This window comes from Clupea harengus, chromosome 9 (assembly GCF_900700415.2).
Source record: "Clupea harengus chromosome 9, Ch_v2.0.2, whole genome shotgun sequence".
NCBI classification, from domain to species: domain Eukaryota; kingdom Metazoa; phylum Chordata; class Actinopteri; order Clupeiformes; family Clupeidae; genus Clupea; species Clupea harengus.
Window position 1 is genome coordinate 7183103 of NC_045160.1, and position 143090 is coordinate 7326192.

The following is a 143090-nucleotide window of genomic DNA, read 5'->3' on the forward strand; positions in this document are numbered from 1 at the left end:
TGTTGACCTGTTGAGCTTATCATACTGGAAATCCTATCATACATACAGTACCACTTGCTCTTCCCCCTGAGATTGAATCAAGACTTCCTGTGCTCAACTCCTCCTTCAATCAGTGAACCTTTAAGAGAGCGTAAACCCTCTCACCCCTGAGGTGGCTGAAGGACGGCACCAGTAGTGGCACCCCCAGACCTCCTGAGAGGTTTAGGCTGAGGAGACCATGACTGTGACCGGAGGCAAGGCTGCGGGGCCCTCCTCAGCAGAGGAGCCCAGTGCCAAGCTGTTCTGCTGCGGCCCTCTGAGGCGCTGGGTCCCTCTGGCACTCAGGGAAGAGCTCTACCACATCCTGTGCATGACCGGACCCCTGGTAAGAGATGGTGCTCCAGCACTTGTGTGATGTGTAGAATATCTATGTGTATGATTCTCTGTGTTGATGTGGGCTATATGACTTAGATTACACAAGCAGTCAAAGTAGGAATTTGTCTGGTTTTCATTACAAGCCATGGAATATCTCAAAACAAAAACGCCATTGGAAAGTCATCTCTAAACTTTACTGCTTTGAATTGATCTGCTAAATTAAAAACTACAAAAGGCACAAATATTAAACATGTAAGTTCTGCTCTTTCTCCAAAGTGTATTTTTCCCTCTAATGTATTGGGCTCTGTATTATAGAGACACTGTGGTCACCAGCTGGACACACAAACTGCTTCATGCAATGGACGCCCAGCGTGTGCCCAGCGTGTGCCTAGTGTGTGCCCAGCGTGTGCCCAGTGTGTGCCCAGCGTGTGCCCAGTGTGTCCCATCCTGCTTGGTTCCTAAAAGATACTGCAGTGTAACCCCCAGTAACCTGCTGAGTCTCCACATCCTCTCCAAACAAGCCCACATAACAACATAAGACTCGCACTGAAGCTGGGCTTTCTGTGATGATTCCATTTCTGTCTTTCAGTGTGTGATAACCCCTTCTTCTCCCCTTAATGCCCTCACAGCTTACATGTCGCATTCTAAATTACCTCCTGCCCTTCGTCGTGACGATCTTCTGTGGTCGCCTGGGGAACAGTGCTCTGGCAGGTTATGCCATGGCCTGCGCTGTAAGCCTGTCCTTGTACTTTTCATTACATGCTCCGTCAGTACAGATGGATTTTTATAACCTACAGCAGAAGCCATTCACACGACTTCTATTGTCCATGTTCTCAGCAGTGACAGCCTGCTTATTGTTCTCCAGGTTATAAATGTGTCAAGTGCAGCAACGGGACTTGGATTGAGCCTGGCCTGTGACACGCTCATCGCTCAGGTAGGCTTTGGCTTGATGTTTAGTAAACATGATTTCCAGATGACTGTAACCTGGGGTTGATCTAAGAGAAATGGCAGTAGCCTTAAAGAAGATCACCTTCTGTAATTATCCCCCTGTCATGGCAAATGAAAGCTATTTCAGATGACATGCTGAAGGTGGTGTTTTCAGACTAGAACATTCTCCTCTATCTTCTATTGTGTGCCACCATGACATGGCGGGATGAAATTAGGGTGTGATGATGCTAAGGCTCTGTGCGGATGAGCACGTGTGTGTGTGTGTGTGTGTGTGTGTGTGTGTGTGTGTGTGTGTCTCTGTCTGTCTGTCTGTCTGTCTGTCTGTCTGTCTGTCTGTCTGTCTGTCTGTCTGTCTGTCTGTCTGTCTGTCTGTGTGCGAGTGCCCTCCTGCTGAGCTGAGTGCCTGTGTGCTTTTTCCTCTGTTCAGACATTTGGGGCGAAGAACCTGCTGCGTGTGGGGGTGATCCTGCAGAGGGGCATCATCATCCTGCTGCTCTTCTGTCTGCCCTGCTGGGCACTGCTGCTCAACACCCAGGCCATCCTGCTGCTGCTGGGACAAGAGCCCGAGGTGGCCAGGTAACACACGCTGGACAAACTCTGGCTTTGGAAGCTTGGAACCACAGACTTATGTTTATACTTTCATCACAACACTCACTCCAGTGAAATCAAATATGAAGACATATACACTTTTCATTGAAGGCATTTATGAAAATATTATTAATAAACGTGAAAATGTAATTATGAAAACACATTAAAAATACTCTATCGCTATATTACACCACGGAGATGTTTTTGATGTTGTTTTCAGAGTACTTAAATTAATTGAGGCTTTACTCTGCTAAGAACCTGTGATACATAACCTTTTTTCTCTTGCAGAATTGCAGAACTGTATGTGTTTGCATATCTGCCTGCCATACCGGTAAGTCAACCAGAACAATGTATCAAACCACATTTTACGCCAACATCACAATGCCATTTACTTTTTCATTACAATGTCTTAATCTCCAACTCGTAGGCTTTGTTTGTGCATCAGTTACTGATGTCCTATCTACAAAACCAGGTATGCTATCTGTTTTTTATGTCATGTATCATCCCAAAGACTTTCATTCATTCATTGTATTATAAATGCACAGCATGATTGTTTTATTGTCATGTGTTTTGTCTCTATGCAGGGGGTTTTCCTTCCACAGGTGTTGTCAGCCATGTTGGCCAACATTGCCAATGTGTTAACCAACTACACTCTGGTGTCCTGGTTGGACCTTGGAATCGTGTAAGTTATCCTGTAGCTCAAACAGTAGCTTAAAGGTACTGTGTAGGTTTTAGCGGCATCTAATAGTTATTTTATGTTTTTTATATTATGTTTTCATTACCTGTAACTATGAATTGTTGTGTTTTGGTTAGCTTAGAATGAGCCTGTATCTACATAAGGATCGGCTCGAGATAGGGCTTTTGGCATTGTTATGGCATTTGACGGCCACCGTAAGTACTCACACGCTTATAAAGGGAAAGTTATTCCGCTGATTGCACCACTAAATGCCACTAAAAACTACACACTGTACCTTTAATGAAAGGTTGGAAATTTATATTATAAAAATGAAGTACAATAACATTTAAGAAATGAAAAGAAAGAACAGAAATGACTAAATTAAATAGTAAAATAATAATAATTATGACCCAATCCTTGCTCTAGAGGGTCTGCAGCAGCCAACTCCCTATGCATAATCTACAACGTGCTGTTCCTGTTCCTCTACATCTACTGGAAAAGGCTGCATGCGATCACATGGGGAGGTAAGAGAGCTGTCTGACAGTGTCTGTCTTTTAAAAAGCCAACTGCTTCGCCTTACAAACATTTCCACATGAATAGGAAGTACACCGGGATATCTCCATAATGCTGTGGGGTACCTCAAAGCTGAGAACTCCAATCATCCTCTGTGTGTGTGTAATTGCCAAGTGGACAAATACAGAAGCACAACCATAAGCCACCAACCAGGTTGCCTTTCCGTCATTCCCCTGGGGTGCACATCTTAGTATGCATCACTCTACTGAGTAGTCAGATCAAACAAGGACAGAAAGGTAGTGTACCAGATTACCATGCAGCCATGTGACCTTGGAGGGATTCAGCTGCGTCTCCAACGGTAGTCAGTGTGAGCCTTGTCTTGTCTCGTCTCGTCTCCCAGGCTGGAGCATTGACTCCCTGCAGGAGTGGGGTTCCTTCATGAGGCTGGCCCTCCCCAGCGCCTGCTTGTGCTGCTTCGAGTGGTGGATCTACGAGATTGGAGGATTCTTAGCAGGTCTTGCTTTTCAAAATACAAAGGCTCACACATCATTGCTGTAATTGAAGCCCATATAGACAGCTCAGCATACTAACTTCCTCTTTGTTATTCATTGCCAGGTATGCTGAGTGAGGAGGACCTTGCAGCCCAACATGTGGTCATAATGCTGTCTTACATCAACTACATGGTAGAACCTGATCATTAAGTAAACAGTACATTAGCCATTCACAAACCTCTCACGATTGGATTTTTCCTGACTAGTCAGACATTGATGGATGCTGTGCGAAAGCATAACCAAAAGGAAAATTAGTTAGGTGGACTCCCATGAAGATTAACCCTGGGTGTACTATGAAGCTCTTTTGTAATAGAGGTTGACAGCTTTATACAATGCCAGCCTGGAGCAATTCAGCATTTAGAGGTGATTTTGATAGCGACGTGAAATGACACATCATTTAGGAATCACAGTGATGATGAACTTAAGTTAAAGATTCTTTAAAAAAAAAACGCTCCAAGCATTCTTAGTATTACAATATATTTAAATAATTTATGGAATTGCGCAGTACTTACCTTATTCATGTGGTTGTCAAGATTCCTTTAGGGGCCCAAGGTGTTGCCTGCGTCCGTGTGGGAAATGCACTGGGTGCCGGAGACACTGCAGGGGCCATCTTAACCAGCAAAGTGATTTTGATCCTTGCAGGTAAACAAAATTGCACATTCAGACCCCTTCCTGTGTTTTTGGCCTTGATGGTTACGTGATGCTTCCAATGATCTTGACTGCCTCTCCCTGCTTGACTCCACAGCTGTGTTGGCAGTTTTTCAAGGTCTTGTCCTGGGCGGCACAAAAAATGTAATTGCATACATTTTTACTTCTGATGAGTAAGTTGACTGGATTAATGAATCAGAATCAGAATCAGACTTCTTTTTATCGGCCAAGTATATTTACACATACAGGAAATTAACTTGGTGTATGACTGAAATGAACTTGGTGTATGATTTTGGCGTATCATAGCTGACAATGAGTCCTTCATTTCCAGGAACATTGCAGCGCTGGTTGCAAGACTTTTAGATGTCTACTGTGTTCTTCAGTTCTTTAACGGAATCATGGTAAATAGGACACATTTATTTTTAGAGTGTGTGAACATGTGTGTTTGTTTGTGTGTGTATGTACGTGTATGTATGTGTGTGTGTGTGTGTGTGTATGTACGTGTATGTATGTGTGTGTGTGTGTGTGTGTGTGTGTGTGTGTGTGTGTGTGTATGTGTGTGTGTGTGTGTGTGTGTCTGTCTGTCTGTCTGTCTGTCTGTGTCTGTTTGTGTCTGTGTCTGTGTCTGTGTCTGTGTCTGTGTGTGTGTGTGTGTGTGTGTGTGTGTGTGTGTGTGTGTGTGTGTGTGTGTGTGTGTGTGTGTGTGTGTGTGTGTGTGTGTGTGTGTGTGTGTGTGTGTGTGCAATAACAGTAAGTAAGATTTTCCTTATTTTTCAGTGTGTCAGCATGGGTATTCTTCTCGGATTAGGACAGCAGAGAATAGCAGCTATAGCTTTTTCAGTTGGATACTACTGCTTTGGGCTTCCACTACTCATAGCCTTGGTGTTTGCAGCTCAGCTGGATATTATTGGTAAGATAAAAGATTATATTCTGAAAGGTTTCCAAACCAATCCACAGGAGGTGATGAAAAGTACATTTGATCAGCATCCACATATCCTGTGGCCCTATAGTCTTTGTCCCTACATTGTTTTGAGAGCTACTACAACTTTGGTACTTCAAAGAGGATACGATTTGTATTAAAAGGATGTTTGATTTGATTTCTCCAGCCATTTAACATGTTTGTGCCACTGTTTCATTTACAAAGGCTTTTGGCTTGGTCTCCTCATCTCAACCGTGTTCCTGGCAGTCTTCTTCATCGTAGTCATCTTCAAGCTGGACTGGAAGAAAATGACCAAAGAGGTGAGAAGGTCATTCAGTGTGCTTGATTTTCTTTCACAGTCAAATCTGGTGAGCTTCATCAGTCAAGAACATGTGCTTTGATTGACAGGCCGTCACTCGAGCAGGCAAAGAGGTCTGTGGGGATTTGATGACATCACTATCAGAGCCTGAACCGGATCTTCTGATGTCAGGAGGCAAAGGCATGGTAAGCATCTCCAAAGGCCTTGGAGTTTCTGAAGCATCACACCTCCATTCATCAGTTATACGTACTGTTGATGCATACTGCTGAAACGTAGTCATTTCAGTATCTAGTCAGGTGACATCTATTTCAGTATCCAATCACGCTTCAGCTCAGAAGTGTAGAGTGACCATGCGAGATCAGGCCATGCAGCCCACCTCTTCTTCAGGATGGTGATGATGATGATGATGATGATCAAGGGCAAGCTGGTCTAGGTGGTGAATGGTGATGATGATGATGGTGATGATGATGATGATGATGATCAAGGGCAAGCTGGTCTAGGTGGTGAATGATGATGATGATGATGATGATGATGATGATGATGATGATCAAGGGCAAGCTGGTCTAGGTGGTGAATGGTGATGATGATGATGATGATGATGATGATGATGATGATCAAGGGCAAGCTGGTCTGGGTGGTGAATGGTGATGATGATGATGATGATGATGATGATGATGATGATGATGATCAAGGGCAAGCTGGTCTAGGTGGTGAATGGTGTGAAGAACAAAGCAAACAACGTGGAGTCCCGTGAAAATAGTGCAGATTTATTTACAGTGAACACAATTAGTGAAACCCTGGCAAATAACAAATAAAAAAAAGAAAAAAGAAATGATCCAAATAGTTAATCCAACTGTAACCAGCAAAACCAATGCCCTCCTCACTCTCTGCTTTCTCGCTTTAAATAAAGGCAAGTCATTATTTAAATTGGTAGAATGGAGAGCTACCCATCCCATATTGTGTCAAATACATTTAGTTATTAATATACATTAAAGTATATGGTCAGCATACATTTTTTCTTATTAATTACATATAAGCATTATTATATCACCTTGATAGAGCAATCATAACGTTCCAGCATAATGTCCCATTTCCAAACCGAGCATAATTATCCCCACACTAGTCACTCACTGACCCCCGCCATCCCACTTCAGGGAGTAAACGAGCCCCTTCTATGGGGAACACTATTCTTGGGGGGCCGAACTGTTCTACTTTTATAGAGCTGAATCTACAGGTACCTCACCAGCCCCTGAGACGTGTGAGTAACTGAAGGTTCTGTGAGTTTCGATAGTGGTGGTGAATGATGAATGAAATGAAGACTGGTTGATGTGTGCAGGGGGAAAGTAAGTCAGTGTCATTTCAGTGAAAAGGGAAGGGGCTGCCTTTTCACCAACCACATGGATGATGTTTATAATTCTTATATATTATTTTACTGATTTCTGATTTTTGGTGTTCATCCCCAGGTTCAGGCAGAGAACGGCCATGGGTCTTTGGTCCATCAGGGGCAGGAAGGGCTGAGAGCTCAGAGCAGTGAGAGGCAGCAGCCTGCAGCTCTGCTCTCCTCCTCTCAGCTCCTCCTCAGGAGAGGCCTCACCGCACTGGCCACCCTCCTCATCCTCGCTGTGGGAGTCACAGTCCACCTCCTCCTGCCTCTACCGGAGTCGTCCTGGGCCTCAAGAACCAACGTCACCATAGAGGCTGGAAACTGGACCACTGCCACTCCACTGGAACAAACTACACTAGCTTTTCTAACGAAAAACCTTTAGCCATGGCATGACATAAATATAATATAATATAAATATATAATGTGCTTTCTTATATAGGTCATAAATCCACATGCAGACTGTGTCTGAATAGTTATCATGTTGCTAGTTCCATTTTAGCAACTACAGATATCAACTGCTGGGATGGTGAAGAGTTTTTTTTTTCTGAAGAGGTCAGCTTGTACAGTAACACAAATCTATAAAATGTTTTGTATATTGGTATTTGTATGATGGAATACACGATTGTTTATCGGCACGATCACATAATGGTGTACATATGGTTTAAATGATTAAAGTGAAACACAGGGATATATTCATTGTAGCTCAATACTGAGCTCAGCCCAACATATGATGCTTGGATTACTGATTTTCTCTATATTGACCCTCCTTTACTTTTAGTAGCTACACTTTTTACAATAAAAATGACTTTATAATAAAATTGACCTTTTTTGTGTTTCTGCATTTAACATAAAAGATAGGACCTAAGAATAGAGGGTTCATGAAAAGAGCACTCTTTGGCCATGGATGTACTGGTATTCTCATGATGGAAAAAATGCACAAAACTGTCTCTGGTGTCAGTCTCTGATGTAAGTACATTTCTGATGTATTTATGAGTGTTATTGATAGGCAGAGCCAACAGGGGGGGACCATAAGCCAATGTATGTGTTGTTTGTTGACCAAAGCACATGAGCAATGACTCATGCAGTAAAGATGGTGAGAGTGACACCTAGAGGCAGTCCTCGGCATAGCACCAGCTCCCTGTGTAGGATAATTGTCTCCCCACAGTCGTGACAGCCACACTGTCCACTGCCTCAAACAAGACATGTGCCACCCAGGCACCTCTGCTCTTTATTTCCCTGTACGGTGAGCAGACCTTGAAATAACTTAAGAGTAATTACTTTTTATCAAGGCACTGTTCATTATTTGGAGGTTCGAGGGGAATTAGGAAGAGATTAAGAAGATTATAAATGGCAGTGACTGCATCTATGTGCTCTGCAGGAGGACTAATTACTTTGCCCCAGTTAAACCCTCTTAGAAGCCCAAAGATGATTTTATCTTGAGATAATGATGATGAAAACAGAAAATGTTTAGGGATTTTCCTGGCATGAGTTTCAGTGCAGTTTATACAGGGCTTTGAGATACCTGAGCCTTGCTCAAACCACTCAAACGTTATCATTTTTCTTGGCTATACAATTAAATCCATGTGAGATTTCTGGCGTCTCTGAATGGGGTGTTACTTTAAATAATTTTCATAAATGCTACTGAACGTGTCTTACCCTGTGGGTAGTTTGTTTAAAGTTAGTCTTCACTTGCATGACACATGTGTTAGTTCCATAAATGGTTGACACCTAATTTATTTTGGTCTCAAACTAAAATATTAAAGAGGCATGCCACTCACTAATAATTTAGCATTTTAAGATGTTAGATTAATTTAGGCGGGTTGGCTGAAGTAGCTGTGATGTTATGCAACCCTAACTAGGACATTATGTTAATAATGATACTCAGCTGACAGAATTCACACTCACTCATCATCTGAGAGGATATAAGTGATTATATGGCGATACACATGGAGACTGAGACTACACGAAACACCTGTACCTTTCGTTGAATTAGTATGGAGGTTAGCATACAGTATTTTAGGCATGACACACTGGCATTCGATCAACCAATTTTACATCTCAATTCTAAGAAAAGTCATTTTGCTACAGATTGACTCAGTCTCAACCTGGAATCATTTTAGGCGTGAACCCACTACAAAACTACAACACAAAACTGTAACTATAACCCTTACTTGCACAGGCTATGGCTATCTGGGCAGAGCACTTGACTCTCTCAGTCTGCCCAGTCCCAAGGGCAGTGCCCACTCTCACAGTACCTGCCATGCTGAACCCAAGGGCAGTGCCCACTCTCACACTGCCTGCCATGCTGAACCCAAGGGCAGTGCCCACTCTCACACTGCCTGCCATGCTGAAGCCAAGGGGGAACTCAAAAAGAGCAGCACATTTGTTAAGCAAGACAAACTGTTTTTACATTTTACAGCACAACACATAAATTCTCTCAAATTACCATGTAGGCAACGTTTGCCAGCTCATGGACAATTGACTGGGTCCCACTTCATCTAACAGTCCTACCATGACAAGACAAATGTCAGAATTAGTATTCCAGTGGAAAGCTTTTAGAAAACTCAGACAGTCACATTCGCACAGCATAGACAGTGGGTTAATCTGAGGCTTCGGAGGAGAATGCATTGTCTTCAAATGGCCAGTGTTTGTTTTATGTTGTTGTGAATACATTCATTCAATGGAACTGCGTCAGTATTTGACCGGCCAGAAGTCTCAAAAGTCCACCATTCCATGCTGACTAGGATCATGCTGGGGATGGTCAGATGGATGAAGATGCCCCACTCCTGCAGGCACTCTTCAGAGCTACCTATCAGTGGACCCCCACTCCTGCAGGCTCTTTAGAGCTACCTATCAGTGGACCCCCACTCCTGCAGGCACTCTTTAGAGCTACCTATCAGTGGACCCCACTCCTGCAGGAACTCTTTAGACCTACCTATCAGTGGACCCCACTCCTGCAGGCACTCTTTAGAGCTACCTATCAGTGGACCCCACTCCTGCAGGCACTCTTTAGAGCTACCTATCAGTGGACCCCACTCCTGCAGGAACTCTTTAGACCTACCTATCAGTGGACCCCACTCTTGCAGGCACTCTTTAGAGCTACCTATCAGTGGACCCCACTCCTGCAGGCACTCTTTAGAGCTACCTATCAGTGGAACCAGAATGCATAACAGTCCTTAACACTGGTTCAGTGAATCATTCTCTGTTATAAATTAACGTGGATGTGTGGTCTATGGTATGCATCACAAACAACTCACTGAAGATACAGTTTACTGGAACCATACAAGTCTTCTTATGACATATATACTTATATAGTCATGGAATTTGGGGAAATGACAGTTGCTCCAGATGAATCCCTGTTGGACACAAAAAAGCATGCACACAGACCTACTGATCAACCGAGAACATCCAAATAACTGTCTTGTTGACAGAGTTGTACAGTAAAAACTGTCGTCAGCCAGTTGTGCACTGTTGTTGTGTCCTGCCAAGTTTACAATAGTTGTATAACTAAAATCCTCATGCACCAAGTCAGCCAACATAACTAAACGTAACTCATCAAAACTAAACATGTATAAAGCTCATATGAGCGTGTGGCGGCTATCGCCTGCCTATTTCTACTCTGATGTATATCCTGCCACCCTTGCTATCCTTTTGAATGCTGTAGTCTCTCCACCTGATATACTTGCAGAAACCCTCTGCCTACACCTACCCATCCCCACCACATTGTCATACACTTATTCTACCCCATACTCTGTACTAGCCTTTAGCTGCAATGTAAATAATTGCCACCATCGACATAGTATTCTGTTTCATTGCTCTACTTACCCTTGTAATAGTAACGTTACGAGCACACTGTAGATCCACTAAGCTGTTGTACAATACTTGAATGCTCTCTCCCCACCTTATCCACTATCAATTTATGCTTGCATGCTTATCCTGACACGTGTACAAATTCATCTGCCATGTTTCTGATTCTCTCCCTTCCCCTTCTCCTCTCTCCTCTTCTAACACCCCCCAGTGCGAGTTCAGTGAGGGACTGTGCTTTTCTACACAACGCAAGTTACATAATGATGATCCAGGTGTTTCAGTTTAGCTGGTGATCATGTTATCTGGTGACGTTTTATTGAGTAGACCGTCTGTAGTTGCAATAGATAGAGGGACAGTCGGAACACCTTAGATAATTTAGGCCTACAATCGTGGGAAGCTAACTGTTACACCTGCAGAAGCATAGAAATAATGTTAAAGCTAAGAATAGCTACCAAAAATAACTACTGCCTGTAGCATGTTTTTCCCCCTTTATTTTGGATTCCCTTTTCTTGCTGTTGCGTCCCTCTGCACCCCCACTGGCCTTGCAGTGGCAGTGCAACAGCCTTTGGGTGGTAAATGGGCATCATTTGCTTTATTGTCCACACCTGAGATGCTGGTGCACAATATGATGTTTTGGATTTACTATTTTATCTCCTATCTTTGTTTTATTGAAATAAACCCATATTTTGTTTACTCTGTGGTCTGTCTCTAATTTATGTTGTGGCCTACGAGCCGCGTTTATGTATGCTTAATTATGCTGTTTCTGTGATGAGACTATGCTGATCTCATTCTTTCATTTTGAGTATAGAGTTACTGTTCTTTACCATTCATAGTGTTCATACTGTGAGCTACTGTAATTGTCATGTTTTTCATTTGTTACTCAAATCAAACAATGTTGTGTTGTTGCTATGACGGTTCACAGATGTGAGGTAGACTACTATTGATAAGAGCAGTGTTTTGTGCTGATTTAAAATGGTGCCATTTTCCCAAATACAATGTAAAAGGTTTGGTGCTTTATCTCAATGTGTTAAACAAAATCATATTTCTAAGGCCCTCAGTAAAAACAATCAGACTTTTATGGAAAAACTTTATGGATCTTATGTGTAATTTAATTGTAGTTATTCAAATTGTATTTAAAATATATTTGAAATGTAAATGTTCTTTAAATCTCATTTCAAATGTATTTGACCCCTCTAAGTGATGGCTTAGCCCCCTTTCCCAGTGTCTACTGACGTTCCCCCTCCACACAGGAGATAGAGGCCTGCCCTGAGCAGATTTGAGGTCAGGGTACCCTTGACACATTATGTGCAGCACATTAAATGGAAGAGACCCCATTCCAAGCGCTTCCTCTGAACCCAGTCATGGGCAGTCATGGAAGAGAGATCTTTTTTTTAAGTGAGATTATTCATTCACATTATTCAAAATATATACACTGTGTAGACAAATATAGAAACATATCTGTGGCAATTCTACATTCTACAAAGAAATGTTTAAAGGTGATTAAGAAGAAAACTGTAGCATGACACGGGAAAATTACAAGAACAAAGTAAAGTGTAGACGTTTTCAGTTGAGGCTATATTTGACTTGAATCATTACTACTACTGTTTTTTTGTGCATGTTGCTGATGGAACTGCTGACCTATTAGTCATATATGATCCACTGAATGCACAGCCAGAGAGAACAAATCTGTTTAATAGAACAGACTGTAAATATTTATGTGCTATAATGTGGTCAAATAATTATAGAACCAGTATGAAACTCAGTTATATAATGCATATAATGACACTGGTCATTCCCCAAAGTAAACAGTGGGCATAAGGCTGATTGTCTCCAGTCTGGTTGTCAGTCAGTATTGTATCCAGTGTTTGTCCTCTAGGGAGCACTGTTTTCACTGGTGGAGGGAACAGCACCTTGGAGTGGTGACAAGGCCTCTGTGCTGCAGGCAAATGCCCAGACGCGCTTTAGTAATTAAAGATCTCATGTCCTTTCCCTGAAGGAACAGGCATGGCAATCCTGGTGTCCTGGCTTAACTCCCAGTTCAGCTCTGAACCCTCCAAACCCATGTCATCTCCCCTCATTAATTTGCACTGGCTGTATACCCTTTCCACCACGCACGCCGTTGGATTAGATGGTGTGCGGCTGACATCAGGGCTCATCACCACTGCTGTGCTATCACATTATCCATGTGGGTGGGTTCTCATGTGGGGTTGGAGACTTCCCGCTCTGCCTGAGGTGTTTTTAAAGTACGCAAAGGATAGCATGGAGTACATCACTGGGGCTCATCACTGTGTTTAGCGCTGTTACAGACAGTGCCTGACCACCAGGGCAGAAGCAGTTGTTACGGTCACGTTTTCAACTACATTTTCCAGGTTTGTCAAGAAATATGTATTTAAGGTTTTTTTTCCATTATACTTTGTCTCTAATGACAGTCTCATATGAAAGAAACCTCGGTACAGCAACAATTTCAGGTGGGGGTAGTTCACAGGATAGTGGCTAGTTCACAGGATAGTGGCTAGTTCACAGGATGCACAGAAGCAGCTCACCTGAATCTGAAAGAGTTACATGTTGTTCTTTATGATTTACCAGTTTTTCAGGTGGTCACTAAGAATTGAGAGGATTGTCTGTCCTAGTTTTTGTAATTGTACCGTTTCATGCTACAGTTTTTTCTTAATAACATTTACACTTTTTTGTAGAATGCAGAATTGCCACACATATTTTGTGCATATTTGTCTACTCAGTGTACACATTTTGAATAATGTATCTGACTTGTTCTTGTCTTATTTCAGATTTCATTTATCTCTTCCTTGACTGCCTATGACTGGATTCAGAGGAAATAATTGGACCGGGGTCTCTTTGATTTAGCTTTAATTTATGCTTCTACAAGTTATTTATGATAGACGGATGGTGATTCAAGCACTCATAGGGCTTAAACATTTGCAAAACATAAGTCTATATGTGACTGACTGCATATCTAATAGCAGGGTAGCATGTGGTAGCCACAGAGTTAAGCACTTTGTCGTGAGTGCATCAAAAGGCCTGGAACAGGAATCAGTCACATTTTTATGCAACCCCAGCAAAGAGAATTTCATGCTTCCTTTTTTCTATTTGAACACTTAAATGTATATATAGCCACCAATAATGGAGGCTGTGATATACGCATGCTTGTTTCATTCGGATAATGAGTGGGTTTTTGAAGAGCAGCAGAAGGACAGAAAGGCACTGTAATTATATCTGTTTTTTCCCCCTAAGACCCAAGATCATAGTGATCACGGCAGCAGTGCACGTCCAACCGCTTCTTAACTGCACACTCTTTATGTGTCTAACTTTTTAATTGCCCCAATACAAAAATGAGACTTTGTGGTCAGGCGTCAGGCAATTGTATATGTGTTTGTTTTTTTTTCTCCTTACTGAGTCGGGTAATATACTTATGGCTCAGTGGCATTCAGACTCTAAACCTGCCACCAGCCATTTGGCTCACGGCACGCATGTTTAGGGCGCCTCATGAAAAGTGTCAGCTTTTGATGCTTATTTCATGGGGGTGAGAAGTTCTCACCAGGGCTCCACCTGTGTCAACAGGAGGTGATGTGTGCTGGTGTGGCAGTTGAGAGGCAGTGCAAGCCCACAGCTAGAGTCTATAAATGTCTAGTTGAGAAGTCTGGTCTCTTCCTTGTGTTGCAATGTGGAGTTTCATTAATCCTGGAGCTCCCGTGACCGCACGAGCTGCATGAAGTCATCTTTGTGTGGGATAACAACAGTGTAGCACACTCTGTCTGAGCTTTGTCCTCGAAGAGTTTCACTGTTAAATGCACACTGAAGGAAAGGACTGGGAGAAGATCAGGTCAAAATGGAGTAATGTCCTGTCTTGTGTTGTGTTCTACTGGAACAGTGTATTGTAGATTGAGTGATTTAGCTGTGAAGATAATGGATGGGCTTCGTGATGTTAAGGTTGCACCCCCACCAAGTACTGGCATTATCAAAAACAACAACAATCAAATGATCCCTTTGCTGTAACCTTAGGAATAGCACCTAACACAAGGCATGTTTCTGAATGGTACCAAGGACTACTGCCCATTCATTCTCCTTGGCCTTGTATGGGCGAGTCCATGTTCTGCTGGGGTAAAGAATAGAGAAGGAAACTAAAGATGTGCTGTGGCCTCATTTGCCATGTTTCCCGAAAGAGAGTCGAGACATGCATGCTGGCACACAACGTGATGGTCTTTGTCTTCACATGAAACACTTGAAGATATTTTGGGCAAGACCACATTTCTGCGCCTGGTAAGAATAGTTTTTTTTGCCTGTGTTTACAGGACAAAAACTGCTTTCGAAATCATTGATTTCCTTGGAATGACTTGACCATGCCAAAAGGTCTCAAGGGTAATGGTATATTATACAATCCTGACAGTTATATTGTAACACCAGGATCTCTGTGAAGTCCTTAGCACGCAGTTTTTACTGGACCAAAGAGTCTCTCCCTTGGAAAGCACTTTACTTTTTGCTGTGAGTCCAAATGTGTCTGCGCGGGACAGCATGCGAGTTCACATTGCTGGGATTATGTAACATTTGGACACCATGTCAAGGAGCAACTGGGGTCAACACAATTAACTCAATTTGCTGTTACGAAAACACTATATGGACATATTTATGCAGAAATACTTCATTGCATTAGGTAATATGATTGAACATATCCAAATCCAGTACACCTGCTCTCACTGTAAAGGAGTTTGCAGTGTGTAGTCTTCGTGTTCCAAAAACCAAAAGGATTCCAGACCTAGAAGTTGATTTTGTCACTTCTGCACTCCAAGAGTTCTACAATCATGAACATCTAAAGTTTAGGCAATCCTACATGTACACTATATGGCATCATGACATGTCATGAAACTCAGGTAATGATTCCAGTGGCTAATAGAGAGCATATGAAAATGAAAAAAAAAAAATGAAAATACTGATTTCTTGCATTAAAAAACTAAATTGCATTCATAACATTGAGATACCTTGCTATGGGATCAGTGCAGAACTCTTCCTTGCTATGTGAGTTGCTACAGTAATGTTTCCAGGCAAAGTAGGCTATGACCTGGTCATGTCAGTTAGGCACTGTTGTGTATCCTGCCATCCCCTAACTAAAATTTGCATGCATCATGTCAGCCAACCATAACTAAACATAACATAACAAAACTAAATGCTAATAATATTCCCATACACCTACCCAGTCCATATTACAATGTCCATATTATCTACTGTTAATTGACTACCTAAAAGTATCTTCTTATTTGTTTATCAAACTGATGTCTACTAACAAAATATTTCTCTCTCTTATAGCATAATCCAAAGGCTGATGGATGTGGAAACATTGCTCCTCACCACCACTACTCCCCATCTACGCATATGGACAGCCAAACTCTACCCACTCACTCTGTCTCTTTCTTCCTCTCCTCTTCGCTATGGGACGCTGCTGTAGTCTCTCCACCCGATCTACCTGTAGAAGCCCTCGGCCCACATGCACCCATCACCACCGAACTGCTGTACACTTACTCTACCCTATACCCTATGCTAGCATTTATATGCAATATATATTATTGCCACATACGACATGTTTTTCTGTTCCTACTCCTCCTACCCCTGTAATAGTAACCCTATGAGCACACTGTATACCCACTAAGCTGTTTTTGTATGTATCATGTATATATCATATGATGTTTGTATATATATTATGTACATCAACCAAATGCATGCTGTGTACATCTACCATTTGTTGTTTCCCTTTCCCTTCTGCCACACAACCCTCCCCAATCCCCCCTTCCTATCTCCTCCCGGCCGACCTCAAGCAGATGGGTCACCCCTTATGTGCCGTGGTTCTGCTTAAGGTTTCTTCCTGATTAATAGGGAGTTTTTCCTTGCCCCTGTCACCATTGTGCTTGCTCTAAGGGGGTCCAGGCACTGGGCTCTGTAAAGCCCCTTTAGACAATTTTATTGTTTTTGCACTATATAAATAAAATTGAATTGAATTGAATTGAATGTAGAAAGTGACCAGTTAGATATGCATTGACTACATTTGCAAGACATGAGTGTATATGGGACAAAGTGAATATCCAACAGCAGGGTAGGACGTGGCAGTATACACAGGGCGAATCAGTTTGTTGTGAGTTCATCAAAAGGCCTGGAACTGGAATCAGTCACATTTGTATGCAACCCCAGCGAAAACACTATGTTTGTGACCTAGTCATCCACAGAGGCACTAGCTGTGGAGGGGGGTTGAGGAGAGTGTCTCCCAGAAGAACATCTCTACAGCTGGCCTTTTTTGGAAATGTTCTTTTGCCGTCACACAGTCTAGAACCAACCCTGGTCACGGTCACAGTCATGGCTCCACAATCCTGTATTCCACTACCAGAATTACCAACGCGCGAAACCATCCAAACCATTGTCTCTGGTGACTCGAGAGAGCCTGCTGCCAAGTGTTGGAGTTATAATTTGACATGAGAGGACAGTGGTAATTAAGCAGTTTGTCAATCACTTAAAATAAGACAAAAAGACAAAAAATCCATGGAAGTCAGTGGTTGAATGATTTATTAGAACTGACCTTTAGGTGACTCGATTGAAGCTGACATCTTTTACTTTACTTTCACACACATTTATGATTGAGCACCTGATTTGTTTTGGCTTGGTCTAGTTGTTCAGAGCGGACCATTTATTTATGTAGAATCAAACTTTCTGAAAAAAGTTAATCATAGAAATGATTGCTGTACATGACACGTACATCATGTATGCCCAATTTAAAATGTAAATGTTTTGGAGAACCATTCTATGTAAATGTTTTTTAAAGTGCAGACACTGAATCATGATGGACTGGAATCATGATGGATCATTTTTCATATCATATTTGATAGTTGCTATTCAAAATGGCAACATCTCAATGTCTGTTGAGACATTGTATATACTGTACATAATAAATATCCACAGCACAACATATTCACAGCATGACCTTTGTGCAGTTTTTGCACATCGCATTGCGTAAAACTGGGATAATCATATCACTCTCATACCCATTCTTCATACAATATCATACATGGATTTTATGTGCATTGAAACCTAATGAAAATATCCAGATGTGGCTGTAGTTTGATTAATTATGTTAGTTAATTAAAATGTAATGCCAGAAAACCCATATGAATTACTTTAAGACACAGACAACTCTAAGAACACAGTACTGGTGAACACAGAGTGTAAAACACAATGTTGAGGCTTCATTTGTGCTGGTTCTTATGTCCAATGATAAGCACCAAGTCCTAAAGGCACATACTCAACAATGTAGATATTGTACAGAATCGTTGAGACATTTAGCACCAAGTCCACATAGTCAACATGTAAAAATGATTTAAAAGACGGAAATTACTTGATTTATAAAATGTGACTGACTTGAGAGAGGGAGAGTAATACTGGAGTGTAAGTCTTCCCATGTAGTGCAACCTTGAAGCAAAGCTTTTAGAGGTTTCAGTCTGCCCTACAAAACCTATTATAGTAACATGACTGTGTAGACACCGTTTATATATATATATCTTATTCAAATGCTTTGCTCCAAGTCTAAATGTCACTGAATAAAAAAAAAAAAACACCTGGTTGAAACCCAGTAAAAATCTTTCACCATTTGGCAATACTTCCATAGGCAATTCCAGATATATTAATGATCCTAAAAATACATCTAGAATACATAAATTAAACACAATCCTACAGGACTGACTACGCAAGCTGCTAATGATGACTGAGTGGCACCACAGCAGACCAAACAGCCTCTGGAGCCTCTTCCTTCCCCCATGAGCCAGGGAGTCTCCTAGTGGCGCCTCATTCCTCTCAGGCCCCTGGTGATAAAGAGAAGAGGAGCAGCTCCCCTGTGTGCTTTCCCATGGGTCTTTGCCCTTCACACGGCGGTCACGTTGGCCCAGGCAGGGAAGGAGTCCAGATGAAACATGGCCCGCCCCCAGCTGTTGACGGACAGCGTGATGCAGATGATTCCAATGATGTTCATCACTATGCCCGTCCTGGCCTGCGAGACATGAGGCAACGAAATTTGTGACATGCCAATTTTTTTTTTTTTTAAAGCAAGTGCATTGTAATAAAATGTCACAAGGGGCTTTGTGGGCAGAAGGGCGGGGTTGCGAACAGGCGAACAGGCCACAGGAACAAAACAGGAGCTTATGAAGTCATGAGAAGAAAACACAGAAAACTCCATTCACATTGCACAATTATCTCACAATTAAACAAAGCCTTGTGGCCTCTTCAGGATAAAGAGTGGTTTCGTTGCACAGCACAACTTGGCTAGGTGCCGCCCGCCTTCACTCCAGTATACAGCATCACTCATCCGTTTGATGGCTTTCCGCTTAGCCCTTGTGCGCATCCAGCGAAATAACTCACCATGTCGGAGACCTTGAGGTAGCCATAGGAGAATACAATGGCGTTGGGAGGGGTTGCCACGGGGAGCATGAAGGCAAACGAAGCACTGAGAGTACAGGGCACCATGACATACAGTGGGTTCATTCCGATGGACTGGGACTGTAATTAAGAAACATATGTTAGCTTGACACACAGGAATTCAGCAGAGCCTTTCTCAAAAGAGACTTTCTTTCTCTAGGTTCCTCTTTTTGGGCCCTGAGCTTTTTTGCTTTTCTGGGCCTCTGTGCCATAATCACTGACTCATAACTCAGATCCAAGTGCTGGTTTTCCGCACCGAGGACTTTCATTAAAAGCGCTTGGTTTCAGCACTCAAGACTTCCATTAAGTGGGTAGACTGCCGCGCGGCTGGATGATGTAGCCAAAACTGACTCACGTCTGCAGAAATGGCAGACATGATCCTCACTCATGGGGCATGTAGCCAGACAATAAGAGCAGACACATTATTGGCCCTAATTTCATTGACTGACATCCACTGCACATTAACTTAAGCTAATATGGGTTGGTCGGGTGTGTCGGCGCAAAGACATGGGAGTTCCATGTATAAACTAGGTCCTTCAAAGCAACACCATTTCCATTAAACTTCTAAAAAGCACAGATGACCAGCTTTGGAACATGACGGAGGGTGACTTTAAATGAAAGCTGGTTATCTGTGCTTTTTAGAAGTTTAATGGAAATGGTGTTGCTTTGAAGGACCTAGTTTATACATGGAACTCCCATGTCATGGGATGGCCCAGGGGCACATGAGACATGGGTATAGGGAGAGGGTGGCCCGGGGGCACATGAGACATGGGTACAGGAGAGGGTGGCCCAAGGGCGCCGCTCGCCACCTCACTGAGCAGGACTGCCAGACTACCCTCAGAGGCTGGTAATTACATGAGCCATCTGCCTGTCCCGACCTGGAGAAACACCGCAGACAGGTCCTCCTGGGTCCCCTTCCCGTTGCTGTGAGACTAATAGCAACATTGACCTTTAACGCCACTGGATCCTTACAGCCGCCCCTGGCCTCCACAGTGGGGCGATCCCAAAGAGTATGTTTTTGGATGCTCATGGGTTCCTAGGGGTTTGGGGTGGATTAGATTGTATGCACATAATGTTGTGTGCACCCCTGGTCCATGGCCATACCTATGTGAATTTTAAAGAGTTTCATTCCATCAATATTCAAGTAATGCAAATTGTTTGGTTATTCATGTCTTCACAAACTATCCTGGCTCTACACATGACTCTTTCATTTTGGTGAATGTAGTTGTTCCTGCAGCCTTCCAGGGCGTTGTGTCTTTGGATGGGTGGCTGTTAGGAGACAATAGGAGTTGATTTTGCTTCCTTCTCTGCCTCATCATTGAAACGCTTCTTTACACTGTTCAACAGTTCCCAGAAGACCAAAGCTACTTGCGTTGAGGCATTCAGTGACTTGATCCAAGGCTGTCTTTACCTCTGCAAAACAAGAAGGCCTGCTGAAGAGTCTCCGTCTCCTCTGGTGTAAACCCCACCCTTTTCACTGGGAATGTGTTGCTTGCGCTACTGTAGAACAATTGCTGAGCTCTGTGTGAACGTTAAGGTGAAATGTATGGTCGAATCATTGTGATTGGCTGATAATGAACACCCACAAGTTATTCATTTATGCTTGATTGTGCCCTGCTCTGTGGCAGTGACATTAGCAAATATACTGTAGGTAACCCCGCCTATTTTCACAGTGCGATTCCTGCTGCCCAAAGCCCTTTCACGGTGCTCCTTGCACTTTCAAAGTAGGGCCCTATATGTCAAGGTCTTTAAATTACGGAATACATTGACCATCATGTATGCTAGAAAATTGGTGGTCGACTCGCTCGTTCACAGAGAGACTCTTATGGACACTAAACCACACTACCCGAGCAGTCAGTGGATGTTTGGCACACTACTACTACTATACATCCCTGGCTCTTTCTCTCTATTGTGAGGGTTTCTGTGAGACTTTATACACCCCCTACTGGCTCTGCCTCTAAATAAATCTCATTCTCAATACACTCACTTGTCACATTCCACACTCTGAGCTGCACACTGAATACACAAATGGTGATCAGTGATGCAATAAGTCAGAATGGAATGGGGAGACTTGCATACCCACACACTTTCACACACACCCACACCCACCCACATATACACACAAACACGTGCACAAACACACACACACACACAGACACGCACGCATGCCCTCACACACACACACACAGAGATGCACACAGACATGCACACATACATGCATGCATGCCCTCACACACACTGTGATACTGGTTGCAGAGGCCCAGAGTAAGGGGGCATTGAGTAATTAAGCCTTACTAGCTGAAAAGAATGGTCAATCAATCATGTAAATCCAGGCCAGTTGTCTGCTGGACGGTGTTTCAACACTCTGCTAAGGGCACATACTGGGCTGGCCACCACGCCAATGAGCTGCTATTATCCAACACTGGAGTGACATGAATGATTTTACTGCCTCTGCTTCCTCAATGACAAAGCTGTTAGGTGGCACACTGGCAGTCGCAGTGGAGTCAAAGTCACAAACGGTTGAGTTAAAAGGAACCCATCCTGATTGGATGAATGGTTGGGTGATATTGTGTATGGTGGTGTTTCAGAGGCCCTTACCATGGAAGCCAGGACAGGCATGAAGAGGGTGGCAGTGGCCACATTGCTGGTGCATTCAGTGAATGTGGCGATCAGGAGGCAAAGGATGATGACAATGGCCCAGGGAGGAATACTGTGTAGAGGGGTTAAGTGATCTCCCATCAACTTAGACAAGCCAGATTGCTGGAAGAGTCAAGACAGCAACACTTTTTGGTTTGTTTTCTTTGACTTGACTCACAAACGAGTAAAATGACGAGTATAATAATCACATAACATGACACAGGTCCAAATAGAGATGTGACAGAAACAAGCCGACAGTACATATTGTGCATGCATGTTGTATGGGCTGCTAAAAACACAAAGATCTAGGAACAATTTGTCAGCACCCACCTCGCTACCCTTGGCCAGGGCAAACCCTCCACCTAAGAGGAGCACAATGTTCCAGGGCAGTTTCTTCTGGGCCACCTTCCAGCTGAGCAGGGCGGGAACAGGAGTAGGTGTGACCTGTGTGTCTGTGGAGAAACATAAACATAAATCAGTCTGTGACCTGTGTGTCTGTGGAGAAACATAAACATAAATCAGTCTGTGACCTGTGTGTCTGTGGAGAAACATAAACATAAATCAGTCTGTGACCTGTGTGTCTGTGGAGAAACATAAACATAAAGTAGTCTGTGGAGAAACATAAACATAAATCAGTCTGTGACCTGTGTGTCTGTGGAGAAACATAAACATAAATCAGTCTGTGACCTGTGTGTCTGTGGAGAAACATAAACAAAGCAGTCTGTGACACCGCCAACAAACCTCTCAGAGAAAACATGTGTCAGAGCTCGTCACTGCATCAAGCCAGAGAAGTACAATGATGGAAGTACAGTAGATGGTAATATAAATTATAACACATTAGCTTTTTTTCTGTTAGTGACAGCATGTTTTCAGTGTGCATAGTACAAAGTGAGCACTGAGTGAGATGGGAGTGTCACCTGTATTAAGCCAGAACTTCAGCTGTGGCGGTTTTGAGGGGAGGACGAAAAGCAGGACAGCGATGAAGACTGCCACTGTTGCATCCGTCACGTACCTGAGAATCAAAGTTCCATCAAATTGACTGTCAACCCATAACAAGCTCAATGCAGTTTATATTTAAGAGCCTCTTAGAAAGTCACTATTCTATAGTAACTGATTTTTTTTCCTATTATGTCAAAGATCTCCTCTGTCAAAATGATTTGGGATGGTACAGTAGGTTAGATCTAGAGGAACACACTCTTTTTCTGAGTTAAACACGTGGGTGGCCCATCCGGCCATGAAGCCAGGGGCACGGGTAAACCACAGCACCACCAGAAGGTTGAAGAGGCCCAGCACACTCAGCTCGCCAAAGGACATGGGCCCCAGCTGCCGATGCTCCTCACGGATGACGTTGTAGGCGGCGATCTCCTTCTCGGACTTCTCAGCGCCACAGCCCCACGTCTTCTTGATACTGCGCAGTGGTGGAGTGAGTCAAAAAGACAATGAGGAGAACAACAAAACATCCGTGTTGGATGATAAGCCTTTTTGGGGTGTGGTTTGGTGCCACGGGATGATCGGGGCACTCACTTAAATCCCATGAAGACGAACTGAAGGTAGAGCCAAGCCATGGTCAGCATGAGGATCATGTTCGGGAAGGCGAAGCCAAACCAGGAGGCAAAATTGATGACATCGCCATTCTGAGGAAACAGCCTGCAGAAGTGGTTAAAGCCACAAAAAAAATATGAGGGCAAAAACAACAGAGAAATACTATAATCCCAACAACTACTGACGCAATACCTCTCATGCAGTTTTTGATGACCTACACTTATGTGTGCACAGACTACAGTGACGTTTGTGGGGGGTGTCCACTGTTACTCACTGGTTCATCTGGCCCTTGAGGACCAGATTTGGGCCGGTGCCGGTGAGAGTGGCTGTTCCCCCTATGCTGGCGGCGTAGCACACGCACAGGGTCATGCCTTTACACATCTGCCTTCTCTCCTGGGCCTCCATCCGCCTAGCAGCCTCCACTGATGCATCTAGCCCATTCACTACCACTGCGGCACAAAAAGACACATATTAAATACAAACAGCATTAATGTAATGGTTTGTGTCTTGAAAGTGCTGGAGTGACACATTCCATATAAATCTGGATCTGAACACTTCTCCTAGCTAGTGAAACATGGCTATGTGTGTATGGGGGATATAGTGCTTTCCTGTAATGACTGCTATATTGATTTTCAGATTCTCTGCATAAAGCAACCAAAAATACGTATCTACAAGGGACTAGTGCCTGAACACATTCATATACACCCAGGCAACACAGCATATTTACACCAAGGTGACACCCTAAAATTTTGACCCAAGATTACATAGATCAATTCAATTTTCAAATGTATTTATTTAGATAGAACTATTAATAATTAAATCAGATCAAATCAGCAAGCATTGTCTGGTGTAGAGTCTGTGTAGAGTCTGTGTAGGGTCTGTCACTGCTACTGCTACTCACCCTGACCGTCCTTCTGCTTCCCAGGCTGTTTGTACTCCACCTCGGCTGGATGCTCGGGCTCCTCCGTGGAGAGAATCTCTGGCATCTCCGTCTCATGGTTGTTGAGCTGCTCGAGCACGGCCTGCACGATGGGCACCATCATGGCCGTGGTGGCCGTGTTGCTGATCCACATGGACAGGAAGGCCGTCACTCCCATGAAGCCAAGCATCAAACTACGGTGAAACCATAGACACAGACTGGGTCAGAGGAACACCGAGGCAGGAGCCTGCATGGACAATGGCTGTATTCATGTAGGCACAGGACAAGAGTATGAACCACCCTTTCAGGCTTACTATTAGTTAGCATACACTGAGTCCAACCCATGAAATGTAGCCTGGAACCTTTTACTAGCCATTGGATATGCAGTTCACTCACAGTGCAGGCCGAACCCCAACGATAAGGAGCACTCTGAGAGCGATTCGCTTGTGCAGGTTCCAGTGTTCCACAGCCACGGCCACCATCAGGCCACCCACAAATAGCAGGTTGGTGTCTTTCAGATACTGCATAGACACCTAGGAGGCATTCACAAGTTAATCAAGTCCAAGGAATAAAAGATCACACTTCATGTATAATCAATTGAAATAATCATATACTGTATATAATATAATCAATCTTGTTTGTTGATGACGTACCTCTTTGGAGGTCATGATCCCAAACATGGGGAAGAGGACAGCAGGCAGGAGAGCTGTGACGGCCAGAGGTAAGGCCTCTGTGCACCAGTACACGGCCATCAGCACGATCACGTAGGCACAGCATGCCTCCTGTAGACCAGAAGCAGAACACACCCTCAAAAACACACAGAAGATCATAATATATTTAACAGTTAAAGAAAAGGTTTTGATGAAATGAGGAACATCTTTATTGTCTGTAAACTGTGATAGTATTTTTGACATGATATGCATATTGCATAGTCAGATTTGAAGAGCTATGTTTTACCTGCATTATCATTGCCACTCCATTACCTTGTTCATAATTCAAGATGAACCCACACCCACACTCCAAGCCCAAAGGCATATAGGGGGGTGTCATATATACATATATATATATATATATCATATTTAGAGGGCTCTTTCCATATGGAGCTGTGGCTCCAAGAGGTACTCAGGTTTTTTTCTGTAGCCCAACTCAGAAAAGGGGTGACAGTGGCCCTGTAGGTCAGTGCAAGGTTTTCACAGGCTGGACCTCAGTGGCCCTCACAGTCCAAAAGTGCAGCGGGCCCATCATATTCTAAACCAAAGCAGGCATGTGTTGAAAGTGTCTCTGTGTGCACAAGTTCCCACGGTCCACATACAATCTTCACTGGCCAACAAGTAGAAAATGTGTTTTTGGCCAAGCAAGGGATAACCACAGTGGTCCTAGGCTGGACATTTGCTTCCCACAGAAATCACACCAAGGGCCCTGCCTAAGCATGTTTGCTATGATTATTGTCAATGAAGACAAAGACAACAACACAAGCACTCCTGAAAGATGCTAACAGTATAAATTGAATATAATATCCACTAGTAACTGACATAGCTGAACAAACGCCATATATCCTACCAAAGGACAGGACTAGTTTAATGAACAAAGTCTTAGGTGAAACTGTATCTATTCTGTATTCTGGTTTTTCATCCTACTCTTTTCAAAACTTGAACCGTCTGATAAATATCTGTGTAGGATCTGAAAACATTTGAAACTTATCCTCCCCATGGAGAAAAATATGGTAAACGTTTCATATATACTTTATCGCTATATTATTGAACTATTTGCTCAGTACATTTGTCCAAAGTACATCACAGTGGAGGCACAGAAGACCTGTGTATACTCTCACATTAAATAGCTCTATAGTACAAATGCTTAAGACAAGACAGACATGTTGCCAGAGTAGCTGGGTTTTTGGTGGTTCTATTACATTACCAGATTTGTCAGAGCACACACTGTTAAATGAAACCACTTGATTGATTTGAATTGAGCCCCTAAAGTAATAAAGTGCATATGGTTACACTTAGCCATGCCTAGGGCCAATTCAAGGACAAGGAAAGTCAGAGGGATGAAAAATGGGCTGCAGAGGAGTACATTTGACCTTGCGCTTGACCTTGTTCTTTCGGAGGTCATTTAGTTTGAAGAGTGCGCCTACAAGGGTCTGGATTCAAATGTGACCCCTGCATAAAGTTAATAAAGACATACAACATAATTAATGCTGAATTCTTAAGTAAAGTGGAATGTGACAAGCCTCTGTTCAGCATATCAAGTTTGTCCACATCCATTTCTCATGCATAGGCCATTTTCGTATTTCGAATTGAGGAGATATGGACACACTGTACACTTTCAGAAGATTCTGCATCTCATGTTGATAATGAAAGTAATGATGTATGCATTTAATTTCACTCTGTTCCATTGTGATAGTACTTCCTCACAATTTGAGTCGTCTTAAAATAATGTCCTCTTGCTCCTGCTTAATATCACCTTACAGGTAAATGGTGGATCGAACAAAAGTTCACCAATTTCACCGTTACACTTGTAGGCTAGCTAAATGAATATTTAGCAAATAAAAAATAAAAATGGGTGCATGAATGAAATCTTAGTGATGGTTAGATTAGTTCATCGCGCATTTGAAAATCACAGTTAACCTGTTAAGCTTTTTCAGACAAATAAAAGAAATGCGACAATACACAGACCTGGAATGACTGTGTGCAGTAGCGCACAGTTAATTGCCTACAATTCCCAGCATTCACAGAATGCGCTAACCTCGGGTGAAGTTCCCACGCTACATAAAATCTATACTATACACCAACAAATGGTTAAAACAACTAAACTTAACACACATAACGCATTTAGAAGCCTCAAGGTAACAGACAGTTCTCACGTGTCTCGTTTGTTTATAGACTTACACTGCATGATGCCTATGCAGGCCTAAGTTGCTTTGGATAAAATATCTACCTACCTACCGGACTTTTACCTGTAATTTTTAAATGTTAAAATGAAAGCATAGTTATGAAGAAAATTATTAAGCGAATGCCAACTTTCTAATAAGAACATGTTTTCACAGATTTAACGACTTACCAAAGTATTAAAAGGTCGCTTACTACATTTTACTACATAACCTACATTAGGCTACTGCATTGCAATTGATTTTTCAATCTAAACATACCGTTGTTCCTATAACAAGTCGAAGAGGGAGAAGCAGAAGCGGTGTCAAGCAGAGAATCATTCCATTCTTCACATTCCAAAGGACCTTCAGTGATGGTGCCATCCTGTAGCCTAGATGCAACAGGCGTGAAGAAGTTGGATGCTGCTAGAGCCGTCTTTTTAGAGACAGACAGCGAAAGAGAGAGACAGAGAGGGAGAGAGATGGGGGGAGAGAGACAGGGAGGGAAAGACAGAGAGGGAAGGAAGGAGGGAGGGAGAGAAAGAGGATAAGAGAGGGGTTGCCCAATGCCCACGAACAACCAATCGCCGTAAATCTGCAAGTGCATATGGTTGCCTTTGGATACACCGAAACGAGGGCTTCACAAAGTAGCCTAAACTGATGTGTTTTATAGGTCAAGCTATGAGTAAAGTGGGCTACAGTTTCTTAAAACTTTTGAAACAATAGCGTTGGCCTATGTATTAGGCTAATGTGTACAGCTACCAATGCCCAACTACTGAGTAACCAATTATCCACTTAGGTACTCGCTATAATCACCCTTACAGCCACGATCACATTTTGAGTCAGAATTGTCTACCATTCTCATAGGCATTGTGCGCTTGTCTGTGAAAATTAAGGTAGAGAATGTTTTCATTCGAAGATCGTACATTGCCCTCTTGTGGTTGCAACTTCAATGCATTCAGCAGAGGAATAAATTCTGCTCTCATACGGATGGTGGTGAGAGAAGTGATACAATTATTTCGGTTAAGAAATAATGTCTTTGGCTGCACGATCAGGTCAACTCAGAGGCTACTCAGACTCATATCCAAGTTGCATAGTATGCGCCATTATGACTAGGTCTACTAATTGTGATAACCAAAGGAGCATCACACTTGATATAACTAATTTAGCACAAACTTACAAAACAAGTGTGACAAGAGGAATAGAAAAAAAAAGTCAAACATAAGTAGGCCTACCCAGCCACTGATTTTGGAATAACTAATGACAGAGAGACATAATAAACTTCATATATTCATATTTCTTGACTGACTCAGGCTACATAATCCTAAACAGTGTATATAACAGTAAAACATATATACATGTGCTTAATTAATGTCTGTTACACGTAGGCCCATGGTCACTATCTAAATACAACCATAAATGTATGTATATATAAACGTATGTATACAAATGTAAGAGTTTGTATCATGGTGATTAAAAAAATATATGTAGTTCTATGACTACACTCTATTTAGATTTTCCAACGAAGGCTCTAAAATGCATATTAGAAGTAGGCCTACTCTGCATTTCTTAGAAGCTTCAACTGAGAAGCGGAAATCAGAACACAAAAATGTCACGAGGTGGAGATTAGGGGCATGTTTAAGAGCCCACGGCGCGCGTAGCTCTGTGACTGTGCTCACAAAATGCCCGAGACTACCAGCGTTTGGCATCATTAAATAACACACTGTATGTATAGCGCATTCATAAACACAGCTGTTTTCTGTAAAATAACTATACAGTAACTCATTTTTGTCAACACCTGAAATGAAGATGGAATACACGATGGAGCAGGCATGATTCGCCTCATTATCATAGTCCCTCTCTAATAATCAGAATAAAGGTTGTTGCCACTCATTGCCTTACGCATTCTTTGAAAAATCCGATGTCGCTTATGAAATAGTGTCACACCATTAGGTACAAGTTGTGTCTTTTTTGCAGGTTACTTTGTACTTTCTCGAGTTTACCTCGAGCACGATCGAACACGTCCATTGCTGTCTTTGTCACGTGAGATTTCGACGCAACAACATGGCTCCTATCATCAGAGTGTTGGGACAAAACATCTTCGGGTAGCTACTGCTGTGCTGCAGATGTCTCTTGTAAATAATGCGTTCTTCGCCACCAGAACAAGACTGGAATTACTGTGCATGACAAAGGACAAATTATTGACTGTTCGAGAGGGAAATTATGGGACTTGTTATTATATGATCAACTGTTAAGCAGGAGCTGGAGGTACGTGAATCATGAGCTAACATAAGCTAATTTAGTTTGTGAAGTAAGATAAGATACCTTGCCTTGTTTGAACATTTGCAGATAATGTAATCAGCTTTAACAGGAATTTTGTGTAATAACAAAGCAAATGCGATGGAGCCCGTGACTGTCAATTATTTTGAAAAGTCATCAGGCTAAAGCTAGATGTCTTGGAACTCTGTTTCTTGTCAAATGAAACGAATGCATCCTTGCGTTAAGAAGTTAACGTACGAAGTTATGCAGCTAGCTCCATTGATAAGTTACTGACTGATTTGAAATTGTACAGTATTGCTGATTTGTATACTATGCATGCTTTGAGGGGCTACTTCAGTTTTTTGGTTGGTTAGAGATACGTTGGTACGAAGGCAGCAATTTCCTGTACAGTTGATAGTATCATGTGAGCAGAGGAAATCCATTATAGTCAGAAGTAAAATGCCAACCAAGAAGCAAGCCTGAAAGACTTGTTTCTGTGTACATATACCAATTATATTATCTAATATACAAATCAACCATATCAATCAATCCTGGTTTAACTCAAATTTGATGTTTTAAAAAAAAAAAACGGAAGTGGAAGTGGCTAAACTTGAGCAATGTGTTTTCAGGAATGGTGAACAAGCTGCCAAGCACACCCTAATCCTTACGAAGTGTAAAATGGCATGAGCTTTACTCTCCAAGAGGAAAGCAGTGATGTTTGAAGAATAGGATAAGTGTCTATCCTGTTGAGCCACAAGACGACAACATGGAGTGGCTGGCAGCGGCTGTGGACAGGGATCTGGGATTGGATCAGCGCCAGCTGGGTCCAGGACCACGCCCTCATGAACTGGTAGCCCTTGTTCCAAGTCGCTGGGTGATGGGATTAAGAGAGCGGAAAGTAACCCGGTGTGCACGCTTCGATGCCAGTTGCGAGGCAGAAATCCCCATTCTCCTTCAACGTTCCCAGGTGAAGTTACCGTCAGGCTGGACCCGGGTGTGCATCCAGGGGCTTAGGAAGAGTAAGTTGGGCTATCGTTTGGCAACTGACCCTGGCTACTATGGTGAGGGACTTTCCCAGGACTCCTTCATGAAGGCGATGTGTGGGGTATCACACAGCAATGTCAGGTACTGATGTAAATTGTACATGTAGACTAACGTTGTTGTTTTAATGTAACATACAGGTAGCATGGTGTTAAAATCCATTTAATTTCATCCTGGCTGATGTTTTTGAAGTTTTTAACAGTTGTAGATAAAACAGGAACCCTTTAATGCTGGTGAAACTGTATTAGTTAAATGTTCACGTATCTTTTTATCTTTCTGCAGAAACCTGTGGCGTGAGGCTCACCGCTCCTTTGTACAACCTTATGCTGGCCTTGTGGAACACACACAAGTGCAGGCTGTTGATGCAGTGCGACATGCATTGCAGAAGGTCTTTCGCGTCCCCTTCATGTCAACTGACAGGGTCTCCCCATCTCTGTCCCCTGGCAGGGAGAAGGAGAGGGAGAATCTGTTCTTGTCAAGCTCTGCTGCCCCCAAACAGAACACTGACAGTCTCTGTCCAAATGTGGTCCCTGCAGAAGGCTTGCTGGAGTCAGGAGATGTGCTGTTTGTGATCTTGCCTTACACTCAATATTCCCTTCACGACATTGTATCATACAGCCCAGCCAAGCTTTCCAACAGCCACGCAAAAGTGTTGTTCATTCTGTACCAGGTGCTCATTGCTATGCGGGCTTGTCAGGCCGCTGGACTAGCATGCGGTGAGTTATCTATGATGGACATAGCAGTAGATGAGCAGCTCTATAGTCGCCTAAGGGTTTCATTGGCACACTATGAGGAGCTGGGCGAACACAGAGACGCTGCTGACTACAGTACAGGTAAACAAGTGCCAAGAAGTATCGCAGTGAAAGACAACACAGTCGTCAGCAGCGGTGTCAGTGGACACCTATGCGGGGATTGTTTTGATGAGCTCCAATCTCTGGTCTTAGACTGGGTCCATGGTCGCGTCAGCAACTTTCGGTATCTGATGGAATTGAACAGACTGGCTGGAAGGCGGGAGGGGGATCCAAACTATCACCCAGTCTTGCCATGGGTTGTTGACTTTACTGTGCCATATGGAAAATTCCGTGACTTGCGGAGGTCTAAATTCCGTCTTAACAAAGGTGACAAACAGCTGGATTTTACTTATGAAATGACCAAAGAAGCCCTTGCAGCAGCAGCTAATGGAGGAAGTGGAGGCATTTTCTCTGGAGATCTTGGTGTGTCAGTGGCAGCTGTTGGCACAGGGCAATCCGATCACCTTCATGTGCCCCATCACATCTCTGATGTGTTGTCAGACATCACCTATTATGTGTACAAGGCGAGACAAACCCCCAAATCTGTTCTGTGTAGCAATGTGCGATCCCAGTGGGAACCCAACGAATATCCAGCCAGCATGGAGCGAATCCACAGCTGGACCCCAGACGAGTGCATCCCAGAGTTTTTCACAGACCCAACCATATTCCGCTCCATCCACCCAGACATGCCAGATCTAGAGGTGCCTCCTTGGTGTAATTCATGTGAGGAGTTTGTGGAGGTTCACAGACGCCTCCTGGAGAGCCACGATGTGTCTCAGCAGTTACACCACTGGATTGACCTCACATTTGGCTACAAGCTGTCGGGAAAAGAAGCGGTTAAAGCCAAGAATGTATGCCTGCACCTGGTGGATAACCACACTAATCTCTCCTGCTATGGGGTGGTGCAGCTGTTTGCCCAGCCTCATCCTCCCCGCCTTGCTCCGTATCAGTATTCCCCACCAGAGCCCCCTTATCTTGGGCCTGCAACTGTTCCTTCATGGCAAGTCCCATCTGTTGCATCCGTAGCAGATGTTGTGGATGGATCAGTGCCAGAGACCACTGGCTGTGAGTCCAGTGCCTGGACAATGGTTGACCGCGATGATGACCTTGAACAGGGAATGGAAGCGCTGGACTCTTTAGGTGCACCGTCAGCCACTCCCTCGTCAACAACGTCCTCTGTTCCAGTTCCATTAGTGAACCCTGCTGTTGGAAAGGCAAGTTTAGAGCACTCAGCGATGGCAGTGTCTCCGTCACCAAGCTCCCTCCCAACTGAGAGCTCGGGAGGCATCACAAATGCTTTAGGATCTGGCATTCGAAGTGCCATGAGAGGTGGCACTAACAAGAAGCATGGTGAGAGTAGTCAAAGTGCCCAAAATCCAGAGGATTTTAAAATCACTTTGCCGGAGGGATTCAGCCCTCTGCAGCCCTTAGAGGAGTTGGAGAAGCTGAATAACTTCCTTGTTAAGGGTCTGCATGCACAGGTTTCAGACTTCGTTGGGTCCCACAAACAGAAGGAACAAATGCAGACAGCACCAGTGTCACTCACAGACCTGTTTCAGAGGGATATGCAGGCCTTGGGGGTGCTCATTGCAGAGATTTTCTGTTCATCCAAGCTGCGAGGGATAAAGTCAGGCTCTCCCCTGAGACAGCGTTTCCAGGCTATCGTGAAACTGTGCTCTGCCAGCTTCAGGGATGTCCCATTACCATTGCATCATGCCCTGGAGAATCTGCTGCATATTGATAGGCACTCCTACTCAGACAATTTGCACTCCTCTACGTACCCATTACTGTTCAAATATGATCCTGTTTACGAGGGCCTTCCGCCACCAAACCCCTGGCAGCTGCTCAGCCCTGCTCTCTCTCCGCTGCCTTTTCCAACATATTTCCCCTCCCTGCATAAGTTCATATTCTCCTACCATTCCAAGATGGAAACTCCCAGTAGCGCTCAAGGTCGCGACATTGTGTTCCACTTATGGCAGCAGCTTGAGACATTGCTGCAGGGGAACATCACTGCGGAGGGCTTGGAGATCCTTCTGCCCTTCGTGCTCACATTAATGATGGAAGAGTCCACCGCAGTGTATGCTGCTTGGTACCTCTTCGAGCCAATTGCTAAGGTCCTGGGCCCACGCAATGCTACTAAGTACCTTCTGAAGCCACTGATTAGCGTGTATGAGAATCCTTGTTGTCTGCGCGGCCGTTTCTACCTCTACACTGACTGCTTTGTGCTACAGTTGATTGTACGACTCGGACTGCAGGCCTTCCTGTCCAGCCTCCTGTCCCATGTTCTGCAGGTCATCACAGGCTTTGAGGGCTGCAGCAGAAACTCTGGCTCTACCTGGGGGGGAGGAAAAGCCCTTAGAGGTGGCGCTGGTCTGGGAGAGGATGAGGAGGAGGATTACGAGTGTGACAATGGCACAACATCCGCAGTTAGTGCAACAGGAAAGACCGTAGGTGGCAGTGGCGCCGTCAGTGGAGGGGTAGGTGACCCAGGACTGGTGGACTTCTCCTCAGGTATAAGCCTAAATGACCAGGTCTTCCTTTCTGAGGGTGAGGACTTCCAGAATGGTTTCTATGACAACAACGGAACTGCTGGGACTTCAGGGGAAGTTGGTCTCCCTGGGAAACAACTGAACAGTCAGAATTCTGCAAGTAAAGACACAGACCAGGAATCCCTCAGTGTAGGGAAACTGAGTGACAAGAGCAGTGCCAGTGAAGTTTCCATTGGAGATGGAGACTCAACCAGGGACCGTGCTAGTTTGAAATCTGCTGACAGTAACCAGGACTTCAAGCAGGCTAGTGATGGGGAGGATGGTGGAGAACTAGATGATGATGAGGACACTGTGGATGGCACAGTGCAAAGAGTGCCCAGCCCGGGGCTTACAGTCTCTGGCAGTTTGGAAGAGTCCGGGGGCACGGTGGTGACACTGGAAGGAGAGTTCCTGAATGGCATGGAGCAAGGGGAGGCAGAGAAACATCTGGTGGAAGAGGAGCCTGACTCTTCAGAAGACTCCACAGAAAAAGAGCACAAGATCCTGCTTGGTGAGTTTCTCTTTTGCGTTCTTAATTTGTATTTTTTAGGTGATAAACACACAAAGGTAAATTCCCTTTTCTTCACTTTATAGCTCTTACCCTAAAGAGTCTTAATGTTTTTTTTTTTTTTTTTTTATATCATATGAAAGTCAAGTATTTTGATTCTGTGTGCATAATACTGTGATTTACAGATACTGTATGCAAGACAGTCAGATGGCTTTCTGCAAAGCTTGGACCCACAGTTACCTCCAGATATGTGGCCAGAAACCTCCTGAGGTTGCTCACGACATGCTACGTTGGTAAGGTGTTACATGACTTGCCACTCAAGAGTCTTATTTTGACTCGAAAGGTCTGTTCTCATCTTTTGTTAATCCTTTATACCCGCAGGACCCGAGAAGCACCAGTTTGTCCAACCTGTGTCAGAAGAAAGCAGCCTTGAGAGTGCTGGCAGTGTGTATGAAAAGAAACCAGTGGTTGGGGACCAGACAGCTGGCCCAGTCTTAGACTGCCTCATCTATGTGGCCCACCTGTATGGGGAACCTGTGCTGACATACCAGTACCTGCCCTACATTGGTTACCTGGTAGGATTTTATCACCTGTCAAGTTTCAGATGTTGCCATGTCTGCTCAGGAAATGTGTTTGATTTACTTGAAGGAAGATGCTTTGATTTTTGGATTTTAAGTTTGATGAGAAGAGTTTCTTTTGGTTCAATTTGAAAGAATAGCCTACTTCCTGTCCCCTCCCAGGTGTCCCCACCCCCCTCCTGTCGTCTCAACACCAGGAAAGAGGCGAGTCTGCTGGCGGCGGTGGTGCTCACCCAGAAGATCATCGTGTTTCTCTCAGACACCACTTTGATGGACATGCTGATGAAGGTCAACCAGGAGGTCCTCTTACCACTGCTGGACCTCCTGACTTCTCCTCAGATGGGGTAGAGCTTTATAACACCATCGATGTCCTAACCACAAAGTGCCTTGCATTAGCACCGCTAGCGGTGTGCTCATTAATGTAATGTTGCTGTAATGTCCCTGTGTGCATTAGCTTTCCCAGTGGGGTGCAGACACGCTCTGCTTTGTGTCTGAAGACCATCAGTCTCATGGCATTGATCTGTCTGCGCATCGGCAGAGAGATGGTACAGCAGCACATGGCGACCACGCTCTGCAGATTCTTTGAGGTTTTCTCCCTGCTGCAGATTCTGCAAGCACAGGTGAGGCAGTCTAGTCCAACAACACGGTCACGGCAAGAAGTGCTTTGATGATTAACTGTTGTTAACTAACGACTTAAGTTAATACCATATTTCAGGGGTTCAGCGTCACGTTACACATGTTCTACTCTTGATTGTAGTAAATGATTTGTATGACTTGTGTCTGACACGAAACCTATGCATTACAAGCAGGATGCATTTAAGATATCAACCGTGTTCATTTTCAGGTGGAGACTGCCCCCCGCAGGGAGGTGGGGGAGTGTATATTTTTGGATGCTCACAATCAGCATGGTGAGGAGGTCACCTGTGAGCTCCGGGTCCTGGAGGAGCTACAGGCTGTGTTCAATCCTGAAATGGCCTATTCATCCTATATTCCTTTCTACTGTCTTATTGGTAAGGCTCTCGTCTCAAAAATGGATCATGGGTCATTTGTGATTGTGATCTTTTTTTTTTTTTTTTTGTCTCATTTATGGATATCAACTTAAGTATTTTACTTCTGTTTACATCAACAGGTGATCCAGGGATTTGCAAACTGGTACCCAACCATGAACTGGTTTGGCGTCTTGGGCAGTCGTACCATGATAAGATCAGCCCAGGGAGCCCAGACCCTAACTCATCCGCATGTCCCAGACCTGAGCAGCCCTCCACCTCTGTTGGACTGTCCCCAGGCTTGGGCCGACGAGTTGGTCGCAGCCCCTTCCCTGCCCCTGCCTCCACCTCCACCCCACTAGGGGGAGACATCCTCCCAGAGTCGGGCACCTTCGGCAGCCACCTGGTGGGTAACCGGATCCAGGTCTCCCGGGGCTCTGAGACGGGTGCGAGCCCAAACTTGGCCTGCGTGGACAACTGGGGCCGTGCACATCCTGCTCACATTCCTCCAGTCACCACCTCCGCGTTGAGCGCGTCCTCCACTGTCCCATCCTTCTCCGTCTCGTCCTCCTGGGTGCTGGCCTCCACGGCAGAGGACAGCGCTCTCAAGCAGAACCTGCCCGTGAGCACGCGAGCCCTCCAGGGCAACTGGCTAGCCTACTGGCAGTACGAGATCGGGCTCAACCAGCAGGACCACTTCCACTTCCACCAGATCCGACTGCAGAGCTTCCTGGGCCACTCGAGCACGGCCAAGTGTCTGGCTCCGCTGGCAGGGGAGGACTACTTCCTGTCGGGCAGCAAGGACAAGACGGTGAAGCTGTGGCCATTGTATAACTATGGCGACGGCACCAGGGAGATGGAGCCCCGGCTCACCTACGTGGAACACCGGAAGTCTGTGTTCTACGTGGGCCAGCTGGAGGCTCTGCAGGAGGTGGTGAGCTGCGACGGCACTGTGCACCTGTGGGACCAGTTCACAGGTGAGAGACGGGAAGAGCAGAGTTGGGCTGTTCATGAAATATTCATTGTACTGTGAACCGGAACGGTGCTTACTCGGTGCGCCAAGAAATGATCCTCATGGCTGAATGATTTATAGTTGTTGTCGATACAGATTTCTACCAAAAATGTATGGCTTAATTGTTGGTCTTTATGAATCTGTGTAAAGTAAACCTATTTTCTCTCTCTTTCCCTCTGGTGTTCACACTTCTGTTCCTCCGGTTGTAGGCAAGCAGATCCGCTCCTATGAGGCTCTGGATGGAAAGAACCCCATTACAGCCGTGACGGCCATGCCGGCCCCTCATTGCAGCGTGGTGTTCGGCAGTGCTGACTCGGTCCTCCGTTTCATCGACCCTCGCCAACCAGGCCTCCAGGTGCTGCCTCATCACCAGCTCTCATAAGTGTCTCCCTCTCGTCCTGTAGTCCGTCTCCAAAAGAGATGGGAATCCCCATCTATCCCCCACCCCCATCCTTGCCAAGCTCTTTACAAATGTGAAATGAATCCTCAAGGTTATTCCCTCCATACGGTCGAGCGTCTGAATTATTTATACGCCATGTAATTGCATTGCTTGGCTGGAGTGGCCCCTGTTAATGTGATTCCTGATGTCTCTGTTCCTGTCAGCACGAGTTCCGGCTGGCCTACAACAACATGAGCGCGGGGCTGATCCGCAGCCTGGCCGTGAGCCCCGGGGGACGCACCGTGGCGGCCGGCTTCTCCTCTGGCTTCATCGTGCTGCTGGACGCGCGCACTGGCCTGGTGCTGCGAGGCTGGCCTGCCCATGAGGGAGATATCCTGCAAATGAAGGTGTGTGGGGGTGTATCGGTATGGTTTAACGTTTATCTTTCGGCTGTGGGTGTGCTTTTTTTTTTCTATTTGCGTGTGTTTGTGTCGTGTGTTTTTCCGTTTATCTTTTGGCTGTGGGTGTGCTTGTTTGTATTTGCGTGTGTGTGCCTGAATGTTCTTTGTTCAGCCAGTGTGTGGGGGTGTTTATCAGTGCTTTGCGTGTGTGTGTGTGTGTGTGTGTGTGTGTGTGTGTGTGTATGTGTGTGTGTGTGTGTGTGGTCTTGGACCTCCTTTTATGTTGGTTTATTTGTACAGTAAGCTTATTATTAACTCTCTTTTGTGCACTGGATGTAATGCATTTCAGCCATCCTCATTATACAGGGGATTATGGGAATGAGTCATTGGGCTGTTGAAGAACCTGTTTTATTAATGAACAGCTAGCCTCCTAAGTAATCATGTGTATGTTGCATATTCATTTCTATGCCTAAAGTGGCAAGTGCCAGCTTTGAAATCGCTTTATTTTCTCTTGGTGTCCGTCCATGATTGTAATTTATTGCATACTAATCAATGAAATGGGCCGCTGGCTCCATATGTCTGTGGTCATTATATAAATCACGTAGTGCCATAACAGAAGTCTCCTACAAGTTGATTTCTAATAACCAATGTCTGTAACATTTTGACAGTGTTGCTGCTGTGACACATTCATCAACACTATATGTTGATATCACAATACTAAAAGAGAGGGGGCACAATCTGGTCATTGGCTCTTGCAGATTTGTGGGAGTACCCTTTTTCTTAATCGCTCATTTGTCTAGAAACAACCCTTGGCATAAAGCTTGGGACTGCTGTCCTAAAAAACAACAACTACCATTCACTGTCTCTACACGCTTGGTTATTTGCATTCTTCCACACGTTTGTTGGTTTTGTGTAACTTGTACAGATGAGTAATGGTTACTAGTAAATGTCGTAGAGCTGATTACGTAACTGGTTACGCTTAAACATATGACTTGATTAGAGTAAAATACACTTGATAGAATAAAATAACTACCAAAAAATGCTAGTTACACACTGAGCACCAGAAGGAGATATTTTGAGTCCTTTTGCTAATCGTGATTGTAGTAGGAGAGCGGTTTCTCATGGTTGGAGTGAAAGTTGTACCCTTGTGGGTTTGTTCTGAAGCAGTCAACATAGACCAGGAGCTAAACAAACTTTATTTAACCCAGATCCACAGGTCAAGGATTTTGTCTGGGAGGCCCAGGTTCAGGCAAATATGGACATGGATTAGTCATTAAAGAGGCCTCTGCACAGGTTTTTATGGCCTCGCACTTGACTTAGACTCGTTTGTGCTTTTATAAAAATGTAACTTTAAAGAGCTAATTGAAATTTTTCGAGGTAAAACTGCTCTAGCTCCTTCAAGCTGGGCTTTGACTACTAGACCATTCCCAGACGGTTGAGTGTCTCCCCTTAAACCGCTTGAGTGTTGCTGTAGCAGTATGGTGAACCTCTGACCCAGTCTCAAATCTCTGGAAGACTGAAAAAGGTTTTCCTCAAGAAATTCCCTGTATTTAGCGCCATCCATCATTCCTTCATTTCTGACCAGTTTTCCCGTCTTTTCACTTTGGGGACGGTGTTCTCAGGGTGCGGCTTGCGCCAGACATAGCATGTTCCTTGATTGCCAAAATGTTCAATTTTAGTCTCATCTGACTAGAGTATCTTCTTCCATGTTCGGGGAGTCTCCCAGATGCCTTTTGGCAAAGTCCAAACTTGTTTTTCTTATTTTTTTCTGTAAGCAATGGCTTTTTTCTGGCCACTCTTCCATAAAGGATCAGCTCTGTGGACTGCACTGCTTAAAGCGGATGCACAGATACTCCAATCTCTTCTGTGGAGCTCATTGGTCTCTCTGATTACCGGGACTTCATGGCATCTCTTTTCATTTTATTTCACTATTTTGTGTAGGTCCATAACATAAAATCCCAAAACATCTATTTAAATAACAGGTTGTAATGCAACAAAAAATGAAAAAAGACAGGGGGGGGGAGGGGGATACTTTTACAGGGCACTGTATATGCCTGCATGCATGTTGAATTGTGTTCAGAGAGGGACAAATGTGCCTCAACGTTGTGTTCTATTTGTGTGTGTTGCCAGGCTGCAGAGGGAAACCTGGTCATTAGCTCCTCCTCTGACCACACCCTGACTGTGTGGAAGGACCTGGAGCACAAGCCTCTCCACCAGTACCGCGCTCCCTCAGACCCCATTCACACCTTCGACATGTATGGTGCCCAGATCATCACCGGCAACGTGGCCAACAAGATCGGCATCTACTCCATGATGGACATCTCGGCCAGCCCTGCCAGCCTGACCAAGCTCAGCTCCGAGAATTTCCGCGGGACCCTCACCAGCCTGGCTGTGCTGCCCACAAAGAGGCTGCTTCTGCTGGGCTCAGAGAACGGCGCCATCCGGTTACTGGCTTGAAAGCCAAAGCCCTCAGAAGCAGCAGCAGCAGCAGCCTTGGGCAGTGGTTCATGAGTGTCCCTCTCCCTAAAGCCTGTCTCCTGTGCCAGCTGTAGCTCCACCTCGGTTAGGAATGAGACTTGGTCTCTGGATGAGACCAGAGGAAATCTCAACTTTCATTGTTTTGGCTAAACCATGGAGGGCAACGTTACACTTTGAGCCTTTCAAGCCTCATACAACAAGGACCTCACTTAGTATCCTTAGTATCAAAGCACTGTCGGTGACCAAAATAGCATTTGTAAGAGAAAACCCACAATCAAAGAAAGCTCCACTAGTGAGAACATGTAATGAGTCAAATAGTTTTATGATTTCTATTTTTAAGGTTTATCTTTAGAAATCATGACTGCAGTTACTAAGGTATATGAAAGTCCTATCACTGACTGGGTTGAATCATCTTTATCAGAATAGATCGCAAGAACTGCTCAGGAAAGAGGAGCCGAGCTGAGGTGGTAAATGGTAGTGTCTACACTCTCCAGTCAGTCTGAGAACACCAAAAAACAAAATCAGAGAAATGGAAAACAAACACAAGAAAGACACTGTGAGATTCATGGACTTCATGTCTCCTGGTAATGTTACAGAAGCTCCATATGCACTCAACAGCTATGCAGTATTCACACATAAATATTTTTATTTTTCCATTTACCAGACACTCGTCTTTTATTTCATTTCTATGAATCCTTGTGCAATTTAGTGACCTTTTCAGTGGTGTTCATTGGAAGGGGGGCCCACTGTGTCTTATTCAGTCACGGCGAGAGACTTCGAGCGCTGGTGCCAAGGCCACATGGACAGCAGCAGCTGACTCTACTACACCACGAGGGGTCCAGCTTTATAGCTCTGATGCTACATGCTAAAGCCTGTTCCATGCAGCAGATATGCGTTGAATCACTGGGGTTTAGAACTGCACTCACTGATAAGGCTAGATGGTGTGATGAATCCAGATTTCAATGTTTTTTTAAATATGATGTTTAACCTAATCAGTTCAGAGTTTCTGATTTGCATTGACACAACTTTAGGATCTAACCCCTTGCTTAACTGCTACTAAAACACACATTTTTTTAATATTCTGCCAGCTGTTGACAAATATTTCATCAGCACTAACTGATGCAATCAAATGTACTAATGTAGTAAACTTTGTTTACATGTTTTGTAGGCCCTCTAAATAATAGCATCATGTTGGAAATATGCAGTTCATATCAATCCCCCGACTCCTATAAAACAGTTCTGTTAACAATCGTCTAATATATTTGCAAAGTAGGACAGCGTTTGTGTTGACGTGTGAGACACAACCACCAGTCCCCCAACCACACTCTCAATACCCCCTAAGATGACTGAAGTACTGTTTGTATCCACTAAAGAACTGTTACTGCAAGGCTAGAAAAGATGTTGAAGGTCTGAGTAGAATCATGCCTAACAGTTCATGTAAAAGTCTGCACTGAAACAAACACATGTACTTAAAAACAAACAACTTGTGTGTCTGTTAATTACATAAATTGAAGAGAAAATGCACCCTTTATAATGTCATAGACCTGAGAATATATTTTGAATTTTTAATGTTGCCCTACACCTCTTTGTATATCTTAAAGCATATTTAGTGGTGGTTCACCAATAGAAGTATTTGTAATTCACACATCAGAACCTCTCTGGTCACACATGTCAGCCTTAAAGCCCAGAATTATGGAAGTACATAGGAGTCATTGTTTTCATGTTCATTCAAGCTTTTACATTTTAACCTGTGATTTTTCTATCTACCAATATCAAAAGAAAATAAACTGAAATGACAGTTGAATAATCATTTAATCAGAAGAAAATTATGTTTTTACATGTCAAGCTGTTTTTGAGCACTCAAAAGATCAAAACAAGCAAATTCTTATTTTATTTATTAACAGGTTTAATAAAGTATTACCTCTTCAATTACGCATGAGCATTTTCATTTATCAGGATTCACAGAGCAAAACATGTTTCATTTGGTGAGGAGTATTTTCTAAACAGCTTTGAATTCTTGTCATGAAAGTGCACCATTTCCTCTTGACGAAGATTTTAAACATTTGCAATGAAATATTTCCCAAATATCTAGAAGCGTGATTATGGGTTTTAGTGGTCAGATGCTGCTGGCGGATTAACGTCTTATTTTAAACTAAGAAAAAAGCATCTTATAGTTTTAGACACAATAAAGGGGTTATGCACATGAACATTCAAACCAAAGTTTTAATCTCTTTTGTCTCTTCGATCTCCAAAGTTTGACCACCCTGTGATTAGGCCTAGACTTCATCTCCATGGTCAGGGTTTAGGCGTGGGTGATGATTGCCATGTGGTTACCTCCGATAGAGCCACAGCTGTGGGTTATTAGGTCACCACTTTCAGTGCTGCTGCAATAGATGGTGGCGTGTGTACTGTTTCTCATTAAATAAACTCACAAGACACATCCTGGAACTGAGCTCGCATCATTTCCTGTGAGGCTGTTTTTACTTGGCTGTCTTTATATAAAGGATATATCTGCACAGTTCACATATTCACAGCATTTCTCAGGCTTGATGTTTGTTCCGAGGATCTGTCTCAATATTTACATTTAAAAGTAGTAGTAACTCCTATGAGGCACAGATCAATAATAGTTGAAGTTTGACCGCTTACAGGGCAACTGCCAAACATCAGGCAAGCATTTCCCATTGTCCATTTTTGTCTCCCTCTCAATTTAGGAGTGGATCAACAGAGTCTCCATTCTTAAATTATCACGGTAAGATATCAAATATATTTACAGACACGATTATAACTCATTTCTTTTGTCAGATCCAACATTTGATCTTGAACAGTTTCTCGATTCTAGGTATAAATCACTTTAGAAACACTAAAGAAATGCACTTCATTAAAGAAGGCTAGTATTTTGGAGCTCTAGTGTTAATGAAGGCACTTCAGGTCCGCTACTGTTTGATTTCATTGTAAACTGTTGCATGTCCAGGTGAAGAATGTGCTTATTTTGCTAATTCTACACTTAATGTGTATATTTGCCAAGATGAGAGGGTCACTAACTGTAACTCATTTCTGACCTGATCTCCAGTTGTTTCCAAAGTTGACAGCTCCTGGTGTTACATAGAAAACACAGATTATGTAGACGCTCAGGTAGACTACCAATATATGCAATTTGTTTTAATGTAGGATTTGGAACTATATCTTCATTAATAAGATTTCTTTGGGGATTCTGTTTGCTCTACGGTCCTGGACTGTCTAAATTATTCACACAGCCACGTCTCCATTTATATTCTTATCTGGAAAATGTAAATAACACTCGTGATATGAGAAGTACAAAAAGTACTTTTTGCAGTTGTGTGGAGGCTGAAACACTGTTAATCTGTCGAATGGCATTTGAGCAACAACTAGAAGACCTTTAGCCCCTAAACTTTAGTATTGATCTTGTTACTAGAAAAGGAATAGGGGTGATTGCTATTTACATTTACATTTACATTTAGTCATTTAGCAGACGCTTTTGTCCAAAGCGACGTACAAGGTCGTTACTCGGTATCATTTGTTGTGTAGTTTATGTTTTCAGTTTTAAGATTTGACCTGCTTCAACATGCTATTCTGTTGTTCACACAGAATTTGAAGGGAGTAAATCACTGTAAGGCTGACTCAAAGTGCCAAAAAGAGAGGGACAGGAAAAACAAGGATATATTTCAGACCAATCACACTAATAATTACAGGTAAGTCATTCAAAAGTAATTGTGGTTTTGATATTCTCTTACACAGTGACATAAAAGACTAATGAAATTGTTGGTTGAAAACATTAAATGTGGAGACATTTACAAATAAGTAAACAGCTTAGAATGGATATCGGATAGTCATCATTGGCTATGGAAACTGTTCAAAGTCCAGGAGGCCTTGCTTGTTTGTTCCTCTCTGCCTTTCTAATTGTGGTCAAAATGTTTCTTTGACAGTCCGCTGCTAGGACATGGACTGTAGACTACTTGCACTCCTACTGCTTTGCCACTGCAGACATGGATGGACAGTAAGGCCTTGACATTTTCAACAAAAAAAGAAATATAGTTGAAAGAAATATAATCACTTGCACTTATGTCGTTATGAGCCATAACGTATTATCTTCTCATCTCATCATAGGATGAAGAGGTGACAGACGATGGGAAGATCCCGTTAATGCCCCTCATTCCACTGATGGCCAGTAAGCCGATAGAGGTCCGCACCAGTCAATAGCATGTGAAGCATGATGGAGATCATTTCCAAACACTGTTAATGACTTAAGAATATAATAATCAAGTGCCTTGTATTATTAATTACCTTATATGAATCATGTAGTTATGTAAGCAGGAACATGGCCTTTCTGTGTTTCTGCGTGTGTGTAACTTAGAATATTAGGTGCCACTTAGTCTGCATATGTACAAGAGCATGTTTAGACCAGAGGTGATAAGAAGGGTCGAATTGTGCTTCTTCCGACCTTGTGCAAAACTTCCACCCTTGCCTCGGACGTCAGAAATCCACCACGTGGTTATCCTTGCTGAACGCTAAACTTCTGTCTATATAAACCTTGTGCGATGTGTTTAATATTGCTTCACTTTCAGCCTTGTGCTGGGAGTGAGCCCGATTGCAATTGTTGTTTGTCTGATAAATACACTCCTGAGGTAACTAGGGTGAATTTTCACCTAACAAAGCACATGGTGCCAAGGGAGTTTCAGAGGCAGCAATCATTGTATCTAAACAGCATGATCTGTTTCAGGATTTAGGGACGCTGCCAACTGCAGGGCCATCGCCATCTCCTGAGTCCACAAGTCAGTGTGACTTGTGGACTCAGGAGATGGCGATTGGAGGAGTGCCTGACGGTACAGAGCAAACCACAGCGCCACGAGAGAGTACATCAGAGGAGGAAGCAGATGGCCTGTGTGCCGAGGTCTCGGGTTCAGCGCTCAAGGAGGCCATAGGGAATGGGATCATGAAGCTGGGTCTGGAGCTCATGGAGAAGCTGCCAACAGGGCCTGAACAGCCCAATGTGATCATCTCGCCTCTCAGCCTCTCCCTGGCACTCTCCCAGCTGGCCTTGGGTAAGGTGGTGGAGTGGTGACGGCTTCAATAATTCATATTATTTGTGAGGTTTACAGGATAGTGGGGGTACTGAATGCAAAGCACTGTTCAGTCACTTCCGACACTGACCTAATGGGAAAACTTTCTTTCAAAATCTTTTAAACCTCTTGCTTGTGGCATCACCTTCCATGGAAAAAGTGATGAAATATCACTGCAAGTGTCAGGGCTGGGGTGTAGAATGGCACGTTATCGCACTTAACAAGAATTCCGAGGAAGCGCCTGATAGACTGTGTCTCTTCACCTCTTCAGGAGCTGTAAATGAGACGCAGCAGTTGCTACTGGAGCATCTGCATGCAGAGGCCCTGCCTTGCTACCATACGGCACTACGCAGCCTCCTCTACCATCTCCAGAAGAGCAACATTCAGATTGCCACCCGCATGTACACTCAGCAAGGTAGGGGAAGGTTTTTAAATCTTTGAGGATAAGAACGAGAGGTAAACATACCTGTTATACCCACTAGCAGCCCAGGCTATTCACTGTCCAGTTTTGTCTTCCGGGTCAGAATGTGGACAATGTAAGAACAGCTTTTGCACCACTATGTCACAAAATATATTGCCAAAATACATAAGCTAACCAGCAAGCTAACTTGTGTTTTATCTATGCCAACTGTGCTGTCGTACTGTGCAAATCTGTTGGCTAGCTAGCTTTTTAAAGTTTGGGGAATAACCTGTAATACCTCACTAGGTATATTAAACCCTAAAACACTGACAGAGTGCTTCGGGGGGTTCCACCATCTCATCACTTCAGATAAGGCAACTATGCTTGGGGTCGTTTAAGACCGTTTATTAGTGCATTGTATCTGAAAGTCTTCATAACAAAAAACATCCTTCAGACATACCTTATTCCAAAGGACATGGCTCCGGTTAATTCCCCACAATTCGGGGATTCGGGTGTTAAAGTTAAGTCAAATTATAGTATCCTCCCCATGTTTTAAGACACTGGCAGATTAGCATTAACCAACATGTTTGAAATATTTTCAAGAGCCTAATGCTCTGTAAGAATATTGTAAGAAATTAATGATTTTCAACTGATAAAATTATAATTTTTTTTTTTTACAGGATTTGAGCCCAAAAAGGATTTTGCCCAAATGTCCCAGGAAATGTATGGCTCCGAGCCAGAAGTGTTCGCTGGGATAAAGGAAGTTAATGAGTGGGTAGAGAAAGCTACCAATGGTCAGGTGACTGACTTCTTGACCAGCCTTCCACCTAATCTAGTGCTTATGCTCCTAAACGCTGTGCATTACAAAGGTAAGCAAAATACAGAACATCCGTGACAGACTCTCAGCATGCTGAATAGCCATTCAATTATTGAGGTATTTTTAATCTGTGATGTTTTTGTGTTTCTCACTTTCTGAGCTTTTGAAGGATGACTCCAATCAGATTTGTTGAGTAATCTCCATTTATCTCTCAGGAAAGTGGCAGACACGTTTTGATCCCCGACATACCGCCAGTGATCTTTTCTACATTGACAACAAGCATATTGTGAACGTAGAAATGATGGTTGAACCCAAATACCCCCTGCAACTTCTCATTCTTAATGAGCTTGATGCTCAGGTAACTCTTCCTCTGCTTTCTTTTTCAGACAATTTTTCATTATTTGTGGCAGTTTTTGATGCGTTTCTTTTTTTCTTTCAACCACGTATTCTTTTTTTTGCCGTCTGTTGAAGTCTGTTTGTCTTCTTGTCATCTGCAGGTCGCTCGTCTCCCATTTAGAGACCAAATGAGTCTCCTAATAGTGTTGCCCATGTCAGGACAGGTGAACGTAACTGATATTGCAGCAAAGCTTAATACCTCAGACCTGTACGCTCGTTTTCCAAAGGAGAGGAGCATGCAGGTCCGACTGCCCAAATTTAAGCTGGAGTATGGTCAAGAGCTGGAGGAGGCCCTCACCAGCATAGGTAAGAAACAACTCTGCATGGACCAATGCCATCAAATAATGCTGACTAAACCAGAAGAACTCTCCTAGCAAGATAGTAAGATCATGTGCATTTGTTACCTCCATTTTCCCCCATAGGTTTGGGAGAGCTGTTTGCTGGTCCAAATTTGGCTGGCATCTCTGACAGTCCCCTGCGAGTGTCCAGCGTCCAGCACAAAACCAGCATGGAGATCACAGAGGATGGAGCTGAGGCTGCGGCAGCCACCAGCATCTCCATCTCGCGCTCTAACCCCACCTTCAGTGTCAATCAGCCGTTTTTCTTTGCCCTCATGGATGACACGACATTAACACCTGTCTTCCTCGGAGTTGTCACCAACCCAAATTCTGAGGCTCCCTCCATGGTCCAGGCACCAGGACGGCCAGATAAAATGGGTTTCCCTGTCATAAAGGACAAGCTTTTTGCTGACTCCAATGGTCACCCTCCCAAGTAAGGAGACCTCTGTTGCATCCTGAGTTTAAGGGAGATCACCCTGAATTGAAGACTGCCCCCCTGATCACCAAGGATGGACAAATCCAGTGACTATTAACAAATCCGGAACCAATTCAGCCCCGTACTGCAGAAATGGACATAGTTGAGAATGTATGGATTTTATGTCTGCAAAACATTAATTTTATATTGTATAACAAACATTGACGCTCCTTTTGACTTGAGATTTTAGATTTTTAGATTATAAATTCATTTTAAATTATCCACTACTGTTTTAGATTGAGGAACATTTTAAACAAACTTTAAACATTTTTTTCATGGTTTTAGCCTGTAAGTGGATAACAATTGAAAAACGGAGGTATTAAACATTACATTGCCAGTATCACACCCTTGTATGACTGATCACTAATATTTCAATTTCATTCAGTTTATGCAAAGCATAGGCAGGCTGTGCATATGTGTGTGTATGTGTGCCATGCTTGCACATGGTCAGCTGGTCTGTTTCTTTCCCCTGCAAGTGCAATTACTGATATTAAAGTGCCAAAATGGCAGTACACTCAAATAGCCTATCATTTCCACAGCAATTCACCAACATGAATGGGCAAAAAGCAACGTGACAGTCTATCTTGCTTATCATTTTTTCCAGACAGAAACTCCTAATACAATGTCAAGAAGCAGGGTACTGCCTTTACAACAACATTTTGTGTGCATTCTAGCACAGCATTTGAGACCTCAACCTCAAAGGGGAAAGATTAAAAGAGAACCGCATCTCCAAATTTGCCAGTGGCCTGTGCTGATCATAGATGTTTGAATAACCTATGAAGGTAGAGAAGACAGAACTTGTTATTCAATATTAGTTTTTCGTTAACATACTGGTACCAGTAAGAGGGTGTCACTCACACTCATGCCCATTAGAAACAAGAATGACTGCATGTAAGGCTATGGGCTATTGACTTGAGAGCATAAAAGCAGATGTCAGATAGAGAACAAAATAGAAGACCTTTGCTATTCCACTGTGAAGTAATTTGTTTAACAAGACCGCATGTTTTTTGTGCAGTGACAAAAACATTCTGTGAATATTCTCAGGATGGCAAAAATACACTGAATATCTCATCCCAATCATCACTTCCAAAAAGGGCAGCTCATCTTCCTGAGGAGCGAAAAATAAGACTGAAGAGATTCACTGCAATTAGCACTTCATTGCTCAGTCAGAGGCTTATCTTACGCCATACGTTAAGTAACAACACCTTGGACTTGGACGCGATGTAGCTGAGGAGGTAGGCTAGTTTTTGAAGCTTTTCAATTTCAGAGTGGCATGTTACTCAGCCGAACCTGACTTGAGCTTCACCTACGGCTCTATTGGTTATCTGCATATAAAGAGTGTAGACTGGGTAAAAAAAAAGCACGTCTATCCTGACATTACAAGTAATGTGCCAAATATAACTCCTGCTGACCTACAAGCTACAAGGATGAAGTATGAAGGCTAGGCCTATTCAGCTATAATTAGTGGAACATAGCTTTCAATGCACAGTCCGAAATTTTAGGCTAACTGCTTGCCACAATGGCAGTTTTGTGGTCAAACATAATATATTGACTCGCAAAAAGATTCAACAGATGTAAACAGCGATAAATAATTATGCTGTTAGTTTGTGAAGTCGACACCGGATGCAGATAGGATTGGTCAGATGACGTCAGGGAAGTTGTGTACAATCACACTCGATTCGCGCGTTTGGAGAAAGTTGGCGCGTATGCTTGGCTCTAACAGGACACATTGCAGAGAAACCAGGTGTCAGCGAACAGTAGCAGATCATCCTTACTCCATTTACTTGTACTGAAGATATGGCTGTTGTTCTGTCAGATGGAGCCATAGAGGTACTTTTATTTTTTTGTCACATTCATGTTCTTTTTGACTGGTTTTTACACAGTTGAAAAGCTGCTGAACAAAATTGTGCACTGTGCTAACAAGTTAGCTTTTAAGCAGTGCATGAACGTCAACTAAAATGGAAGTTTAAAATACTTTTGGGCAAGAACGATGTGTCAGTGTTATCCAGTTGAATGCTTGTGCAGTTATGATGCATATAAAAGTAAACCCTATTAGTGTTGCCTGACAGTTGGGCAATGAAGACTAGCTAACGTTAGATATTTAGCTAACAAAGTTAGCCAATGGTATTAGCTAATGGTGTAACGTTAGATGGCATCTAATCTGGGTGAGGGAAGGGCGAACGCCAAAATACAGTTGTTAGAGTATTATCACAAGTCTTTGTACAAATACAGTTTGATAGCAGGACATGTAGATAACTAAATAACAAATACCCGAATTGCAGCGCGCTAGTTGGCTAGCTAGTCATGCAGCACCGTTAAAACCATGTTGATCAGACTTGGAATGCACATCATTGTAACTAACAGCTAAAAATGGGTAACTGTACTTCATGTGCTGACTAGTTGACTAGTACAAATGCGATAGAAACTAGCAGCTGATACAATTCAGATGTCACGTTGTTTTACAAGCATATCCTCATGAGGGCTGTAATGATATTGTCTTACGTGGAGGAGGTTGTACTAGTGTTAGTGTAAGAGTGTGGTCTTCGAGCTCTGCGTTCTAGTATTGACCATAAAAAAAGCCTGGGTAGTTGTGCTAGTAACCCAATGTTAGCTTGAATGAAGACACATCAGCAGGTTATTGTGCAGTTATTGGAGACCAAGTCATGATAACAAAACAGTTGGCGATCCAAGCAATACACACCTCGTAATGTATATTGCTATGGATGGATCTTCACTGTGTCCCTTTCTCTTGGCAGGCTCTAACTAAAGGCCAAGATGTCAACAACCCAATGTTGCAGTTGGTGGTGTGTATGCTATCCTTCATTCTCTCTGTGATCCATCACAGCTTACTACTGTTATGCATTATTATTTAGACTTTGACACAGTTTGTCACTGTCATGTGGTAACATTTTCAGTGCTGCTTAAAGTAAACCACTTGTGTAATGTATTTAGCCTCATTCTGCTTTTGCATCTCTCTCCCATACAAAACACTGCTGTTCTTTTGCTTGGCAGAATATTCGCAAAATTGATGGAGGGAATGGCCCAGTTCGATTCCGGCTCATGATGAGTGACGGACAACACACTATGTCCTGTAAGTAGCCTCGTTCCTGTTTCAGCCCCATAATGCTCCAGTATGAGAGACCTGACTTTTGATGGTATTATATAGCATTTCTACACTAATGTAACTTTGACAACTTGTTAAGGGCTTTGTTTTATATCCATTTAGTTGGCTGCACCTTACAAAACAGACCACCTAGCAGACCATATTAAGAAGAGTAGCTGTTATTTGACCTTCCCTAAAAAAAGAGGGTAAATATAGTTGTAGTGGAGCAGCACTGGGCTTGTAGAGTTTCCCCCCGCATGTTTGTTTTATGCAGTGGGAAGCGCCCCTGGCTGGCCAGCAGGAGGTAGTGGCTGTGAAGTTGAGTGGAGTTTGTGTGCCAAAACATCAAAGGGTACAAAATATCCCAAAAAGAATTGATTTCATCCTCTTCATGTGGTCGGGTTTAGCCAGAAGTTGGGATGACCCGTTGGCTGGTGGATAACTAATGAAAACTCAATCGCCTATTAAGCAGCACTTTGTCTGTGTTTCACTTTGGTGTTTGTCCCAAAAGAAACTTGGCTTAGTTTGCTGGGACGGATGTGTGTAGTGTTTCACAGTGGCCCTAGATAAAACCAGTGTGCATCAGATGGAGATTTCTGTTGTGACTGATTTGTGTTTCTCTGCTGCAGCTTTCATGCTCTCCACCCAGCTCAACCCTCTGGCAGAAGAGAATCAGCTGGCACCCAACTGTGTGTGCATGCTGAAGAGGAGTGTGACAAACGTACTTAAAGATGGACGGTAATAGCTCTGATTGCACTCTTTGTGTTGCAGTGTCATTTTTGTACAGGGCCATGTGTGTTGGATCAGGATAGAGGATACTAACACAGTCCACAGAATTCACTCTGAGTGAGCGACACACCTTGCATACGTGACCACAGATTGCTGTCTTTTTATCATAATTTAGTTTTATGGGAAGCTAGAGGTCTGTCTGTTTATTTCTTAGATTATTTATTTAGGACTTTCATATATTACGTCTCTGTTAAACTTTAAACACCTAATTTCTTAAACAGTGTGCATTGCATTGATTGCATGGTCTCCCTTTGTGTACTCCTTTTCACCTGTCCCCTCGGTGCAGACGTGTTGTGGTGGTCCTAGACATGGAAGTCGTGAAATCGGCAGAGGAGGTTGGCGGTAAAATTGGTGAACCCACACCCTATGTTGAAGGTATGAAGCCAACAGAGTTTTATGCTAGTCATTGTTCTTTTCTCCAGTAAAACTGACGACTATTTTGGCCTTGCCTGTTAGTGAGGCTCATGTGACTCCTCTGTCCTTTCTTCGTCCTCCCAGTACTGAAATAAAGTGTGTGTCCCCCGTATATCCATCCTGTAGGTCAGGCAAAGGCCCCACAGTCCGCAGTGCCCAACCCCTCTGTCCGCCCCTTGCAGCCCCAGAATGGAAGTGATGGTAAATGACAAATAAGCCACGGCATACTATTCATCCATTTTGAAATATGCTGGATGGAAGTAGGTTGGGTTTTTCTGTGCAAAAACAGGTTCTTTGTTGTCTGTTGTATTGGCCCTCTTGAAGTTTTTAATTCATCTGAAATGTAAAAAAGGCCAGAGGCACAACTATTAATCTTGCATAATGTGGGTCAGTGTGTGCAGGCCCCTGTGCTTACCAGCAGGTGGCAGCCTACAGGCCTGTAGAATTGTTCATGTGGAATAATGTTGCCTCCTTTTGCCTGCCTTGGTCCATAACCTTGTGTGCAGCTGTAGCTCACTGTAGGTATGGACTATCTGATCAGCCAGTGAGAATGGGGGGCTATGGCATTGGCTAGAAGTTGGGGGGCGTATTTTGTGGAGTATTTTGAGTTTTGTGTTGAATCACATTAGATGCCATGTATTGACCGTGCACCCAGGGCTCTACGCTAAGGTTTTCCCCAAGGAGTACATGTGCTCCTAAATGAAAACATTTAGGAGCACACAAAGAAATTTAGGAGCACAGCGGGTTTTTTTTATGCGGAAGTAAAGCATGTAATTTGTAACCTATAGTTCCAAACATTGTATTTTCCAACGTTCAACCCCATTCATGTTTAGTGTTTCCGAAGCAAGTTAGCTGGTAAATTGATCAAATTACTGCATTTGTTCATATTTCAACACTTTAGTGGACCTCTTATCAATTGTTATTAGTAGTATTTTATATAGCCAGCTTTACTTAAAGTTTATTGTAAGACATAGCTTGTTAGATTCTAAATGCAGTTTGAGTTAGACTGTAGGTCTGGACTGTAACGTAAGCAACACTTTCACTGTAGCTAGCTAGAGAGCACGTGTATCATAACCAGAAGTCTGTTGGTTTATAGTCTGTCAAATTAGTTCTAGTTATTGGTGTTCGTTAGCATACAAAGTTAGTCTTCTCTTATTAGCCTAGTTAGTACATCTGATTAGAGCTAGCAACAATGAATTGCAGATTAAGGGGTCCCCTATCTCAGTGTTCATTTTGGCAGCTATTTTAGATTTAGTCTTAGTCTTAAGACAAAAATGCATATTAGTTTTAGTCACATTTAGTCATTTTTATCCTTCTTAGTTTCAGTCTAGTTCTAGTCGCATTTAAAAGTCCATATTATAGCCACATTAAACTCCTTTCCTTCCCTTCTCAGGTCCAGGGACCCCCTGTGTTGTGTCTACAACTGCATAATAGTCAAGCTGGCAGTACTTAAATTGTGGATGCAATTAGTCTCTAAGATACAGATCTCTTAGTATATGCCTACAGCTGAATTCCAATTAATTAAATGTAAATAATCATTTTAAGGCAATACTTAATTAACAGAATTATCATTCAAATATAAGAGAATATCAAGTCTAGATTTTCAAATGATGTGATAGCACATTACAACTACTATGCCTACCTGGCCTTAGAGTTAAATCAACCACATATCCTCCATATGAATTGCTGTGCAATCTGATAACCAACAGATTTAGCTAGGCGGAGAGTTTTGACAGTTGAAAGTGGTGCCAATGATAATAACAATTGCCCAAATAGACAAGGATATTTAAACCAATCACATATTCATTTATTTTTTCTTCATTAATGTCATGCGTGGCCTGTCCTATAGTCCATTCTGCAATGAGTTTACTAGCTAGCTATTGATAGCTAGTATAACTTAGCTAGGATATGCTACCACATAGTTAGCTAAAGTTAGCTAGCTAAAAGTTTGCCAAGGCTAACGGGAGGCTTAAATCGAAAATTACTACTAGCTATCCAAGCTGACACAACCTATACACTCGACTGCCCCTATGAAGTTAACTTAACGTTGGCTAACATATTCTAATAACTAGTTATCATTGACAATTACTAACTAAGTTACCAAACTCCTTTCTTGTCTTAAATTGAGCAGTTGCTGGTGTGAGCTACAGTATGGGAGCTAGCAAAGCCATTTCTAGCTCTGCTTCACAATATTGCTGCCTAGTGTTATAAGTTAATGTAATACATAAATGTTAATAAAGTATCAGACATAAACAGGATACAACACACCAGTAACCAATTGATATTATGTGTTAATATACTGAAAATGTCAGTAAATCGAGGTGGTGCTGCTGTCTGTCCCGTCGAAAACCATTCAAACAGGTTGCCAGCAGTGGGTTGTTTGCGAGCTACTCACCTATACCAAGTGATCACATGTCGGCGAGATCGTCGTAACTCTCTATTTATATGGCTCTGGCCCATTGGTTGGGAATAGTCGCTCTCATTTGCATGAAGTTAAGCGCGTCATCTTGCTATGTTCACATCCTGCAGTCGCGACCCTGTCACTTGTTTCCATATGAAATATATGGTATGCTTCACTACTTCGCGCTGTTGTTCGGTGTATTGACAACAGCCCGTCACTCGCGCACTGTGCTCGTAAATTATTTTTCAAGTTCGCACATACCTATTTTTAGGCGCAAATGCGAGTGAAATACTCGCACTGTAGAGCCCTGCCATCACTGAATTATTATATAATAATAATAATAAAATAATAAGAGTTGCTGCTTCCAAATTCCACCTTTTGGCATTTATTTCTGAAGATTCCTTGTCAATGATGCTGGTGTCTGCTTTGGATTGGACAACTTCTCCTTTAGAAAGCAGATACAGCATTTGTAGAAGTCTCAATATATTAGGCCTACAGATTCCCCCTAAATGTATTAACCTAAAATTATTAATTTGTGTTATTAGTGTGGGTTATTGGCTAGTTCTGACTAGTGCTTAGTTTGGCTAATATTGAAGAGATTTACTCTAGTGAAGTCTTTGTAATCACCTTAACCAAACCCAACCCCTAACCATAACCATCACTGGTAGTTAACAACAGAGTTTCAATCGAATAGTTTGTTTATAATCAGAGCATCTGTAGATAGTCTATAGGGGACCATCCAAATATAGTGTCTAAATTTTGCAGCACACACTTGAAAACCTGACGTGTATTAGAGGCAACGTCTTTGCCAGATGTGTTCTGTGTAGTCTTTTATGTTCTATTTCCTTGTTTTTCTTCAGGTATGGCCAAGGGCTCAGCCAAACCAGCATTTGGCAAAAAGCCCCTAGTTGCCCCCAGTACACCAGGAGGCACATCCAAAGTTGCCCCCATCGCCAGCCTGAATCCATATCAGTCCAAGTAGGTCACACATGTTTCTGGTGTGAAGGAAAAGAAACCTGCACACATTTAAACAATGTGAATTGTTGTGTATGAAGCAGCCGTTAGTGAAGATTTATCAAGTTCTATTTTCACCTTGCTTTAATGGGTATTAGAGTGGCAGGCCACAGTGGCCTCACCTGAAATCATGTTTAGACCTTTCACAGCTTTTAAGTAATAAACACAAGCCTTGACATTATCCTCTGGCGATGGATTTGGTGCTTCGGGGGTTATTGTACATATATAGTGATAACGTACAGAAGTATGTTATAGAGTGGTAACATACAGAAATTGAAACCTAGATGATTTCTATGCTCCGCAGGTGGACTATTCGAGCTCGCGTTACTAACAAGAGTGGTATCCGCACATGGAGTAACTCGCGGGGTGAAGGAAAGTTGTTCTCCATGGACCTGGTGGATGAAAGTGTAAGGAACAATTGTTTAGGCTTTTCGTTCAATATGTCATTATGGAACAGAGTGTATTTGCGCTTTGATTTTGGAATTGAAACATCCGCTGTGATTTGTCTAGGGAGAGATCAGAGTGACTGCGTTCACTCAGGAGGTGGACAAATTCTACTCGCTGGTTGAGCAGGGCAAGGTGAGATTTGCCTTTTTGATTTTGGATTCTTTCTGATGTTCCTGTGCAAATAGTTGCAGGTAAACAGCAGTAAGTGAAATTGTGTTTTGGCATTGATTTTTCTGCCTCTCCAAAGACAAAGACAACTTTATTTTGAGTCCGTTCCTTCCACTGTTGGTCCCATTTGAGCTGTTCTCAGACGAAGTCCACACGCTCCACTTGCTCTCCCCAGGTCTACTACATCTCCAAAGGCTCGCTGAAGATGGCCAACAAGCAGTACTCCACCCTGAAGAACGATTATGAGATGACACTGAACGGAGACTCCACGGTCATCCCCTGCGATGACAGCAGCGACGTGCCCACCCTTCAGTACAGCTTCGTGCCCATCGGAGACCTGGAGGCCCATGAGAAGGATGCCATCGTGGGTAAGCAACAGGAGGAGGGGAGTGACATGATGGCTATCATTAATAACTGCCTCTGTGTCATAATTACCAGTGATCCGGCTGGCCCAGCGTCTCAGGCGCTGGAGATGCAGCCGGGGCCCAGGAGGGCACGCTAATTAGAATAGTCGCGATAAAAGTAATATTAATAATACTGATGACAGTAATAGCCTGTGGCAGCAGATTGACTTTGGTCTCCCCCTCCACTCTCCGCCGCCCCCCCCCTTCCTTTCCTTTGCTCTTGTGGCTTTTGGGAGCGGGGGAGAAGATGGCGACTCTGTCACCGGTAAAATTAGGAGGTAATAAGCGTGGTGGTAATTATCATAATGTGGACTGGAGCATGTACTGCGTTGGAGCTGTCTCTCTGTGGGACCCCGGTTCCGTGGCGCCGGCGATTAGAGGAAGTGAGCTTAATCATAGCCAAATGAGTCACAACAATGTGGGATAAGTTGGGATAATGTGTTTTCTTTTTTTTTTGGAAGATGGCAGGGTGAGTGTCGGGGTGCGTCGTATAGAGCCGCGGTGGTGACGCGGCTGGATTGGATTCTGGAGTGTGTGTGGGCTTTAAGTGCCTACATATGCATCTCGTCTCAGAAGTCTTGAGAGCCAAGCGACAGTTGGTCACAGACCTGACGAGTCGTCTTCCGCATGTACGACTGCTGCCTTCAGGGGGGGGTGTCACCAGAGCTTAGGGGGTTGGTTCAGGTATTCTCTGACAGTATAGAATTTACAAGTTAAAGTACAGCACTCCCGGGATCAGGCTTAATTCTTGAATTTTTTTTTACTGTCTTGGAGAAATGGAGGGTCTGTGACGTTAACATTGTACCTCACTGTCACCTCTTTTCCAGACGTGATCGGCGTGGTCAAGACTGTGGAGGACCTGGCGCGCATCACCACCAAAAACAGCCGCGAGGTGTCCAAGAGGAACATCCACCTGATGGACATGTCTGGACGAGTCATCTCCCTCACCATGTGGGGGGCTGAGGTGAGTCCTCCAGCGGCAGCCCAGCATGCATTGCTCTTCTGGCCTCTGAGCCCTGGCTAAAACCGGCTAAGGGCTCATGCTTTTCCACTCCACTAGCCCCACCAGACAAGGTGGCATCGGTCCATGTCATGTGGGCTTCTGACTCATGAGGGTAACGCATGGGGAGGCTGCGGGGATATAGACAGAGACGGGAGAGACATAAAGAGAGGCGGAGAGAGCTCCCGCCGTCCAGCCTGCCGGTGTAATCCGGAAGCCTGAGTAAACAGCGCCACAAGAGGTTGGGGGGGGGGGTTGTAGCTGGAGCGGTAGCAGCCCCTGCGTGTGTGTGCGGAGCTGGGCCACACAGGGACGGCGCGCCGTCACCAGCCCCCCCTTTCATCACGGCGAGCAGCAGGAGCGCCGGCTTTGTGTTTGTTTGGCAGCCTGGGCTTATCTGGTGGGATTTGCAGGAGGTAGTGTGATGCACGCTGCATAAAGAGCGATTTTAAAATAGCAAGTACCTGCGCGTCAACTCCTATCTGATCCACTGACTCCAGTTCTTGGCTCGCTCTCTCTGTGTTTGTTTATTTATTTATTTAAAGAGATGTTGTGTGGCCCAGATGTGATGTGTCAATTTTGCAGCTGTTTTCTCAGCGGATTTCTTTTCTCATATTTCTCTCCCTCTCCCTCTCCCTCATCTCCTCCTCCCCTCCTCCTCCTCCTCTCCCTCTCCCCTGTTCATGCTCTATGTCCCCCTCTTCCTCTTCTCAGGCAGAGACTTTCGATGGCTCCGGGCAGCCCATCATGGCCATCAAAGGGGCCCGTCTCTCAGACTTCGGCGGCCGCTCTCTCAGTACCCTGTTCAGCAGCGTGGTCATGATGAATCCAGACCTGCCGGAGGCTTACAAGCTGCGTGGCTGGTGAGTCATTTATGCATGGTGCCTGCTTGAGGCATAAACTGGGCTGTAATGTTAATAGAATTGACCCAGCCCCACCTTTTCTTTATTGAGCCAGGATTGTGGTCTACTACAATGACTGTCACCCTTGAGTTGGCCTACTGAGCTCAAGACATTGGACCATTACCTAACAGCAAAACAATACATTTAAGGTCACACATGATGATGAATACTACCACAGCTCACACCTTTTATCTAGCTGTGTTCTACTACATATGCACACTACTTCATCACGTATTCGTACTACATTAGCACATGTTCATTAGATTTGGTATCGGTACCCTTTCGACTTATCGACAATCAGAAGATTTTCCAGGATATTATATATCAGCATTTTTGAGACTGACTGCTACTCATAAGGAAGCGCACCTGGATAGACCTGTATTGACCCATGTGTTTGTGAATGAGCAGTCAAGTTGGCTTTTATATCATAAAAACAAATGAACAGCCTAATAATTTCACCATTTCAAATGAAGGCACATTGCATGAATTCTTTATTGCATAAACATAGGGTCATATATCCATAAGCTATTTTGTATACATAGCAGTCAAAGGCAATGAATATAGATCAATCTAGCTCAAAAGGAAACACAAAACTATATAAAAAGGTCACAGTACACAGCTGTGCATGTATAAGTATAAGTGTGCTTAAGGCTCCTTGTAACCTTCGCTCATATTCTTCAAAGTCAACAATCATCACAAAACATGCAGTCGGCAATGGAAGTAACTCCTATCCGTGGGGGACAAACAACTCTGGTCACTATAGTAACCCATTTACTTGATTCAACTGACTGTGAGGCCATTTTTAGCCAAGCCAAAAAAAATCATGGTTTGCCTCTGTGGTCTTTGTTCTTTATTCATTTTAATATCAGTGCCTCAAAAGCATATCAAGAAAAAAACATGCTGATCATGCAATCAATCAAATGAGATATCAATATTTTATGACATTCATAATATCCTTACGACGTTATTCTATTGTGTACCTAAATCATTAGCATTTAGTCTCCTCAGTGTTCTCCTCAGTCCTGCTGATGACAGCCCTGAGCAGTGAGCAGTGGTGTGTCATGGGGCGGTGTGTTTTGCCGGGCTCCGCTGAGAGAGTGGCTCTGTGGAGCTGCAGGGCTAAAAATGACTCCCAGAACCCCCCAGGAGAGGCCCCGTGCTCACGCTTTAATGATGAAGATTTCCTTCATTAGCAAATTAGTATATGTGAGGGTGCTGGGGAGATGCTCTTCAGCTCAGGCTTACATAGAAATGCAAATGAATTTTAATCCCCAGCTAAGATTTTTTGGTAGAAGCCCCACGGGATGAGTGCACTCGACGACAAGGAATAAATGAGGGTGGTGTTGAGCATTTTCTCTCTCTCTCTTTTTTTTTTTTTTTTCATTCCTCCTTTCTGTCTCTGGACGTTTTAAATATACGTCTGGTTACGCGATACGCCCCGAGTATTTAATGTTACACGACACACCAGGGGTATGAACTGGGTTGCCGAACACGTGGCAATGATTTAAAATGTCAGCCACTATCACGGGAAAACAGAGCTTCTCTTATTCCTTGAAGACACAGTTTATATTGGCTGTGCCTGCAAAGGAATTGTAAAGCAGTTATGACTCATTCTTTCATCTTCTCCCTCCTTGTTCTTTCTCTTGCCAATTCCGGTGTTCATTTCCCAGATCATGGCACACGCTGTTTACCATATCCCAAAATAATCCCCGTGTTTTTCTTTTGCGCCGAGCGCTGGTTGTCGGAGTGGCGGTTAGTGCAGCTCAAACAGCTTAAGCCGTGTTTTGGGATTGCACGTGGGCACTGTGTGTCTGCTGGTAAGGAGTCAGCGGTGGATGGGAGCAATGAGATGGAGCAGACAACATCAGAGATGTTCTTAACCCTTTCCCCGTTTTCCGAGGGTCATTGGATTTGGCCTCTCATCTTCTGCATTTACGTTCCTTAAGCCAACAGCCGGTCAGGGCTGTCTGCTTGATGTTATTTTACCCTCCGCACGAGATGCGATCAATAGCTCTTTTGCCTCCTTCGCTCACCTCGCTATGACACCAGGCCCTGTCCCTCGGGGAAATACCATGAAAGCCACAAATAATAGATAGGGCCCCCACACATCATTTCAATTTAGTTTCTGCCACATATTGAACACGGGAATAAACTAATTTTTTTTCTCCCTAAGCATCACCCTCTCCCTTTCTTGTTCCCTGTCATTGTCGCTTTGCCGTTTAGATTTTTCTCTCCAAATAAGTTCATGGTCATTATTTTATGGAGATATGGGCCTATATTCACAATGTATTTTATCTTGCCATTAAGAGTACTCCTAAATCACACTGGTTTCTCCTAAATCCTATTCACAAAGCTGCTGAGACCAGTGTTTGCTAAGGAAAAGCGAGAACTCCTAAGCTAAGACAAAGACGTCGTCGTTACGGCTGATGTCAAGTCTCATGCATGGGCTTTCAGTGACTTAGATGATTGGTTGCTGAGTGACAAGTCTGTGCTGGAGAGTAGACAAACACTACAAAGACTACCACAAAGAACGCAAAATTAATAAATAAATATGATCGGCTACAAATCAAATAACAACAGATTATGCTACCCACAATCTGACATTAAACTCCACAATTATTCCCCTGTGATTGAGACCGTATATTTTGAATGATTCAACATCTGCACACACTGCGACGTGGATTGATAGAAACCTCCATTTTCCGTTTGTTTAGCAGTTGGTCTAGGTGAGTTTAGGAATTGGTCTAGGTGAGTTTAGGAGTTGGTCTTGGTGAGTTTAGGAGTTGGTCTAGGTGAGTTTAGGAGTCCTCTCAATTATTTCTTAGTTCTCCCAGACTGGGTGATAGTTTTTAGCCCCAAAGTTAAGACTGGAACACCCATTATTTTTAAAGGTTTCTCCTAAATGGACAAAGGAGGAGCCACTTTTAGCCTTAGGATGCTTTGTGAAGACGTGCCCTGAGGGTTTGATCTCGATAATGAGGGCACTAGAATGTGCCTGTGCCCAGCAGGTGGCTGGGGCGGGGTAGAAAGTTGTCTACTTATCTACTTCTTATATATCTACGGTTACCCGATCCTTCTCCCTCAGTCTACAACCGCCTTCCCTTAAATGGCGTCTTTTTTATTTGTTAGCTACTCTGACGTGACTAAAGAAGGCTTTAAATCTAAATAATCATCTCGGGTGAAAAAACGGACCCCCGTTTAATGAGGCTTTTCCAGAACTCTCCGGAATCACTTCCCATGCCACCAGTGGAGGTGAAGAGTGCGTTGCTGCAGGAGCTGGTTGCCTTCCTGGGGTCTTTCTCCTCACATGGAGAGCCAGAGATAACGAGCTATTAAATGTGGTGGAGGTTCCTTCTCTTTTTTTTCACTTCCCTCCTCAGTTTGTGTTCCTCGCGCTGCACGGCTAGCTGACCCGCGTCCTCCAGGAGTAGAGCACCCGTTGTGGAGGCTGCAGTGTTCCGTCAATTAGCCGTTCAAAAACTCTAGACTGTGTGCAGCCTGACCTTTCCCAGCAACTTGCCTCCCCTGCTTTAGAGGTGCTTAGCAGGAGAAACATGCCCCAAACCAACTTCCTCCTCCTCTCCTCCTCCCCTGCTTTAGAGGTGCTTAGCAAAAGAAACATGCCCCAAACCAACTTCCTCCTCCTCTCCTTCTCCCCTGCTTTAGAGGTGCTTAGCAGGAGAAACATGCCCCAAACCAACTTCCTCTCCTCCGTCACTCCACTCCATGCAGGACTCGGGTCTGCTAATGTATCCCATCGCTGTCTGGGCTGGTCATTACAGTGGCCTATTGTTGAAGACTCTAAACATATTCAGCATTGATGTTGCTACTTATGATACGCCTTATGTGGCGGTTAACTGTTACATAAATCTTGTCGCATGTTATCTGCTGATGTTTTTAAATGTCAGATGAAGGCAGGGGATTTCACAAGTCAGGTATTTGACTGGAGATGTGTGATGTGGATCCATTCCTGTCAGATCCCGCTGAGATGCGCCTCCTATTCCCTGCGGGTCGCTGCACTAAATATGTGTGGATCAGTCGTGTCAGTGTGATTTCCTTCCCCTCTCATCTCATCCAGTTCATCATGAGAAATGCAAGCCCTTTCTATTGGGTTTTATCCAAATGCCCTTGTTCTCACAAGACTTATCTCTCTGAATGCGAACTCGGCCTGCTACAAAGCCAGGGATGTGTTTTTGAAATGGAGGCAGCGCTGAAAGCAGAGATTTCCCTTTGCGGGGAGCATCAAGAACACGGCCTATGAAGCTGTGCTAATATCTGTCTGTCTCAGCCTAGCTCTGGTGCATAATTGAAATGAATAATAATTAAATTTTCAAGATTAATTAAAATGTTCTTTTATTTGCACGGTTCGTTTATAGATACAGCAATGCGGATTGTCTCGTTAATTTAGTACCTCCGCTGTTCCATCTTAAATGATCCCAGGAAGGTAATTTGTCATAAACCGCTAAGTAAAACCTTATGCGTTTGATTATTGCCCTGTTTTTATGACTTTGTTTTTGCACTGTAATTGTGTTTGTGCAGAGGTTTTTTTTGGTGGGTGGGATATTTAAAACTACCTCGCCTTATCGCTTTCTCTCCTCCTCCTCTCCCTCCCTCTCTCCCCTTCTCTCCCTCCCTCCGCCCCTTGTGTTTGTGCTCATGCTTCGATGGCTTTCTTGTTCTCCCCTCAGCACAGTGGAGTGCAGTGGCAGGAGCATCTCCACTGGGGGGCAGTGTGTGTCCCCTCTGACGGTCATTAAGTGCTATTGTCGGGAGGGGTTCGCGCTTTCCCCTGCCTATTTATTTATTTATTTATTTATTATCAACCAGCTCGTGGTCCATGTGATGCCTTGGCGTGTCACCACGTTTCACTACCATCTTCTCTCTTTCTCTCTCTCTCTCTCTCTGTCTCTCGCTCTTTCTCCCTCCTGCCATCTTCCATTTTTCTGTGTCTGTCTCCCTCTCTGGCATGCTGCTGGTCACTTAGTCACAGTTCTGCGATCCCTATGAGCAGTCACTCTCACCACGGTCACATCTGCTTCCTCCTGTCACTACCCTGTCACCTGACTGTAGCGCCTGGTGCCACCTCCACCCTCCCCACACACCCCCACACCCGCCACTGCTGGCTCGTAAGTCCACCGCCTCCCTGCGCCACCTCAGGAGATCACATCCAATCACGTGCAGGAGATCCTGTATCACAAGCCTCCCTGCCCTCGGCTATGGCCAGCTTACACAGATAGGTTGGGCCATGTTGCCATACACACACTGCAAACCAGTAGTTTCTGCTTATCTGCAGTGTTGTGCAGCCTCAGGTACCTTGCCTACCTATATTCCGCTGGTGCATACATTAATAAGCACCTCTGAGCACATGTGCACTGATGATTAATGTTCCAGGAGGCACCTTCACTTCGGAATTGTGTAAAAGTGGTAATAACTACTGAGCCTTGTACTGAACACCATAAAGTCTGGCACAACTAAATATATTTATACTTTGAGAGCAGCTCATCAATTTTTAGTGTTATAGCAGTTTTTGCTGTGCTGTGTCTACACTCGTAGCCCTGGCCATAGACATTAATTCAGCTCCTGACAGATTCTTGTCATGGTTGGATTTTTCCCGGCTTATATGTACTTTTCTCAATTTTTTTTTTTTCGTGCCTGTATTTTTATTTTTTTTATTCCCCCTTGGTCGTCAAATGTTCTGTCATAGTGCTGTATTGTTAATTTTGACAACATGATAGCTCCTTCATTGCTCTCTCGCTCTACCCCTCTCCCATCACACAGTCGCTCTTTCTCTCTCTCACCTTCTCTCTCTCATCCCCCTCCCTCCCAGTCTGTTCGTCTTATTGTTGACGCGTGGCGTGAGCCTCTGTCTAGGGCTTCCTCTATTGGCTGCTTCTCTCTGCTCCCTGTGCTTCAGTGCCCTGGGTGCTCTCCCTCCGCCATGACATCCTCTCCAGCTGGAACCCTGCTCCGCATTAGAGGTTATTCATCCTATTCAACAGGCCACTGCTTCAATTTGGCCCTCTATGCTGGATAAAGAGAAAACCATTCCTTCTCGAGACGCAAGAAAACGGATGGGGTGGGGGGCAACAGCATGTTTTTCTTTTCATTGAGTGAATGAGCAGTAGTAGTCTGAAAAGCTTACACGAACTCTTCAACTTGAACCTTTCCATTTCTTGGGAAACTTACAGTTTTTTTTCTCCATAAAAGTTCCTTTCTTTTAACCACAAAAGTAGGTTGATTCATTTGCAGTGTTATTGGGCCTATTTATAGTTCCTCACTTATGGCACTCACAATTGCACACGCACACACACACACACACACACACACACACACACACGTGCACCTAAAACACACGTGTGCACACACACACACACACACACACACACACACACACACACCTAAAACACATACCCAAACAGCCTGCATGCATGGTGGGGATCAGGGGATGGTGCATAGATGAGGGAATAGGTGCCATGGGAGGGAATTAAACACATTTTTCAGAGGGAGGAAAAATTGGCAGCAACCGGGCGACCAAGCGGCCCTATGCTCTTCATTAACAGGGATATTTTCAATTAGTTCCAGCTTCAGAGAACAAGCCCTGGCCACTAACCCACCCCACTGCCCCCCCACAGCACCGCACCAAGCCCTGGCCACTAACCCACCCCACAGCACCGCACCAAGCCCTGGCCACTAACCCACCCCACAGCACCGCACCAAGCCCTGGCCACTAACCCACCCCACAGCACCGCACCAAGCCCTGGCCACTAACCCACCCCACTGCCCCCCCACAGCACCGCACCGAGCCCTGGCTGCCTGGAGATCGCGCCGTGCTATTGATCCCTCCAGCTCTCCACCCATCTCTGAGTGTGTTCTCTTCTTTCTTTTTCTTTTTTTCCCCCTTTTTTTATCCCCCCACCTCCTCCACCCCTATTCTCTTTTTCCATTCCCTGCCACTCTTCTCTTGCTCCCCTCTTTCACTCTTGCACTCCAGAGCCGGCCCCTGTGCGCTTGGTGAAAATGGGTTTCTGATTTCACCAGCGCAACCCTGACCCCCATCTCCCTTCGCCGTCGCTCGCGCCGCTGATTCATTTCACAAGTGCTCAGGGCCTGCTGTTTTTAGCCCGCGTGTCCCCAGTTTCAACTGCCACCCAGCAAAAGACGCCGCTGCCTTTTGTACCTTTCGCCTCCTTCTGTGGATGCAAAAACGACCCACAGATCTGGCTTGTTCCTCGTGTCAATCCATCACAGTTTAAGCCACGTCACCAGTGATGTCCGTACATATTCACAGCATCAGACTGAAAATGCAATGCAATTTGTTGCATTTTGTTTTATAAAAATATACATGCAGTTTATAAACATTGTTTTATCATTTTTTTTATTAAATATCCCTGCAAATACACACAGCACTAGATTAGATGTAGAATGGAATTTTTTTTGGGATTGGCTCTTCACAGTGAAGTGTGGGAGTGACAGATCTGTTGTGGGGTTTCTTGACATCAGATCAAACAAAAAAAAAAGGAGAGAACAGTGCTGCTGTCTGTATTTAGCATGTTCTGGAATCTTCCAGAATGTTTTGATGTCTTTCTTTGCCAAAGACTCCCAAGGTTTTTTAAGTCTAAGCAATTCGGCAAGCCAAGAAAGACCTTGAACATAGTGTGTGTATATATATATATCTTGTACATATATCTATGTGATGCTGAAATTGTTTGCCGTGAAAGCAGTAGCAGGGAATTTGAAGTTAATATCAGTCAGTGATGGTATCTGTGAAGAATCGAAATGGCCAAAGTCTTCTGTGAATGCACAGCTGTCGAAGGCTATGCTATTGTGAAGCGTCTAATCAATGTGCTGAAATGGTGTCTTCGATTAGTGAGATAAGCACCCCATATACATCAGTGATGGCTTTCAAACAGATGAATTACTGGAGAGGAATGAGACGGAGCTTTTTCTTCCCGGCTGCAGGTATGATAAGGAGGGCCATGCGATGGATGGGCAGTCCATGACGGAGCTGCGGGGAGGGGGCGGAGGTGGAGGCAACACCAACTGGAAGACCCTGGCAGATGTCAAGACCGAGCACCTAGGTCACGGAGAGAAGGTATGTAGGGAGGGACATATTCTCACACACACACACACACACACACACACACAAAACTGGTGCCAGAAAATGCAAGGTTCAAGGTGATTTCAAAAGCCATATTTCACACAAAATGTGTTTACTGCCCCCAAAGTGTTCAGTCCTTTTTCTACAAACCGTCTGCTTGAGGGGGGGAGAAATCTTATTCAAAGCACGACATCCAAGGACACACGACTCTCAATGAAAGCATGCCTCGGAGCCAAAGCCCCCATACCACAGAGGCCGGCCGTATATTACTGCCGGCTATATTACGGCAGACAAAAACTTTATTAGGCAGTGTCACCTTGTCGCTCCATCTGTGTGTCTGTGTTCTCTGGGCGTCTGGGCTTGGGTGGCGCGGCGGGTGGGGGGTGGGGGGCGACGAGGCTGTTAAACGACTCTGCTCCTCGTTTTTGGAATACACGGAATTCAGCTCTCGTCTTGACTCTCATTAGTAATTAACACGGGTGCCCTTCAAGACTGGGCTTCGTGTGTGTGTGTGTGTGTGTGTGTGTGTGTGTGTGTGGAAGTCAAATTCACCACACCAAGATCGAAGGTGGAGATTATAGGGAGTCCCCATTAAGTGATTATGAACAGATAAGCGGTGTAATAAATCTGTTAGCTCATCAATATGTCAGAATTTTAGATGTAGTGACATAGCTTGTACACACTTGTAAAGCGCACCCACTCACACATACATACATACACATAGTAGCAGATCAGAGCTGAACGGTTCCGAACTGGAATGTATCATTATTTGTATTGCAGTGCCATTTTAAGTTCATCTCTTTGAGTAAATATTACAATGTTTAATAAAAAGGTTGTCTGCTGAAATTGAGTAGACGATGAGGAGCCATTTCAAAAAGCCCCACAAAGGCGTTTGAGGAAGAACTGAGGTTTGGGATATTAGGCGGTGCAGAACAGTAGCACAGAGAGCCAGGCGCAGCGCAGTGCAGGCTTTTGATCAGTGGATAGGGGAACACCAGGTTGAAGTGTCCTCATATCAAACAGGAGAGGCTGCATTTTCCAGCTGGAGAACGCCTGAAACAAAAGAGCTCGTCCAGTATGAGGGCTCTCGATGGCCAGGCCTTTGTCTGGCTGGTGTGGCAATGGCAGGGCACTGTGTGTGTGTGTGTGTGTGTGTGTGTGTGTTCCTCTCTGGCTGGAGTGAGCTTCCCATGGCGCTGTCTGAGTCCCCCGCCTGGCTCCCGTCTGCTCGCCCCTAATCAGGCCTGTGTCATCTGGCCTGGTTCTGGTTTCATCATCCCACCAGACCGGCCCAATACCCACCAGCCCTGGCATCACAGGGAGCTGCTCATGAGTCGGTTCCTGGCTCTGCATGGCTGTTTTAATAGCAGTGTGGCCCGACTCGACTCGACTCCACTGAGCTTCTCCGACCCCCTGCTGGGCCTCTCCTGGTGCCTCAGCAGATTTGTGCGTAACCCGAAATTGACTCCGAGAGAAGTCATGATGGGGAAATGGCGGAGTCAGTGGTTTGCAGTAGTTACGGCCAGAGCTTTGAAATGGCAGCATTCACTGAAGGCAAGACACGCACACTCACACTCTCACTCTCACACACACACACACACACACACACACACACACACACACACACACACGCAAGTAAGTCTCAACTTAGCCTGCCCTCATGTTCATGCTGGCTCCACGGGGACCCGAGGTCAGTCCTCTGAAGGCACTGTGCAAGTCTGCTGCAATTAATTGTACGAAGTCACAACGTATTTGTGTCACAAGTTCCGATTTCCACTCCACCAGCTTGCCCTTCGCCCCCACTCCCCCCACTCGCCCCCCCAACCCTGCGAGGGACCTACCAAACCCTACTCATCGCCTCGTCTCAGTCTTGGATTAAAGCGATAAGACACAACCACAGGAAAGGGGGGGGAAAATGTCAAGATTCAGCTTTTTTTCTCCTCTGCTCCATCCAAACAAGATAACTGGTATTTTTAATTGTAGAGAAGTATGCATGATTAATCACCGTCGCTGATTTATTTATTCATTTTTCTCGAGGAGATCCACAACATTGGAAGTGTTGTATTTTGTCAAATTAAATAAGTGTAATTTAAAGGGATATTTTTGTCTGTCATTAAGAAGGGAGCCTTTAGTTCTGCATTTTGCCTTTGTCATTTAGTACTCCCGTAGGGCTTTGGTTGTTTATTTCCAGTGACACGCTATCAATTGCCCCCCTCGTAGAAGTTAATTGGGGTTGAATTCGTGTAACATTCCGAAAAGAGCGGTCAGCAGTAAAACCAAAAGAGGGACAGCAGAAAAATCAATTATTGTCAGGGAGAGGGGGAAAAAAACGGCTCTCTTGTTATTGTTTTTCTAGTTCATTTCCTGAGAAAACTAAAGGTTGCGGCAAAACCCGATGTCTCCAGTATAATCGCTGGCTTCCAGAGGAACGATGTGACACTCGCATGCAAAGCAAACTCTGAGGCAAACTGTCCCAGTTCTGTCCAAGCCCCTGTACAAATGATGTCGTTTTCAAAAACACCATTATGAATCAAGACGTCCAGATTATGAAAATCTTTTCTCCCTTTTTCTCGGGGGTCATCATGAATAGTGGTCTAATTAGTTGTTCTGTTCCACAGTGAAATTAAAATGACTGTCTCTTCTTTGCCTCCGAGTTTTCACACACGATAACCACATTTGCTGGCCTGTGTGCTGTTGACTAACAGTTTCATCACCCTATAGATTTAGCTCCGTGCCCTTTCACAGGACTGCCACTCATATGGAGCCTATCCGTGTGATGGATATTGCTAAGCAATTCATCAACATTCCTCCTTCCTGCCCCCCTTAAACACAACCCCTCAGCTCAGTATTCTGTGGTAGTGCCTGATTTTGAATAATGGAAACGTATGACCTCATGAAAGCCTTACGTATCAATTTTTCATGATGCAGACTGTGGTAGGTCCTCGCTGTACACATGAACTGCATCCTAAGGACCCAGAGTAGAGCTGAGCACTAACCTTCTGCAGAGTTTAGTTACAGCCGTATCATAAAACGCAGTAATCAGCTAACTAGGCCCTTTAACAACATCAGACATTGAACTGCTTCCCCATTAGGGTCTCCAACAAGAGGAGGACTAGCTTCACTTGTATGAGGTCCAAGCCTGACCCCTTCAACCTCCTCTGCCGATACAGATTCAGCCCTGCACCAATCCCGTACTAGGCTTCTGGCTTGGATTCACCCACGTTCTCGTCTTTTTGCTGGACTGTGCCCCTATAGCCATCCGCCTGGCCATCCAAGCGCCGTAGACGTTTAGCCCCATTGGGCTTACCAACAGGAGAAGCTGTGCCTTGACTTCATTCTCTGTACCAGTCTACTGGCCTGGCTGCACCCCTCTCCCTGTCTGATCTCTCAGAGACCCCGGGTCTCTCCTTTAGCGCCTGACCTTAGATTCGCGTCACAACAGCGCCTTTCTCTTCCAAATGAAGCCGTTTCCCTGCGGCAGGCTTCCGTTGGTGGCGCTGAATCATTGGGGCCCACCGCGTCGCCTGCCTCGCCTGCCTCGCATGCATTCATATATTCCTGCGCCGCCCTGTAATCCCTTCCAGGCGCTCGCTATTTCCTGCCCTGCAACTGATGATATGCTAAAGGCCTATTTATATTTATGGGGTTATGCTCTTTGCATATTGTGGGACACCGTGACTGTGCTCGAGTTCCTGTTTTGCATTTGTCACCGGTCCTATTTAGGTGGCGGGTGAGGTGGTAATTTCTTTTAGTGGGGGCAGTCTAGCACAGGAGCTTCAATTAATGATGGCACCTTGCCTTATCCTTTCCCCTTAATCTTTAGGCTTGCCTAGTCTTATGATGTGGAAACTTAGGAGGTTCGGCAGCGTCAGAGCTACGTTGTCTACAGTATGTTTTGTATTGGCTGAGACCTCACCCAGTTTGTAACTCAAACCGAACAACGCACACAAAATCCTGACGACTAACCTACATACTTCCTACATACAAACCTGGAAGTAAGACCTATCGTGTGTGGGTGGTCAAGGTTTTTTGTAGCTGGTGGTGTTCCACAAATGCTAATGCTAATCCAAACGCTGCAGCCTCATGCTAGTTCCAGACTCAGAGAGCGGTAAATAGAGGTACAAATTTTGGTAAAACTCACGCTGAGCCCGCCAAACTAATTGTGAGCCAAGAATGCCGGGAAAGGTGTGCTTTTACCCAATTAGCCACAGGTGACATCACTGAGGCTCCGCCTACTAGTCGGTACTTTCCATACCATGTGACCTAACCAATCCTAACACTAGCAACAGAATTTGCACAGGAACATCCCGTTTGCTCTATTAATGTTGTTGTCCTTTTAGCAATTGGCTAATTCTTTTTAAAGCCGGTGGCTGCTTCCCTGGCTTTAAAAGTTGTATTTGTTCTCGCCGTGATGCATTACGAGACTCACCGGGGAATAAGAGCTTTAGCAAACATAAGCGAAGCACTCACAGTGTTTCCATTAGCGATCAGCAGCACAGGATTGAAATATTTACGTACGCCAGTCTGGTAATGATGCTCCAGAACTCTCCTGAGGAGTTGATGAAGGTCAATCTGTGTGTGTGTGTGTGTGTGTCTGTCTGTGTGAGTGAGTGTGTACCAGGAGATGAGAAACAAACACACACACACACACACACACACACACACACACACAAACACACTCAGCCCTCTCGTTCTCGGGGGTTCATGAGAGGTAATGGAGTGAGAGTGCGGGGGGGGGGGGGGGGGGGGGGGGGGCTTTGGGCTTGGGCTTGTTAACCGGTCTCTCCGTGTCTCCTGGTGCCCCTCCAGCCTGACTACTTCAGCTGCATTGGGACGGTGGTGCACCTGCGCAAGGAGAACTGCATGTACCAGGCCTGCCCCAGCGCGGACTGCAACAAGAAGGTGGTGGACCAGCAGAATGGCATGTACCGCTGCGAGAAGTGCGACAAGGAGTTCCCTGAGTTCAAGTACCGCCTCATGCTGTCGGTGAGTGCACCTGGACCCTGCTGATGGTCATAGTCACACTGCACTAACCCATGGATCACTCTTTCTGGCTCACCCCCCACCCCACCCCAACCCCCTCTTTCTCCCCTCCTAGGCTAGGACACACACACACACACACACACACACACACACACACACACACACACACACACACACACACTGACTTCTGTTCACCAGCTTTGCACCAGTCCTTTCACAACCTGTCCTGGTTTTACTTTTAAGCACAGCATTTGGAAGTATGTCAGCAGCAGACCTCACATTCGACTGTGCAGAAACACACACACACACACCCCTGTCTATCCTGGCGCTCAGAAGGCATACTTGCCCTTTAAGCATGGAATTGGGAGTGTGTCCGTGCATGCGCGCACACACACGCACGCACACACACACACACACACACTCTTGGGGGCACTCGCATACAACCTCCATTTCTGTATCTGCCCTTTCCTGACCATCGCCGTCTTCATCTCATAATTCCTCTGGAGCTTCTGTCAGCCAATCATGGCAAGTGTCATGAGCCCAGTGTTCTTTTCTTCAGCTCTCTTTCTTTCTTTCTTTCTTTCTTCTACCCTTTCTTTTCCTTCCTTTTTGTCCCCTAAATAATGTCTTTCTGTCTTTCCTGCCGTCAGTTTTCTGAGCACATTTTTTTGACCATTATTATTTTAGAATAGTGGTGTTGTTTTTGTCTTTGTGTTTTCATCTGTATTGATGAGTCTCAGTAAATGGATGCGGTTTTTGCCCTGTAGGTGTTCTCTCACCAGAAATATGCCGGAAGGCTTTCAAAGTTATGCATGCATTTCTCTGCCCACATCTCCATGGCCAAAACTGATTTTGATATAAATAGCATTAAAATATTATAGCTCAATTAGTCAGCATGGCACCCTCTGCGTGCCAGACCTGTGGAACATAAGCGGATTGCCTTTTGTTTCCCAACCTATTGCGCTCCAGCCCGCAGCTATTCTTCACAGCTCTATAGCATAAGCTGCAGAATGCGCCACCATTGGGCTGTGTGCCACAGGAAGTGGTTTGGCTCTGATTGAGCCTTGGAGCCCAACATGCAGGCAGAACAGTGCCTTTGCCTCTGACACGTCAGCCATGGTGGCATAGGAGAACCAGATCAGACCGCCGTGTGTTTGTGCTCCTGCACTTGCTTTGTATTTCCTCTGTATGATGAGTAATACTCTTGTCATACCCCCCCTGCCCCTTTCTTTTTCCTCTCTGTCTGTGTTTCTGTACCTCCGTCCCTTTCATCTCTCCTCTCATCCCCCGTGCTCCACCCCTGCCAGGCCAACATCGCTGACTTTGGGGATAACCAGTGGGTGACGTGCTTTCAAGACACAGCAGAAGCCATTCTGGGCCAGAACTCTGCATACGTTGGGCAGCTCAAGGACTCGGTGAGTGTGTCTCTTTCTTTCTCGCTCTCTCTTTCTTCCTCCCTCTCTCTCTCTCTCTCTCTCTCTCTCTCTCTCTCTGTTTCTTTTTTCCTCCCTTCCTCTCAGATGAAAGCATGGCCAGAGGCTGTGGTCAGGGACACGCAGGCTGCACACAGAGGAGATGGGCGCTGGGCGCTGGGCGCTGGGCTAAATGAGATTTCTCTGGTCTCTGCCACGTGATTAGGGCCGCTCACACCCAAGGATTTCTCTCCCTCTCCTCCTGCCGGGTCCCGGGGGAGGGAAAATCAAATAAGTCCTCAGTCCAGCTCAGGATCAGATCAGGCCTTTTGTGTCCTTACATGCTTCTCAAGAGAGATTGACGCATGCCAGAATTTGGACAAAGTTTTATGTTCGTCTGTTCTCTAAGTTGTGCTCTAATCTTCTCTCGTTCTCTTTTTTCCTCCACTCTTTTGGCACAGAATGAGGCAGCTTTTGATGAGATCTTCCAGCAAGCCAACTTCAACACCTTTGTCCTCCGCAACCGAGTGAAGCTGGAAACATACAATGTAAGTAGAAGGATATAATTGGAGATGATTATTTGACGGCAACACTGTAAGCAGGGAGAGGTACTCTGCCGTTCAAAAAAATGTTTTTGTGTGAAAGCCCGGTGTTTTCTCGATGCTTGGTTGACTGGTTCTCAGTCAGTGTTTCTGTCAGTTGTGGGTAAAACCTCATTTATGTCTATTCATTCGTACCATAATTCAAAAAAAAGAAGAAAAAAAGACCTGCCTGACTGTCTTCAGATTGAACAAAGGTACTGTATTTCCCTCTGCCAAGCGTTGTGTATGTTTGATTTGGATGGAACAGCGGCATCAAAATTGCCTCGCCTCATTTTCCTCTTTTCAATCCTGTTTCAATGGGTTGCCTCAGACTAACTTGGAGGACTCATCCAGAAAAAAAGAAACCTGATTTGTAGCATGCTGGGCTGCCTCTGAAAAGCGCTGCACGCTCACATTAGCTGCCAGGGCTGCTTCCTTCCTTGACACTGTAGCGATTTAAAGTGCGCTGTGCAGCCACCAGTCGGCCAGGGCAGGTTTAGGGAGGGGGTGTCTGAGCTGTTGGAGGGTGTTGGGAAATAGGCAGGGTGGCGTGTCGTCTGTTAAAGGGGTCACTTGATGGCAGTAAAGAAACCTGGAGATAAAACATTCCTAGTCTGGAGTTTCCCAAATGATTTTAGTGAAGGCAGATTGTAATTAGGTAAATTATGAAGTTGTGTCTTTTCAGATGGCTTACTTTGGTGTGAAAGGATCAAGGAGGTTGTATACTCACTCTGCAGTGGGCTTGAGAATTTTTTTTTAAATCATACCAATAGAAGTAATGGGGGGCTTTTAAAATGGAGTCATATGACGTGCGTGAAGGACTCATCGGAATCCTTTAGGTGTTAATGAAGAACTGGATCCCCAGGAAAAGTAAGAACATCTGTTCACACCATGTTTTTCCTCCGGAATTTCATAAAGTCTCATACCGCAGATGAAAGGTTTTCCAGCGCAGGGGTTTGCTGGGTCAAATACGCCCTGCAGATTTAGCTGCAGTTTTGACGCAGTCTGTCTTAGCCTTGAGTGAGTTTTAATTCCTGGTTAGCAGGTAGAAGGGTCAGCGTCAGACAGCTACAGAAGCTGTCTCTGGACTACTATAAATACCCTCTTCGAGCTGCTGCTGCGTCATCCTTCATCCTTCTGTGCCTTTGCCTGCCATGCTGGCTCTTGTCCTATTTGCTTCCTGCCATCGCACCACCAGCCGCGTCTGGGCTATGAGATGCAATTGACGTTAATGGCAAGTTTGTGTTATTACACCCCCTATCTGACGATGCTGTTTAAATCAGCCTCTGGGAAATTATTGCCGGTCTCAACTCAATTTCGGAGCCTAGACTCCATCGAGCTGCAGCGTAGCGTGTAGACGCTGAGTAGTTTTGAGCTGCCGCGTGTCATCTAATGCGATCACCACGACAACGAAAGGCCTCGTCAGCACATGCAGGGGTGACTTTGAACCTTCTGCTTTGGAAACCAGGCGAACGTGGATGGCCCCGCAAGCCGTTATCACAGGAGACTGCTTCTCCACCTCCTCCTCCTCCTTCCTTCCTCCAACCAAACTCAAGGATGGAGGAGACAAAAAACAAAAAAAAACAATGCCCTTGTCTGCACATCCTCTCCAGAATAAATGAACCTAGCCACAGTCCTTATGGACAGGGTCACTGATGAAGATGTACCTTGTTCCCTTTTTCTTTCTTTGGCCCAGTCTCGTGTTCTCTTGACCTGCTGATAGGCGATTGTGGCTGGCTTGTTTTGTAGAACATGATTGTATAGCGGCCAGGCAGCACAGACGGAAAACGAGGCCACATCGGACATAAAACCGCTTTCTCCCGGGTGCAAGCCTTCCCCCGCTCCCTGTCCAGTACAGACAAATGGGGGGGGGGGGGGAAACAGGGCAGACAGAAGTGTTGTGGATTTGCATAGCAAACGGCCCTCTGATTCTCTGTGCTTTGCCCACAGAAATCCTGGCATTCTGGCAAGATATGACCAACACTAATCGCTTGACAAACTCTGTCACAGTTGGTTGGAGGAGCTGTTTTCTCAGCCTCTCCTTCTCTCCCTCTCTCGTCTACCTCTCTCTCCTCCCTTTCTCTCCCTCTATCTCCCTCTCTCTGTGTTTCTGGTATTGGTGGTAGAGGAGAGGAATGGAATGGGGGGAGAGAGAGTGTGAAAAGCACCAGGGACCACAGCAGAGTGTTGGGGGGTGGCTGTGACATTCTGAGTCAGTCATTAGGCGGTGAGGAGCACTACCCTCCCCCGGACGACATCTGAAGGTGCAGAGCACCAGGCCTGCTACAGTGCCGGAGGGAGAGGTGTGAGTAGAGGTGTGTGTGTGTGAGAGAGGGAGAGCGGTGTGTGTGTGTGTGTGTGTGTGTGAGAGAGAGGGGGGAGAGAGAGAGAGAGAGAGAGAGGAAGAGGTGGGGTGGGGGTTAATGTGTGTTCTGGAGCCGCTGAGGGGGGTCCGGAGAGCGGTGACTGAGGAGCTCAGGGGTGGAAGAGAGGGGTCGTGGGAGTTTGCTCTGCTCTGCTCTGCTCTGCTCACTCCACTAAGAACTGTCCTGTGCTCTGTGCTGTGGCCAAGTCCTTAACAAACACAGGCAGATTTGCTTGGGGGCCTAGGCGCTCAGCGTGTGCCCATCTCCATGCTTAAACACCCTGTAACACGCATACATACACACGCACACACACACACACACACACACACACTCATATAGACTGCCAAAACCACACACACACGCACTCACACACGCACACACACACACATACACTCATATAGACTGCCAAAACCACACACACACAGTCCGCACCATCAGCATGGAGAGTGCCAAAGCTCCACTAAGCTGACAAGCTGGATGCTCAGTGTTCGATCTCAGGGCTTAGGCCTGGTTGGACATGCTCACCGCCGCTGACCACAACCTTTTGCTTCAAAGCTGTGTGCGTGCACCAGACATCTAGTATATTATATGTATTTGTATCTCAATTTCAGCACCGGAAGAACACTGCAGAATATGCTGTGATGTAGAGCGATGGCAGATGATATTGGTTTCCACGCAGCCGCCCCTACCATTATCTAATCCTGTTGTTCCTATGCTAAGTCGTGGCTGGGAGACCGTGAGCTGAGTGGATCTATAAGTGCTCCACCTCATAGTTTCCATGTCTAATGTAAGAGAGCTAAATGCATTGAGCCACAGAGCAGCTGCACTTCCCTGATGGCCATCTGCCCTTAGTCATACAAACACATATCCTGTTTGGGTCGTTGGATGAGTCTGACTCATTTGTCATGTAAGATGCCTACATTTGGTCACCTGGGAAACCAAATATTATGACATCCTTAGATCCAGTTGACACTTTGATAAGCAAATCCAGGTCTGTATATTGTTTTTAGATTATGTCGGTATTGTTACAGCATAATGGTTCAGCATTCATTATTCATTATGCTATATAGATATTACAGTTTCTTCATTTCAAGACAATAATGTTGGATTGTTTTGATTGGAGCCGTACCCAGGCAGTACCACAAACCCGTCACGATTCTGCTGCGCTCGTGGCTAAAGGGAGTTCTACGCGGCCCCCACCACTGTGTCGTCAGATCGGCCAGGTTGAAGCTTAAATGCTGACATGACTGTTTCTCCCCGAGCAACAAAATGAAAGGTGTAGGTTCGTGATCTGCTGACATCACCATATCTGCCGTGGAATGCAAGGCTTTAAATGAGCTGCCTAGGGACGGCCCTCGTCGGCTCCCCAGCCACACGGAGCTGGGTTTGTGGGCAGCTCACATTCAGAATCTCTAAGTACGTCTCCAAGCTAGCTAGCTAGTTAGCCAAAATGGTGTTGCCGCCCAGCCCGAGTCTGACTAGACCGTTTGGTTAATTACAACCCCATACCTACTTATCTGATGGAATTGTGCTGTGCTGTTGAGAGGGCTATTAGTGTGTTTTTCTGAGTAGAGCTGTTATCTGGAGAGATGGGCATGGCCCAGCAGGCGAACACAAACAACCCACTCAGCCACAGAAATGGGTCTTTGGGTTAAGCTACCACAGAGAGGAGTTACCACAAGGCAGTTTTGTGCAGGGAGATATTAATCTTCTATCCCCTCCTCTCTCTCTCTCTACCTCTCCCTCCCTCCGTCAAACATGTAAGATGAGTCCCACTCGCGTCCTGCTTTAAAGAAGCCCCAGCCTGCCCCGAGTGAGGCTTAGCCGCTGAAGAACACGGATGCTAATGTGAATGCTGTGGGGCTTGAGCGGTGTGGGGAGTCTGAGACACCACCCCCTCTTCTCTCCTCTTCCTCTCCTCTTCCTCTCTTCCTCTCCTCCTTTCTCCTCCTCTCTCCTCTCCTTCTCAACAGTCTGCTCTGTTATTCATGCTTGCCAGGCTGCTTGCGTGGGCCTGAGACGCTGTGTGCAGCAGAGGATGCTCTCGCCCATAGCCACACACACACACACACACACACACACACACACACACACACACACACACACACACACACACACACACACTCTCACGCTGTGCACACCCCCAGCGAGCCAGCTGGATTGCTCTCCTCTCTTCACCCCAGCTCAGCCACCCCACCAGCCGGCCCCTCCCCAGCCTACCCCCCCTCTGTTATTCTGTCCCCCAGCACCCTCCCTCCTCACGAATGACCGAGAGCTGAGAGACAGTGACTCGGGCCTCTCTCCATGTCTCCTTTCTCCAAGTTGGCTAATGCATATTTTTGTATTATTCTGCCGGGGTCCGTTGTGCCCGGTCGTATTGTAATTCTTGCAGCGGGGTAGAGGGAGGGAGAAAAAAAGGAAAAAAAACTCCTTCACCTGCACATACATAATGCTAAGGCGGTCGCTACAGGTCATTCTTGTGCTCCTAGACATCCTCTTTAGGCAGGAAGTGAAGAAACCAGGAGGATGCAATGTGACCTCTCTCTCTCTCTCTCTCTCTCTCTCTTTCCCTCCCCACCCTCTCTCCCTCCTTCCAGGATGAGTCACGCATCAAGGTGACCGTGATGGACGCCAAGCCTGTGGACCACAAGGAGTACAGCAAGCGGCTGATCATGAGCATCAGGAAGCTGGCTACCCAGTAGAAGAGTGTCCTGCCCTGCCCTGCCCTTCCAGCGTTCCAGCCACACTCTCAGCAGCACTTCACCGGCGCCATGTTCCATTTCTACTCCGCCGATAGATTTATATATTTTTACTGTTTTATTTTTGGCAGTGTGGAGTCCTTCAACCTTTAATTGGTGAGATTTGCCCGTGCTTAATTGGCCTTTTGCTCTGTTGCGGCCAGCCTCCCGTGTTCGACTCCATGTGAGAGCCAGAGTCATTTAGAATGTGTGCCCGTCCCTCTGGCTCTGCTGGGCGGGGGGAGAGCAAATGGTTTACTCTTTTAGGAAACTGCTGACAGTTCTCTCTTTTTTTTTTTTTTTTTTTTTCGTGGCAGATAGGAAGGACTGTAAAAAGGGGATTTGAGGGAGGGGGAGAGAGAGAGTGGGAGAGGGTGGGTGGATGTGGGAGATTGGAGGGAGGCAGAGGGGATAGTAGGGTTGGTGTGGGAGTGAGTTAGAACGCAATGCAGGTATGGGCCTACCCTGTGTCAGGAGTTAGTGAGTGAGTGGGAGTGTGTGTGTGTGTGTGTGTGTGTGTGTGTGTGTGTGTGTGTGTGTGTGTGTGTGTGTGTGTGTGTGTGTGTGTGAGCCTTAGGTTGGCCGGCGGGTGCTGTGTGTGTGTGAGCCTTGGGTTGGCCGGCGGGTGCTGTGTGTGTGTGAGCCTTGGGTTGGCCGGCGGGTGCTGTGTGTGTGTTGCACAGTGCAGGAGAGTCGTCCATCAGTCAGTCAGTCAGTCTGTCTGTCTGTCTCTGCAGGCCTGTGTGAATGCCCTGTCTAGACCTGCAACAGCCAGATAAGCCCACTTATTCAGCCTCTCTGTCTCACTCACTTACTCACACACACCTCAGGCATTCTAACTAACACACACACACACACACACACACACTCACACACACTCACACACACTCCCACTCACTCACTAACTCCTGACATCAGCATATAGATACATATGCATGTTGCTCCCCAGTGTGACATACTTTATTTATGTAGATAGCGCTTTTTTTGTTATGTTTTTTGTTTTGTTTCTTTTTTTTTTCTGTAACTTCACCAAAAACATCTTGGGAAAAAATAAACTGAATAAATAAATAAAGTTGTTTGAAATTCATTGGAGTGGGTTTGATGGTTCTTCATTGACTTCTTGCTCTTGATTTGTATTTGCTTTCGAGCGCCGTATAAAAGGAGCAGGTCTACCTGAACTGAACCTCAGTGACTTCACACTTAACAGGTGCAATGTGCTGCTGTGCCTGTGTGCACAGCATGTGAGGTGATGGATTTCTTAGCCCTGATATCTGTGTTCCACTCAGAGTGGATTGGTGTGTGTGTGTGGAAAGCCTCCAATCTCCCGAGACCAAGCTGCTGCCCCCTCCCCCCCCCCCCACCCACCTCCTCTCACACACAAAGCACCTTGTGCTCCTGTGTCCGAACACCAACACCAGACCCTCCTCCTGTGGGAGCTGTCTAGTGCTGACTCCCTCGCTCATTGTGGCTTTGTTCTTAGATGTATTGAAGCCATTTAAATTGAGTCCTTCCTGAAGGTGTAGTGAATGTTTCTCTGTATGAGGGCCATGGCACCCATTTGGCTTTAAGGGCTTTCTGTCCTCTCTTCCCCTTCTCTGTCGTAGGAGGCCTCCATCTCCGTCAGACTGATGGGATTCAGTCGGGTTTTTGTTTTGAGGGAAAACGGCAGTGCTGGTTGAGTGGCTGTTTATGAATTCCAAGGCCTGTTCCTGCTCCCGTTTCTGCTCCTGTCAATCACGCGCCCACGGAAACGGCCTCTTTGTTCTGTGCTGACACATTGTGTGTCACTCAGCTGAAGTTCTATTCACAGCAAACTTGGGTGGAGAACCTTTAAAAATGCCTGCTTTTCGTTTCAGTTCAGTAACAAAACGCAGTGAATTGAATCTGACTCGCCTGCTCTTAACGGGATCCAGTGATTGTCCTTTTGATTCTCACTCTGGTAGATAACCATGGCAATCAAGTCATCACTGATATGAGCAATACCTCATGCTTAGTTGGAAATATGAATGATTAATGATGGATAATATACATTTTCTATTTCTGTTTAGTTTAGTTTAGTCTCTTTAACTGCAGATAAAAGCCTAGGTGGAAGACATCAAGGGCAAATTGATGTGACTGTCACCTAGACCTTGCCTGGTGAGGGACCTTCCTCTCTTGAGGAAAGTAGAAAACCTTCACTGGTGTTCTCTTGTAGGTGTGTTCAGAAAGAGCAGAGGACCCTTTAGTGTGAACCTAATGAGGAGGGGATGGAGCTGCACTGACTGCCCTGAAGCATAGCTGTCGCTGGAGTCAGAGCTCCGCAGTGCACACACAACCTCTCAGTTCATTCAGACCTCAAACACAACTGAACCAGCTCCTAAAATAAGAATCAAAGTGACGGTACTGCATTATGTCTGTTCAAGGCATTCTATATCCATGCATGCATAATGTATGGCTTTCGGTTCATATTTAAAGCAACATCCAGGGTTTTAATGAGTTTTACTCAGCGTGGTGAATGACAGCCTGTTATCCCACTGCTTTCTCACCTATCTCTGGCGTCCTGTTTCCCCCCGCACGGCAGCAGATTCTGCCCCTTGAGATATTGTTCCTGCAGTTCCCAGGAGACTCCCTGTCCCAGTGTGGAGAGACTGAGCTGCATTCTTCAGCCCGTTCCCCCCACAGGACCACGGAGCATTACAGATGTGGGAATTGGCCACCGGTCCTGTAAAGCAAGACATGGGAGCCGTGTAGCCAGCTCCACCACACTACTCCGATCGGCTCGCTGATAACTACTGAACAGGTGAATTGGTCATGAAAAAGATTTTTGAATCTCCTTGATTTTTTATGAAACATTCCCAGTGTAGCAACTGCTTAGAAACTGTTCACTGATAAAACATTTCTATAGGGATCAAAAACCATCTTCCTGCAATGGAGTCTTAGAGTATGCTCACTATCTAAAAGATAGTGAGAATTCACAACTTGGAAATTGGTGTGTAGGCAATAGTATATTGTCACAGAAGTAGATGGCAGCAGTACAATCAGTACGCATACGCAACAGTGTCTGCCCCTGGTGATGGATGACTTGTTGACACGACAGAAGCAGGCGTGAGCGATATGGCACTTAAGCTCTCCCCAGGATGCCTTTGTGCATTGCCTGCCTTCACATTCATTTACACCGCTTTTATAGAAATCGCACAGGCCGCACGCTGTGTACTGTGCTATATTCTATTCATGTTGTATTCTATTCACCACCACTTTAGAAAGTCTAGTTCATTTACAGCTACATCCAGCCTCCTTGAATTCACCATTACTCAAAGCATTTCAATGACTTATTCATATGTAGCCTCGACTTGAGCCAAATGAGGGTGCATTTGTGACCTGCGACGGAGGGGGGGGGAATGAGCTCCTCTGTCACGTCGCCGTCCCACCCCAGCCCCTTACGTGCGGCAGGAGGATGGGGTCGGGGAATCGACAGACTTTCATCGATCCATGTGAGAGTTGGTTTGGCTCTGTGTTGAGCGGAGTCCTGAAGGAGAGGGGGAAGCTCTGGCGCCATGGAGACAGATGGGGAGACGGGCCTCTGGAGAGCAGTGCTAATTGTTATGGATGGAAAGGGAGCAGTATGTCTTTCTTAAGATGCATCAGCCACGTGCATACACTAAGCCTTGGGGAGCGTGTATGTGTGTCTCTCTCTCTCTCTCTCTCACTCTCTCTCTCTCCCTTTCGTACTCGCTTTCGCTCACTATGCATAGTGTCAATAAAGGGTAATCAGGAGCCCTGGCTGCCTGATCAGCTTTGCCAATGTGCGCGGTGGCTTCTGCCCTCGCTGCTGCACGCGTGGCACAGATTGGATCTATGAAACCTGTTGGTGCCAGTTTTGCAGTGGTCTGCCTACTTCATTAGAATCGTGAAATTGCATTGACAATCACAATGCCTGGCAGCTGTGGGGTTGCAAGGGGTAATAATTGTTGTGTAAAGTATTTTTTTGTGTCTCTCCTCTCAAAAGTGTGTCAGATTGAATCTGTAAATATAAATGACTGTGACTCCTAGCCGCGTTTCCATTTTAATTGGATTTGCTCATAGATAGTGGTTTTGTTTACCATTGTCTGGGAATGGATTAGATGGATTTTTTTTTTTTCTAAGTCGATAAATTATACATCTTGGGAGTGACGAGAATCTGTTGTTATTTCTTGTGCCATTCCTATAACTGTCAGGCAAAAGCCTTCTCATTTTTTTTCCCAGACCAGAAAAAAAAAAACTTTTTGATATTTCAAGCAACTGAGTTTCTGTATCTCTCCATTTTCAGTGACAGAGAAAAAAGCACCAGACTGTGGCAACAAAAGCTAAGGCCAATCAAACGATCTAGAGTTGAGAGTTTGATCATAGACCATACTCCCAAAGCACAATAATATCCTTTGTGGATCTCCACGTCCATGGACTTCAAATGTACATAGTGGTGGATATCTTGGGTATACAGTGACAATGGTCAAAAGGATTTATGCCTTTAGAGTTAGTTAATTAGTTTGTTGGTTGTCTTGAGAAAATTACTAAATGTAAAGTATGGCTCAGTGGGTGTAAATGAATGTCCTTGTTTTTCAGGAGGCTGAGTTCGAATGAAATACTCTGGCCATATCACAGTTGCTTTTTTCACAGTGCACATCTTATCCACTTGGGGGCGTCTGCTTATGTCTAGCCAGCCAATGGGCAGTGTGTTGGCCAGAGGCGATAGTCTGCAAGATGATAGGTCACAGATTTGCACAGACAGAAAGACAAACAGAGAGAATGAGTGACATTTACGTCACATGCATGTTAATATCGACTACAGCCATGTGGATTGTTTTTGTATTTTGAAAGTATGACATTTTCACACCTTCAGAACCATCTTATAGTCTAAGCACAGTTTCTTTGCTTGTTCCCTCTTGGCCTCTGCGGTCGTGGTTTCCACTGGTTCTTCACTCTGCCACTAACCACTGTTCTCAGGTCATCCTTCATCATCATATGCATTTAAACTGGAGCTGACGCCTGCTAGTCATGTGTCACTACAGACTTGTCTGAGCTCCGGTTGGTTTGGCAAGAAATACAATGTGTCCCTATTGATTCCAGACTTTACTCAGTGGTTTGCTGTTGTTTATACTGCCATTACTCTGAGCCCTGTTTGCATCTCAATGCATTCCTCTTCAGAAATGTAACGAGTTAATTGTTAGAAAATAACCACTAGTTTCATTGACCTTTTGCACTTAGCTTACTGCCTGGACCAGCCCCAGTGAACATGCAGTGGTTTGCACGGTAGGTCTAAATGTTCACCAAAGATGCCCATGCTCGAGCTCTTTCTGCTCAGAGTCATGTCTGGACCCTTAATGTGCCATTGATCTGAGAGGTTATGTCAACAGCTCTTAGCAGGTGCAGATGAAGAGACCGGAGCGCTTTTGGTACGGTTCCCAACGACTTTAGAGGTGCTCCACGCATCATAAAAGGAAAATAAAACAAAGCGGGAGCTTCAAAGGTCTGCCACATCACTGTAAGTCTACGCCTGATATCATTTTCCTCTAAAAGAGACTTTGAAGTTGCATGCTTCGCTTTTATTTATTTGACAAAACAAAAAAACATCCACAAGAGTGCTTTTGGTGTGTCTGTGTGCAGATGTAGCTGACCTTGTCAACATTTTATTTATTTATTCATTTTTAATTAGACAATCAGTTGCTGTGGATGACGGACAGGCTCAAATGAATAGGAAAGTTGTACCCCAAAGTTTACAGAAGTGTCAAGATTGCAGTTGACTAAACACAATAAAGGAGTCAGCGGCTCTGTCAAAAGCCATCGACACGTATAAAAACTGTGAGACATACACCCACTGCCTGTCTGCGTCTTGCAGAAAGAGAAAATTGGATGATTCTCTCACTGACATTCCGGCGGGGCTCAAATTAGTGCACAAACTCACACCCCCACACACACTCACATACACACACCCACACACACATACACACACACATACACACCCCCACACACACATACACACACCCACACACACATACACACACACACACACACACACACACACACCCACACACACATACACACATACACACACACACACACACACACAAATCCAGTCACGCCTCCTCATCCGCATGCAAGACCACCAACCCAACATGTAAGCAATGGAAATGAGCAGCGCGTCTGGTGCATTTCCACAGATGGGTCTATTTTCTGTGTGTGTGTGTGTGTGTGTGTGTGTGTGTGTGTGTGTGTGTGTGGACCGGTGCGTCCCCCCCCACTCTCCCATCTTCCCTGTCCCTCTAGTGCCTGAACAGCCCTCCTCATTCATGCTGACACACGCACACACACACACAGCATTGCCTCCTCACTCTCTTCTTAGCCTCTCTTCAGCAGAGATTGCACCATCCCATCCGTCCCTCAATTTTTTTTCGTCACCTTTCACAATTGCACACACACACCCTCTCCTTGCTTCTCCTCACCCCAACCCTATTTTTTAACTGGCCCCAGTGGTGGGGCTCTCAGATGGGCCCCTGGGTTATGTTCACATGTGCTGCTCCTCTCTCATGCAGTTTCTGCAGCATCACCCCCTCTTCTCTCTCTCCTGCAACACGCTGCCCTTTAATTGTCCGCCAGAGAGGCTGGAGCTTTTGCTCACGGCCTGTGCAGAGGGTCCGCTGGGGGGTGAGGGGTGATGGGGGGGTACTGCCCGTGTCGCGGGCACACTCAGTGGGGAAGCTATTCTCCAGATCACTGCTGTCGTTGAGGCGCCTCCACAGCCGCCTTCCCCCTTTTCTCTCTCTTAACTTTCCTTGCCTTTGAGCTCCACTGTCACCCCCAATCCACCCCAGCCCCTTTTTTTGAAGGGATTTCTTGGGTTATTTCTGTCAAGAGGGCAAGTCGCTGCTTGCCAGATGGAGGAGGTTCTGATGGCTGAAGCGTAATGTATGCGTATGAGAGAACAGAGAGAACAGAGACTGGTAGAGTACACAGGCAAGATATTTTTCTCTTTCTTTTTTCTTTTCTTTTTTTTTGGTTGGCCTCATTCTCTTCTGAGCGTTCGTCTGTCTTTTGAGATTTGCATGAGTTTGACATTTTGATGTCTGTGTTCCAGTGGCTGCCTTCAGCTCCATCATAATGCGTGTGTGAGAATCTGACACTTGCTCGTTCAACGTCAGTTTATTGGACTCAAATTAAAAATGCATGCGCCCGCCGAAAAACCCTCCCTGAAAATCCCTGTGCTGGCTGAGCTCACGCCAGAGCTCCCCTTGTCTGGTGGCCAGGGCCATTGATGTCAGCGATGAGGTTCTGCGTCTCTGCTTTCTTCTGTGACTCAAGAGACAGTTGGAGGCCTAGCCTTGGCAGAGTACACTAATCTGATATTTTTCTCCTCTTTTTTCCCCTCCTCCTCCTCCCTTGAAGGTGATGCCTCTACACATCTCTCACTCGGCCCCCACACTAACCTAAATAGCCTGCCCCCATGCTCAGTGAAAAGAACTGGTTTATTTGCTGCCTGTCAGTGCAACTTTTACAAGGATATAAGAGCAAAAGAGAGAGAAATATATATATATATATATATATATATATATATATAATGTCTGAGTCAGGATGTTCAGTACAGTCCCACCCCTCTGATAAATAGCCTGCGCAGGCAGGTTTACACAAGGTCTATTCTTGACATGTCTTGACATCTCTTTTAGACCGATGAAGGCAAAGCTGAATTGGGTGAATCTCTTGAGTCGCTCATGAGGGTGTGGAAAGCCAACAGTAGTCTGGATCCAGGGAGAGATGTTCAACAGACATGGAGCGGAGATGAAAAAAACGTTGGTTTGTCCACATCACTCACTGTCACTCTGCGCTGTGAAAGTCATGGCCCACCATATTCCTCAGGTTCAATACTGTTTGCGTATGAGCTGACTTTGTTTTTTTCTTTATGAGCGATGCCTTATTGACTTTCCAGCTGTTTGACAGGCGATACTATAGTTCATAGTGAATACAGAACACAGAGGCGCTTTGGTTGCCTGGCTCTTGTTTTTCCACAGGCGTCATTATTGACGAACACATGTAGTAATGTTAATCAAAGGAGGCACAGGCTGCTTACATGAAGGTGAGATGAGGTAGTGTGGGAACATGCTTTATTTGTGTCAAGCATGTAGGAGAGGGAAGGAAAATGAAGGTAGCTGTGAGACACTGAGAAACGCTGCGAGTATATAATTACCGGAAAGCAAACATTGCCAAAAATATCCTGGAGAAGGGACTTTAGGCGATGCAAGCAAGTCTGTCGTGGGGGAGATAACGCACGGGGTATGCAAGGTCTATCCTCTGAAGCTACTCGCCGCCCTGGTCAATCCCAGCCCCTGCGCCACTTGTTTTCTTATTTTGGAGAGCCGTGTTAGTTTGCTGGGAGCTGTTTGAAGGGTAGGTTGGAGTCTGCCGGTTCCGTCACAGACACACATTCTCAGTGACGTGACAGCAGGGGACCGAGAGAGAGAGTGAGAGTGATGGAGAGAGAGAGGGGGGGGGGGGGGAGCTGAGCGAGGAGGTGGCCGTGAAGGAGAGAAAGAAATGTGTCACTTTTCATCCGGCGAATGCGCCCTTTTAAGCGGAGGCGTGCTGCGCGTTGTGCCGTAGTGAAGCACACCGCAGGCCCGTGTGACGCCGAGCCCGGCTCCAGGCATCAAAGCCGCACGGGACGGTGGGAGAGTCCCCTCATCTAAATCCCCCCTTTCAAGTCTGTCGGTGCTGGTTCCTTCCCCAGCAGCCCCCCTGTGGGATTGGTCCCCGGATGTGGTGGGAGGTCTGCTGGGGCCACAGTGCGTGGCCCAGTCATGTGGTATACCCTGAACTGTACAGATAAACAGCGCAAGGAAAGCAGCCAAGGATTTATAGGACCGAGGGCAGTGCTTAAAGCTCTTGGGATTATTTCTCAGTTTTTGAAGCTTTGGAAGAGGATGTTAAAGACTATGTTTGCGGTGTGTGTGTGTGTGTGTGTGTGTGTGTGTGTGTGTGTGTGTGTGTGTGTGTGTGTGTGTGTGTGTACTTCTATGTATGTGTGTGTGTGTGTGTGACAGAAAGAAGTAATAAAGCAGAAAATAAGTTCTGAAAAGCAAAAACCTCCAAGATGGATCAATGATGTTGTTTGTTATGGTATAATGGATTGGAACAAAAAAAAACTAATCTTCATCTTATATGATTCATACTGGTGGATTAGACCCTGAATGTAGCCTAGCAGGAAGGTCAAGGCTAAACATGGTCCCTATATTCTCATGTGAATAAATGCATTGGGTTTTTTAGATGCCCCAGAATAACCCTTAGAGAAGAGCATAAAAACAGGGAAATTATTCAGTCGATGCTTTTTGAAATGGGATCAGGCTTTCTGCCTATTTTGTTTCAAACAGGACATTGCAAGCAGGTCTGGAGTCATCCAATCACTTCACCCCACCTCACAGCACAAGGGCCCAGAATAAAAAGGTTGGCTGAGGGTTTTATTATTATTTTTTTAGCAAGTGGGCTCTGTTAACACCTACACGCTGTGCTCTTTTAATAAAATGTTACATGAAATGCATTTGCCCACTGGAGAGGGAAGCAAGGCAGCCATCAACCACAGAGCACAAAACATCACCCTGGTCACCTGTAAGACATCAAGCAATTATCTAGCTGGGAGCGGAAATCTCGCTTTGAAACTCAATTCGGTCATAAATCACCGAACCGCCCAAACATCATTTGTCATTTCACGGTGGTGGTAAAATGCAATAAATGATAACCAGTACATATCAGACAGGGCCCCAAAATATATTCAAATGTATTACATTTCCGCGCTTGATGATGGGGAGGGAGGGCGTATTGATTCAAAACAGAGAAATGTATGAGAAATTCATAGTGATACAAATGAGAGTTATATTGGCAGACATCACCTCAAGCTTTTCAGGCGAGTTTAATATGGTTTACATTGTCCTGCCCCGATACATTATTTATGTTTGATGTGAAGTTGAAGCACTGTTAATAATCAAACATCTGTTTCATGAAATGAGAAGATGCAGCAGGAGTCATCCTGGAGAGCTGCCCATCCCCTGCAGCCAGAACGCTTTTCAAGGTTGAAAATGAACATGTGCAGCTGGAGAGTATTCATACTAGGTGGATTCATACTAGGTAGATTTATACTAGATAGATTCATACTAGGTAGATTTATACTAGATAGATTCATACTAGGTGGATTCATACTTGGTAAATTAATACTAGGTAGATTCATACTAGGTGGATTCATACTAGATAGATTTCAGAGCGGTAAGTTGACAACCTCATTTCAACCTGTGTCTTCTCAATGTAGTCCCATTCAGTGTGAGACAGACACTATGGGTACCAATGTTCTAAACATGTTATTATTAATCAGGAGCGGAAAACCATTCCTTTAAACCCTGTGTTGGCTATTTAAGGAGCGTACTAAAGAGGGAAAGATAAGAGTAGTAAAGTGCCTGATTGACAAGTCAATGAGCGCTCTGTCACCCCGTGCTCTCTCCAGCCAAGAGATATTGATTGTGGTGTAATTGATTATGGCTTCAGATGGCTCTTCAATGGACTGTAGTCTCACTAAGACAGCCGTTTGATTGGATAAGAATTTGAAAAGCGACTGGCATAGTACTACACAAAAAGGGGTGAGAAAAAAAAGAGAATAAAAACAGAAACAGAATCGGACAGAGATGGGGTGATTTCAGCTGGAAGGAGTTGTAATGTAACAGACAGTGGTCACAGAAGCTAGAAGTGCTCATTTGTCTTCAGAGTCGCTAGGAAGAAGAAAATCAATCAGTAGTAACACAACGAATCTGTGGCTATTGTTCAGGCGCGATTAAAATCAAGCATGATTTGCCTGACGGCACTTGAATATTCTGATTGTCTGCGCTAGGCTAATGCTGAACCCCTTGATGTGGTGTAGAGCTTTGTCTTCATCTTCATCACCAGTCATAGCTGAACTCATGGCCGCAGGCTGGTCATTTCAGTGTGTCACTGCTGTATATCTGAAGCAGTGCCCAGCCAGCACCAGGCACAGGCACAGGCAGCATGGCCACCCCAGTCGATCAATTTGTGGATTTGGCCCTTGCTCTGTTTATTGGCAGGAGCTCATTGCATGCAGACAGTGTGGCCTGTGTGTGTGTGTGTGTGTATTTGTGTGTGTGTATTTGTGTGTGTGTATGTGTTTTGTCTATAAGTACCCCTTCATTAACCACGGCCATTTATGACCTCAGGATTAACAGCCACCTGTCAGAAGCTATGTGCCTGTTTATTGCTAATATTGATTGGCTGATTTGCCTTTTAGATGGACTGGACGTGTGGGGGTGGGGGGCGGGGGGGGGTGGAGGAGCGTGTGTTCATGTGTAGTTTCATGATCAAATGAAACATAAAATATGACCTCTTCAAGTGAAATTCCATAATAGATCTTATGGTTGTTTTGGTTTGAAGGTTATGGGGTCGGAGGGGCCGTAGGCGCTGATTGGCAGCCACGCTTCTGTCAGTCTGCCCCAGGGCAGCTGTGGCGACTGATGTACCTTACCACCACCGGTATGACTGTGTATGAATGACTACTGGACTCTGGACTCTGTAAAGCGACTTCAGGTATTTAGAGAAGCGCTACATAAGATTGATTGATTATTATTATGTGTGACAGTGTGTCGTATGTTATGATCAAAACAGTAGGTCTTACAGCCAAATGCTTGAAAGGTTCTGGGTGTGCAAAAAGCTAAATCTGACCACAGCCCCTTTTAGGACAGAACAGGCCCTATTTTGTTGAATTTGGGCATGGAGGAGTGAGGATATGCCTTATCTGTTTGTTTAGTTTTACTCATCTCCCCCTCTACTCTCAGGAAAAGTATGTTAATCTGGGTGCTTGTGAAGTCAGGAGTCCATAAAATAGACTGTGGAGAGGTTGACTGAACACAGGGTAACACTCATATTTTCTGATGTATGCCTCTTTGATTAGCGTTCCAGGTCAAGTGAGGGATATCTTGATACAGAGACAGAACTTTGGAGGGCCCTCCACGAGGTGGATGTGCAAGCTGGCAGTCAGGTTTTAAGTGATTGAAGATGAATGTGTAACCTCGCGTGACCCAGCTCATCTCGTGGCCTCTCCCGGCAGCAGTGACAAAAACGAGGATGGTTATAGTGACGGAAAGCTAATTGAATTGTTATCAGATTCTCATTTTTATTAGCAACCTTGTGAACTTGCTTTGGCTAAGTTCAAATAGAGGACAGACATGAGTAAAATCCCTTCTCGTGATTGGGCCTTTTCTGTGTTGAATCGTGAGTTTCCTCTGACCCCTATGTCACGACTCAACGGACAGTTCGGAATAATTTAAGGGTCTGAGTGGCATGACGGGGACCTCTCACCCCTGGGATGCAAGCGCATGGCAAATGGGGTCGCACGGGTGCAGTGTAAGTGTCGACCCTCTGTCGTGTTTAATGTGCGCGCGGCTGACACACTGACAAAATGCTAAATTGCGTCAGGTGTCTGTAGGCAGAGAGACGTTTGACCTGATCCCTGTCAGCGATTTGGTGGTTATTCACCTGAATTTGGCGATGTCTCCCAGTGTTTTGCTCGTATGCCATTGTGTCAAGCACGGTATGTCATAGGTGACAGGGCCGTTTGGGTCGAGCTGATCGTCAGGGGAGAGAGCGGTTACTGGTGGCAAAACGGCTCTCTCCTCTTCGTAGGACTACTGGCAGGCTCCCATGAGCACCGCCTTTAGTGGTCAGTGAAAATCCCATTATACGCTGATAGTGAGATAGCATCTACCAAACTGTCAACAACCAGAGAAAGGGGACTCAATCCACCTGTAGTCTTTCTGAGAATGGATTTTTCTTTCATTCTCAATCACATGGAGTTCTGCATTAGATAGCAAATCTCTCGTATTTGTGCAAAGAGATAACTAATCGGGAAAATAATTCAAGGCTTAAATTCTACAACTACGATCTGAAAATATAATTTAACATCATTATGCCTGATAACATTTTGTCATGGCAAGTAATCGGGTTATTGTGCAATATTTTATGACAGCATTTGGATAATTTCAGGTCTTTAAAAGATCAAGATAATTAGATTTTTGAGGCGCAGTTAAAGTGCCGTTAACCAAATTCCTCAATTGTATGTGGGTGGAATGATACATCGGATTTGTAGACTCACAAGGAACAAGCAAAAGCGTTTTACGTTCGTTCAGTACAGTAGTTAGACAGTTGTTGCCTAATGTTGTCTTGTTTCAGGAGTGAGAAGAGTAACAGTAGAGGTAAAGGAAAGCGCCCATCACAAAAAAATACAATAAATCAATTTCATATTTTAATTATTTTATATTTTATATTTGAACCAACTTGAATAATTTGCAAAACTAAGAGACTCGGAGAACACATACTCCAACGTGAGAAAGACTTTAGTCAGCACTTGGGTTTTTGCAGTGTGGGGAGCGGGAGTGCAAAAAAACATACTGAGCTCTAGTTTTTCTTTTGTTTTCAGTCTACAGGAAATCGTGGAGGCTTTGGCATTATTGGATTCCACGGATTTAACTTGATTTTCGGAGCGAAAGGCTTGGGCTACAGTTTTAGAGCGGCATGGGAAATTTGAATCCCTGAACAAAAAAAAACGCTATGTGACGCGTTCTATTTGTAAATCAGCAAAAAAACGAGCCTCTCCTTATTGTTGATTTACCCGCTAGTTTGCCGTTTACGTCCCCTCAATCCCGCGAACCATGCTTGGAAGTGTACTTAGATTTGTTCACTATATCCCAGAAACGAAATGTGACTTCTTGACCTTGTCCTCCTTACCCGTCCATATACAAATATCATCCTTTGATCATTTATTTATATTACTTCATCTTTTTTTATTGCATTTACTTCATTGTGTGACATTTCTTGCTGTGGCCTTTGTTGACTTAATAATAGTATAACATTTCTGAGGGTGAATGTATGTCTGGCTTTTCAAGTGGTACACAGTTTAAGGACCACGGACAGCGACACCACTTGCAGTACCATGGACAGCATCCACAATTTAGAAGAAAAGCCACTCCGGTAGCACACAGAAATTAGCTATCAGGTAACCTGAGCCGGGCTGAGCAGACCCAGGTAGCAGCACTGGGTTCTCATCAGTAGGAGCTGTAGATTAGCCTAAGATTGGTTGTCAGGAAAGGGTGTAATGGAAAATCAGCCTTTCCCTGCATCATGGTTGCTCTAGTGCGCTAGTGTTCTCCTTACAGAGTCCACATTGGAGTGATCAAGTTTGTATCAATATGCTAACAGGCCAACACTCTTGTAGCCCTCATGTAAGGACACTGAGCACGTAAAGGCAGTGTAACGGTATGTACAGTTTGACAGATTGTGAGTACATAGGGCTGGTTTGAAATGAACAGAAGCCTGTAACAAGCTGAAGGGCCTCGGGGCTAACCAATAATTTGACAACAAGCTTGACTTAGACTCTTTTCTATCAAGCGGAGCCTAATTAGCATAGCTTTGCCTAAGCACAAGGGACTCCTTCAGTTCCATTTTTGATGACTTTGCACCACTGGTTTGAAGTGCAGACTTGATGATTTATGAGTTGCCTTACTTAACCCAGGAAAAGAGATTGAAAGAAATGAAAACCACCATTGTGTTCCTGATGTTGTCACTCCCAGGTTTGTTGTCATATGACTCCTCAAACAGAGCTAAATGCATCCTTTGAAATAGCACCTTTGCTGCTGGCGTGTCTTATATTTCTCTCTGCTTTGCACTGGTTTTCATAAATTGAGAGTGACAGGTGCAGCATAAATGCACTCGTGCACTTCACCTATGGATGTGATTGCATTCTTTTGCAAAGTGTTCCACTGCATTTACCTCATGTAATCCTTAATTAACATTAATCTCTCCAACAATTAGGCTGCTGTAGTACCTATTATGTCCAAATGAACTGTATGGAGATACGGATCATTTGAGTATGTTATTTATTACAATTTATATTTAGACCGCTTACAGTTTAGTGCTTGCATTCATTATCTCTCGTGCTTTACACATGGGAGATGAACACTTCCACCAACGGCATTCTCATTATTATCATATTCAAAGCTCCCTACCTAAGAGAATAGTTTAAAGATCACTGGGTCCCAGCAGACCAGCATAGTTTATTACCTCTGCATACCCTTTTTAATGCATTATGAATATGTCTGGTGCATTAGATGTCCTTGACGATTTATACTAGTCTTACGATTGCTCAAGAGTGTTTACAGCTACTGTTATAAGGAACCTTTATGATGCCCGTTAAAGAGGGTTATCATCAAGCTTTATGACAGAGGCCTATGGTGGCTTTGCTACCAAAGATATATGGCTAACACTTTACTTGAGCCCTCCATCATAAGCCCAAAATAGTTAGTTTGTTAACATCCCAACCTCAAACCCTGTCATAACTTGTCATGACAGATGATTTCTATAACATAACTGTGTTATGTTACCATTAGCAGTTATTGTCATGACTGCTATAATGTTTTCTATGACAACATAGCATATCTCTATTATTGTATGCCAAGAACTGTTATGACATCCAACAGTGTGTTGGGTTGCTGTAACAACTACCAATAATATATGCTAGTAATACACAACTATTTCATTGGACATTAACCATTATGATGACAGCAGAATATGGCGTGTGCCCTGACATGCTTATGACATGGGTGTGCCAATATTATGGTAGAACATTCAACTGAAGCGTCATTTATTATGGTAGATGTGATTATATGTGATTATATGTGATTCAATATGGTCACCATATTCTTCCCTCACAAAACAAGTAGACGAGAGCAGAACAGATGTGCAGGCACCACAGTGATAAAGCTTTAGAAAGCTAAATATAAATACAAATGCTGAATATCATGAAAAGTTTTTGCTTGGGTTTTGCTTCACAAAACAATGAACCAGATCCTGTTCTTGTCCTTCTCTGTCTCTGGAATGTCTCATGCTACATCCCATGATAGCAGTAGTTTGTGTCGGCAACATCTCTGACGATGTGTTGATCATGTCTGTCTCATGTTGGTCTGTCAGATGGAAATCCCATGGTCTGATGATGCCTGTCTGGTGTTGGCACATGTCTGGCAGAAGGTATCTTGTGGTCCTGGTTTGCAGAGGCAAGACTATGAGGCAAGATGTGTAATTGTCCTTTTTGTTAAGACTATACCATGTGTTTGTAACCACAGTTTAAAACTATACCATGTGTTTGTAACCACAGTTTAAAACTATACCATGTGTTTGTTACCACAGTTTAAGACTATATTTGGAACCAGAGAGAAAGACCATACCATGTGTTTGTAACCACAGATTAAGACTATACCATGTGTTTGTAACCACAGTTTAAGACATTTACATTTAGTCATTTAGCAGACGCTTTTATCCAAAGCGACTTACAAGGATGTATACACATTTTTACATTTACACTGATGGCACACTGCACATCAGGAGCAATTAGGGGTTCAGTATCTTGCTCAAGGACGCTTCGACAGGGAATTGAACTAACAACCTTCTGATTACTAAACGACTTCTCTACCTCCTGTACCACTGTCGCCCCGGAACCACAGTTTAAGACTGTACCATGTGTTTGTAACCACAGTTTAAAACTATACCATGTGTTTGGAACCACAGATTAAGACTATACCATGTGTTTGGAACCACAGTTTAGGGTGTCATTCGCTCCCCTTCACTTTGAAGAGTGCTGAGCCCCGCTTGCAAGCTGGTAAAGAAACGATTGAATCTTTGCTGCAGTGTGTACGCATCTGACTAAATATCTGACTAAACAGAGATATCGTGAATTTCCAAGACACTGAACATACTCTCTCTCTCTCTCTGTGTGTGTGTGTGTGTGTGTGTGTGTGTGTGTGTGTGTGTGTGTGTGTGTGTGTGTGTGTGTGTGTGTGTTTGTATATGTGAGTGAGCGAGAGAAGGAGAGATAGAGGTGAGAGGAAAGGCAATGATGGTGCTGTCCTTCGTCTCTAAAAGCAGATCAAACACTTTCACAGACCACTCTCCTAATTGAATAGGAGCAGCTGTAAGCAAACTGCTGGGCAGTGTGTGTGTTGAGTGTGTGTGTGGTTGCCCTATGTGTGTATTTCTGTATGTGCGTGTGCTTGTCCAGTGTCTATATGTGTGTGTGTGTGTGTGTGTGTGTGTGTGTGCGCGCTCATTGGTGCGCTTATATCATGGGGATCTGTGTAAGTCAGCAGAGCATTTTCCTGTCCTCAGATGTCAGCCCTCTCCCCCTGATCCGCTGCTCCCCGTGAATTAAAAGCAACACATTCCCCATCCCTCTCGCTTTGGACGGGGTTGTTATGTGTGTGAAGAGTAAGAGGAAGTCTGTTTGATCTGACAAGCTTGAATATAATTGACTAGGTTGGGGCCGATGAGGGCCGATGGAGAAAGAGAGAGAGAGAAAGGGAGAGAGAGAGAGAGAGAGAGAGAGAGAGAGACGACACCAAGGCACGGAGGATTGGTGGATTTCATTTTCATCCAGCCCATTCATTCCTCCTGTTGCGGTCAGATGGCAAAACTTCTGGTGTTGGAACAGCTCTCAGTGTGTTAATGTTGTATTAGGCTGTGCCGGTACTATGTGTGGTCTTTGCTGTTGTTAAATACAGATATCGAACCCTCATCATTTACCATTTGGGTCAAGCCAATGAACGAGTGTTGATGATTTAACATAGTGAAAATGTAATGAAGAACCTTTCACAAACACAAGGGGTACACCAATGTACACCCCTCCTTCTCTGTGCGCACACACACTGCACACACAGTCACCTGACTAGGCCTGTAGAGTATTTCTTCCAGTCCTCTACACCCACATTTCACCTTCAGCAGATGTGATCTGATTATTGGGCTTTCACTCCAGTGGTCCAAGGGAGACATTGTAATTTGAGCCTTCAGTCACTTGGCACGTATACAGTGACATTTCTGCAGTCCAGTGAACTTGAATTTGAATAATGTGGCTAGCCTCATTGAGATGGAGATATGAAATCCCCTGCCTGAGAACCTCATGATATCCCTCCCTCCATTGTCAGTTAGAAAATGAGACAGAACTGTCGCCTGTCACATGTGCTGGGAGGTGGGGTGGGGTGGGGTGGGGCGGTGGGTGAAAATTGATCGAGGGAGACCCGGAGCGCTGTGGGTTCGGAGGAGCTACGGAGAGGCGTCTCGGTGAGTTATTCCATATTTCCAGTGGCGGAGCGTTTCTCTTCTGCGTCTACGAGTGCCAGTCAGGTTGTCCCCCTTGAGGCGGTGGCACTGGCAGCCGCACACGGGCGCTGCTCTGCCCGCATGGCGTTGGAGCGGTGTCTCCATCTCTGGCCCTCAGGGAAATGGCATCGTTGAACGCTTCTTTGGATTGTTTTAGACAATGTTTAACTCCGCAAGGGATCATTGCAGACAGATTTTGTTGCGATTTCGATGTCCTGTGTAAAAATGCGTGTTCTACTCACCTCTACTGTGATTTGGCCTATCCCCCTCTTTGCGTTTTTAATCTCTCTTTCTCTGAAGAACATGACATATGTGCAGTCTCTCCTATACCCAGAGCTTATTACTGACATATCATTGCAGTATTTTCTGGTGCAACTTGTGTGTTTTTATTGCTATCTGTGCTCCTTTTGAATGTATTTCCCAACTCTAATAATGTCTGTATGTGTCCAGTCATGATTGTGTATTTGAGTGTATGTGTGTGTGTGTGTGTGTGTGTGTGTGTGTACCTGGATGTGATAAAAACAGTGATAACTAAAGCCCTGTTGTGTTTTTTTTTTAATAACATACTCAGCACGGAAAGTGCCCCCATGCCAGACCTATCACCGTTAGCTTAACTCTCCAGAGACTGACACTCCTGTATCTTGTGTTCTTGTCGAGAGGCATTGGCATGTGGAGTGTCTGTCTTAAGTTGCCACTGCAGTCCAGGCCGGCGCTCGGCGGTCCCTGTGACAGTTGTGGTCAGTGTCCCTGCATCACCCTCAGATCTCCCTCTCTCTCTCTCTCTCTCCTCCTGTGCATGTCTGCCCACAACCTGTGTTGCTGCCCGCCCGCTAACATGCCAGATAATGGACTGAAGGGAGTTCCACGTCTGCTCTGCACGCCGCAGTGACACGTTCAAGATGCATGAAATATCTGGGATAAAGAAGATATCACCCAAATAATTGGACTCGCCGAGCTCACAGACTTTTTTATTCATTTGCCGCTCTGCACAATGTTAGAATTGCTCTGTCAACAGACGGCCATGGCTTAAGCATGCATTAACTGTGCTGTTTGCACTCGCCGCACAGACCGCTTCTCTGAGCCCCCCCCCCCCCCCGCGCGCGCGCATGGATTGATCGGACCGGCTCACACAGCAATGTTTTCGGCGTCAACGCGTTGACAAGATTAAATGTAAAAATCGATGGGGAAATGCTCCCTGTTGACAGGTGTTATTTTGTCCTATCTTCCGGTGTATCAGAAGAAGACGTGCTCTCGATTTCATGTGTTTCTTTTTCCTTAAGAAACAGAATCCCATTGTGTCCTGTGACGAGGCAGCCAGTAGCGAGATGCGCGTGTGCGAGGGCCCGAGAAGAACTGAGAAGGCCCCGCGGACTGAGACATACATACCCAATTAGTCCAGAGACCTTCGCGCTTTGTCATAAAATCGATGCGTGTCTTGCAGTAAGCAGATATGCTTGAGAGGCAAACCAGGGGTACTCGAAGGGAAGAACTGATGAATCAAGACGTACTTTTTTTCTCCACGACAGACTCTCTCGCTATAACAGGAATTAATTGGAAAAAAATCAAGAGCTTCGTCAACAGAAAGAGCCCAGCCCAGCCCAGCCCAGCCCAGCCCAGCGCATACATATTTGTCGAGTTAATGAATTTGATTATCCTGAGTGGCGACATACACACGCTGTGAATGCCCTGTCACTACGCAGTCTCTCCTGGGCCCGGCTCGCAGGAGAGGCTGCAAAGCAACAGAAAGATACATGGCGGTTCGCCAAGGAGATGGAGAGAGAGAGAGAGAGAGCCAGAGAGAGCATGGGAGCATTAAAGTGCTTTATGAAGGATCGTACTGTATATATATGTACTGTATCTTCTTTTTAACCTAATCCATTGAACCTACTGCAGGCTGGCACTGTTCTCTCCCTTCACAGATACTCCATAGATCCAAGCATAGTCGACCCTCTTCTCTGTCCTATCTCTGGATGTATCTGCATGGTTTGAAACCCTTCAAAAGCTGTTTACACCAGAGGGAATTTATTTGTGTTTTGATGTTGCCACACCAGCGTGGTAGATCCTTTATTTATAGAATAATTCTATTTTGATATAAGGGCCAAGCAAAAATGTTTAATGTCACCTTGTAAAATTGCAGCTATTTGGTCTTCTTGCTTATTAGCCGTGCAGCCGCCGGTTCGCCTTGAACAGGCCTGCTATTATGTGGCTGAACCGTATACTTGATTGATGTTGTCTTTGAATGGCTGCAGGCCTGTCATCCTGTTTTCACTGTGTTTCTGATTGTGTGTTTAAACAGCTATATGGGAAAAGAGCCAGGCAACCACATTCTGTCTGGGTTGGATGGCCATGCTTGTTTTCTGTAAACATTGTCAGTTTGGATCCAGGCAATTTTGTGTGGTGGTGGGGAAGTATGTGTTAGAGTGAGTGTGTGTGTAATTTGAAATGTATTGTTTGGAGGATAACCCCTTGAGATGCAGCATCTCGTTTTCGAGGGGGTCCTGTGTGTGTGGGGGGGGACTTGTTTGTTTAAGTCAGGCACTTGGCAAGTGTGATAGTCCATTTGTGATTTATAGATATAATGTGTGTCTTTTGTCACTATATGTGCATGAGTATTGGTTTGTGTGCATGCATGCACCAACGTCTCTCTGTATGTTTAAGCACCACTTGGATTTGACATCTCTGTTCATGAGGAAATGAGTGATTTTAGAATACAAGTGAATTTCTACGGGCAATGAGATGGACCACCCCCATCTCTGTAGAGTTTTGCGGAGAGAAGAAGAAATATATATATATATATACATATATAACCCCTTATGCCCAGGTCTGACGATGCCTACGGGGAGACGTGAATAACTGTTGTTGGGAGTTGTATGTAAATGTGTGTTTCTTGTGTGTCAGTGTGGGAGTGTTATGTATGAGAGGCAGTGGGAGAGGCTCCGGGGCAGAGAGATTGAGATGGAGCGAGAAGTTTGAACTCCACCTCTGAGGAGCCGCTGCTTCCCACTGTGTGGGAGAGAGAGGAGGGGTGGTGTGTGTGTGTGTGTGTGTGTGTGTGTGTGTGTGTGTGTGTGTGTGTGTGGTGATACACACTCCCTGTGCATTCGTGTCTTTTTCTCACACACAGATAAAACTTTACGCAGCAAGAAAATCCAGGAAGGAACAGCGGGAGGGAAGCAAACCCATTGTCTTCAGAGGCAGAGGGGATGGGTGTACATGTCCCAGCTGACTGGAATAGATGCACAGGACAGGCAGAGGCTGCTTGCAGACAAACATACACACGCGCACGGGGTGTTTGTTTCTGCCACGTTTCATGTTTCTTGTGTTCGTTCTCTCATTGGGGAGCTGACGAAACAACTGCCAGAGCACCGTCTGCAGCATATTCATACATTTCATCTATGGGGCGCATCCATACATTTAGTTCAGCATTTGCCACGCAAGAGCTAAGAATACTCAATGAACTAGTCAATGACAGGAGACGTAAGCTCTTTGCTTGTGTGCAGTTCACAGAGTTTGCACAGGGAACACAGAAATTAATCACCTTGTGGGAACCTTGGGGCTGCCATAATATTTGAATATGAGGAATAAGATGTTTCTTAGGCATTGCGCGATTTGCACTTTTCTCCATGCTAATAAGCTGAGAATTATTTGTAGATGTGTGAAGCCTCCAGACTTGTTTTTTTTTTATCAGACTGCAGTCTTTTGAAATGTGCATGCCTTATACTTTCTGATTCCTATTAACCAGCTGTAAACCACAGCCTTGCCTCTACATTCATAGACTTGCATTATCAAGTGTATGTCTCAGGCAGCATTATATCACACAGAAATTGGAATATTTTTCATTAGCTAGTGCGTTTTTGTATTGTATTTAAGTAATAGTGCGCCTCAGGGAGTTATTCTCTGGTAAGTTTGAACTTCTATGCATGTTTATGTGTTGTGTTGTGTATGTGGGCTTGGGTAGGCGGGGGTTGTGTACATGTGAGTTTGTCTATGGGAGTGGGTGATCAAACAGAAATAGTTAATGTGTGTGGGAGGATAGGAAGGTACTCTGAACAGGCATGGATTAGTGTGTGTGTGTGTGTGTGTAAGCGTGTGCGCGCGTGTGTGTGTGAGTGTCGACCTGTGTTTCGGAATATGTGAGTGTATCTGTATGTGTGAATGCTGGTTTAGTGCATGTCTGGATATTCACTGATCAATGCGTGTAGGTGTGTCAGTATGTGTGTATTAGTACATAATATGACAGTATGTTTGCACATTCAACTTCTCATATGGGTTTATATGTGGGTGTGGATCTGTGTGTGTATTGCTATCAGCACATTTCAGTGTGTGTGTGTGTGTGTGTGTGTGTGTGTGTGTGTGTGTGCATGTTTGTGTGTTTGTCACTGAAGCACTCTGCAGGTTCTTTACAGAGGTATAAAACCTTTGGAAGGAAACAGGCCTGTAGAGACAAGAGTGTTGTCTGTCAGGCTGCCGCAGGAGATTAATTGGGGGAGCAAAAGTGCTGTGTGTGTGTGTGTCGTTACCCGCACGGCGGACTGGCTTGTCTTGGCTCTGGATTTGTCCAGGACTGATGGGATTGGGGCTGGGCTGTTCGACTTGGACTTTTATTTTGTTCTCCCACCGAAAATTGATCTGAGCTGTTAATTGCAGTCATTGATCAGCTGCAGGGCTGACAGAGACTGCTTTGATGGGTTGGGTAGGTTTCAGTGAGTAAACCGATAGGAGCTTTGGCTGTCTTGCCCAAAGAGTAATAAACGTCTCCAGTAAATCTCAGGGAAGCCAATGTAAACACCACAGTGTACTTTTATGACCAGCTACAGACTGACGGAGCGATAGGAGGAACTGGGGAGGGGGTGGGGGGGACAGAGGTGTGTGGAGTGGGTGGAGGAGTGTGGAGAAGTGTTTGTCGTAACTCAGAGCCCACAAACACACACTCCTGTCACACACTCCTCTTCACGCTCCCCCACATGGACGGACAGTGAAATGCATCTCCGTCGGCTGGCATCTTCACAGTCACGTCATGGCAGCACTGATGAGCTTTTGGTGCTCGGCCGCCGCACTCCAACTAAACTGCAGCCGAGGCCAAGTGGGGGGAGAGGGAGTCAGGTATCCTATAGGCCTGCTGGGAATGGCCGCCTAAATAAATAAACAGAATAACAGAGGAGCGAGTGGAGAGGCTTATGAGGAGGGAGGTAATATTAGGTTTGTGATTGATTGGGGAGTGAGGGACCGCGGCAGACTCTGAGGGAAGGGTGGAGGGTAAGAGGCAGGTGCTGTGGCATTTCAGTCGTTTATTCTGTTAATTATCACGTCCCAAACCCCCCCCCCCAATCCAACCCCAAACTTCGCCCTGCTCGCTTTCTCACTCTGTTTTTTCATTTTCTAAGTGCTTCCTTTTAATTAAACTTTGCACAACAATGAAGGGAAAGTGAATTAAAATCTGTGAAACAGACACAAGCAGTTCTGTTCCCCATGTTAGGAGCTCAAACTGCTCCCAGTATTTCACACTGAAACGGTGCTGCTGCTTTAGTTCAGTGGCTGCCATTATCCTATTGAGAGTGACGGAGAGAGACAGAGTGAAACGAAAGATCAGAAAGTTCAGTCAGACTAAAAAAATTAGCCAGCACATTTGAATATATTGATGTTGTGACACAAGGAGACGTTTTGAGGTTGTGTGATTGATTTAGCGAGTGAAGCAGACGTGGGACTGCCGCCCTGTCGGGTACATCCATAACTGCGCCGTCTCTGCCACTGACTGCCTAATACATTCATACGCCGTCCCACCATTCCCTTGTGGTAGTACTAAAAGAGAAAATGTCATAGGATTCGTCACTTCTGATTTTCCTCTTTTTTTCTCTCCCTCCCCCTCGTTTCACAGTGGCCATGTTGTTTCTGCCTCCCTCTGCCCCTGAAGACACCTCTTCTTTTTTTCTTCCTCCATCTCTCTCTCTCTTCCTCCATATCTCTCTCTGTCTCCACCATCTGTTGCAAGTCTTCTGTTTGCTTCCCTTCCTTCCTCTCACTGCTTCCCTGTTCCCCTCTTTCTAATCCAGTGTTCACAAACCTCTTTATGCCTATGATTCCATCCAGTCTTCCCCTTTTCCAATCATTTTTGTGTATTTGTCTGTGCCATGTTTCAGCCCGGTGGCGTATATCGTTTTGTCTTGGTGTATATTTTTAGGCATGGAGAACCACCTACTGCATTGTATCATTTCATAAGCAATGCAGGGCTGTAGATGTGAGTCAGAATACTTGAAAGTGCCGCAGTAACGATTTCCCTCATCTGTCTGTCTGCGAGTCTTCTCTCTGCACTGAGCCTATTGTAGCCTGCTCGAGTTACAAACCCGTGACAAGACTCCATACATTCCTTGCTCTCTGCATCCTGCATGTATAAACTGCATATTGTGCTCGGGAACACGTCACATAATGAGGAAGCATAGGGTGAGGGATGGCTGGGTCAAACGCTCTGCTGGCTTTTTCAATCGGAAGATGCAATGAGGCTTAGATAATCACACTGGCCTATTAGTGTGAGAGGGGGGGAAAGATAGATATTTGGTAATAATGTGGTATAACGGTCTTCATTCTATTACCGGGGCTGTACCACCATATGGAAACATGCACCTCTTGGTACAGGGACACCAACCTGGGGATTGCTTACAAGTGTAGTGGACTCCTGAAGCGCCGGGCCAGCGAGGCATGAACACGGTCTACTTGAAGTGGAGAAAGGCTGTTAAGCACACTGTACTGTGCACACTCTATCCTCATGAACAGCCCGCAGTGCTTCAACAGCATGGGCTCACAGGACGGGGAAAAAAGACAAGACAAAAAAAAAAAAGCGAGAGTGAGACGGAAGAGTAGGCTTTGTATGTTGCTCACTGGTTTGTGTCCTTAGGGCTGGGTCTGTTTCTTAATACTTTCAAGAAATGAACAGCAGAGAGAGAGAGGGAGGAGGGAGGAGGGGAGAGGGAAGGGGACTTGCGGAAGCGAGAAAGCAACGCTATTAGATGGTAGGGCTGCTCATCAATTTGAATGTAATTCTGCACCCGTTTTCATCCAAGCATAAAACTAACTTTTTTTCCCCTCTGTGCTTCTTCCCCCATTTCAGTTAACCGGCGTAGCAGCGGCAGCAGCAGTGGAAGAAGACGAAGAAGCAGAAGGAGAAAAAAAAATGAAATTACACACTTTGGTGTGGATCAATTTTCATCATGGGGTGAGGAAAAAGGAAAGAGGAAATGGAATTTATGTTGTAAAGTCCCATTAATAACAATAATAACCCTGAATATCTGCAGATTTGCTGTGACACACTCATAAATACTACCGCTGTGTTTTTGAATCATTTACAGAAACAGCAAGTTTATAGGACTGTTCCTGGCTGGGTCATCATCTGAGTCTTTTCAATGTATGTGGAACCGTTAATCTACAACATTTATCTACTGTGTCATCTTTATGCCAGAGAGGGGATTGGAATGTGTTTACTTTCTGTGTTTATGTGGGTTATAGTGCTCAAACATAAGGTCAAGCCCAAGTATTGTGCCTTGGTGTACCTGTGAGATTGTGCACATCTCCACAGAGAGTTTTAAGTGACAGTAATCATGTATTTTGTCTGTTACTGTATGAGGCTCATGTACGGTGTGTGAATAGACTGTTGTAATGTCTTATGTGCCTCTCGGACTGAGCAAGATCACCATTGCAAAAACACATCATCAATAGGGTAAAACCTCACGACGGTCTAAACCCAGCTCACAGTATTATGTGAACAAAGTGTGGTATACTGTATATGGGCATGAGTGATACTGTAACCTCCATTGAGTGTTTGTGGGTAAGAGTGGAGAGAGAGTGGGGAGGATGTTAAGCTGTGTTCGGTGAAAGAGGAAGAGTGGGGAGGATGTGAAGCTGTGTTCGGTGAAAGAGGAAGAGTGGGGAGGATGTGAAGCTGTGTTCGGTGAAAGAGGAAGAGTGGGGAGGATGTGAAGCTGTGTTCGGTGAAAGAGGAAGAGTGGGGAGGATGTGAAGCTGTGTTCGGTGAAAGAGGAAGAGTGGGGAGGATGTGAAGCTGTGTTCGGTGAAAGAGGAAGAGTGGGGAGGATGTGAAGCTGTGTTCGGTGAAAGAGGAAGGCTTCTTTAGCCACCAGTCCCTGATCTGCAGAGACACACTGCAAACAGAGCAAAGGCTGAGGGAGCACCAGGAAGAAAACACAAAGCCTGCTGACAGACACCACTCTCACACACTCACACTCACACACACACACACACACACTCACACACACAGTCATACACACACATACACACACACCCCCCTCATATATATATGCATACAGGGAGAGTTAACAAAAGATCACAAACAGTTACTTTTAACATAAGAAGATATAGATTTTAATATCTTTATAAACATTTTCTCACTCTTTTTTTCTGAGAACAACTTGTTAAACCATCAAATCACGGGGATGGAGAGACAAGAGAGAGAGAGAGAGAGAAGGGAGGAGAAGAGGAGATTTGTGCAGTTTATCTGAAAATGGTGCAGAAGGATGTAACAAAATAACCCCCAAAAATATATATAAATCAAACAGAATATGGATCCAAAGATAAACACTCCTCTTGAGGAGTCAACAACCCTGTAATCAGTAATGTCATTTTTAATATCGTTATTCTCATAGTAAATAATGATTAATATCTGACCTGCCACTCTTCTTGTAGCTTATAGTAATAAGTGTCCACGTCTCTTTTCGTTTTTGTTTTGTTTTGTTTGTACAAAGACCACCTCGGTATGGAGGCACATCCAGCTCTGCAGTACATTTATATATATTTTTTCTCCTTGGGAAAATCCAACTCCTCCAACTCCAGTCACTCTGCTAAGAATGTTCCAGAAGCGATTGTCTATACGAGAGGCCTCCTGTGGCCACTGGTCGAAAAAAAAAGAACAGCAGTCATTGAAGCATTTTAAGCAGTTCATTGGTTCCCAAAAGGTCCTTGTTTGGTCGTGCTGAAATGGAAAGTGCACCTCAGCACGGCAAGTCTTTGTTGTAAGGTACTTTTTTTCCTCCCCTCTCCTTTTAATTTAGGCCTTTGACACTCCGAATGGAAAGGGGTGGCCGTGTTCAAGTAGAACGAGGACCGTTAGCAGATTGAGTTCATCCTCCATTTTCACCTTCGCTCCCCTCGTGACGTCCTCACCCTCCCTCCCCCCCTACCTCTGGGCCCCTCCTCTGTCTCAAAGTGTTGTCACCAAATCAAAGAAAGCAACATGGGAGGACAAGAGGTTGATACATTTCTAAATGTAATCATAGTTTTTTTTTTTTTTTTTTTCTTCTGGGGACACATGTATTTTTTGGGAAAGAATATAGCAGCTAGTGGATTTGTAATGTGCAATAGCAAAGAAGAAAACAATCAAAGAGAAGGGGGAGACCTGAAACAGCTCCTGGAAAAGACAAGGGGGAAAAAATGGTCCAGCAAAATGTGACACTGATAAGAAATAAGAATGTGGTTGAATGGATGCCATATGGTCGGTACATCTATCTGCGGTGAGTTCTATTGCAAGGACACATTTTGACAATGTATTGTGAGAAGCGGAATGTGCATTCCTTGGCTGATAAGTAATGTTTCTCTATTACCTTTTACTAATGTCAGCAAAAAAATTATGTTGGCAACAGACTGATAAACACATTTGGCAATAGATGTTGCATTTGACATTGATTTTGTATAGGCAAAGTTGTCAATTTGCATTTTTCTGCTATTCACACACTGAGAAATACAAGTCGAAAAGAAAAGAAAACTGTTTAAGTGGACAAACTGTCCCGCTCTGGCCAACTTCTGTCTAATCCCTGGATCATCATTATAAAGTCTTCATACTTCTCTCACAGTTAATGACACACACCTATCATGAACAGTACAAGAATAAAACCAGACAACACGAAATGAGAAATCAACTGCAATGGCAACTGTGGCAGTGCAAGCGTGGTCTGTGTTCTGCCTCTCCTGATCCTCTGCCTCTTCACCATCTAGACTCCTACATAATACTGTGAGTGCTTCTCACATTGGATGTTCAGTGTTAATAGGTCTAGTTCAGAGTCTAAAAACGGCAAAAGCTCCTTACACAATGGTATAGTTACACACACACGCACACACACACACACACACACACACACACACACACACACACACACACACACACACACACACAACCAGTCTTGTCTCTCACTCTTACACACATACATTTGCACACACAGGCCTTCCAGGGGCGGAGCCAGAGCAGAGCAGAGCAGGTCGGAGGGTTGCATTGTCATTGTCATTGTCATTGTATGGCCATGATTCTCTGCTGTGCGGTCAGCGCAGGATGAGTTCCGTGGTTAGGGGCGCTAGCACAGCCAGCAAGCTGCAGAGGAGAGGCCCGGGCCACTGCGGAGGCGCCCAGTCGGTGGGCTGCTGCACCCCACTAGGGGGTCCCATAGAGGTCCGAGGGGTGCACTTGTGCTTCCTCCGCGGGGTGGAGCCATCCGGGGTGGTGGGGTCGTGCTTCCCGCCTCTGCCGTCGCCGAAGTCAGGTGAGGAGTACTCCTTGTCGGTCATCTCATTCAGGGTGTGCACGTCGTTCAGGCCCCGGCCCTTGCCCCCCTTGGCGCGCTGGCGGGTGCAGTTCCGTGAGCGGCCACCGGACCTCTGCGGGGGTGCCACGCCCGGCAAACCCCCCGAACCAGCGTGCTCCCCGTTGATGGAGGTGGGCGGGTGGGGCAGAGGTGAGGGCGGGGAGGGGTACGGTCCGCTGTGGTGGGGGTGGTGGGGCCTGGTGTGCGGCGGCTGGGGTGGCGGGGGCTCCTTCTTCAGAGACACCTTATCTGTGCTGGCCCAGGTGTTGCTCTGGTGCAGCGACTCCGAGCCCGAGCAGTTGGGGAAGTCCTCCTTGCGCATCTGCTTCAGGTCCTTGCCCGCCGTGTCGGCCGGGGCCATGCAGCCCACTGCTGACGTGGAGCCGCGGAACTTCTTCAGCCAGTCCCACAGCGACATCGCCTTGCAGTCGCACTCCCACGGGTTGTCGTTGAGCCGCAGGTACTCCAGGGCCGGCAGCAGGGACAGGCACTCGCCGCTCAGCTCCGTCAGGGAGTTGTTGAACAGGTAGAGTGTGGTGAGGCGCCGCAGGTCGTGGAAGGCCTGCCGGTCCACCCACTGGAGCCGGTTGTGGTGGAGCAGCAGCCGGTCGAGGGCGCCCAGGCCCCTGAAGGTGTTCTGGTGCAGGCTCCACAGCCGGTTGCCATGCAGGAACAGGTGGCTCAGGTTATGCAGGTCTACAAAGATGTCGTCCTGCAGAAACTCCAAATGGTTGTCCTAGGGAGGGAGAGAACAATGAGATAATATCGTTCATCTCAACGACACAAATGAGACTATGTTCTGGGACTTAATGGGAGATTTTATTAGGCAATGAAATAACAATGGAGGATTTTTTTATTCCACCAATATGAGCCTTGTCGTTTGAGGCAGTCATTGAACTCTCCTGACTCTCAAGAGTTATAGATATGCGCCATGTCATGCTGTTGAAATAGGGAGGAGGGAGAGAAGGGGGAAGTTAATGACTGGAAAGGCTTACCTGCAGGTAGAGATACTGCAGATTGCGCAGGCCTTGGAAGATGTCAGTCGGCAGCACGCTGAGGCCGCAGCGGTACAGGTGCAGTGCGTGGAGGCGGTTCAGACCACGGAAGGTCTCCGAGTCCAGGGAGCGCAGGTGCCGATTGTCCCCCAGGTCCAGCTCCTCCAGCACGGAGAAGCCGTGGAATGTGCTGGGCTCGATGTAGGTGATGTTGTTGGAGTAGATCCACAGCGTGACGGTGGTGGGGCTGAAGTGGCTGCGCAGCAGCCGGTGGATCTTGTTGTTCTGCAGGAAGATGCGCTCGCTGTGCGGCGGGATGCCCTCTGGCACCGACAAGAAGTTGTGCGACTGGCAGCTGACGGTGCTGGGCCCCGTGTAGCAGATGCAGTGGCGCGGGCACGACCAGGACAGCTCCAGACCGCAAAACACCAGCAGGAACTCCAGCCCGCAGCCTGCTCGAAAACACACGCACAAATGCACACACACACACAAGCAGAGAACATCAGTCATGGTTGAGGCCTACTGACATTTTTTTTCCCCCTCACAGCAGAATTCACAAACTACACACCATGTTCACATACTGCACACCAGTTTGTCCAGAAATACAGAATATACCTCAGAGGAAACAAAGGCAAGTGAGCAAGTGAGGCATCTGCAAGCGGTGGGATCAATATGATGCAGTGGCTTGGGATTGGCACAGTGTGAAGGAGACATGGATGCAGCGATGATGGAGCGATCCAGCCTTGACACAGACGGAGGTGATGGGAGGTGATGGAAGGTGTTGGGAGATGCCGTGTCAGGTGTATTTATACTGCTGAGAAACTCTGCTGATGCACGACTCACGGAGGACCACAGGACCTGCTGGCCCACTGCACACCCCTTTTTTAAACGCCACAAGTTTGGAGGGATTTTGGTTTGTTGTTCTGCCCTTTAGTCTGAGTGTAAGGCCTTGTGTCGAAGGCACAGAAGCCCTCTGTGTGGTCAGGACAGTGTGTAGTGTGTGTCTCTAGCACACTGCACAGATGTATCTATGGTATGCTCAGATCATATCTAAGTGTGTGTCTCTAGCACACTGCACAGATGTATCTATGGTATGCTCAGATCATATCTAAGGTAAGACCTTTTTGCTTTATGTGAATGCAGATTGGATTTTCTAGAAAGAGAGAGAGAGACTTCTGACTATTGTGGAGTTCAGTTGATGTCTCCTCTAGTGCATTATGTTTCATTGAGAACTAATTTACAGATGCACAAACACGTACACAGTATAAAACACACACACACGCACACACACACACACACACACACACACACACACACACACACACACACACACACATAATCTGGTGCACACAACCGCGAAAAACAATCACGCAGCCGGAAAACGGGTGGCTGGATTTTTACTTGAGTCTGCTCGACTGCTAAACAGAGTTCTAAAACGCCTGCTGAATCCCGTCATGTTTCCTTGGGGCTGTGTTGTGTGACTTATCTACGCTCATCGGAGTGGCGCCCGCTTGCAGCTGATATTTCACCACAATGGGACTCACATTTTCTTAAAGCCTTCCGGGTGCTGGAATTTGTTATTCCGGGCGTCATTTCTGCCATTCATTTCAGAATCAATGCAGGACTTAGCACTGTTGTAATCCCTAAGATTTCACATTTGGGGAGTCAGGAATGGAGACTTATTCTCTTGCAAAAGCTATGCTTGTTAACCCACGTGATGTTTTTTTCTTCTTCTTTTTCTATCTCTCTCTCTCTGTGTGCGTCTGCCACCTCCAAGTCTGGCTAAGCTGTGACATTCAACGACTGCCTTTGCTGACCTTTGCTGATAAGTCCCTTCTGCGGTTAATGAGAGCAGCAGGATCCGTGTGCTTCACCTGTGGAGCGGCCGACTCCCTTGAGAAGCTGTGTAATCCTGTTTGTCCTGATGCAATATGTTCTCCAATCCTACCAATCGGGGCTCAACCGGCAAACCTACTGAGTTCACGCTGCAGAAATATGGTGATCCGCAGTAAATGAGGTGTCATGTCCCACTGATGAGGTGGTGCAAAACTGTAACTGTTTCATGGCCAGAGCGTTGTTGACTGTTGGTCTGTGGTGTGTGCTCTGTTGGTGTGTTGCTTTGACTGAAATCAGCCGTACAATTTAGCCTCAGTTCTTCTAGGGGAGGCAATCCAGGCAAGTAAGCGGTGAAATACTCCGTTGTCTTCAGAACTATGTAATGTGCTCGTCAACATGGATATTTGACATAACAGTATCCGCCGCTGGATCTTTTTCCTCCCCTCTGCTGCCAAGAAATATGAGGTTTCATTCCTCTCTGCATTGCTGACATTTCCTGCCTCTAATTAAACATGGTTTGCAAAAAATGTCGGCGAATTCCCCATTTGGCAGCTTTTCAAAAAAGAAAAAAAAGGGGAAAAAAATCCCTTCAAAGGCTGGAGGAGTATTTTGTAGCTGTTTTTAAAAGTCCATGTGTATTAATTTGCCATTTTGATATACTGTTGTCATTGTTGATGTGTTGACGTATGACTGACGTGATCTGACGTGATCTTTTAATGCAGGGTTTTTGTCTTAACACACACAATTTTGTTGTATATGGGTCTAATATCCTGGGAAATTCAATATGCATGCTGATACATGTAGCAATATCTCGGTCATCTCTAAAATGCAATCAGTGAAAGCAATCAGACCAGAAGTATACTTTGAGGACCCAATCCCACAATGATAAGATGGAATGGAATGGATTTGATTTGAATTGATTGAAGAAATATAGTATGCAATAGTGAGGTGGAAATATCACTGATTTGCAAAGATGGACTTTGCAAGTGAGAAAGAGTGTATCTTACAAAGAGCATTGCCAATCTCTCTCTCTCTCTCTCTCTCTCTCTCTGTCTCTCTCTGTCTCTCTCTACATACAGTGATGTATTGTGCGAGACACCTGCTCGTTGTGTAAATGTGAGGAAGAGGACTGGATTGCTCTAGGGAAATTAAAATTGGTTGGATGGCAGACAAATAAACACAAAAGGACATGGTAAGCAGCTCTTTGTTGGGTGGGAGAACAATTGCACTTGTATTTGTGTGGACACAACACAGTGTTGTTTTTCTCCCTCCCAGTATTGATTTTGAACTCTTTCACACACATCACTTAGCATTGTGTGACACACAGCACAATCAGTGACTCATTCAGACATCGTTATTATACAGTTTATCCTCGGGCTATTATACTAACGTCTCCACTGGGCTAGTAAGATGACTCTACTCTTTCAGGATGACCTGTACTGGTGCTTCTATCCTCCATCTTCTGTTGGCAACTTTCCTCTGACTGTGGGTGTGATTAGTTTTGCACTGAAGCTCCATTTTATGTTTTTTTTTTTATAGTCTTGTATTATTACCTGCAGTACTAGGAAAAGGTCTTGCTTGAACACTTCAATTGAAGAATGACCAGAGATGGTGGAGGTGCAGCTGTATTGTCCCCGTGTGTATCGGTAAGCTATGTGCTAATGGAGGATGACACAGCGAGATCGCTCTTTATTTCCTCCACACTTCCTGTCTTCCTCCTCTTTCCAGGGCCCTGTTCCTCTGCTGGATGTTTAATTACTTCTGACACAGTTCTGTAGGCGACCTCTAATGTACAGGAAGACATAAGAGCTGCAGTGTATAGAGCAGCTCTATTCTGGGAAAAGTCCCCACACTAAGTGCTTTAGCGGCTGGGTTTATCCAAAGCCACCTCAAGCACTATTGTGGACACTTCCAAGACAGTATTCGATTCCAGATGGATCCGACCCTAATCTACACCGGACGTGGGCCAGACCTCTTCCAGGGTCAGTTGCAGATGGGATTTTTCCAGAATCCACAAGGATGTGACCTTGGCATCGCTGCCACCATTATCTACCAGATGGTCGGTAGGACCACAGATCTAGTACAAGACCAACACGTGTAGTATGGATCTGTCCTCTAACATATGCTCTTTTCACGGCTGCTGGGGGCAGGAGCTCTGCTGCTGCCGGTGTGAATGAAGTTTCAGCCCTCAGAGACCTGCTGCTTCACACCTATCACCTTCCTGATTCCGCCCCGGTGTGAGCCAGCTGGATCACTTACACTGCAATTTACACCCTCGTAGATAGAGGGAGAGGGAGAGGGAGGAAGAGAGGGAAAGAAAGGGACAGAAAAAGAGAGAGGGAGGTATAGAAAGATAAATACAGGAGAAAAAGTGAGAAGGAAAGATAAAGGAACAGAAGGGAACAGTGGAGAATCACAACCAATCTGAGGGCCATTTTATGGGCGATCAAGGGAACAGTGAATGGACCCCACAGTAGGATGACAAATGATGATGGAAGACAAGAAGAAAGCACGAGGGCAGTCAGTTGTCACCAAATGGAAATGGAAACGGTGAAGGTGCATTATCATATTATCTCCTCTCCCGATGAGGCTAGGCTGTCTGCATTGAGTTTATCGAGCGGCTCTGACCACACCGCAGCTCTCGCTCGGCCAAAAATGATGCGTGTTTGAAGTTCTCAAAAGAGAGGGAGTGGAGGAGACTGGTCCCATTTCAGATTGCTTATATGAGAATGTGGTGATGGCTTGTTATGCTGAAAATGATTAATCAGCTGGCGACTGAGTCTGACATTTGACCCTTGTGACCTTGCCCCCCCCCCCCCCCCCGCCCCAACATCCTGACACCGCCACCATCACTGGATTTCTTTTTTTATTCCCCGCCATTGTTGAGTTGGGGTGGGTGGTGTGGTAAATAAATAAAGGAAAGAATGGAAATAAAATGGCTATGGTCCCAAGACAGACAACTGCAAAGTCACTGCGTGGAATATCAATGAAACATAGTTCACACTAAATTTGCCCTCATGAATAACACATATTTGCTAATAGGAGCGAAACGGTCTGTCTGTCTCTTGGCGTGACTTTTCCCACCATTCGACTGGACAAACTCAATTTCCTGTCTCTCTCTAAGGACCCTGATAAGCGTTGGCCTGTGTGCAGTCTTGCTCTCATTTGGCCATAAATAATGCCCTCTCCGCTGCAAGGGGTGCATAGCAATGCCCTTCCAAAAGGGCTTTTGACCAAACAAAACTAATGGCACAGCAATAAACTCACATATTGATTGGACTAGTCCCTTCTTTGCCCAGCTAACAGAAGAAGGAGATTTTGAGTCTAATTCTTGTGTTTATTTATGAGCTATGGCCTGTTTTGTATGGATTTTGGACATGAGGGAGCGGCTGCGTCCAGAAGGTTTACCTGAATGCAAAGTGAAAGTGTGGATGGAGAGTGAATTCCAGAATGGCTAATCTGATTAAAAGGGGAAAGACATGGAGTGCTAGTAGCACGCAATACACAGAACAGAAGGGATTGTAACACGGTAAATAGATAAATTAGAAATGAATCCTCCTGGTTAAGATGGCGGTCATATTTTTGTGCAATAAAACTGCTGTTGTGTCCATCTCAGTATTATGTAAACATCTGTGTCTAATTAGCACTTACTACAAATGCAGGTTTAATTGACCACCCTATTTGACTTAATTGGTAGTAATTATTAAAGTAATCAACAAGATTGCTTCAATTAAACAGCTAAATTATCACTTAATTATGAAGGAGGACTTAATACAGGAGGTGGCAATGGGGGGGGGCAGATAGTTCAGAATACACCAATAAACAACGAATGGAAAGTCTCTGTTTTGCCTCAATAGCGTGAGCTGGCAAGTTCATCCACAGTTAATAAGGTTGTTTACTATAACACAAAGATTTACACACATGGTTTCGCACTATAACACAAAGATGTATGCATTTTGATCTTTGAAACATTTTGATTACTCCTTATATAACACTGTAAAACTATTTACATTTCTATTCCCCTCTGAGTTTGTGCAGAAGGGAGAAACTCCTGTGTGTTATAAGCTCGGGCTGACTAATGAGGTAAATGCAGCTAAGTGTGAGAGTAGTTACACTGTCAGAAGCAATACATCACTTTCAACCACAGACCTTTTCAATTAAGGCATATTTTTTGTGTTCTTTGAAATCTCTGAGTGAAATGAAAGCACAGCTTAATTTGTTCCTGAAATGTTCACCTGAATCCTTCAGACAGAGCCATTAAGACTCAAGTAAAGCAGAAGGCATCCATACATCAACATCACCTCCTATGCTAACTGCACCTCCAGCCTGGGGATGTGTGAGCTGACACAAGAGCTGACATACTCCTACTATGGAGGGCTTGTTGCTGTGAATCATTAGAACCAATAACCAGAGGTGTAAATTCCACCAGACTGACCTTTGCGGATCACATCCACACTGCAGCGCCAGCTACGGCCCCAAAACACAGCTGGTGTTTCATATTCATTTTACATTTCTACTGCTTTCAGCCTTGGGGTGCGAAATAAATCCTTGGGAAAGGCATCAGAGGGGCAGCAAGAGAACTGCAAAGATGGTCATTTTTTGCCGGAATAAAGAGCTGATTTCTACAGACTTCCGTGGGGACACGTTCTCTTTTTTTTGCCATCATTTCCCAACAGCCACTGGGAGAGTGTGTGCTGCAGTCGGGCAGTCAAACTCCATACACCACTGGAAATAACACCCATCACGTGTCAGCTGTCATGTCAAAAGTATCCACACAAACAGGCACTGACGTGACATATGGGTCATGCCAAATAAAGTGTTTTCTAATGGGATTGGACAGAGGAGTCCTGACATTGAAGAAATGAAGGATGCATCCCTCACCGTCCACACAGTAGGCAGAGGGGAAAAAGCTCACAAAAAGCACAACAGCTCAAACAAGGTTCCTTTAATGTTTCTAGAAGGTTACTAGAAATGGACGTGTATAAAACCATTTAGCCACATTTTATAACTCTATTGTGTACTCTTGAAGGCCATCTTTTCTCTGTGTACCTGCATTTGTGTGTGTGTGTGTGTGTGTGTGTGTGTGTGTTTGTGTGTGTGTGTGTGTGCATGTCCGTGTGTGTGTGTGTGTGAGCAGCTTTTACTGCGTAAGCACAGGAGATTGGTGCTGTGCGGTCGAAAATTCACTGTCAACAATAAAAGGAGGCGTTGATGCCGTTCCAGTGGCGTTTAACGGCGCCCAGTGGAGCCGGCGGTAATATTACAGGAGTGGGCTGGTGGCCCTAGACTGGGGAACAGGGCTGCGGTCTGCCAAAGCACTCTCTGAACTAAATGGATGAGATTGGATGCTTCATTATTGATGTCTGTGTCAGTGTTGATGTTTTTTTTTTACGACCGTGGTTTGATATGGGGACCAATGCTTAGGCCAAATAACTCAAAAGCCATGCCAAAACCATCCCAAAAACAAACAAACAAATAAATAAACCAAAAAAAAAGCGAGTGAATATGAGGTTTAGAATAGACAGCAGAAAGAGAGAGTGGAGGGGAAAATCAGCTGGTAGCACTGGGACAGGTGTGAGCATGAGATCCTATTATTGAGTCAGTCGCACCTGCAAGTGATGCCTCACAAGAATAACAATGTGTGTGTGTGTGTGTGTGTATGTGCTGCGTGTGTGTGTGTGTGTGTGCGCTGTGTGTCTAAACACTACATCTCCTCCTTTCCTACCTCCCTCCCACCCCTCATTCCTCCCTCAGTCTCTCTACACACTTTCTCTCTCTTTCTTCCTCTGACACACACACACACACACACACACACACATTCCCGCACACCAACTGGCATAAAGCAAGGAAAAGAGGGTGCGAGAGACAAGCTGACGTTTTTCAGGATGAGGGATCAGTGCTGCTAAAATTAGCTGCTCGGGAGCATGCAGAGCCATATGGAGCATGTGCGGAATAAAAGGGGAAGATTTGTGGAGTCGGTGGGGACGGGCAGAGGCAGTCGCTTATTAAAGCAGGATTTAAAGGGGCAGGGAGGCAGAACCAGAGGCGGACTACTCAGGAATACACAGCTGTTTAATACCTGCCTTTTGATTAAGGCGCTTTAATAGATCTTTAGTGGATATTAATCCAATATACATGTCTCTCCCCACCTTTTTCTTCACCTCCTTCACTACCCTCTCTTACTATCACTCCTGCTGTTCAGCCAACAAGGATATTTAGCCATCCAAGAGCTGTCTTGCGGGTATAATTCACATATATATATATTTTTTTTATGGATGCTAAATTGGTAGCCACCAACTTAATTTGCCTCATTGTGTCCATCACAGACTGGATGAGTTCAGATAATAATCATCATATGCCAACTGTCATGTCTCAGCTAATGGTACCGTACCTGTTCATACACATAACAGTTCCCCCATAATGATGACTCCCATGCTGTTCACTGCTGTCTTCAAGTGCTAACACTAACAAGCTAATTCTTCAACAGCGTAGCTTGTATAATGTAAAGAGACTACATGATGGGATTCAGTCGAGGGACTCCACATACTTTCAATCCTCAATCTCTCAAAAGGGCTCTCGTCTGAGTGTGCCTGTAAAAATGAGGCTGAGGCTCGAGGCAGAACAGGCTGTCTCTCATCGTCATCTCAGGCCGGGCTGTCCTGGCAGCTCTGGCTCCAGTTTTGTGTGCGCTTCCTGTTCCTCCAGCTGGGCAGTGCAAGCCTGATAGCCGTTAGAGCCAAGATGGCCTTCCCGCAACCTGCCTTCAAAAAGACCTGGAGGGATAAACCAGTCTATGCTGTGTCACGCGCTAATCACCAGTATCCCCTTCAAAAACTTCCGTCATTAATCCCGACGCTAATTCATCTTACGCCCTTTAATGCTCTGTCATAGGCAGTGATAAGTTAATCGAGTGCCTCAGGATAGAACGCATCCTTTTGAACTTCCCTAATTCCCCCATCGTCCGCTAATTCTCAGAGAAAGCTTGTTGTTAAGTCAGAGATCAGGCAAACAAAGACACCAATTACTGGGTCAGTCAAACACCTCCGTCACCCAATCTTCTTCCAACAACAGCCTGAGTGGCCACGGCTATGAGTCTAATTGGTGGAGAGTGGCGTAGGTAAAAGCTTGGTGATGAATCATTCAAAGCATGACTAGCCTGCTCCTCCAATCAGGTCAGCGGACTCTAGGCTGTTCTATAGCTGAATGCTTCTATTTTCCAGCTCACTTCACCCTGGTATTGACATCCTTCCCATGATCTTTGAAGTTGTCCTTAAAAATACTCAGCTTTTAAAATATAGGCGTATTTACAGCACCTGCTGTGCATACAAACCACTCGTGTGTCCTAGATTTAGGAGATTAATAATTAATTCAGCGCAGGTGAATTTGGTGCTACACATGTTGTGGAATAGTCCTGGAATATTCACAAGAAGACACACACACACACACACACACACACACACACACACACACACACACACACTCCTGAATGCCCACACACCTATGCACATGTTCACAAGCTGTGTGTGAACGGTGAAGCGCTTCCAAACAGAGACTGCGGGGAGCTGTTTTGGAGTGCAGCTGAGCAGAAAAACTACGAGGCAAAAAACAAGCGATTGTTGTTTATTAAGGGAGCACAGGCAACTAGCAGATGAGTCACAGTGGTGAGGCGAGGCGAGGTGAGACGAGGCGAGGCGGGGCGAGGTGGGGCGGGGCGAGGCGAGGCGAGGCTGGCGGAACCACTGCTAGGGCTCCGTCAGGACTGATCAGCGCAGACAGCAGACCTTAAAGGTGTTGGCCTGGATTGCTTCCTATGGCCTGATCTATGGCCTGCCTGAGTCGCTGAGCTAACACAAACATGTCGTGTCGCCTTTCGCTAATGTACGCTGCTACGCAGCACAAATATAGCCATGAAGTGACACCTAATGCACACTCGAGTGGGTTATTGCATACAAGGATGGACACTGATGCACTTGAACAGTACACCAGTGATACTGACATGTAGTTGATGTGTCAGCTCAATATAGCTTAATATTTTTAATTTACTGTACATATTTAGAAGATATCAAATCCAAAATAGTCTCTGTGCGTTGCAAACAAACAAATAGAAATGCACAGCAGACGTAATGAAGAACACATTTGCAGTAAGCAAACAATAACAGGCAAGACAAACAATAACAGGCAATACAAACAATAACAGGCAATACAAACACACATGGACACAGAGTCCGCAGACAGACAGCTATTTACCCGCCAAGCAGTGACAGACTGCACCTACACATCATACGCATTTACATTTCACAGACACTGAAGTGACATCACGGTCACCACGCCAACATTCATCAGGCCACAGCGCACAAGCCCACTTGAACCCGTGCTCGTGCAGGTGTCATGCTCCATCGGCTCAGTTGCAGGGGGAACAAACGCTGTCTTCAAGACAAACATAGTAAGACCTAAGCATTGCTGCCATATCCCGTTAGCCTACATAGTTCGAAGAGACGACGCGCTCAGAGAGAGAGAGAGAGAGAGAGAGAGAGAGAGAGAGAGAGAGAGAGAGAGAGGTGACCTACACACGCGCAGAGCATCTGTGCCCGGCTCTCGGTACAGAGAGGGGGGGTGAGGTGGTCTTTGGAGCACAAAGGGGCGAGCGAGGAAAGGTGCTGATGTTTGGAGGTTTGAAGCTGGAGGGGGTCGGGAAGAGAGGCAGGGAGAGGGGAACCTTGATCTTAAGAGAGTAATCCTCCTTCATGAAGTGCACATTCTAAGACCCCAGCAGCACCGCCATTGATCCTCCCTTAATGTCAATTCATTAACTGTACCAGGGTCTCTACCCAGCTAATCATAATGAAGCCCATGTTCAATCTCAGGGCTCCAGTGTAGAGGAGGAGGAGGGAGAAAGAGAAAATAGCAACGCTCTCTGTCTCTCTGTCTCTCCTACCCTTCAATCACAGCACATATCTCAGGGCCAGGTAAGGCTGTTTTCTTCTGTGCTCCATCAATCCATTTGCTTTGTGTTTCTTTGTGAACCTTCTATCGGTCCCACTCTTGCCATCCGCCACCCGTCTCTCTCTCTCTCTCTCTCTCTCTCTCTCCCTCTCTGTTCATCTTCATTGCATCTGACTGTCTGTCTCATATTGCCTCTGCTGTGAATGAAGAATCACTCTCCTCCCCTGTCTCTGACACATTCCCTCCAGTACATTACTGCTGTCCTTGAAATCAGTCTTTCTCACGTATCACCCCACCCGACACACACACCTGTCTTCCTCTTCCTCCAGTATATTCACCACTGTTACGGCCTACACTCCTCCCTCTCCTTCTCTATGCCCCTTCATGCTTATGTTCTTTACACAGCTATGTCTTTAATGAATGCACATCTATGTCTTTAATGAATGCACATCTACTGTATGTCTTTAATTAATGCACAGCTATGTCTTTAATGAATGCAGACTTTTAAATAGAATTGTAATCCCTACTGCTGACTCTCTTGGTGATGTTTGTGATCAATACTTTTTTTCAAGTCTTAAGACCTGACTAAAACTTACTTCCTCCTACACCCCCACCCCTTCGTAGTTCTCCTTCCTCCTCTATCCATTCACTGAATCCACTCCCCCCCCTCCTTCCTTTTCTTTCCGTCTCATGTCACTTCCCCCGCGCTGTTTACTCCATTTGGTTTTGTTTAGCAAAGCTGCGACATGGGAGGGCTTCGTTCAGGATGAAATACAGTCAGTGCCTAGTAATGATTAAAGCAAGCCCTGAGTCTGGACGTTTGAGATAGTACAGCAGCTTATGGGATTCCACTGAGTCACGCCGAGCCACCGCGCCATGCTGAAGATGAACTTCAAAGTGCTCCAGTCAGCAAGCCTTCACCCACTCATTCAGCAGCGCTCTGTGTTTCTATTTGCTCTTTGTCTGCAGACCACGCTTGTGGTTCTCATCGAAAGACAACAAAAAAACAAAACAGATACAAAACAGACCGATTTTTAAGGATCGTGGCGTCACCGGGTATCGCTTGGTACATTAGCACCTTGCAGCCTGAAGGGGGAAGTGTCCAAACGTTCAGCTGTTCTGGATTTGTAATTAATTCAATAACAGAGACAGAGGCCCACAGAATCAGAGAGAAAGAGACAGAGGGGGAGAAAGAGAGAGAGGGAGAGAAAGAGAAGAACATAAGCTGGAGGTAATGCCTTCCATGCGCCATGGAAGCCTCCTTCACAGCGGATTGACTTAGCCTCCTTTCTTAAAGTGCTTGTGCCTTGCATATCATCTCCCCGTTGGGGCTGATATCTCCACACCTCTGTGCTGCCACCTCCACCGCTGCTGCCCCTGCTCTCACCCCAGCCACCAGCTCGCGGCTGAGCCCCTGCCGAGGGCCGCCGAGGGCCGCCGAGGTCCTGCTCACCTCCGGGACCTGGGCTGGGCAGGCCCTGGCAGAAACGCAGCGGGCCCCTCTAAATGAGGGTCTTTCAGGAGCTCAGCACACTGCTGCAGGCGCCCAGGCACCCAGGCACACACTGGCAGATGCAGGCAACGGTGACAGAAGAGATGCTGGGGAAGAAATGATTGGGGTATGGGGGGGGGCGGAGGAGGAGCAGGTGGGGGAAGAGGAGGAGGAGGCAGGAGACAGGCAAATTACAGTTGGAGAGGCGAACCAAGAGCAATTTCTCACCCAGAGAGAGAACGGGAGACAAACCAGAGTCTGGGGAAGGAGATAAAGCTGCCTCCCATTAATACCTGAATAACCCGACATCGTTCGGCCTGTCACAGATTCATTTTACAAACACAGCGCGCTCACCGCTAACATCCTGAAGAGGTGTTGAGAAAGTGGAAGCATGGCTGCGTTTTGGAGAGGGCTCTGGAGCTGTCGATATTAAGTGTTTTTTTTTCTGGGGCTGAAGCACTCTCCCCAAATCTGCTGTCATACGTGACAAAGCAAATGATTTAAAACCAGTCACGAAGACGCACATCATAACAGATGGTTTTACCTGTCATAGTTTCATGATTTTCTCCCCCCAGTAGTTGTGTCAGTTGCTCTGGTCTGCCAAGACTAAAACCATGAACGGAGCTCTGGAGTACTAGTCTATCACTGGGAACCGTGGAGCCCTTTACCCATCCACCCTGTCAAGGAGATGAATTGCCGTTGACATGGAGCGACGGATTGCTAAGCTGATTGATCAAAGTTTAACTGAGGGACGGAAGTGTCTACCGGCGCCCACAGGAGACTCATCCTCTTGCAGTGCGTTGTTAATTGAGCGCGCTCAGCACCGTGGCCTGTTGTTAACTCACACATCAACAGCGGCTGCTCAAGCAGAAGTCAGCATGCTCCATCACCCTGTTCTCAGGCCCTGATAAAGGTGGCTCAGCCTCAATCAAAAAGGCACGTATCCATCAACAAGCCAGAGCATGCAAGGAGGCTCGACCATGCCAGGCAGATACAAAACTTAACAGGCAAAGAAAAAACAATGGCTGCCACTTTATCTGATTCAATTAGACGTCGGCGAGACGAAAACTCAACATGGCAGGTTGCAGGTGTTTGTGGAGTTTGTAATTTTAGAGATTAATAGTGCTTAGTACTTAGCACCTTGAGTGGGCAGGAAGATTTGCTTCCAATACTGATGGCCAACATTACCTTGTTATACACATCATGTATTGGATGTACTAATCTTGCATAAATTCCACCACAACATCTGTGGCTGATTATCCAGCAATGTTCCCCATACTGGGATATGCATCACAAATTCTCTGAGCCACTTAACATTTTAATTTTACACCCACTCACAAATCCAACATACGTGTACATGGAAGCACAATCTTCTTCTTTTTCTTCTCATCTTCATATCTTTTGTCACAACCTAGTCAACCTATAGATTGTTTTCATTCCAATATGATGGGATTACATGTCTTAATAAGCAGTGCAAAACAACAACATGTTCATGAGCATATTGAAATATCACCAATTAATTAAAGTATGAATTACCAGACTGGCCAAAGATTCCAGATGGATACCCATGAGGTGAGAGGCTGGGTATGTGGCTGTGGAAATGCCCATCATCATGATAACCTACGCAGGGCCTCGCCTCAGGTGATCATCAGAAAGCACAACTCTCTACTGTGTTTCGGGAAAAAACTGCCTTGGAGGATTTCCTACCGCTCTCCCCCAGCATGTGTGTGTGACTGTGTGTGAACATGAGAATCTAAAGGAAAGACAAAAACTGCTATCTCTACTTAGAGGAATAGAAGAATGAATCCTTTTCTCCCCCTCAGCGCTGGGACTAATGACACCAGCGAGAGTGAGAAATTGAGACGGTGAGAAAGTGCAGCGAGTGCTTTTCGGTTGAGATGAAAAATCTCCTGTTAAGTGTTGCCGTTTTCCTTATATCTCTACTACCCCTTCTCTCTCTCCCTCTCTCTGTTTCTCCCTCTTTGACATGAACTTTTTAGTGCTCTGATGGGAATTCGCTTAGCGGATTGCCCCAGTTTTAAAAATGACAAAACAAAAAATTGGAATCACGTTTCTCCGATAAAAATAAGTTAAAGCCAACGTCATGCTGTCAAAGTAATGTTGCAGTCGGAAGAGAGAAGGGAAGTATACAAAAGTTCAACTTATCACAGCCTTCATGCCTCGTGCCACTAAAGAATCACAGCAAACATCATGCTTCTCTCAGAAGACTGACTACGGCACATACCGTGGCATGCATGACGTCTCCAGAAGAGATAACCTGCCAACCAATCAGAGCTGGACATTGTCAGTCGCAAAAATACACACAATTTAAGAGCCAGAAGATATTTGATTTGGAAGAGGAATAAGGAAAGATTGATCTCCCTGCATCATGGTCTGTCTGGTCTGGTCGGCAGTGTTGTTTCTTGCGACGTGTTTGGTTTGAAGTGGCAGGCATAAACAGTGCCTGAAAGCTGGATAGCCTCAATAATTCAGAGACATGGCAACAGTCGTGCACAGCCTCTGTGTTTGAGTGAAAGAGAGCGGATGAGTGTACACAGCGCCCCCCCCCCACCCCACCCCAATTTGTTTTGTGGATGAAGCTCACCACAGAAGCGTCCTCATCATAGTACACACAAACAGGCAAATCAAAGATTCCAATCTGTTGGAGATAATTATCTGTACGCTGTCATCATTTATGGTCACATCGGATCAGAAAACATAGCAAAGAGTCTCACATACAAGCAGAGCTACTTACACTCTGCCTACAGCCATATTCACTTTCATTATCCCTACATAAACCTCATACTGTGAGCTTTTTATTCTGCCCCCTGAAACAAAAAAGGCCTGACTGCATTAATTGTAGTCAGTGTGGTGAAAATAGCACGGCCACTTTTGTCTTTTGCTTGTGATAATGAGAAAGGCCACTACTGAACAGACAGCTGCAGAGGTCTCATCAAGAGTGGACTGGGCTTTAATGGCCAGAGCTTGTGAACACCAGGAAACATCGAGAAATAAGCCAGAGGCTAATCCTCCAGCCCACATCTGAGGCAGTTGATGTCTACACTCCTCAGTGAGAGGGCGGCACTTGACAAAAAAGAACAGGCAGAAATGAAACAGTGAACAAATAGCCACATGATAACCTGGTCTAGTTCCTGCTAGCCTAGCCACATGGTAACCTGGTCTAGTTCCTGCTAGCCTAGCCACATGGTAACCTGGTCTAGTTCCTGCTAGCCTAGCAGAATGTTGGATTGACTCAAGCCCCATTTGCAGGCTTAGAGGAGTGGAGTTGTGCTTTGTGAATGTGCCTTTGACGGACAGCTCTCAAGTCATGGGGAAAGCTCTCCATCACAGTCACAGGATGGCATAGCATGCTGTAGCTGACAGCCTCCATTTAAAGCCTACAATATCACATACCCAGTATCAGTAAAAAAAACAAGGGAATGGCTTTGCCCAGTAATGAACTTGTAAGATCCAATTTCCTCAGAGAACATGATACAATTGAGTGAGTTAAGAAAAAAGATAGGCCGATAGAGAGAGAGAGAGAGAGTTATCAACATAAGATTCTGTCATCAGATATTAAAATGGATTACGACCTTGCATGATATTTCAACGTCACATGTCTTGTTCGAAAAGCAGCATCCTGTTCCTGGCTCTCATCATAAAAGGTGATTTGTCTTTGGACGTTTTTTTGCGAGGGTGACACGATGATTTTGCGAATGCTGCTCTGTCACACCACGAGCAAATTCAACTGGCTTTGCAGCAAGGGAGAGATGGAAAGAAATCTAATTAAGTCAGAGTGCTTGTGATCTGTTTCTCTCTCTTCTCACTTTCTTCCAGGGGAAGAGATTGATTGACTTCACTGCCTAAGATTTCAGTGCCTTAATTACAAGTAATTGCATGTTTCTGCTATTATGCTTGTGTTTACGTGTGTTGTGTTTAATTTTAGATTGCCGCGTCAAACCATTTCCCATGCCTCCCCGACCGTCACACTCATCCACGGCGAGAACGACAGTAATTATAGTGATTTTCACTCTTGGTTAAATGGAGGGAATGTGAGTTGGGTTTTAATAGCAGGTGTGCTAGAGGGTGTGTTTCCCTATGCATGGCATAGACGAAATTGATGTGCGGTTCAATTAATGGCATTTTTAATGGCCACTTGAGCTACTGTGCGTGTGTGTGTGAGGGAAAGAGAGAGAGAGGGAGGGTGTGTGTGATTGAAGTCGATGCATTGATGAGCTGCATAGCTGACCGTGAGAGGTCTTTGTAACTCATTAAGGTGAGTGAGTTCTGCAGTCACAATGCATTTACAGCACCCTGTACATGTGTCTTCATGGGTGGCCTTCACTGAGGAGAAAGACATTCTCACATTCTGAAGTTCTACACTATTCTTTCTCCCCTCACTGAATGGAACATTCATGTAATCTCCCTGAATTTAACAGAAGTTAGGGCATATTCTTGGTGAAGAAAGTGTTTTGTATCAACACAGAGAAGCAGAGAACTGAGAAGTGATAATGGGTGTGTGTGAAATAAAGATGGGGGGGACGACAGAGAGAGAGAGAGAGAGAGATATTCTGATTCTCTGGTGCTATCTTCAACTGCACCCCTAAGTCCGTGGACACCTAATAGGGCTGGGCACGTGTGCTAGTGGCAGTGGTATAAGGGCAGGTGAGGGTGTTGGGCTAACAGGCCAGGCTGTCAGGCTGTCAGGAGAGCAGCTCTTCCCACACACAGACACGAGGCCTTGTCTCCTTGCCCGAGGATGGAGCTTTTTTCCTCATTGTTGTTTAACAAACTCCAATTATGTGGCTGTAATGAGATGCCGGTGTGCTGAATTTGCTCCCCCATCATCATTACTGTAGCGACTGACTGACAGATAGAGGAGCAGCCTTGTTCCCCCCGACTGACTGCAGTCTTCCCAGCCTGACAGCCGTACTCCACATACACTCACACACACACACACACACACATAAACACACTCACACATGTGAGTCCACAAACACACAAGCCGGCCTGTTCACATTGCATTCTGTACACACACACACACACACACACACACACACACACACACACACACACACACACACTCTCTCTCTCACATACACATACACACACATGTTGAGGAATTTGCTGATGAAGTGGTGTTTAACGCAGACCCAACTGTCTGAACAGAACTGAGCATCACCCTCCCCCTGTCAGGAGAAGGGAGGGGGGGGAGAGAGCGGAGGGGTTACTAGAGTACACGCTCTCTGGAAATGATGAAATGATGAAATGATGAAATGATGAAGATTGGGAAACAGGCCTTGGGCTTTATGATGTTCCAGAGTTGTGCTGACCTAGGTTGAAGTGAATTGCCGTGAGGAGATTGGGAAACATGTTTACCAAAAAGAAAAAAAGTTGTGCATAACAAAAGATGGTGCCAATCAGTTCTGGGAAAGATGAGATATGAAGATTTTTTGGCAAGAGGTGTTACCCATTCTGGATAAGGGGGTTGGAGTTATGTGAAGAGTATAACAAATTATACTTGAGATGTTAAAGGAAATGTATATGTAATGTATGTGTGTTTTTTCTTTCTGTTTCTTTCTTAAAAGATGATGTAGGGCTGTTCATTTCTATCGCTCTTCATTACCCGACCAGCGGGACGACTTTGATCCAGCGTCTGCAGAGCTGTCAGGAAACTAAACTGATGATACCCTGTGCCGTGGTGTGATTCAGCTTCAAGAAAACTCTAAGAGTTGGGAGTTTACCATAACAACACACACACACACACACACACACACACACACACACACACACACTGAGACAAAAGTGAAAGTGAAAGTACTCTGTGAGAGCGTGTAGACACTGCAAGTTATCCATGTTTTCCATTAAGAATGTTACGCACAGACAGAGCGCACAGGTTATGCACAGACACATGAGGTATGCATATAAACTCTGGACAGCATGCACTGGCCCTGTGGGTCTTATCCAAACCCCTTCACAAAGCCTGTGCTGAGAGCCCTGGAGCACAGCCTGCTCCCTCAGCCTCCTGGCTCACTCCCTGCAGAGGAAGCACACAGCATGCACACAGCTAGCACAAAGCATGCACGCGATAAACATGAATGGTGTTGTGTGTAGTGGTGATATAGGTGGCAGGGTGGTCTGAATGCAGGTAAGGCTGTGTGGCGGTATTGAATGAATCCACTCTCATAAGGTCATCACGCAATGAGGCTGGAAGCATGGTATAATAGAACCAATTCACCAATCCTTGCACATGAAACCATACAACAGCATACCCTACAGTGCCATAGTCAGACTGGACTGCACGAGGACAAACAACGCTGACTACATGGCGTACAGCTTCAGATAAAGTCCGACCATAATTTTTTTTTGAAACCACAGAAAAGACCGAGAAGCCATAGATCACACTCCCCCTCCTCCCCAGCTGCGCTGACGCAATTAACTGGAAGCACAGAAACATAGTGTACCGTCTCTCCATCGTCTCTCCTGAAAGCGCTTTGCATCGCCACATGCTCTCCCAACTCTTCAAAGTGAGTTGCCATGATTCTCTGTACTAATGATTAATGTCATTTCCGTGACTTCACAATAGCTTTCCCATCACATTACACAGCGTGCGCACTGTGCGCACACACACACACACACACACACACACACCGCCCAGGGGTGTCATAGACAGAACGTGAGCCTAGCGCTTCCATTTTTAATACAGTGCAGTGTTTTTGTGAGTAGCGCTTTCATCTGGCTAAATGTGTATTGGCACCCACTGAAAGGGGAAGCACATAATTCATGTGTGGTTTTTGTCCTCACACCCCCACTCCGCTATTCTTATTGTTCTTGTCTCTACTCTGTATTCCCACGTTTCAGCTTTTACATCCCTAGGTGGCTGGGTCGAACATTCACCACCGATCCTTCCTTTTAGTGCCTCCTGGGCGTAAGGGATGGGATGGTAGAGCCAGGCGCTCGATGGGTCACGCGAGGCGCATTAAAGAACATACACAGAAGACCAGCATGCAGGTTATTTTGGTGGCTGCTGGAATATACTGTACGCACCACCAGCACGGCAAGAAGCCGGAGGCTGCACAGTCTTACAAGTGCAAAACACATAACATATGCTTGCCACAGAAAAGCTCTGACCTGGGGAATTCAAACACGTGCATAAGCACACAAAAACGCACACACAGACACACGCACTTACATATGCAATCACACACACACACACACACACACACACTCACACTCACACACACCACCTTATTAAATCTATGTGTCAGGTACGCACAGTACAAATTATTGCACAGAGACAAATACAGAGGTGATGCCACTGTCTTCCTGTCTATGGAAGAAAAAAAAGAACGCAGGACAAAGGGTTGAATTAGCATTTTCCCTGACACTAATGATGTCCACATGCACAATGGGAGGCCCATGTGTTTAGTCCTAGCCTAATAAGGCTAACCACTACTAGCTCCTTCAGGGGCACAGCCCCATGTGTTTAGTCCTAGCCTAATAAGGCTAACCACTACTAGCTCCTTCAGGGGCACAGCCCCATGTGTTTAGTCCTAGTCTAACAAGGCTAACCACTACTAGCTCCTTCAGGGGCACAGCCCCATGTGTTTAGTCCTAGCCTAATAAGGCTAACCACTACTAGCTCCTTCAGGGGCACAGCCCCATGTGTTTAGTCCTAGCCTAATAAGGCTAACCACTACTAGCTCCTTACATTTACATTTACATTTAGTCATTTAGCAGACGCTTTTATCCAAAGCGACCTACATATGTGCGACTTACAATGTATACACATTTTACATTTTACACTGATGGCACACTGCACATCAGGAGCAATTAGGGGTTCAGTGTCTTGCTCAAGGACGCTTCGACAGGCAACCTTCTGATTACTAAACGACTTCTTTACCTCCTGTACCACTGTCGCCCCTTCAGGGGCACAGCCCCATGTGGAAAACCTCTCACACGAGTGATGAAACTGCACTGAGAATTACAGGCAGTATGTCCAAGTGCATGCGTAAAGATGACAGATGAGTGGATTATGGGGGCCCCCATCACACATGATCTCTGTGGGGGGGGGGGCTCAGCTGACAAGGGGCCCCTGGGGGACCGGAACACAGGGCCAAATAGAGAGCTCTGACTCCCTCTCTCTTCCTCTCTGCTGGCACTCTGCTATCCCTCTCGCGCGCCTCTTCATCTTTGTACAGGCCGGCATGCTTGTGGACAGGCCCTGGACCCGGGGGGGCCGCGTCCTCGGACCAGATGGTGCCTCGCCCGGGCGCATGACAAAGAGCGTGGCGTGTCGGGCCAGATGAAAGAGGGGCGCTTAGGGCGAGGGCAGGCGAGAGTGAGAGCGAGGCACACGACCCATGGTGCACTCCTCACTCCCACAGTCCAACAGTCGGTCCTGTGGCCCAGCGACAGTCAGCACGTCACAGAAACATGACAACCACACCGGGTTGGAGATGAATTGGTGACAGCGACTTCTCTGTGGGTTGACAATTAGGCAAATGGGCATTAATCAAAAAGAGATCCTACGAGGGAGTTTTATGAATGCGTGTGAGATTAAAACGTCGTTCACTTTGGCCCAGTGTGATCTCGCGTTACTGTCTCTCCCTCGCCCGCCCGCCGCGTCTCGCTGTTTGGGAAGGTTTTCATTTCATCCCCCTTAAACTGACAATGTTCCACTGCAGCAGGTGGAGGATGGCAGTGAACAGAGAACTGTTGCACACTGTCAACTCCCTCCAGACTGACTGATCTCAGACCTCCATTAAAGAAGTGCTGGGGAGTGTTTTTTTTTGTCAGATTCAACAGGGTTACTGAGAGGCTTTTCTCATCTGAGTTCCAGCTGCTTGGCCGAGAGAGAGAGAGAGAGAGAGAGAGAGAGAGAGAGAGAGAGAGAGAGAGAGAGAGAGAGAGAGAGAGATGGAAACTCACACACATTAGCTACAGCTGAGTACTTTGATCACATCCATACTGCGCTGTTGCGGTGCGGCGAGGTCTTCTGAGCTGTCTGCCGTCAGTGCATCACACATCCATCTGCCATGGCCATAATGTGGTCCTGAGAGTGAGTCATGACAGCGCTGGGCTGCTGCCTCCTCCATTAGACACGGCGGCCAGTGAAAGCGCTGCACTCCGCAGGTGTCTGGGAGGGATAGGTGGCCTTCAGCTCCTCTTCTTTGGGCTTCAGTGCTGGGTAGTGCTGAACTATACAACTGTGTGTGTATGTGTGTGTGTGTGTGTGTATGTTTGTGTTGAGTGTGTTTTCTCCCTTTAATGTAGGTGGAATGCTTTTCTTGCTGTTTTTTTTCCCTCTTTGAGTTTCTCCCAGTGGCGGACTGTCATTTCTCTCCCTCCCTGTTCGTGTATGGCCCACAGCCCCACTCCGTCAAGACATGATTGCTTCTTGATAGCTGTGTTGTCTCCTCGACACAAAAAAAGCCCACCATACCACCCACCCACGCACAGCCCCCCCCCCCCTCTCATCATTTCTCAAAAGCACAAAACAAAAAACTTCGCCAGCTCAGAAAATGAAAAATGAGAACAAAGCAGGAAAAATGGTTTGCATTCCTCTTCTATCTGAGTGTGTCCTGCAGGTGTGTTTCTCAGCACCTCTGTGACTCTGGCGGGTGTACAGTGTCTCTCCACTCACTTCCTCTCTGTGTGTGACCTCACAGGCCAGTGACATTCAGCTTCCTGTTGCTGCCTGCTTTAGAAGGAATATTTAATACCTCAGCTGAGAGAGACACTACCCCCCTCTCATTATCATACGGAAACAAACACTTATGTAAATTCACATTCTGGACTCATGGACTGACATCAATCTACTCTCAGTTGAGTTATATATTATAATATACTTATATGCTCGCCCATACGTTTTAGGTCAACATACGCTACATCAAAGCCCATGGCAGTATTAGCCACCCAATGAAGTCCTCTAGTCGCCATAGTAGCCATACGGATGAAGCTGGATGATCACATGGCCTCCTCTCATCATTATGCCCAGACCTAATGATATTTTCTCAGCAAACAGGGTACCAATGTGGAAGTGGTGCTGAAGCACACAGAGAGTGGAAGATGAAAGGCGCTCTGATCAATATGTCCTAGACAGCCTTATTATCCCTTTGAAGACCATTCAAGTTGACTTTTTCCTCCGTGGTGTTCACAGCCAAGGATCTTTGTCACCATGACTCTCTGGCTTCTAGTGGAGTGCACATACAGTCGATAGATAAGTGAGTTAGTTAGCATGTCGGATCTACCCGGCTGGGTGTGAGCAATGAGGTTGCCTGAAGTTATCTGGTGTTGGCTGGTTTGGACTGTATAGTCCATGTAGGAAAGTGTTGTTGAGAGCGAGAGCAAAAGAGAGAGAGAGAGAGAGAGACAGAGAGAGAGAGAGAGATGACAAGTTGTGCCTTGGGCTGTAGATTGTTGTGCTGTCTTTCTGGGAAAGCCAAATCTCTTAAGAAGAGCTCTGGAAAATCAACACTGTCCACTGGATGCACCCTGGGATTTGCCTACAACACCCCAAACTGCATCTCTCCCTCTCTCTCTCTGTCTTGGCACAGATGAGCTCTGTTGCAGAGGATGTATGTATGTGTGTGTGTGTGTGTGTGTGTGTGTGTATTTCAGTGTCAGTGAGTACGTGTTTGAATGGGCTCTGATGCAGGGAATATGTATGTGTGAGAGAAAGAAAGTGTGCAATTGTGTGTGTGTGTGTGTGTGAGTCTCTGAGTGCGTGTTTGAGTGTGTGTGTGTGTGTGTGAGTCTCTGAGTGTGTGTTTGAGTGTGTGTGTGTGTGTGTGTGAGTCTCTGAGTGCGTGTTTGAGTGTGTGTGTGTGTGTGTGTGTGAGTCTCTGAGTGCGTGTTTGAGTGCGTGTGTGTGTGTGTGTGTGTGTGTGTGTGTCTCTGAGAGCGTGTTTGAGTGTGTGTGTGTGTGTGTGTGTATGAGTCTCTGAGTGCGTGTTTGAGTGTGTGTGTGTGTGTGTGTGTGTGTGTGTGAGTCTCTGAGTGCGTGTTTGAGTGTGTTCTCGGGTGTGTTTGCTTTCCAGGGAGGAGGACTTTGAGAGTGCTGCTCTCAGAAGCACGGTGCCAATCTCCCCTGTCCTCCTCTTTAATCCGCTCCAGCGCCGAGTGCCCGGCTGTTATGCAACCCTCTTTCCCCCGCCACCGTCCTAGAGCTGTGCCTGCCTGCCTGCCTGCAGCAGCTTCTTCTTTCCACTATCCTGTCTGTATGCATGCAGGGCCACACCACCCCACCCCACGCCACCCAGGCCTCCCCTCTCCTTATCCCTTCCTTGGCACATCCATGCCGAGAGGCGAGCCTGGGGCCTCCAACGGGCCTCACTTCCTGCCTCCATGGTGGATATTAGTAAAAAAGAGGAGGTCAAAATAGATAGATAGATAGAGAGAGAGAGAGAGAGAGAAAGATGCCTCTCCCCCCTGACACACAATCTTAATTCTGAAAGTATTTTAGCATGGATTGAAATATTTGCAAAGGTTGTAATGCAGAAAGATTGTTTGAAAATAGTGTGTGTGTGTGTGGGTGTGTGTGTGTGTGTGTGGGAGTGTGTGTGTGTGTGCGTGGAGAGAAGCTGTTTGTGGATTCTGTAAGAGTAAGATCAGAGGGTTTGGGGACTCCACAGATAGAATAGGACAGAGCAGGAGGGAGAGGAGGGAAGTGAATACGGCTGGGAGGAGGGACCCAGGGTGCAGGTCAGCGGATGCCTGCTGGACAGACTAATTACCACACGGCTCCACATTCCAGTTAAGGCCAAAGACACAGGCCGAGAGAGAGAGAGAGAGAAGGAGGGAGAGAGAGAGAAGGAGGGAGAGAGAGAGACAGAGAAGGAAGGAGAGAAGAGAGGCAAAGAGATTCCTCGCTGCACCATTTTCTCCCTCCTCTCGCTTTTGACCCCTGACCCTCTCGCTGTTCGCCGCGCTCCCTCCCCGTCGGCTGACTGACCGCTCGCTCTGTTCGCCGGCCGACCCCTCATTAATCAGCGCCGGGGCTCGCCCGTCCACGCCGGCACAATCACAGCTCGGCACGCCGGAGGAAGCTGAGCAAGCCAAAGACTGCCGCTTCAGCCCATGAATCAACATCCATGGAGGGTGGGAGCGGCGGGGGCTGGGGGGGGGGGGGACCGCGGCCGTCTGATGAAGCCGTGTCTCCGTGTCTCTGTCCTTGGCTGTGTTACTGCACTGGGCAGCACAGGGAGGGAAAGAAAAAGAAGACATGTCCGCCCTCCCAGAGTCATCTGAAGAATCCAATTCAGAGCCTGCTGTGGAGGAGGCCGTCTGTGTGTGGTGTGTGGCGATCCATGTATGTCGGGGTGGGTGGAGGAGGGGGGCGTCTGTGTGTGGTGTGTGGCGATCCATGTATGTCGGGGTGGGTGGTGGAGGAGGGCGTCTGTGTGTGGTGTGTGGCGATCCATGTATGTCGGGGTGGGTGGTGGAGGGGGGCCAAAAAAATAGGCCTTTTTCCTAAATATTCCACATCCCCGGCTCCCTGTGTGTGTTTGTCCTGTGTGATTTGGAGCCTCGGAGATGGGCCGGGTCTTTCTATTGCAGCGCTCTCTGTTGGCCTGTCATTGTGTCTGATCGATATTTGATCTTTTTGTTCGTCCCCGGCGCAAAATGGCAGGCGGCAGAGACAGAATAACAGCACGTGCTGGGGGACCGTGCGTGTCTTTCATGGAGAGGGAGAAAGCCTTTAAACTTCTCCCTGGGAGGCACAAAGGACACGCTATTGTGCCTGAAAAAAAAAGGAGCACGAGAGAGAGAAAGAGACAGAGCAAGGGAGAGATAGGGAGAGAGAGAGAGAGAGAGAGAGAGAGAGCGAGGAAGGAAAAGAAAAGAAAAGAAAAGTGGGTAGGAAATTGCAGAGGGGAGAGAAAGTTGCCTTGTGATGCCCGGCTGTTTTGTCCCGGTTTAATTAGGTATGCCAACATGGCCTCCCTTTTGGTGGACTGATAATAACTGCAGGAGAAGTTCCCAGTCCTCCTTTTTGTCTTCATATCTATTCCCATGAATTCTGGGTGGCCCAAAACGCGGTGATAGATTTCCCAAGACTCAAGAGCACAACAGACCATTAATGTGCAAACCTTAAAGTCGGTTCATCATTTCTCTGTGTTGCCAGCCAACATCAAGACCTCTTCAATGTGTACAAATGTAAGTGCATAAACGCCAGTACTCACTCTTGCAGTGTAATATTCACTAAGTCAACAACTTCACATCCTGTCACTTTAAAAGAGACAGGGGAAAAAAAACTAGTCTGGTGTTGTTGGTGCAGATGTGTCAGGTCGATACACTGACTACATATCATTTCCATGGGAAGAGACAAGAAAAAAACAGGAGTCACAAACGGGCTTGTGTGTCGAAGTTCCTCTCCATCAGCGCATCAGCAGCGTGTAAAAAGGATTTCCAGGAGCACAAACACAGGCACGGAACAAGCGTCCTCCGCGTTAATATTTAACGGCCTTCCTCCCTCTCTATGCCCTTGTGGCACTGGAGTCTGCACAAAAAAAAACGCCAAAGTGTGGAACACTGGCACAGTTTTAAATTACGGCCTCGTGTGCAGCTCAGGAGTGTGTTCCCCCACCACCCCGCCCCTCCCCAAATGGATTGCCATGGGGGTCAGTTACAGTTTTGTCATGGCGATCAATAGGAGCCGCTCATTCCACACTTCCTCCTCCGCCCTCTCCTGCGGCTGTGGCGAATCCCCCGTGTGATGGGCACGGCAGCGGAGCCGCTGTCAGCGTGATTAATGACACAATAATGTTTACAGCCACCTTCCAGTTTATTCCCTATCACACCTCTTTCTTCAAGATAGTCTTTTATGTATAAAATACATTTGCAGTGTAATCCCTCTCTCTGTCCATGGTGCACTGCGTGACTTTGCCGTTGATAGTGATGTGTCTGTGTGGTGTGTGTGTATGTTCTGTGTATGTGTGAGTGACTGTGACTGTGTGTATATATGTGTGTGTGAGCAAGTCTGTGTGTGTGTATGACCATGATCATACTATGTCTAAGTGTGTGTATGTATGTGTGAGTGACCATGCGTCTGTGCATACACGTTTGTGTGTGTGTGTGTGTGTGTGTGTGTGTCTGTGTGTGTGTGTGTGTGTGTGTGCACGTCTGCAGCTGGAGCTGCTGGTCTTCAGGTTGAGCCGGAGCCCGTGGTGCTCGTGTCTGTGACGGCTCTTTCAGAGGCTGACAGGTGGGGAGTGGGACAGTGACAGCTCCCCACTCTCTGACTGACAGTCCCAGCGGGAGAGGGGGGGGGGGGGGGGGGGGGGGGGGGGCACTCTCAGGTGGCTCCCTCTAATTGAACTATGGATGGATGGAGGCTTTCAAAGGCGAGAGAGGGCACTGTTCTGAGCAGTGTGTGTGTGTGAGTATGTGTATCGGTCTGTGTATGTATGCATGTGTGTGTGTGTGTGTGTCTGTCTGTTTTGCTCTGTTTATGTATCTGTGTGTGTGTGTGTGTGTGTGTTTGCCCTTTTGACAGTAAACAATAGCTCATATTTAATTCCGACAAATTATTTGGGAGATTTTGTACCTCCCTATCCCCTCCATGTTATGATTCCTGCACTGACCTTCCATGTAGTTTAGTATTCCCTTTGATATTCATTACACAGAGTGAGAGTGAGAACCCACTGCAAGGCATGCCAGGCCCCTACAAGATATTTTTTATTTTATCCTGGAAGAAACAAACCAGCAGAATATCCAGCGTTGACCCCTGTGTTTTCACACGATGAACATATCTTGGCTTTTCCTTATCTCCCTTTATCCAAACACTTACACACGCTTATATATATATATACACACACACACACACACACACACACACGCTAACCCCTTTGGTGTTCCTCCATGACGGGATTGCTACTGCTTCTGAATCTTTAATGTGTTTATCCATTTTATCTGTAAGGCTGGTGTATTATTTAAAACATTGTGTGCCGTTTGTATTAACCCGGCCCGACAGCGCCAGGACAGGCAGGGACAGGAGCAAGAGTCGGCACTTTCTCCCTGGCCTCCTCCTCCTCCTCTCTCTCTCTCTCTCAGGATCAACCATCTCTGCTCTCCTCCTCCCTGTTAGTTTTGTACACTGCTCCCTAGTTCCTCTCTCTCTCACTCTCTCTCTCTCTCTCTCTCTCTCTCTCTCTCTCTTGTTAGATGTGACATACATCTTCATACATGTCTCGTCGCTCTGTCTCCAGTCTCTGCTGCCATCCCTCCCCCTCCTCCATGCTCATTCTTCTTGTCCCTCGCAAATGTTGTGCCTCAGTGAGTGTCTCTGGACTAGCTGTCTAACTGTCTGCCATTCTCTCCTGCCTTCCATCTCGGTAACCATCTGTTTTTCTCTCCCTCTCTGTTCTCTCTTCAGCCTCACAAACTTTCTCTCTCTTTCTCTCTCCTCTGTTCTCTATCTCTCTCTTCTCCCTTTCCGTGTCAGTAACAGTCCCTCTGTCCCTGGCCTGCTCCTGGCTGCTCTGGGGGTATGTTATTGTGTGTGTGTGTGTGTGTGTGTGGTGGGGTGGGGGGCAATGCGGCGAGACGAGGGTTGGGGGGTCCCAATCCCAGCCCGGGGACAGCTGCTGACAGCTGGCTGCTCTGTTCCACCATCACGCCCTCTTAGAGCACTGGCACGGGCCCTGGCACCAGGCTGGAGGGAGGTGGGGGGGGGGGGGGGGTCTGTGGGGTTGGAGGTTGGAAGGGTGGCATGGAGACAGGCGGCTGGCAGGGTGTGGGGCTCAGGGGGTATCACACGCAGACCACAGCGGGTGCGGGGGGAGAGAAAACAGGCCCTCACTCCAGCAAACACTCACAGAGGAGGATACTGGGGACAAGTCCAGAGAGTACAGCCATGTAGCTTAGGCTAAGAGAGAGAGAGAGAGGGAGGGAGAGAGGGAGGGAGGGAGCGAGGGAGAGGGAGAAAGAGAGACAGAGAAGTGGATAGTGTGGGAGAGAGAAAGTGAGTGTGTGTGTATGTCAGAGAGAGAGAAGTAGTGTAAGTAGGAGGAGAGAGACAGAGAGAGAGGTTGGAAGAGGCAAAGAGATAGAGACATAGGCAGGCAGAATTGGAAGTGGGTGGTGGTGTGGGAGAGGCTTTTCTGGGAATGGATAGCTTCATGCTGGGAAGTGGGGGTGGATGGTGGTGGTTGGAGACCAGAAGGAGAACAAGAGGCTCCAGGACATTCTGACTCTTCGCCTCTGAGTTTGGAGCCAAGTATCGTTGCCCCAGTCCCGATGTCCACTCTGCCCAGGCAGCTTGGGATCTCTGGTTACAGCGTGGCTGATCCCATCACAGCCCCGAGGAGGAACACAATATTCCCCTCTCAGACGCACCGTATTGATTGCTGTGTCAGGGGCCACATTATACCAGGCCCTCGCTGCACTGGCGTTGGCAGCTTTTTATTGGCCGGCGCGTCTCCTTCCCACGGCTGGGATAGCGGATGACATTTGTGCCGTGGCTGCTGTAGGGCCAGTGGGCACAGGCTGACAGCCGTGTTAATGGCTACTTTACAGATGGCATTTACACTGTCGGGCTTATTAACACCCGTGAAACACATCTCGCCGCCTCGTTTGCTCCCTCAGTCCGTGGCCAGAGCCAAACGCAGCCGTTTTGTGATTGTTTTTAGCCAGAGAACATTTCGCCAGAGGATATTTACCCTCTCGTTACGATAATTTGCTTTTTATTTTTAAAGCAAAGGAGCCATGACAGAGAAAGCCATGCGTTTTTCTAAGCCTCCCTGTTCATTTAATAAAGGCGATATGGAGCTCTTAAACGTAATGGATATTGGCGTAGTTAAAAGCCATATTGCACAGCAAATACTCCTTTAACAGTGTGCCTATTTCGATACAGCAACATGGTGTTCACACTGTACTGCAGTTCAAATCATGGCTTAAATCACTATATCATATTTCAATATCTTATCAAGAAATGTACTGCGTTTGACCTAGAGAGTCTTGGCAAGGAATGGACATATTTATGGAATGCACAGTCTGCGTGCATTTAATCCCTCAAATTAACCAAGCATTGAAATCCATTTTGAAGCCTTCTGAATTGGATATAAGCATTCATTATGGCAGTTAAAACCACCATCCATCTATCAGACACTTTCCAGTGATCTGTCAAGCAGGTTTAAGCCCATCTAAGGCATGTATGTACAGACCCTCTTCTCTTTAATAATAAAAAGCCCACATGAATAACCAAACCTCCCTGCTTTATTGAAGCCTTTGTATAACCAATTAAGTGCGGGGCTATAAAGAGAGAAGGACCTTGGAACAATGGGAATCTTTTCCAATGGCCCTCTCCCCTCTCCCCTCTCCTCTTTCCACACTCTGGGCTGTATGATCCCCCCGGCTCCTGTGAAATGCCCGCAGCAGAACTGTGTTAAGCAGTCGCTGCTTCAGCACGGTGAGAGGTGGGGAAGAAGCAGAGCTTTACAAGCTTCACACAGCGAAGATTACATAGCGCTCATCCTTACATTAACATGCCCCAGTGTGCCATCTCAAACCAAAAAGGCTCGCTCCCCCTCTGCAAGTCATTAGTCTCACGTGTGCTAATAGCTCGACTGTGCCTTGTCTGGTGGGGTTGTTCCTTGAGAGAGAACACCTGTGCTTTCACTCGCGCTCCTCTCCTCTCCTCTCCTCTCCTCTCCTATCCTCTCCTCTCCTTTAGTCTCAGCCCCCTGCTTGTCTCTTCCCTCGGTGGATCCCTAAGCTCTGAGACTAATCTAGCGCTGAGGAAATGTTTGTGTTTGCACTGCTGGTTCTTTGAGGAGTGGCATCGAATGAATCAATGGATTTGGATTCAGATTTGTTGATACTTAGTTAATGCTATCTGCAGCTGTGTTAAATCCCGGGTGATATTTACTGATAGCTACTAATAACTCCGACTCAGGATCCGCCCTCTTAGCCTTCTGGCATTTTCACTCTGGTAATTAGGCGTAAACTGTCAGCATGCTACACCACAAACAAATGCAACGCAATGTCAACACTAATAGGCTAATAAACAGTTCTGATTTATTGGGTGTTGTTTTTTTTTGCCATGGGCGTGCATGCTAGGAGATGTGAGGCATGATTAGAAAGAAGAGAGGCAGACTCCATCATGGTCCCTGGCTTGCCCAAAGATGTGATCCCCGTCAGCCGTGGCCACTGCCAAAATGTCTGCTACGATACATCCCCCCTCTCTTCTCCTTCTTCTTCTCCTCCTCTCTCTCTCTCTCTCTCTCTCTCTCCTCTCTTGCTCCATGAGGCTCAATCAGCTCTCCAGTGAGTGTCCTACTCGGGTAACAGTGGTGCTCTATTCTGAGTGCACAGCAGCAATCCGAGCGGAGCCCATGCGCTGTGTTTGACGTTTTTCCTGGCAGAGCATTCATAATAATGAGCATCGCTGTCAGTGTGCCGGTAATCCATTCAGATGTGCCTCCTGCTCACCTGCTAGGGGAGTTTTTCCCTTATTTATATATTTTCCGCTGAAAGGAGAGCTATTCTTTGTTTACCATCACTCTGGGGGGTGAGAGGAGGGGAGGGTTGATGGGGGTGGAGAAAGCCTTGGGTGGAGAAGATACTGTGGATTTCTTCAGCGTGTCTCTCTCCGGGGTTGGAGGCTCATATCTCCGGCAGCCCCAACAAGCCTTCAGCCAGACTCACCTCATCCTCCTCAGCCGGGCAGGGGGTGGGAGAGAGGGATGGTGGGAGGGAAATCAGCTCGGGAGAAAAGGTAGAAAGGAGCCCAGAAGGAAGAGTCGGGAATGAGAGGGGGAGCGAAAGGGAAGGAGGGAGGGAGGGAGAGAGAGAGACAGCGAAAGGGCTGACAGAACAGGAAAGAGGTGGAGAGCAACTGAGGCACAAGCGGAAGAGACAGGATCAGATAGGAGAGTGGAGAGGGCGGAGGTGGGGGCGGGGGCGGGGGGGGGATATGGAGGGGATATGGAGGGGAGTGGGTTACTGTCATTCTCCCCGGAGAACATGGAGCCTGTTGACCATGATTAACACTGAGCTTCAGTGGCAGCCATCTGGAAGAGCAGAGCAGCTCCTTCAGCACCAGAGATAGGGAGACAGCGGCAGGTAGCAGGAGAGGACGATGGCAGGGTGGGGGGGGGACAGCACAGTACAGACACGTCCCTGTCAAGGCGCGCTGATGAAAGATGATCTATGCAGAGATGTGCACTACCTAGAGCTAAGGTGGGGGGAGCCAGCCATTGAATAATGAATGCAATAATATCTCCCTCCATTCACAGCTGTGGCGGCGGCACACAGGCAGGCAGGCAGGCAGGAGAGCAGGCCGTAGAGGGCCAGGCATCTGACGGCAGCTCTGCCCCGGCTGCCACAGTGCCACCCCTCTGATCTTCCTCATCACGCCTCATCCTCCTCCTCCTCCAGACAGGCAACGAGAGCACGGAGGTGGGGAGGGAGCGGAGAGGCTCGGAACAAACACAGGTGCTGTCATCTCTCTGCAGGGCACCGCTAAACAATATTGGATTTTTATGGAAAGGGGGGATAGAGAGAGAGAGGGGAGAAGAATAGAAGAGCCCAAAAACCCTCATCCCTCCATCATACGTCAAATGTCACATTGAATCATTTTGATTCAGCAGAAGAGCTATAATGCCACAGGGTTAAAAAAAAGGGGATTGGAAAAGGAACGAATTTGTAGTTTATTTATTTTTTCAAATTTTTAACCCCCTGAAATCGCATCTGAGTTTAGCCTGCAATCAAAGCTCCTGTTCTCATGCAAGCATAAGCATGTAAGCTCATGATCAAGCACATGGGCTGAGCTCAGATCTTCTTAAAACTCACGGTGCCCATTGTTCACCCAAGTGTGTGATCGTGCCTGTCTGAGATAAAAGCTCTTGCGTGTGGTGTTTAGACACGCCACTGAGCCAAACAGGGGTCACTTTGGGGTCACGCACAGGTCAGGGGTCACACTGGTCGTGTCATGACGACAACAATCAGGTCACCTCAGACTTAAACAGTAGGGGAGTGGATCTGTGGTAGGAGATTAAATGACGTCCTTGCGTTTTTCATCCATATTATGTCTCCTGCGGTGCGATCAATGCAAGACCTCTTAGGCTGTTTTCATGTTGGCTAAACATTTGTTGTGTTTCCGTGCCAAATCCCATCCTCTTAACAAAGGAGGCTTTGATAAAAGAAAGCTTGATGAAAAACTAAATTACAGTTATAGTTATAATTGTTTTATTTTTTTACCCATTCCATGCTTTCGCAGAACTAATGAAACAAAACATGGATGGCATGAACGGCTAAATCCATCTTAATCAAGTTCACATTACGAAAAAATCCTACAAAGGGGAAACTCGCTCTCACATTAACCGCATGCTGGCCCTGGAGGGAGAGCTGTCCAGCCGGACATGGCCGGAATGAGATAATGTGATCCGGCTGACAAACCCTCAGCTTGACAACCTGCAGTGAGTTATGGCTTTTCTGGAGGGTATGCACTTAATATCCTTATGATTACAGAGAGTGATGAATACATAAGGAACGGCGCCTTAAAACCCTGTCCAACAGCGGAATATTAATACAGTGCTGCATATCAGTCAGTCCCTGCCCTGCCCTGGCCAGTGGGGATTTGGGTCTCTTGTAAGAGTGATCCTTAACCAACAGGTACAGTAGCTAAACTCTCTCTCCCCATCTCTCTCTCTCTCCATCTCTCTCTCTCTCTCTCTGTCTCTCCATTTCTGGCCAGCTCTGCCTCTGCTGGCCTTGCCTGTCCATCTGCTAATGGATACCTACAGCACACGCGGCAGGGTCCAGCTTCCTAATGACCCGTGGACAAACAGCACACGGTCCTGAGAGCACTCCGGAGACCCTGGAATCTAACTAAAAGCTAGTTTCCTCACAGCCTGTGACTCAGCCCCCACGAAGAGGGAACTGGTGGGTGGGCGGGTGGGTGCAAAAACAGGACATGGGAAAGCAGCCAGTCGTGGTGAGTAGAGTGGGCTCCGGTGGGCCTTCTGCTGCCCTCTGACGCCCAATCCATTAGGGCGTTTGAAGTCTATTTGCCATGATGCTGCTAAGGGGGCCGCTGTTGACCCCTCCACTCTGTCACAGCGCTAACAGGGCCTTCTAGCATTTCAGCAGCAGCAGCAGCCAGGAGCCAGCCAGGCCTCTAGCGGAGCCAGCCAGGCTTCCCTCCTTCCCGCTTCAGGCCCATCAAGGTGTGAGCAAGGGTGGTTGTAATGCAAGACACTAGAGATTCTAGGACTGACAGGGAGTTCCTTCAGAGCTGTTTACATGCAGCCGGGCTCCTAATCGGATTTGAAGCTAGAGAGGCACTCGGCTGTTGTGTTTGCCTGGGCCCCGAGTCTGCTTGTTACAGTCACACCTAGACCGCACCGGAGGGAGAGCAGTGTGGACAGACGGTGCCCCTGTGGCACGGGGGGGATGGGGTGGGCGGATTGGCAGAGGCATGCAAATGCTCGGCGGAGTTTGGCAGGGTGAGGGCTCGGCGGGGTCAGCTGAGATGCTAATGATAATGAATGGAGATTAGATGAGGCGGAGAAGAGCAGACTGACACTCGGAGGCCACCAGCAGGCCAGGCAGCGCTTGCTTCAAGGCTCTCGGCTGAGATAAGCATCAGCCTACATACAATTCATCCACCGTTCTCCGCTAGAGAGTGTGTCTTTGAAATGTTTCGGTGGAGATAACTGGGAGGCCTGGGCGATACTGCGAGCGTGTTCAAAAGAAACGCACTGAAGGGGGTTTGCTGGTGCAGTTAACAACGTTTGGATTCCTCCGGTGCCATTTTCATGACAGGAAAGCGATTAGCAACGACGAGCCTGTCAACTACAGTTTTCCTGTCAAGTCAGAAAAAGATACCTTCTAGAAAACGAGACTGGGCAGATGAAATGATAGAGGTTGCCACCCCCCCCCCCCCCCCATCCATCTACTATCTTGCTTTCCATGAATTGTTAACTCAGTGATGTATGAAGCCAGTGGAATGATAGAAGTGGAGTACAAGGCACAAATTACAAGGTGCGTGCGGGCACAAAATTTCGTTTCACAATGCGCAGCTGCTAGCATAATAAGCCTTGATGTATGTCGCAGTCAAGAGTTGCAGATTTCTCACAGAATATGAAGAAAATGCATTAGAGAGCCTTGGAGTTTTCATACAGTGTGGCGGGCCTTAATTCAATCAGTCTGAAAAAGCTCATTATCTAAACGAGATGTAAGCAAATGGCTCTGAAGCTCGGGCAAAATGCTCTTTAAAAGCCCACTGAGTAAGGTAATCAGAGATGGTCATTTGAAAAGCGTTCTCTGTTACCTCTTAGCTTAAGAGTCCATGTCCATGTGACAGAGTTTGTGTGTGTGTCAGTGTGTGTGGAGTGCAATACAGTGGTTTGCAATGAAAGTTAGACAGCTTGAAGTGGAGTTGGGATATGTTTATCATCATTCGGAGGCTGGTAGAAAGATGATGGACTTTGCTCCGTTTGGAGGTGTACATTAGTGCTCCCTGCATGGCTTCAGATCTCGTCTTTACATAATTAAGTAGCAGTAAAGAACTCCAGAATGGCTCTTCTCTCTTATTCCACCTCCTAATGAAGATTTATGGCAGGCAGAGTTAAATTATGTATGATTTACATATTAAAATGGGCAGACTGCCACCACCAACCGCTTTATC

General features: G+C 45.7%; 6 protein-coding genes across 9 annotated transcripts in view; 4 read left to right on the forward strand and 2 right to left on the reverse strand.

Moving 5' to 3' along the window:
• slc47a4 (solute carrier family 47 member 4) overlaps window positions 1-7718 on the forward strand; it is a 9062-nt gene extending 1344 nt beyond the window's left edge. For all 3 annotated transcript variants that reach the window (XM_012825208.2, XM_031573210.1, XM_031573212.1), the window contains exons 2-18: window positions 114-364; window positions 984-1085; window positions 1220-1288; window positions 1730-1878; window positions 2179-2221; window positions 2318-2362; window positions 2475-2572; window positions 2993-3090; window positions 3480-3593; window positions 3695-3762; window positions 4164-4272; window positions 4376-4451; window positions 4610-4679; window positions 5056-5188; window positions 5423-5517; window positions 5606-5701; window positions 6980-7718. In XM_012825208.2, coding sequence (XP_012680662.2) covers window positions 218-364; window positions 984-1085; window positions 1220-1288; window positions 1730-1878; window positions 2179-2221; window positions 2318-2362; window positions 2475-2572; window positions 2993-3090; window positions 3480-3593; window positions 3695-3762; window positions 4164-4272; window positions 4376-4451; window positions 4610-4679; window positions 5056-5188; window positions 5423-5517; window positions 5606-5701; window positions 6980-7282 — 1815 coding nt within the window. In that variant the 5' untranslated portion in view covers window positions 114-217 and the 3' untranslated portion in view covers window positions 7283-7718. The remainder of the gene's footprint in view (window positions 1-113; window positions 365-983; window positions 1086-1219; window positions 1289-1729; window positions 1879-2178; window positions 2222-2317; window positions 2363-2474; window positions 2573-2992; window positions 3091-3479; window positions 3594-3694; window positions 3763-4163; window positions 4273-4375; window positions 4452-4609; window positions 4680-5055; window positions 5189-5422; window positions 5518-5605; window positions 5702-6979) is intronic.
• Window positions 7719-17248: 9530 nt separating this feature from the next.
• slc13a5b (solute carrier family 13 member 5b) lies at window positions 17249-28391 on the reverse strand. The gene is made up of 12 exons (XM_012825237.3): window positions 27417-28391; window positions 24919-25047; window positions 24662-24798; window positions 24248-24459; window positions 23621-23795; window positions 23329-23451; window positions 23000-23212; window positions 22722-22816; window positions 22135-22256; window positions 21766-21927; window positions 19111-19248; window positions 17249-18742 (listed from the first exon to the last, which is right to left on the reverse strand). Exons 1-12 carry the CDS (start codon window positions 27516-27518, stop codon window positions 18617-18619), a joined length of 1734 nt encoding a protein of 577 aa, XP_012680691.2. The 5' UTR covers window positions 27519-28391; the 3' UTR covers window positions 17249-18616.
• A 764-nt stretch (window positions 28392-29155) lies between these two features.
• wdr81 (WD repeat domain 81) lies at window positions 29156-42027 on the forward strand. Its single transcript, XM_012825209.2, has 12 exons — window positions 29156-29402; window positions 30023-30518; window positions 30717-34264; window positions 34447-34554; window positions 34643-34836; window positions 35002-35183; window positions 35294-35459; window positions 35684-35849; window positions 35969-36802; window positions 37047-37192; window positions 37441-37623; window positions 39748-42027. Exons 2-12 carry the CDS (start codon window positions 30160-30162, stop codon window positions 40072-40074), a joined length of 6213 nt encoding a protein of 2070 aa, XP_012680663.2. The 5' UTR covers window positions 29156-29402; window positions 30023-30159; the 3' UTR covers window positions 40075-42027.
• A 609-nt stretch (window positions 42028-42636) lies between these two features.
• On the forward strand, window positions 42637-47942 carry serpinf2b (serpin peptidase inhibitor, clade F (alpha-2 antiplasmin, pigment epithelium derived factor), member 2b). Its single transcript, XM_012825248.3, has 10 exons — window positions 42637-42844; window positions 43702-43805; window positions 44040-44110; window positions 44221-44295; window positions 44834-45155; window positions 45445-45588; window positions 46254-46442; window positions 46606-46748; window positions 46888-47092; window positions 47209-47942. The coding sequence occupies exons 3-10, from the start codon at window positions 44054-44056 to the stop codon at window positions 47559-47561; spliced, it is 1488 nt and encodes a 495-aa protein (XP_012680702.2). The 5' UTR covers window positions 42637-42844; window positions 43702-43805; window positions 44040-44053; the 3' UTR covers window positions 47562-47942.
• Window positions 47943-49211: 1269 nt separating this feature from the next.
• On the forward strand, window positions 49212-78888 carry rpa1 (replication protein A1). Of its 2 annotated transcripts, XM_012825239.3 has the most exons (17): window positions 49213-49429; window positions 50356-50403; window positions 50612-50690; window positions 51332-51440; window positions 51778-51866; window positions 52032-52106; window positions 55167-55284; window positions 55625-55727; window positions 55831-55899; window positions 56111-56303; window positions 57167-57303; window positions 58054-58202; window positions 66201-66333; window positions 71149-71325; window positions 72630-72737; window positions 73196-73282; window positions 78279-78888. In XM_012825239.3, the coding sequence occupies exons 1-17, from the start codon at window positions 49397-49399 to the stop codon at window positions 78381-78383; spliced, it is 1812 nt and encodes a 603-aa protein (XP_012680693.2). In that variant the 5' UTR covers window positions 49213-49396; the 3' UTR covers window positions 78384-78888. The 2 variants fall into 2 exon arrangements, with proteins under 2 accessions (XP_031429075.1, XP_012680693.2); XM_031573215.2 differs by lacking the exon at window positions 52032-52106 and having other exon boundaries at window positions 49212-49429.
• A 27942-nt stretch (window positions 78889-106830) lies between these two features.
• rtn4rl1b (reticulon 4 receptor-like 1b) overlaps window positions 106831-143090 on the reverse strand; it is a 109034-nt gene continuing 72774 nt past the window's right edge. The window contains exons 2-3 of the mRNA XM_012825210.3: window positions 108184-108635; window positions 106831-107924 (exon numbers count right to left, since the gene is read on the reverse strand). Of these exons, the coding sequence (XP_012680664.2) occupies window positions 106929-107924; window positions 108184-108635 (1448 nt within the window). The 3' untranslated portion in view covers window positions 106831-106928. The remainder of the gene's footprint in view (window positions 107925-108183; window positions 108636-143090) is intronic.

Excerpts from the sequence above, each read along its gene's own strand:
- rpa1 (XM_012825239.3), top strand. The coding sequence starts at position 49,397 with ATGGCTGTTGTTCTGTCAGATGGAGCCATAGAG. Across the intron at positions 49,430-50,355 it reads TGTCAGATGGAGCCATAGAG|GCTCTAACTAAAGGCCAAGA; the intron begins GTACTTTTATTT and ends TTCTCTTGGCAG. Across the intron at positions 72,738-73,195 it reads TTGGGCAGCTCAAGGACTCG|AATGAGGCAGCTTTTGATGA; the intron begins GTGAGTGTGTCT and ends CTTTTGGCACAG.
- serpinf2b (XM_012825248.3), top strand. The coding sequence starts at position 44,054 with ATGGACTGTAGACTACTTGCACTCCTACTGCTTTGCCACTGCAGACAT. Across the intron at positions 46,443-46,605 it reads AAACGCTGTGCATTACAAAG|GAAAGTGGCAGACACGTTTT; the intron begins GTAAGCAAAATA and ends TTTATCTCTCAG. Across the intron at positions 46,749-46,887 it reads TTAATGAGCTTGATGCTCAG|GTCGCTCGTCTCCCATTTAG; the intron begins GTAACTCTTCCT and ends TGTCATCTGCAG.
- slc13a5b (XM_012825237.3), bottom strand. The coding sequence starts at position 27,518 with ATGGCACCATCACTGAAGGTCCTTTGGAATGTGAAGAATGGAATGATT. Across the intron at positions 23,452-23,620 it reads CTCAAGGGCCAGATGAACCA|GCTGTTTCCTCAGAATGGCG; the intron begins GTGAGTAACAGT and ends CCACTTCTGCAG. Across the intron at positions 19,249-21,765 it reads TGCCTGTCCTGGCTTCCATG|TCCCAGTCCATCGGAATGAA; the intron begins GTAAGGGCCTCT and ends TCTTAATTACAG.
- wdr81 (XM_012825209.2), top strand. The coding sequence starts at position 30,160 with ATGGAGTGGCTGGCAGCGGCTGTGGACAGGGATCTGGGATTGGATCAG. Across the intron at positions 35,460-35,683 it reads TGCAGATTCTGCAAGCACAG|GTGGAGACTGCCCCCCGCAG; the intron begins GTGAGGCAGTCT and ends GTTCATTTTCAG. Across the intron at positions 37,193-37,440 it reads CTCGCCAACCAGGCCTCCAG|CACGAGTTCCGGCTGGCCTA; the intron begins GTGCTGCCTCAT and ends TGTTCCTGTCAG.